This window comes from Nelumbo lutea, chromosome 5, assembly GCF_056320005.1.
Source record: "Nelumbo lutea isolate HS-2025 chromosome 5, American lotus-T2T, whole genome shotgun sequence".
Classification (NCBI taxonomy): Eukaryota; Viridiplantae; Streptophyta; class Magnoliopsida; order Proteales; family Nelumbonaceae; genus Nelumbo; species Nelumbo lutea.
The window spans coordinates 36,506,652-36,638,688 of NC_142688.1; the positions used below are offsets into that span (position 1 = coordinate 36,506,652).

General features: G+C 42.1%; 6 protein-coding genes, 1 long non-coding RNA gene and 1 pseudogene across 7 annotated transcripts; 7 read left to right on the forward strand and 1 right to left on the reverse strand.

Annotated features, from left to right (window-relative positions):
- The first annotated feature begins 4,733 nt into the window (after window positions 1-4,733).
- Window positions 4,734-8,401, forward strand: LOC148851729 (alcohol dehydrogenase 1-like). The gene is made up of 10 exons (XM_088944426.1): window positions 4,734-5,342; window positions 6,129-6,265; window positions 6,448-6,494; window positions 6,590-6,915; window positions 7,013-7,095; window positions 7,196-7,271; window positions 7,367-7,428; window positions 7,536-7,631; window positions 7,745-7,906; window positions 8,051-8,401. The coding sequence occupies exons 4-10, from the start codon at window positions 6,705-6,707 to the stop codon at window positions 8,165-8,167; spliced, it is 807 nt and encodes a 268-aa protein (XP_088800552.1). The 5' UTR covers window positions 4,734-5,342; window positions 6,129-6,265; window positions 6,448-6,494; window positions 6,590-6,704; the 3' UTR covers window positions 8,168-8,401.
- A 45,289-nt stretch (window positions 8,402-53,690) lies between these two features.
- LOC148851730 (uncharacterized) lies at window positions 53,691-54,799 on the forward strand. Its single transcript, XM_088946917.1, has one exon. The coding sequence runs from the start codon at window positions 53,967-53,969 to the stop codon at window positions 54,576-54,578; it is 612 nt and encodes a 203-aa protein (XP_088803043.1). The 5' UTR covers window positions 53,691-53,966; the 3' UTR covers window positions 54,579-54,799.
- Window positions 54,800-66,597: 11,798 nt separating this feature from the next.
- On the reverse strand, window positions 66,598-66,897 carry LOC148851731 (SKP1-like protein 4 pseudogene; annotated as a pseudogene).
- A 9,282-nt stretch (window positions 66,898-76,179) lies between these two features.
- LOC148851732 (uncharacterized) lies at window positions 76,180-77,102 on the forward strand. Its single transcript, XM_088942834.1, has one exon. The coding sequence runs from the start codon at window positions 76,253-76,255 to the stop codon at window positions 76,880-76,882; it is 630 nt and encodes a 209-aa protein (XP_088798960.1). The 5' UTR covers window positions 76,180-76,252; the 3' UTR covers window positions 76,883-77,102.
- A 14,622-nt stretch (window positions 77,103-91,724) lies between these two features.
- Window positions 91,725-93,031, forward strand: LOC148851733 (uncharacterized). The gene is made up of 3 exons (XR_016099083.1): window positions 91,725-92,095; window positions 92,657-92,793; window positions 92,976-93,031. It is a non-coding gene; the product is annotated as an uncharacterized LOC148851733 (long non-coding RNA).
- Window positions 93,032-102,593: 9,562 nt separating this feature from the next.
- Window positions 102,594-105,955, forward strand: LOC148851734 (alcohol dehydrogenase-like). The gene is made up of 10 exons (XM_088944013.1): window positions 102,594-102,895; window positions 103,683-103,819; window positions 104,002-104,048; window positions 104,144-104,469; window positions 104,567-104,649; window positions 104,750-104,825; window positions 104,921-104,982; window positions 105,090-105,185; window positions 105,299-105,460; window positions 105,605-105,955. The coding sequence occupies exons 1-10, from the start codon at window positions 102,859-102,861 to the stop codon at window positions 105,719-105,721; spliced, it is 1,143 nt and encodes a 380-aa protein (XP_088800139.1). The 5' UTR covers window positions 102,594-102,858; the 3' UTR covers window positions 105,722-105,955.
- A 15,074-nt stretch (window positions 105,956-121,029) lies between these two features.
- Window positions 121,030-121,985, forward strand: LOC148851735 (uncharacterized). The gene has a single exon (XM_088947427.1). The coding sequence runs from the start codon at window positions 121,116-121,118 to the stop codon at window positions 121,749-121,751; it is 636 nt and encodes a 211-aa protein (XP_088803553.1). The 5' UTR covers window positions 121,030-121,115; the 3' UTR covers window positions 121,752-121,985.
- A 2,491-nt stretch (window positions 121,986-124,476) lies between these two features.
- On the forward strand, window positions 124,477-125,461 carry LOC148851736 (uncharacterized). Its single transcript, XM_088947406.1, has one exon. The coding sequence runs from the start codon at window positions 124,632-124,634 to the stop codon at window positions 125,223-125,225; it is 594 nt and encodes a 197-aa protein (XP_088803532.1). The 5' UTR covers window positions 124,477-124,631; the 3' UTR covers window positions 125,226-125,461.
- Window positions 125,462-132,037: the final 6,576 nt, after the last annotated feature.

Sequence of the window (132,037 nt, forward strand, 5' to 3'; positions counted from 1 at the left end):
TTTGGGTTGGCCTCAATACAATGCCGGTTGACGATGTACCCTAGGAACTTACCCGAGGTGACACCGAAGACATACTTGTTTGGGTTCAGTTTCATGCTAAATTGACGCAGAATTTGGAAGATAGAGTGCAAGTCTTGTATTAATTCATGCGAAAACTGTGTCTTGACGACCATGTCATCTACATAACATTCTATCTTCATGCCAATTAAGGGCTGAAACAGCTTATTCATGAGTCTTTGGAAGGTCGCCCCAGCATTTTTCAGTTTGAAGGGTCTAACTGTGTAGCAGTACAGGCCGAACTCAGTTATGAAGGTGGTTTTTTCCTCGTCGAACTGGTCCATCCTGATTTGGTTGTAGCCCGAGTAGGCGTCCGAGAAGCTTAGCAACTCATGTCCCGAGGTCGCGTCCACTAGGCGGTCAATTCTGGGGAGGGGGAAGCAATATTTCGGGCAAGCTCGGTTCAGGTCGGTGTAGTCGACGCACATGCACCACTTGCCATTTGCCTTTTTTACCAGAACTGGGTTGGCTACCCAGCTCGGGTAATGAACTTCCCTTATGAAGTCTGCTGCGAGGAGCTTCTCGACCTCCTCATCGACCGCCCTCCAGCGTTATGGGGCTAAGTTGCATTTCTTCTGTCTAATGGGTCTGACTACAGGTTCAGTATTAAGTTTGTGAGTTATAAGGTTGGGGTCAATACCGGGCATATCGGCCGCAGACCATGCAAAAATTTCTAAATTTTGAAGTAAGAAACTTACTAGTTCGGATCGTAGAGGTTCCTGGATGGAAGCACCAATCTATAGCGTCTGAGTTGGGTCCGCAACTGAAGTTGGGATTGCGACCGTTTCTTCTATGGGCATAGCTCGTTCTTCGCCTTGCTCCGTAGGTCACTCCAGTTCGAGGTCGTCGACTACCTTGGTTTTTCCCTTCAGGGCGGCAACATAGCACTTGCAGGACTCGAGCTGGTCGCCCCGCACTACTCCCACACCGAAGTCTGTAGGAAACTTCATTGCCAAGTAGTAGGTGGAGACCACTACCCGTAGGACATGAGTGATTGGCCACCCTATTATGGCATTGTATGGGGAGGGGGTCGCGACCACCAGGAAATCGTGATTGAGTCTGACCGCACATGGCCATGTGCCGACTTCCATAGGTACTGTTATTTTCCCGAGGGGCCTGACTTCCTCTCCGCTGAAGCCCACCAGAGGAGTGTTTGCGGCCTTCAACTCGCTTCTCTGCAACTAAAGCTGGTCAAACGCCGACTTGAAGAGAATGTCCGTCGAGCTACCTGAATCAACAAGCACGCGCCTGACTTCAAAGTCGCTGATCCTTAGTTTTATGACAAGTGCATCATCGTGGGGGTAGTGGACCCCTCGCACATCGTCCTCCGTGAAGAAAATCGGTTCCTCCGTCTTCGGCCTCTTCGGAGGGTTCTGCTCTTCTCAGGCAGCTTCGTGAACTGAGGCCGCTGCCGAAGTACAACTCGCTACTACCGAACCTCCCACTATCACGTGGATGGTTCCCCGAACTGGCCTCTCTTCCGGAGGCTGTCTCTACGATTGTTCGGCCAGCCTGCTACTGGACTCGGGAGCATCCTTACCGTGCTCCCCTTGCCGACCTCTCTTATTATTATTATTATTATTATTATTATTATTATGTGTACAAATTTCTTAAGTACCCGCGACGGATGAGTCTCTCTATCTCGTCCTAGAGATTATTACAATGGTCTCCATGGAAACTGTAGTACAAGTTTTTGTTCCTCTCGTTTGGGTTCCTTTTTAGGCGAGGTGGCCACTTTACGTACAGGGGGTCTTTGATCGTCATCAAGATCTTAGCCCGCTTCGTGTTCAAAGGCGTGTAGTCTGTCCAACCTGCCATGGGAGCTCGGAACGACTGGCTTGGTTTCGGCGCTCGAGCTGGATCCTTCCTGCTGTCTCCTTGATTGGGGAGTTCTTCTCTCTTTTTTTTTTCAAACCCACCCCCAGTCCTTTGGTTGATCTCCTCCTCCATTCACATGAACTTGTCCACAAGCTTAAACAACTTAGCAATGGTCGCGGGCTGGTTGGCCACTATGTGCCACTTGAACTCCTTGTGTGTCACCTCCATCTTGGCCGCCGTGAGCTGAAATGCGAGGTCCAAGCATGGGATCTGTAGGCATGCATCGTTAAACCGCTTGATGTAGCTGCGGATGGGCTCCCCTTCCTTTTGGACCGTGCTGAGGAGGCTCTCCTCGGTTCGGGGGCACCACTTGCTGGTGACGAAGTGCACGATGAAGACCTGCATGAACTGAGCCCAACTCCTTATTGACCCGGGGGCCAACGAGCCACTCCTCTAAAGGTGGTAGTGAAGGCTATGCACATATAGGACTTGCTGGCCCTAGCCAGGTGCATCTAGGACTAGAAGGCATCGACATGGTCGCTGGGGTCAAAGGACCCATCATACTTGTCGAGTGGGGGGAGTTTGAAGTCTCTGGGCATAGGAACTACAAGGAGTTATGATGAGAGGGGGGAAGGGACTGAGAGGATTGGGGCAGCCTTTACCTCTTCCGAGCTCGCTTCTTCTTCACCTCGGAGCTCGGGCAGGACGCGGGTTGTAGTTCGGCGGCTTCGCCGACAGTGCCTCTGCTGCTTGGCAGGCCCGGCATTAGCACTGCTTGCCTCGGTGCTCCCGAGCTCGATGGGCCTAGACTGCTGGAGGTAGTCTGCGGCTAAGGCGCTGAACCGGTTTTCGGTGTGCAGGGGCCCGTCTTGAGACCGCCGAGGTGATGCTAACTTGATGGATCGGGTTCCTGGTCTGCCAGCGTGTGGCGAGGTGGGGCAGCCGCTCTCTCTCTCCTGCTGGGGGATGAAGCCTGGTTTCTAGAGGGGCTCCGAGCCTGGGAGGCCCGAGCTTGGGAAGCCTCCTGGTTGGGGCACCCGCCTTGAGGGGAGAGCTTGGCTCGCCTAATGGCGGGGTGCCGAGGTGGGAGCTGCGGTTGACTTTGAGGCAGTTGGGGGAACTACTGTTGGTAGTGGTATTGGGATACATGGTGCAGCATCTGCTGCTGGTAGATTTGATGTTGTTGAAGCTGCTTGCATTTTGGCTTGGATGGCCCGCAAGCCATGCACCATGTCATCAAGCTAGTTCTGGCTAGTTGTCAGGGGAACAATGGTTGGTTCAGCAAAGGTGGTTCAAATAGAGGGAGGAAGGGGCACGTTCATGGCGGGAAGATTCACGGGCGCCACTATTCATGGTGCTTTCAGGCTGGGGATCCCATCCACCGAAAGGGGGATGGTGAACTGTCCGATGCACACCACGGGGACTTGAAGTTGTTCCCCGGTGGCATTCATCTTCGTGCTACGTCCGACATTGCTGGAAGAAGCCATGGGTGTTGGGGTTTCTTGGAAAAAAGGTGTTATAAAAGTTTTAGAGAGAGGCTTTTAGAAGCGTTTTCCATAGACGACGCGAATTGATGGAGCACAATCCAGTCGGTCCTACCTATCAACGATCTTGCCTCTGATTGGAGCAAAAGGTGTCTGAAACGGGGAAGAAAGCGAGTAGTCTCCGGGGAGGAACCCGGTAAGAGTGCTCCGAAGCTCAAGTTAGTATTTTCTCAAAGGCAAGATAAAACCAGATGTCACAAAGTTATCACGTACCTTTATTCTTGGGGGGAAGAGGGCCTTTAATAACTACTTCGCGCACTCACTCCCAAGCTCCTGTCAGGTCGGGTATCATTACCTCTGCACTTCTGCTAGTTAGGGTGTCATCACCTCTGCTGGGGCAGACAACCGCCATTGCTCTCTTTGTCGGAGCCGTCTCTGTAACTAGAGGTGGCAGTGGTAGGTGCCCGTTGAAGTGCAATTGTCAAGCGTTAGATCCTAAGTCAGTCAGGTGCGCCGCCTTAGGATACGGACTCCTTTGGTGTCAGGTACAATTGTTCAGTTCGGCGGCCTGGAGACGAAGTGTTGGAGTGGTGTGCGAGGTGAAATCTTGAGTTTGGATAGAAGTGTGGCCCGAACTGCCCTGGGGTGGGCCAGTTCGGGTTGTAGCCCTTTGTGCTCCTTGTAAGGCTCAGGATCAAAGGGAGAGTTCAGGCTCCTTTTGGGGAGCTCGGACCGCTGGTTCCTCCTCTCAGAGCTCGCGCCTTAAGTGCACTGTCGTGCTGAGCTGTTGCTCCTGCCAGGTCACCCTCAGTTGCTTCCACGAAAACGGGGTTCTAACCCTACATTCAATTACTTGAATTGGGTGGGGATATTAAAGTAATTTTATTTTTTATTTTTTTATTTTATTTAAAACATTGAAAATAAAAAAGAGAACCCACGATCTACTGCCCGTTGAACGGTTTAACGGTCTGACCACCTGGGTTAGCGGTTTTTTAGCTTTTTCAATGTTTTTTAAAGATTTCTGTTTTTAATGTAACCATACCCGGGGGCCTGACCGGTTACCAGTTTTTCTGGTTTTGAAAACCATGATATTTTCTTACCAAAAATTCTATTAAATTGAAATGCGTATGTGGTTTGATAGAAGAATGGTGGAGCAGGTTGTAAATAAATTCTTACGAGATTGGATTATTAGCTGATTTTAATAATTGGCTTTTAGTGCAAGTGGTTAGTGATGAGCGAGTTGACATTAGTGCCGAACCAAACAGACTGTTGGAAATGAAATTTCGATCGTTTCTGTCTAAACCAAATAGAACTATGGGAATAGACTATTCCCATTCAAGCTATAAAACAAATGGACCCTAATTGTGTTTTCTTACATTGGTCGGTCCTGTAACGGTATAGCATGTCATCTTCTTGCATAGAAAGGTTTCAATGAGCGTGGCAAGTTTATTTTTGGGTGCCCTGTTTGGCTTGATGATTAATTTGCTCCAGTCTGACTTGAAGCTCTAATTCGATTCCTATTTTTCGAGTGTTTTCTGTTGTGGTTTGTTGTGTCCTTTGAGTTGCTTTTTTTTCTCGTTTTTGGCCTTTTAATTGGAAAGTTGCAACGTAAAATGTATTGAATGGTTGAAAATGTCCCATGATTACCACTTAAATCTTGGTTGATCGAGTTTAAAAATTCAACATTTTCTTCTTTGAGAAACGAAAATTCAAAGGACAAAAGCAGTTATGGAAATCAGGGACATCCCAAGAATAAGGAACTAAAAGATCCTCTTACGTCGCCGCTATAGCTATTTTGTACCGCACCGGACAGTGATTTTGTTTGGAGGAACAAAGGCTTTTCAATTTCTTTCTCCCTATAAATATATCTGTATGTACCTCCTTAATTGCCCCATAAACACCGTCTATCACTCCACCCTTCTAAAATCCAACTCCAGAAAGAAAGAAGGTCGAGTACTGCTGGTCAGGTGATTCGTTGCAAAGGTACTTCAATAGCTCTTTCATTCCTACCTGTTTTGATTCTGACCTTCACCTCTCTTCTGGATTCGCTGTTTATCAATCTTGGGATCGGTTGTTTAGTTTTATTTAGAGAAAAGTATGGAAATACACGATGTAGAATTCTGAATTCCAGCCCCCCATACAGTTAGCCCTGTCCCCCTATAAACCACATCCTCCCGTGAATTTGGCATCAATTCACAGTCAGGATGCATTTCCCTGTACTTTGAGCCTAGTAAATTTTGAGCTGGGCTGATTTGTACTTTTCCCTTTTATTTATTGCTTATTTGGTTTATAATTTCTACTCGTTTTAACCCATCTGCTTGTCTAGTTTTCTGTTAGTAATATAAATAGTTATTCTAGTTTATTTGTTTCTTGGGTCATTTGGGAGTTGGTTTCTCAGTTGATTTCGATTTTTCTTGGGGTTTGTTCTTCAAAACAAAACAAAAATTAAGACCACAACCAGAATCAAAACTCTTGAATCAGAACTGAAATGTCTATTACCATAGTCTGTTTGGTTCAAATATCAATCGGAATAGTAATCTGGACAGGAGAGAGGGAGGGAATGACCGGAGGGAATATCATTCCCTCAAATGGCAGAATGTCATTCCATAAGAATGGGAATGGGATTTTGATTATAGTTGGAATAGGAATGTCTCCATTCCGATTCCAAATACCCAGTACTCTGCAAACCGAACAGACTCCTAGCTCCAATGGCAGGAATCAGGTGGTTCTACTTGTAGATTCACTTGTTTTTTCTTTTTGTCAATGCAGCTGCTATAGCATGGGAAGCTGGGAAGCCATTATCGATCGAAGAGGTGGAGGTGGCGCCTCCACAGGCAAATGAGGTTCGTGTGAAGATCCTCTTCACCTCCCTCTGCCACACCGACGTCTACTTCTGGGAAGCCAAGGTAAATACACTACTTTCATATACTATTCAATTGCTTATTGCATTTTCAAATCAACAATTTGATCGGAATAAACAATGTAGCTGGGTACAAGCTAAAACAAAGGTATCTGTTTGAATTGGATTTATGGTGGTGATGTTTCTACAGTTTCTGATCAAACTAAAATGGTTTTTTCAAAATTTCAGGGACAAAATCCCTTGTTTCCTCGAATCTATGGTCATGAGGCAGCAGGGTATGCAAATCCCAATCTCATGAAATAATTGTTTGCTAACGCTAATCCTTAATGATTGATCAGTAAATGTAACGAATTATTTGATGGATATCTAGGATTGTTGAGAGTGTTGGAGAGGGCGTAGCAGATCTTGCCCGAGGAGATAAAGTCCTTCCAGTGTTCACTGGAGAATGCAAGGAATGTGCCCACTGCAAATCAGCGGAGAGCAACATGTGCAGCCTCCTCAGGATCAACACCGATAGAGGTGTGATGCTTAGCGATGGCCAATCCAGGTTTACTGCAAAAGGCCAGCCTATTTACCATTTTTTGGGCACCTCCACCTTCAGTGAATACAGTGTCATGCATGTTGGCTCTGTCGCCAAGATCAACCCTTCAGCCCCCTTAGACAAAGTTTGTGTCCTCAGTTGTGGCATCTCCACAGGTGCATAAATATTAACCCAATCCCAACTTAATTATATTCAAATTGCAGTTTAATTATGTTCTCCATTGATCAATAAACTTTGATTTTTCTCTTCAAGGTCTTGGTGCTACCTTGAATGTTGCAAAACCTCCCAAGGGCTCATCAGTGGCCGTCTTTGGTTTGGGAGCCGTAGGACTTGCTGTGAGTTTCAATTTCTTGTCATATACATCAATGTTGTTCTTGTCAGTTCATTCCAATTCACCTACTGACAGATTTGTTTGTGCTGGCACCATGGGAATAGGCTGCAGAAGGGGCCAGAATTTCTGGGGCTTCTAGAATTATTGGTGTCGATGTGAACACCAAGAGGTTTGAGGAAGGTAAATGATTCAGCCCTACCAGCACTTAATCATCTTTGTATCATAAAATTGAAGGTGAAAAAGCAAATGAGTTTTCCTTTATTTCTTCTGAACAGCTAAGAAGTTTGGCTGTACTGAGTTTGTTAATCCAAAAGACCACAATAAACCAGTTCAAGAGGTTTGATACTGGAACCCTTGTTATCAAATTCTGGCATTTCAATGATGCTAAACCTTCTTGTATTATCTCATAGATTGAACCAATTTTCTTGCACCCATCTTGTTTAGGTGATTGCTGAAATGACTGATGGAGGAGTTGACAGGAGTGTTGAATGTACTGGAAACATTGATGCCATGATCTCTGCTTTTGAATGTGTTCATGATGTAAGTTGTCATCATCTAAATGCTTTCCCTGAATTGTTCCTCCTCTCCGAATTAAAGTGTCTCAACACACCGTTCCACTGAATCTCAATGAAAAACATAAAATATTCTTTCAGGGTTGGGGTGTTGCTGTTCTTGTGGGTGTACCTACCAAAGATGCTGTTTTCAAGACGCACCCTGTGAATCTATTGAATGAGAGAACTCTCAAGGGCACCTTCTTTGGAAACTACAAACCACGCAGTGATCTTCCTTCCGTTGTAGAAAAATACATGAATAAGGTAAATTTGCAGATTTCATTAACAATTACCTTCCTGATGATCCCATGCTAGAAAAATGAAAAATCTTGTATTGATGATTCATACATGTAGATGCTATTCAGAGTAAGAAGTTGATAAACTTCAAATCTTGTGATCATTGAGCAGGAACTTGAGGTGGAAAAGTTTATTACCCATGAAGTGTCATTCTCAGATATCAACAAAGCTTTTGATTATATGCTAAAGGGTGAAGGCCTCCGGTGCATCATCCGCATGGAAGGTTAAAATAATGGAGTTGAGTTATTCATCACAATCTACATATACTGGTTTCAAGTCCAAAAGAAGATGACAATAACATAACTTCATTTTGTTTTTATTGTCCTATGTTGAATTCAAGTCCACAAAATCTAGGCACATTTTGTGCATAGAGAGTGATGGCACGGCTTGTATTCTTTTTCTCCCTTGAGCTTTATATTAAGAGTAAAATATTAATGTTACTTTTGGTTGTCTGAAATTAAATTTTGGTCCCATTTATGTCTTGCCATGAAAATGATGAAAATGGTAAAATAAAAAAATTATTGTTTCCTTCAATCAAGCGCAGTCCTATATCTATATTCTTCAGGTTTTGGGTGGCCATGTACCAAACAATGAAACGACAGCTATATTGATTAGGGCTGTTCATTAGAAGACCCAAATCGATTAACCCGGATTGATCTAATCCGAATCGGCTGGGTTTTCTTTAGTATCGGTCGGTTTCAGGTTGTAAAAAATTATAAACCGATGGTTTGGGTAGGTTTTCGGTTTCACATATAAAAACCGTAATCGATCCGAACCGAACCAACTTAGTAGTTAGTAGTTAGCTCTTAATTAGTATTTACAACCTTCTTAGTTCTTACTTAACTAAGTTATCTCTATCCTAGTTACAACATAACTTAATTTCTAGTCTTCTAGTTAGGAATGGCATTAATGGCAAGTATTGTAAGACAACTAGAAAATGAATTAAAGTTTAAAGAAAAGAATCAAAGGATCCTAGTTTTTATGATCTTCTACACCAAATAGACAGCCAATTACAACTAGAATTAGGTGTCCTTTTTTACTTAGATTAGAAGGTTTCATTAAATATACAAATTTCAGTTTTCTTTCTCTAATACAATTTGACTTTTTATTTTCTTGATAACTTCTATTCTAACTTGGTCCGCCCACTACCAATTTCAGTCTTCTTTCTCTAATAGAATTAGGTGTCCTTTTTAACATCAAATTTCAGTATTCTTTCTCCAATCTACCAATTTATTACCATGGTTGAACTTAGAGCCGAAACCGACCCAAACCAACCCAACCCGACTCAAACCGACTAGGTTGGTTTTGCTTAACACAGGGTCGGTTTTGGTTTCAATTTCAGGTAACCCGACCAGGTCGGATCAGTTGAAAAAATCTCAGTAAACCAACCCAACCCGACCCATGAACAACCCTAAAATTGATCAAACCCAACTTTTTATCTAATCTTAGATGCAACCAACAGCCAGCATTACTTGGACCACTGTTTTCAAAACTGTACCAGACAGGATGGTCGGACTGGAAAAATTGGTTTTGTTTTCCTCCAAAACCGTTGAACCGGTCGGTTAACTGTTTGAACGGTTTTGACCATTTTTTTTATTTTTTAGTTTTTTTTATTTTTTTATCAGAACGGGCCGACCGTTTGGGTCAAACAATTGGACCGTTCGAACCGGTAACCGGACCCCTGACCGGTTCAGTCACCAGTTAGTTTTTAAAAACCATGACCTGGACCTTCATCCTAACATTTTTCATTTAAATGACAATTACTCCAAAAGAAAACACCCTCTCTCTTACCACTCCCTCACAATTCATCTTCTTACCACCGAACCAGACTCTCTCTCACTTTGTTTAGATCTACGGAACAATGTTTTCAAAACTGGACTTGACCGGACAGTCGCACCAAATAAACCAAGAACCGTTCAGGTCTTCGATTCTGGTTTTACTGTAAACCGATAATATTCAAAAACCCATTGAAAAGGTAGAGAACCGCTGATCCGAGTGGTCGAACCGCTAAATCGTTCAACCCGGCAGCGGTTTGCGGATTCTATTTTTTATTTTTCCTGTATTAAGAAAAATATAAACTAAAAAATAAAATTCTTCCCGTGTCCCAACTCCCAGTCAATTCGTAAGGGCTACTGGGCTAGGATTCGAACAATAGTAATTTTCGTTCTTCCCTTCCCATCTCTCTGCCGCTCAGTAACCACCGACGACCTGTGGAGGCCACGACCTACAGTGAAGTACGGCGACTCACGGCAACCGGAGGTCGTGGTTGAGGCTTCATCGACAACGACCTACGGCGACAAGATTTTATATTTCTCAAGGATTTGCAGTGGCAACCGACGGTTTTGCAGCGGCAACCGTCGTTTAAAGACCAAAATTTGCAGCGACCGGTGGTTTAATCAGTTTCATCACTGATCTATAGGAGTTTGCAGCGGCAGTCTAGCTTTTTGCTCATCATCCGGAGTTGCCGCGGCAATCACCGGCGACTAAACTATTGTCCACCGACGGCGATTTTCCTCTCTCTGTGAGCCCAAACTACAGTCCACCGACCAAACTACAGTCTACCAACGGCAGTTTTTAGCTTTCTGTTTTTTTCTATATTTTTTCTGTATTTGTTTACAAATTTCAATGTTTTGTTTTTTTACAATTTTCTATGTTTTTTTTTTCTGTACTTTTTGAACTTTTTTGTATTTTCTGCACATGTATAAGTAATTAATTATGATTAAATACATCTTAATTTTTTTATTTTTTAAATTTTTTGGGTTTTCTATTTGTTCTGTATTTTATTATTTTCATATTTAGATAGTTTTATTTTTTCTATATGATGGGTTTTTCTATATTTTGTTTAATTTTATGCTTTTTTATTATTTATAAATATTATTTTATTTTTAATTAATTTATGATGTCACAAATTGAACCATTTAATCCGAACGATTGAACCGTCAAACTAGAAAATGGTCCCCCAACAGATTCTGTTTCTGAATCGATTTTTAAAACGTTACTGGGAAAGGTGGATGTGCACCGACTCTCTTCTTTCACTTAGATCTATGGAAGGTCAACACCGCATCATCCCTCTCTCACACAAATCTTGAAGTTGGTGCCGCACCACCATCACCACCACCCTCATTCCCTATTGCACAAATATCCAATTTGAATATGGCTACCGCACCACCACTCTCTCTTATTCAGATCTTCGGATTGAAGATTTGAATGAATAAAGACTACGATTATTAATTTAAGTGATTTTGAAATATTTGCAATGTTTTGTAAGTTCTTGTAATTTGAATATCAAATAATGTATATTTTACATTCACATGAGGGTTTTACAATTTATGCAAAAATATTTTTGTAAATTTTTATCTGTTTGTTTGATGCAATGTTTAATTTTTGTTTGATTTTTTTTTCATTTTATAATGTTATTAGTTTGTCTGCAATTTTTTAGTTTTCTAAAATATATACTTTTAAAAATGTTATAATTTCTTTTTCCAAAATTTCTGTGATTTTTTGTTTTATATATGTATGTATGTATTTTTTGTAGTTTTTAATTTTATCCATTTTTTTTTGAAAATTTTATCAGTTTTCTTTTTTTTTTTTTGCATTTTCTACTTTTTTGCTATAATATATAATTTTTTTAAATTTTTATCATTTTATGTACTTTTGCAATTTCTGCTCTTTACCGAATATTTGTATTTTTCCAAGATTTTCATGTATTTTATATTTGAAAATATTTTTTCAACCTTTTATCTTTTTCAATGTCTTTTTAGTTGAAATGTGTGTTTTACATTTTTCTATAATTTTGTACAAATTTTTATATTTTCTGTTTTTTTACAATCGCAATTTCTGGCATTTTACATGAAATATACATTTTTTACCATTGTGTTTTATGCTCTTTTATTTTTATTTAAAAATTGCAAATTTTTATGTTCTTTTAGTTTAAATACTTTATTGTGTTTTTATGCAATTATAATAGAGAAAAAAAAAACTAAGTTGAATTAGAGGGTCAACTCGATGGTTTAGGGTGGATTAGGACCCACAACACTTTCATCCACTAACATGGGTGGTAGGGGTAAGAATGGGTTGGTTCGGTTTGGTTCCATGGCAGAACCTGGAACCCACCCTATAGGGGTCAGTTCTAGGTTTTTAGAATTGATTGGTGGTTTTGGGGTCGGTTCCAAGGTTTACTTGTGGAACATGTTCTTTGTTTACTCTCCCCCTTGAAAAAAAAAAAACATGCTCTTTAAAAACTTGACTTTCAATAAAAATGATATAAATATATATATATATATATATATATATATATATATATTTATATATAGTTTAAAACTTATATTATAATTATTGATTAAGTTGAGTAAGTTAATATGTAAACTATCATTATATGGTTCAAAACTTATAATTTAAATTTAAATTTTGTAAATATGACCTTCTAGATTACTTATTATATGTATTCAAATATTAACATGAAAACAAATGATCAAATCACTTAAAAGTAGCTCAATGGTCAAGTGAGATCATGGCCTTTGTCACTATGTGTCACTATAAGGGTTGTTTGATTGACTATAAGGCTGTCCTTGCATGTCAAGCCAGTCTTGGTTCCTGCAGGAAGTTGATGGCCAATAGAGTAAGCTGTTCTGTCGACTTTATTTCAGCTCAGATAAGCCTCATCAGTTCTCTTCATGAGATCTCCCCTACAGATTGAACCCTTCGCGGCTCCCACGAGAGTTAGCGGCCTACGAAATATGCGAACGCCCTTGCGGGTCGAACCCCTCAAGGCTCCTAAGCAAGTCAGCGACCTACAGTTAGTAGGGCTGCCCCCAGAGGTCGAGGTCCCTGTGGCTTCTTGTAGGAGTGGACGATCGACATCATTATGAGGATGATGCAGCGCAGCCATGGCCCCAAACTTCTGACTCACATCGACAACAACATTATGCCCTCGCAAGCAGTCATCCAAGAAGATAATCCCACGGGATGATGTAGAAGCAGCCATATGAGAAATTACTAGAGAATGAGCACCTGTTTAGGCAAAAAGGTCAGGCCGCACGTCGACTAAATAAGGATAAAGAGAATGGACCGCGAGTCGCTCCCAGAACTTAAGGGCTAAAGTGTCGAACTGGGAGTAGTTCCGACTACATAGTGACAAAGGCAATGGCTCAACTTAATCATTGCACGATTCTAGTAGTGGCTCAGTGGAGGTGGAGGTGGAGGTGGATCAGGCAATGGACATGGGAGTGGTTCTGGATACGATTCTGGTAGTGGCTCAAGATATGGAGCAGGAGGTGCCAATGGTGGAGGCTATGCCAGTGGTGGAGGAGGTGGAGATGGTGGTGGTGGAGGCGGTGGTGGTGGTTCAGGCAGTGGCTCTGGCTATGGTTCAGGTTTTGGATCTGGATACAGTGGTGGAGTTGGCCAAAGCCTGTAGACATTCACGACCCACATACACATGGTCACAAAACCACTAGATAGAAAGTAGGACCCCTCCACCCCCCTTTATCTTGCGTGTGGTGTGTAGTTGTGTATTGTCTGCGTGGAATGAATAAAGGTACATTGTGTCTAAGCAATAAGCGTGATGGAGGGTGATTTGGCCCGACCTCATAGCATGGGGACACGTGGACATGACCTGGCACAAGTGACAACTCAGAATGACAGCCTGGCCATAACTCGGCGTAATGAACTCGTTGGAGCCCGGCCGGACAACTTGGTGGATGTAGCAACTCATCGGGAAGTGATACATAGCTTACCCCAAATTCTCTCTAAGGGTGGAGCTCTCTGAGCTCTCTCCAAGCATGGAGTCACGAGCTCCTCCCAATGAGCCCCGAGCTCTTCCTTCCTGAGAAGGGAACACCCCAACCTGTGGCTTGGTATCTCGAAGTGGAAACACTTCAGGTCAGCACCATTAACACTCCTATTCATACTTGCCTAAGGCCCACTTCAAGCATAAGCACCTCGGCGCACCCCCAACTCCTCGGTGTAAAGTAGCTCGGTGCAAAGTAGTTCGGCAACCTACAGGAAAGATCTGCCTGACAACAGTACCTGCCGAATCTGGAGGCTGCACCCACGTCCCTCGTCAGGCGGCATCGTGCTTGCCATTTCTGAAAGATGTGGCATGCCTGACAGATTCGTACCCTGCAACGGCTGCTTCCACCCGCCACCTCAGCTTTGGTAGTAACGGCTGTGGCAGTGGCGGTTACGCCTGATTTGATAGAACTCCAATTTAAATGGACCTCAATCCCCAAGGAGCACAGGTATTGAACTTGCACCGTCCACACTCTTAGCTCTCTCTTTGCATTTTCTATAGTTCTCTCAGTTCTCTCAGACTTCTAACTTAATCGTCGGAGTGTTCCCGCCGGGCGACCTCCCGGAAATTCTTCACTTTCCTCTTCTTCTTAGGTACCGTCCGTCGCCAGCTAGGAGCCAGGTTTTCGCCAGTTAGGAGTCAGGTTTCTGCCAGCTAGGAGTGTCCGAATAGCGTAGCATCATTTGGCGCCGTCTGTGGGAAACGCTTCAAGAAGCCTTTCTCCAATCTCTGCAACTCTCAGAACTCAACATCCATGGCTTCCTCCAGCAATGCCGAACGAGGCGCCGACCAAAACGCCTTTGAGGAGCGACCTCAGCTTCTCACTGTTTGCATTGGATAGTTCATCGTCCCCCTCTCTACGGACGGAGTTCCCAGCCTGAATGTGCCTCAGATAGTGGCACCTGTGCATGCTCCACTTCCTTCCACGATTGGAACAACCTTTACTGAACCCTCCATTGTTCCTCCGGTGACCAGTCAAAACTAGCTTGAAGACTTAGTGTAGTGCATGCGAGCTATGTAGGCTCAAATGCAACAGTTCCAATAGTTTCAACTTTATCAGCAGCAAGTGCTGCATCAAGTTTCCCAATATCAGTATCAACAGTAGTTTCCTCCACTGCCTCAGGCCCAGCAACCGCTTCCTCCTCGGCATCCAGCCACGCAACAAGCCAAGCCTCACCGTTGGAACGAACGTCCTTCTCACCAGGGTGAGACCTCGGCATCGTCTCACGGCAGGAAGGAGAGACAAGCTACCCCTGCCTTGCAGCCTGTAGTCAGGTCGGGGGCCTCTCAGCCAGTTAGGCCCGCGTCACCTCAACATTCACAATTCGAGCTACCGCTCACAGAAAATCAGTTCAAGGTACTGGGCACGGATTTCAAGCAAGGCCCCTCATTTCACAGCTACCAGCAATAGTCCGAGCCCGGGCCCATTGAGCTCGGTAACACAGAAGCCAGCAGTACTAATGCCGAGCCAGCAAAGAAACAGCAAAGGCGCCGCCGAGCTCGCCGAGCTGCCACTCACGACCTACCCGAGCTCAAGGGTAAGGAAGAGGTAAGCTTGGGTGAAGTAAAAACTACTCTGCTTCTCTCAGTCCCATCCCCCCTATCTCCACAACTCCTTGTTATTCCCATGCCCAAGGACTTTAAAGTTCTCTCGTTGGATAAGTATGACAGATCCTTTGATCCGAATGATCATGTTGACACCTTCCAATCTCAGATGCACTTGGCGAGGGCCAGCGAGTCCTGCATGTGCGTGGCTTTCTCCAACACCTTCAAAGGGGTGGCCTGCACATGGAACTAGAACCTCGCACACGTATCAATAAGAGGCTGGGCGCAGTTCGCACAAGCCTTCACTTCTCATTTTATCACCAGCAAACGGTGCCCCAGGACCCAGGAGAGCTTCCTTAGCATAGTCCAGAGGGAAGGAGAGTCCATCCAAAGTTACATCAAGCGGTTCAATGACGCTTGCCTACAGATACCCGACCTGGACCCTACAGTTTGGCTCACTGCGGCCAAGAGGGGCATCATGCACAAAGAATTCAAGTGGCATGTGGTTGTTAATCAGCCCAAGACTGTGACCGAGTTCCTCAAGCTCGCGGATCAGTTTATAGGGACGGAGGAGGAGATCAACCAGAAAGGTGAACAGGCCCTCGAGAAAAGGAAGAGGGAAACAGAGTCCTCAACTCAGGGTGATAGCAAGAAGAAGGACCAAGATCAGGGGCAAGGCCGGGACAGCCTTTCCGAGCTTCAGCAGCAGAGAGGATGGACTACACGCCCCTGAACGCGAAGCGGGCTGAGATCTTCATAGCGATCAAGGACGTCCCATACGTGAAGTGGCCACCTCGGCTGAAGGCATATCCTAGTGTAAGAAATAAGAATTTGTATTATAATTTCCATAAAGGCCACGGTCATAACACCGGAAATTGTAAAAACCTCCGCGATGAGATAGAGGAGCTCATCCGTCATGGATACTTAAGAAATTTTGTACAAAATGATAAAAATAATAAAGCAGGTCAGCAGGGGGGGCAGAGTAGAGATGCCCCCGAATCCAGCAAGCAAGCAGAGTAGCCGCAAAGGCAGCCCCCTGAAGAAAGACCAGTTCGGGGAACTATCCATGTGATCATCAGAGGTTTGATTGTCACGAGCTGCACCTCGGCTGCAGCTCAAACATCAGGTCGCGAGGCCACCAGTGAAGAGCAGAATCCCCTAAAGCGGCCAAGGACGGGAGACCCGATCTTCTTCACAGAGAATGATGCGCACGGGGTCCACTACCCCCACGATGATGCGCTCATCATAAAGATAAAGATTAATGACTTTGAAGTCAGGTGTGTCCTCGTTGACTCTAGAAGCTCGGCAGATATCCTTTTCAAAGCAGCATTCGACAAACTTCAGCTCCGAGAGAGCGATCTCAAACCTACAAGCACTCCCTTGGTAGGTTTCAACGGAGAGGAAGTCATGCCCCTTGGTAGGTTTCTTGGTGGTCGCGACTCCCTCCTCGTACAATGCCATAGTAGGTCGGCCCATCACCCACACCTTACGCGCGGTGGTCTCCACCTACTATCTGGCGATGAAGTTCCCTATGGACTTCGGAGTCAGGGTGGCACGAGGCAATAAGCTTGAGTCCCGCAAGCGCTACGTCGCCACCCTCAAAGGAAAATACAAGGTGGTAGATGACCTCGAGCTGAAGCAAACTATGGAGCAGCGCGAGGAGCGAGCTGCACCCACAGAAGAGACTGTCTTCGTCCTGGCATCGACAGAGGACCCAGCTCGAACACTTCAGATCGGTGCTTCAATTGAGGAGCCTCTGCCATCCCAACTGGTAAGTTTCTTACTTGAAAATTTAGATGTTTTTGCATGGTCCGCGACAGAGATGCCCGGCATAGACCCTAGCATCCTAACTCACAAGCTTAATACTAGTCCTGTAGTTAGGCCCGTTAGATAGAAGAAACGCAACTTAGCCCCAGAGCGATGGAGAGTAGTTGACGAGGAGGTCGGGAAGCTCCTCGTAGCCGACTTTATAAGAGAAGTCCATTACCCGAGCTAGGTGGCCAACCTCGTTCTGGTAAAAAAGGCTAACGGTAAATGGCGCATGTGCGTCGATTATACTGACCTGAACCGAGCTTGCCCAAAGGACTATTTTCCACTCCCCAGGATCGACCGTCTAGTGGACGCGACCTTGGGGCATGAGTTGCTGAGTTTCTTAGATGCCTATTCGGGCTACAACTAGATTAGGATGAACCCAACTGACGAAGAAAAGACTGCCTTTATAACCGAGCTCGGCCTGTACTGTTACAATGCCATGTCCTTTGGGTTAAAAAATGCCGGAGCAACCTTTCAGAGACTTGTAAATAAATTATTTGAGCCATTGATTGATAGAAAAATAGAATGTTATGTAGACGACATGGTCGTCAAAACCCAAATTTCACATGATTTAATACAAGATTTACATTTAGTTTTTGAAATTTTGAGTAAATTTAACATGAAATTGAACCCGAATAAGTATGTCTTCGGTGTCACCTCGGGTAAATTCCTAGGGTACATTGTTAACCGGTGCGGCATTGAGGCTAACCCGGATAAAATTAAGGCTATCCTAAACTTGAGATCACCTCGGAAATTGAAGGAGGTTCAGAAATTGAATGGCCATATAGCCACTCTAAGCCATTTCATGTCCAAATCGACAGATCGCTGCCTGCCTTTCTTTAAGGCAATAAAAAGCAAAGACGAGGTATTCAGAAGAGGGCGATGTTTTAGAGTTGTACCTCTTGGCAAGTGATGAGGTGGTCAGCTCGGTACTAATAAGAGAAGTAGATCGGGTCCAATGACCCATCTACTATGTTAGTAAAGTGTTGTAGGGAGTAGAGACGAGGTATCCAGAGATAGAAAAGCTGGCCTATGCACTAGTTATAGCAGCCCGGAAGCTCCATCCGTACTTCCAAGCTCACATCGTCCTTACCAACAAACCTCTGAGGCAAGTCTTGCTCAAGCCCGAGGTCTCCGGTAGGTTGACAAAGTGGGCCATTGAGCTCAGCGAATACGATCTCCAATACAAGCTGCGAACTGCTATCAATCCCAAAGCCTTAGCAGATTTTGTTGTAGAATGCATCTTTACCTCTGAAGTTCCCAGGCCGGTCGAACACAAGGCCCCCAGCTCGGGCAAGCCTGAGGTTCCCAGGCCAGTTGAGCTCGAGCACCGTGAAGTAGTAACTAGCGCGGCATCTCTCCTAGTGAGACCAAGTGCGAATTGGGATGAGGAGCCATGGATCCTTCACGTAGATGGCTCATCAAACCAGTAGAGCAGCAGAGCTGGGATCGTTTTGTACGTGCCAAGCGGTGTGAAACTAAAATATGCACTACGCTTTGAGTTCGCGGTATCCAATAATGAAGCGGAGTATGAGGCATTACAAGCCGGGCTGGCTCTAGCAAACGAAGTGAGAGCCAAACACATTATCATTTGTAGTGATTCTCAGCTCGTGGTCAACCAGGTTACGGGTGAGTACAAAGCTCACAAGCCAACCATGATCGCTTACTTAGCCAAAGTCAGAGAGGCTCTGCTCAACTTCTAGTCACACTTCATCTAGCAGGTCCCGAGATCAGAGAACACTAAGGCCGATGCCCTATCCCGGTTAGTCAACACCAATGATAACACAATGAGAACCATGTATATAGAAAACTTACCTCGGCCTAGCATTCTCGGGGGGGGCAGAGGAGGTCACTCCCGTCATTCAAGCAAAGACGAGCTGGATCGATCCGCTCGCGAGCTTCCTGCTACATGGAACTCTCCCTGCATATCGTAATGCCGCCAGAAGGGTAGAGCGTCAGACAACAAAATACGTCATGATAGATGAACGGTTGTACCGAAGATCCTACATGCTCTCCTATCTGTGCTTCTTGCAACCCTCTGAGGCCGAGCTCGTCCTCTGCTATACTCATGAGGGCCTATGCAGCGGACACTTGGGGGGGAGGGCTCTCACCCAAAAAGCACTACGACAGGGGTATTACTGGCCAACGATGAAGGCAGATGCGCCCGAGCTTGTCAAAAAATGCGACAAGTGTCAGAAGCACGCCAACATCCACCACCAGCCTACTTAGACCTAAAATATCTTACCAGCCCATGGCCATTCGCATAGTGGGGGATCGACATACTCAGCCCATTCCCACTGCTTCCGACTACCTCGAGTATTGATCTCCGATAATGGTAAACAATTTGAGGATATCAAATTCCAGAACTGGTGAAAGGACATGAGGATACAACAAAACTTTACCTCGGTAGCGCACCCTCAAGCAAACGGCCAAGCGGAATTCACAAATAGAGCCATTCTCCGCGGACTTAAGGCACGACTGAACCGAGCAAAAGAACTATGGGCGGACGAGCTACCTAGTGTTTTATGGGCTTATTGGACTATGGTGAAGACCGCTACAGGAGAGACTCCCTTCAACCTCACCTATGGCACCGAGGTAGTTATCCCAGTAGAAATCGAGCTTCCCACGCTACGTCTAGAAGCGCACGACGACAAAGCAAACGAAGATGAGCTATACACCAACCTCGACTTACTTGACGAGGTACGGGACCTCGCATACATTAGGACCGCGGCCTACCAGCAGAGAGTAGCTAGGTACTATAGCGCCAGGGTCAAAAAGGGGAACTTTCGCGTCGAAAACCTGGTCCTTCAAAAAGTTATGGTGCCTGAGCCCGGTGTTGGTAAGCTCGGGCCAAATTGGGAAGGACCCTACCGAGTAAAGCGGGTGCTCGGGGAAGGTACATACGAGCTTGAGACCCTAGAAGGGAAACAAGTACCTCGGGCATGGATACTGTCAACTTAAGGTGATATTACCTATGAATTACCGAATTGAGTAGACTACAAGTCGCTCTCTGAGCCTAAGGGCCAAAATACCAAGCTAACAAAAAGACCTCGACACTATAAGACCCAGCTGCCTCTTCGGCATGGGCAAACTCCAGGAGGGGGTGGACCGTAGTCGTTCCCAGAGCCTAAGGACTAAAACGCCGAGCTAACGATGACCTCGGCACTATAAGACCCAGTCGCCTCTTCGGCATGGGCAGACTCTAGGAGAGTGTGACTATGTCACTCTCCTAGCCTAAGGGCTAAAAGGCCGAGCTAACTAAGGTTCTCGGCACTGTATATGACCTAACCGCCTCTTCAGCGTAGGCTTAGTATGCCAAGGATGCAGGCAGCTCGGGTGTGAGCCCTACTTCGGGCACTTAACTCTAATAGCTCGGATAAAACAATCATTTCGGAAAAAGAAGAAACTAAAGCTGAGTTTGCAGGCTCATAGTACAATGACAGCTATTTTGGGGGCTCATCATTTCTACTCAATACCTCCTCGGGAGCTTCAGCCAGGTCGGTGACATCTACCTCTTCGTCGTCACCCTCCTCTTCGGAATCCGGGTACTCTGTAGCTTGTCGGGCTATGTCATTCGTGATCCGTGAAGTGGTGATGGCGCTTGTGTCGAGCTTGGGGTACATGTGCCTTATCAACCACCTGCTAAGCTTGAAGCCCTTACGATAGGCCTCCCCCATCATGGCATTGAACTTGTCTGTCTTGACATAGTCCATGACGACCTTGACCTTTGTCTCCTCTATGACCTGGGTGAAGATCTCAGTTTTCTCCTCAATATCAGCCTTGAGGAACTCCACCTCGTGCTCTAGGGTTCCCCTATCCTCTTTGAGGCCTTTCACCATGAGCTCTAAGGCCCCCTTGTCTTCCTTGAGGGCATTCACCTCGCTCCTTAGCCCATCCCTCTCGCGTGCCAACTCTTCTTTCTCCGCCATCAGTGCTTCGATAACGTTCTTCTGAGCTGAAGCATCGCTCTCCAGTCGATGGATTTGGTCGCGAGCTGCCCTCAGATCGGTATGGGCTGCATGAGCTGAGTCCTCAGCATCCAGAGCCCGCTTCAGGTGGCTCTCGGAGTAAAGGGTCAAGGCGTGCACGGCGGAGTTCACCTGACAAGAGGAGGTCAGTTAGCACCGAAGAGGTAACGAAAAAAAAAAGAAAAAGGGAGAAAAAAAGTCTTTAGATCTTACCTCATCGGCGTAGACAACTCCCTTGCTCTTCCGAAGGTTGCAGTGTGGGATCAGGATACTCCGGGCTCCCTCTTGACTCCCCGAGCTGGAAATTGCCGTCTCGGCTATGCGAAGGGGATAGGCGGAAGCTTTAGCCGCTGCATTAGCGACCTCGGTGGTGACCTCGGGCTCCACAGCTACCTTTAGAACAGGCTCCGCCGATGTCTTGGGCTCCCGAGGTGGTAAGATCTCCTCCAAATCGATGATCGAAGGTACATCAAGGAGCCCAGGCTCAGAGGTAGGGGCCTGTGGAAGCTCAGGCTCAGAGGTGGGGGTCTACGGGGAGTCAACGCGAGCTCTCTTGGCAGCTCGCTTCTTCCTCCCCTTCATATGGCTGAAAAGCCTCTCCCCCTTGAGCTTCTCTTCTTCCATGCAACAAAGCTTGGCGTCAGCAACTCAAAGGTACAAGCTACTAAGGTAAAATGTTCAACTCAAGGTAAGACGACCTACCCGGGCTCAAGCTGACCTGTATGAGCTTGCTCTCGGTGATATAATCCTTGTAATTAAACCTGATCTCAGCCCATGATTGGAGCGTCTCCCTTGTCTTCTTGTCCAGTATGACGCCGGGGTCTTGAATAGCCGCCCTCCAATGAGTGGGGAAGGGCCACCCCGCGGTGTTCTAGACTACAAAGTAGTCCTGCTTCCAAGCTGAGACTTTGCTGGGAAGCTTGTGCAGTAACTTGAAACTCGGGCGAGGGGACAGGCAATAGGCTCGCCTATGCTCAGGGAGAACGCTTGAAGCACTCTTCTTTATTGAGAGAATTGAGCAAAAAATATCTAAGTCTAAAGGAAGGACGTACTCAAAGCAGAGGGAAATGGTCCCGACCACATAACGAATGGAGTTCGGGTGAAGCTGATCTATTGTGATGTTGAAGTGATTTAGAACCTCTATGATAAGGGGGTGGAAAGGAAGATGAAGCCCGACTATGAGCTGCTCCCGGAAGATCATGATCTCATCAGGACCGTGCTCCCATGGGAAGTTACCTGCAGGCAAACTGTAGGTGTACTCCCTAGGTAAGTTGTACTGTCGGATAAGGTGTCGGAGTCTCTCCAGGGTCATAATGGAAGGACCGAACCTATCTGGCATCCGACCTCGATGAGAGGTGGACACCAGATTACCCGAGGCCTCCCACGCCTCATGGGACTAGACTTCGGTAGGGTCACCCTGAGCCGAGGTACCCACCTCGGGCTCATCCAGTTGACTATCGAAACTAGACATAGTGAAAGAAAGAAACGAACTGGAAGAAATAAGGAAACTGAAAGAAAAGCTAAGGGGACTCACCAAGGAAAAGCAACCGAACTAGGGAGAATTGACCCGAGCTGGAGACCTTAGACGCGAGCTCTAGACGAATGTTGAGAACTTATGGCAAGGGAAAGATGACCAGGACCCCCACTATTTATAGCCACCATACTCGGGCATCAACGATCAAGATCAAGATGATTTGACGGCTCTCAAGAAAATCGGCTACGCGACCCCCAAGGCAAAATCGATTTAGTGCATTTTTCGATGTCCGTGGAGTCCATAGATTGTGTGACATCCATGCGTGAACTATACGTGACCCGGGTTGCTCTTGATTGAGCCGAGCAGTGAACTGGTCTGACCAATGAGTTGCCTGACAAGAAGGCCTGAGCTCCGAGCCAAATCCACCTGGCACACCGTGGACTCCCCGCGTTGGGTCAGAACACCCAGCACGGGGAGTGGGGGCCAATTGATGGAGGGTGATTTGGCCCGACCTCGTAGCACAGGGACACGTGGACATGACCTGGTACAAGTGACAACTCAGTGTGACAGTCTGGCCATAACTCGGCGTAACAAACTCGCTAGAGCCCGGTCGGACAACTCGGTGGATGGCCAATTGATGGAGGGTGATTTGGCCCGACCTCGTAGCACGGGGACACGTGGACATGACCTGGTACAAGTGAACTCAGTGTGACAGCCTGACAATAACTCGGCGTAACAAACTCGCTAGAGCCTGGTCGGACAACTCGGTGGATGTGGCAACTCGCTGGGAAGTGACACCCAGCTTACCCCGAATTCTCTCTAAGGGTGGAGCTCCCCGAGCTCCCTCCAAGCAAGGAGTCCTGAGCACCTCCCAATGAGCCCCAAGATCTTCCTTCCTAAGAAGGGAACACCCTGACCTGCAGCTAGGTATCCCGAAGTGGAAACACTTCAGGTCAACACCATTAACACTCCTTTCCATACTTGCCTAAGGCCTGCTTCAAGCATAAGCACCTCGGTGCACCCCCAGCACCTTGGTGTAAGGTAGCTCGGTGCAAAGTAGCTCGGAAATCTGCAGGAAAGATCTGCTTGACAATAGTACCTGCCAAATCTGGAGGCTACACCCACGTCCCTCGTCAGGCGGCATCGTGCCTGCCATTTCTGAAAGATGTGGCATGCCTTACCCTACCTGCACCTACCACCTCAGCTCTGGTAGTAACGGCTGCGGCAGAGGCGGTTACGCCTGATTTGACAGAACTCCAATATAAAAGGACCCCAATCCCCAAGGAGCACATGTATTGAACTTGCGCCATTCGCATTCTTAGCTCTCTCTTTACATTTTCTACAAATCTCTTAGAGTTCTAACTTCACCGTCGAAGTGTTCCCACCGGATGACCTCCCCAGGAATTCTTTACTTTCCTCTTCTTCTCAAGTATCGTCTGTCGCCAGTTAGGAGCCAGGTTTTGTTAGGTAGGAGTGTCCGGATCACGCAACATCAAAGTATATTATGTGCACGCATATGTAATACTTCAATGGTGAATATTAAGTTATAATTCACTTGAATAAAAGCACAAGAAAGGTTACTATGGTGAGTAGTCTATAAATGAAGAGTTGAGTTTTATTGCTCTGCAAATTTGATATTTATTGTTTTTTTTATGGGTTCAACTATGACATGACATCTAAAAAATTTAGACTCCGTTTGGTTTGCAGGAATAGTGATTTGGAATCCGAATTGAAATGGGTTATTCTGATTTTAATTGTTTCATTTGATGAAATCAAAATCTTATTCTCATTTTTCTCGAAATGGCATTTCTCCATTTGAGTGAACAGTCATTCCCTGTCCCTCCCTTGAGAATGAAATCTTATTCCTTTTGATTTTAATTCCTATTTTCATTATTATTTAAACCAAATAATGTTAGACAGTTTTGTATGCCCTTAGCTTCAATCTGATTTGATGTACTTTTGTTATTTAGTGGAAATAAATAAAGTGCATGTTTGATTCATGTTGTTTGGTTTAATTCTGTGTAAAACCCTAAAACTGGACATTTATAGAGACTCATGTTAGTTTTAAATGTTCACAGCCGTTGGATAAGTCTGGGGAGATTTATGCTGCCAAGGCTGATACTGGTGTGCCACCAAGTGTTGGGATGGCCTGTCTCAGCCATCAGGGTAAGACCCGAGGTTAAGGACTGAGAGGTTAAGGACTGGTCCTCTCTTGTCGGGCAGTGCTTGATCATTAAGGACTGAGAGGTTAAGTGTAAGACCATTGAGGATAATACCTGATGGGCTAATCTTGCACCTGCCCACAGTCCCTGGGTTTTTATAAGATGGCTGGCCCAGGGACCACTTAATGTAAGTGTTGGGCCCATAGGGTCCATATGATGGACTCAAGGGGTTCATTGAGTTTTTCAGTGAATTCGGCTGGGCCTTGTTTTAGAGGTTGGGCCGAACCCATGTGGCTGGTGTGTAGATCAATGCTTGGGTCCCACGCCATACAAAGAAGCCCAACTGGGCAGCAGATTGGAAAGTAATTAGACACTGAACACTTAATGGGCCAAAAGCCCATTTCGAGGTGGGCTGATATGATCACCCATCCATGGGGCGAATTTGAGATTAAAGTTAGTAAAAGGATTGGGCCTTTAGCCTTATCCACTCTTAGAGACCAAATTCAAATAAGATTTGAATCTGGTAACCTCCTGATAAGATCAGGAGTAAGCTAACTCTATCTGCAGAAAGGATTAAGATTATCCCCTATCCAAATACTGATTTGGATTGGGATAACTCCTGAAAAGGAGGTTTCTTAATCAAGAAGAAAGGAGGAGATTTCGCACCACCTTGAAGAGGTATAGGATATATCCTGCGAATTGAGAAGGGCTCTCATTCATACTCTCCAGAAAAATAGAAAAAGCAGTTCAACCTTTTTCGATTTGGAGATCTCCTCCTGCCGCTGCCATCTGCCATTGCAAGATTAGATCTTTGCAGAAAAGAAAGTCAAGAAATCTGTTCTTGACATCAGTCTTGCAAGAAAGACTGAAAAAGATTCAGTGTTTAGTACTTCCAGAGGATTCTTGTGAAGGATCCAGTGTGTAGGACGCACTCTGCTGGTTCTGTTCCATTCACAGCTGTGTCATCTTCAGTAGGAACGGATCTTGGAGTATTCTTTGGGCGTGAACACCAACTTTGGGAGATACTGTTTCTCCGGATCAGGTATATTCCTCCCATTTGTCTTTTGGTACAGATTTGGTTTGATTATGGTTCAAGTAGGATCCTTGAATATTGTATTCTAAATTTAGGGAATATGATTCCCAGTTGAGAAAATTGCAAAGCTTCTAGACGATAACAAGCTAAAGGGCCCAAACTATGCCGACTGGTACAGAAATCTTATGTTGGTCCTAATTTCTGAAAAGTTAGACAAGGTAGTGAAAAATCCTGCACCAGAACGTCCGGGTGATAGGGCTTCTGAGGCCCGGAGGAGGGACTACCAAGAGTGGGAGGATAAGAACTCCCTAGCCCGCTGCTTTGTCGTTGCCTCATTAGACAACTCAATACAGAGGCAGTTCGATCAGATCAAACTAGCCAAGGACATATTGGACAACCTAAGAACAATGTATGAAGAGCAGAACCGTTCTACTCGACAGAAGGTCCTGAAATTGTTCATGACCGCGCAGATGACCAAAGGGCAGAAAGTTCATGACCATTGTCTTCGGATGATGGGTTACATTAACGAACTTGAAGCTCTTGGATCCGGGCTAAATCTTGGCACGCAAGTGGATGCCATCCTCAATTCTTTGCCCTCTTCCTTCAATGCGTTCACAATGAACTACAATATGAATAAGCTGAATGTCAGCGTCCAGGAACTCAGCAATATGTTGCAGAGAGCCGAGGATCTACTCAAGAAGGATGAGCCTGTGGTTATGCTTGCTGAAGCTAACAAATCGGGCAAGAAAAAGAGAAAGGCAAAGAAGCCTCAGAAGAAGGCTACCAATCCTAAGAAGAAGAAGAAGAACAAGGCATCTGATGTCTGTCACTTCTGCAAGCAGACCGGCCACTGGAAGAGGAATTGTCATGCCTACCTGGAATCTAAGAAAGGTAACATCGAAACTTGTGTCATAGAAACTAACATGTTAGTTACTTCTGTGTCCTGGTGTGTTGACTCCGGGGCTTCAACTCATCCGTGTAACTCACTACAGGGGTTCAAAGTTAGCAGAATGTTGAGTGAAGGTGAAGTGACATTATTCTTGGGAACAACTGCAAGTGTTGCAGCAGCGGCAATAGGAACCGTAGAATTAGTTTTTAAAGAAGGAATACTTGTACTTAAAGATTGTCTTTATGTACAGAACTTGAGAAGAAATTTAATTTTTGTTTCAAAACTGTGTGCTGATGGATATACTGTTTATTTTAGTAATGTGATTACTGTTAAACGGAATAATAAATTCATCGCATGCGGGGAACAAGAGAACGGTCTCTATGTTCTACATCCTTCTCTGGAAACTAACTTAACCGAAACTACGTCGGTCGAAAATCCCAAGAAAAGGAATCGTGATACAGTAAGTCCCACGTGCCTCTGGCATTACCGACTTGGCCATATCTGTATTGACCGAATCACAAGGCTGGTAAAGGATGACCCTTTGGATTTTCTAACTGTAGAAAATCTTCCCACTTGTGAACCTTGCCTTCAAGGTAAGATGTCTAAGCGGCCATTTGACGATAAGCCTGAAAGATCTGAAGGCACACTTGACCTAATACATACTGATGTATGTGGTCCCCTGAGTGTTAGGACACGGAATCAACACGTGTACTTCATCACCTTTACAGATGATTTTTCACGATATGGTTACGTGTACCTAATGAGACATAAGTCTGAATCATTTGAAAAGTTCAAAGAGTTCAGACAGGAAGTCGAGAAACAGTTAGGGAGAGAAATTAAGGCCCTTCGATCAGATCGAGGTGGCGAGTATCTCTCTGACGAATTCAGGGACTACTTAAAGGCCAATGGGATAGTGTCACCATTAACTCCTCCTGCTACACCTCAACTCAACGGTGTTTCAGAGAGGAGGAATAGGACCTTGTTAGACATGGTCCGGTCACTTCTCGTACGCTCACAATTACCCACATCCTTTTGGGGATACGCATTAGAGACTACTATCCACGTGCTGAATCGGGTTCCAACCAAATCAGTTCCGAAAACTCCATATGAACTTTGGACCAGAAGGAAGCCAAGTGTAAGACACTTGAAGATTTGGGGTTGTCCTGCACACGTTAAAAGAACAAGTGCAGACAAGTTGGAATCTAAAACCAGTCGTTGCCTGTTTATAGGCTACCCAAAGGATTCGATGGGTTATCTATTCTATGACCCGAGTGAGCAGAAAGTGTTCTGCAGTCGAAACGCCTAGTTCTTAGAATCCGATTACATCCTGGACACCCATCGTCAGGAAATAGTTCTTGATGAGGAAAGCTCAGGAGTCTGGACTCTAGTGACTTACGCGGAAGCTATGTTAGACATAGACTCCCAGAAGTGGGTGGAGGCCATGAGGGCTGAAATGGACTCAATGGCGACCAATGGAGTCTGGACTCTAGTGGATCCGCCCCCCGGGGTAAAAGCAATTGGTTGCAAATGGATCTACAAGAGGAAGAAGGGCCCCGATGGCAGGATTGAGACCTTTAAAGCTCGCTTGGTGGCGAAAGGGTATACTCAGAAAGAAGGCATCGACTATGAGGAAACCTTTTCGCCCGTGGCCATGCTTAAATCCATTAGGATCCTGCTAGCTGTAGCAGCGTACCATGACTATGAGATTTGGCAAATGGATGTCAAAACCGCGTTCCTGAATGGAGATCTTAGTGAAGATATCTACATGCAGCAGCCGCAAGGCTTCATTGCTGCTGGTCAGGAACACATGGTATGTAAACTTAATAGATCCATATATGGACTTAAGCAGGCTTCTAGGAGTTGGAACATCCGTTTTGATTTTGCAGTCAAAACGTTTGACTTTGAGCAGAATCCGGATGAGCCCTGTGTTTACAGGAAGTCCAGTGGGGATAAGATCACCTTTTTGGTGTTGTACGTGGACGATATCCTACTCATTGGGAATGATGTAGGAATGTTGACTTCGGTCAAGGTATGGCTATCATAGCAGTTCTCCATGAAAGATCTTGGAGAAGCTTCATACATACTAGGTCTTCGACTCTATAGAGATAGATCGAAGCGGATAATTGGATTATCGCAGGCTGCTTATATTGACAAAATTGTCAAGAGGTACAGCATGGAGAACTCCAAGAAAGGAAACGTTCCTTTCAGGCACGGAGTCACTCTCTCCAAGAAGATGTCTCCCAAGACTTCTGAGGAGATTGAGAGCATGAGAGACGTTCCCTATGCCTCAGCCGTAGGGAGCATCATGTATGCCATGCTGTGCACTCGCCCTGACATTGCTCAGGCGGTGAGAGTGGTAAGCAGATTCCAGGCAAACCCAGGGCAGGAGCATTGGACTGCTGTGAAGAACATACTCAAATACCTTCGAAGGACAAAAAGAGTTTTGTCTGGTATTCGATGGTAGTTCACTGCAAGTTCTAGGGTATACCGATGCCGATTTCCAATCGGATCCAGATGATAGAAAGTCTACATCTGGGTATGTTTTCACGATAGGATCGTGTGCTGTTTGCTGGAAAAGCAGCAAACAGGGGTCCACTACAGACTCCACAACCGAGGCCGAGTACATTGCCGCAAGTGAAGCTGCCAAGGAAGCCGTGTGGATGAAGAAGTTCATACACGAATTGGGAGAGATTCCATCCAGCACATCTCCCATCCTGTTGTTGTGTGACAACAATGGAGCGATCGCCCAGGCTAAAGAGCCTCGGGCTCACTCGCAGTCGAAGCACATCGAGAGAAAGTACCATGTACTGCGGGAGATCGTTGGTAGAGGGGACGTCCTGATTCAGAAGGAAGCATCAGCGGATAATGTGGCAGACCCATTGACTAAGCCATTGGCACAGAAGGTGTTTGAGAAACACGTGGAAAGTATGGGACTCCGGCTTGTACCAGATTGGACCTAAGTGCAAGTGGGAGCTGTTAGACAGTTTTGTATGCCCTTAGCTTCAATCTGATTTGATGTACTTTTGTTATTTAGTGGAAATAAATAAAGTGCATGTTTGATTCATGTTGTTTGGTTTAATTCTGTGTAAAACCCTAAAACTGGACATTTATAGAGACTCATGTTAGTTTTAAATGTTCACAGCCGTTGGATAAGTCTGGGGAGATTTATCCTGCCAAGGCTGATACTGGTGTGCCACCAAGTGTTGGGATGGCCTGTCTCAGCCATCAGGGTAAGACCCAAGGCACATGCAGTATGGGATTACTTGAATCCTTGAACCGGACCAGATTTCCAGTATTGCCCTGGACCTTGGAGATAGATGGGCAAAACTGGAAAGTTACACCTGACCCCTAGACTCGATTTTGACACTTCACTAGGTGTTGGATCAGGCTGCCTTTGATATGCCAATCAGTGAGATCCTTAGCGGGGATCAAAACCTGGGTATGTTGGGGCAGTTTGAGAATTCATCTGAGTGGATGATCACAGTGACAGAATCAGCCACTTTGTCGGACAAAGGGTAATGATCAGGAATGCACTCTCTCTGATGGAAACCAAACTGCCGGCAGTTGATTTCAATCGTTGGAATTTTGTTTTGCAAAATTAATATATTTATATATATATATATGTACGGTTTTGAATTGTTTGCAAATGATTTTAATTCCCGGGATCCATGTGAGAGGAGAGTGCGGCACTGTTCCTTGCAGCCGAGGGAGAGGTCCTCTCTTGTCGGGCAGTGCTTGATCATTAAGGACTGAGAGGTTAAGTGTAAGACCATTGAGGATAATACCTGATGGGCTAATCTTGCACCTGCCCACAGTCCCTGGGTTTTTATAAGATGGCTGGCCCAGGGACCACTTAATGTAAGTGTTGGGCCCATAGGGTCCATATGATGGACTCAAGGGGTTCATTGAGTTTTTCAGTGAATTCGGCTGGGCCTTGTTTTAGAGGTTGGGCCGAACCCATGTGGCTGGTGTGTAGATCAATGCTTGGGTCCCACGCCATACAAAGAAGCCCAACTGGGCAGCAGATTGGAAAGTAATTAGACACTGAACACTTAATGGGCCAAAAGCCCATTTCGAGGTGGGCTGATATGATCACCCATCCATGGGGCGAATTTGAGATTAAAGTTAGTAAAAGGATTGGGCCTTTAGCCTTATCCACTCTTAGAGACCAAATTCAAATTAGATTTGAATCTGGTAACCTCCTGATAAGATCAGGAGTAAGCTAACTCTATCTGCAGAAAGGATTAAGATTATCCCCTATCCAAATACTGATTTGGATTGGGATAACTCCTAAAAAGGAGGTTTCTTAATCAAGAAGAAAGGAGGAGATTTCGAACCACCTTGAAGAGGTATAGGATATATCCTGCAAATTGAGAAGGGCTCTCATTCATACTCTCCAGAAAAACAGAAAAAGCAGTTCAACCTTTTTCGATTTGGAGATCTCCTCCTGCCGCCGCCATCTGCCATTGCAAGATTAGATCTTTGCAGAAAAGAAAGTCAAGAAATCTGTTCTTGACATCAGTCTTGCAAGAAAGACTGAAAAAGATTCAGTGTTTAGTACTTCCAGAGGATTCTTGTGAAGGATCCAGTGTGTAGGACGCACTCTGCTGGTTCTGTTCCATTCACAGCTGTGTCATCTTCAGTAGGAACGGATCTTGGAGTATTCTTTGGGCGTGAACACCAACTTTGGGAGATACTGTTTCTCCGGATCAGGTATATTCCTCCCATTTATCTTTTGGTACAGATCTGGTTTGATTATGGTTCAAGTAAGATCCTTGAATATTGTATTCTAAATTTAGGGAATATGATTCCCAGTTGAGAGAAGGTAGGAAATTTTTGAAATTGGCCCACCCATTCCGCAACTTTTATGGCGTCCATTAGATGGATCCAACCATTCTTTCAAATAAAGATTATGGGAATAGACCATTTCAATTCTATTTCTGAATGATTTTAATTTTAATTCCTATTACAAATCCAACAACCCATATAATCAATCAAATAGTATAATAAAAGAGATGATCAATCATCAAAATTCATCAAATGGAATTCATCTAAATCATTAATCATATATTCATCATAAAGGATATTATTCCTTTGTTTAGATCAATTTTTAAGTATTATTTGTCAAATCTAAATCTAACACGTGACAAAATACATAAGTCAGATCCTCATGTCTTAGCATAGACGTATCCATGGTCCAGCCTCAGGTCGTGCATGACCTACTAATAAACCCACTCTGTTTTTTTCTCATTTCTAGTGGAAGATAAAGAAAGCTTTCATGTATTGAAAAGGGACCCAGTTTTTCTTCGTTGAGGTCGAAGAGACCGAGCCCGTAAGGTTGAACAAGCCATGAAGCTTGAAATAATTAATTTTATCTAATTTGACCTATATTGTAGCCCTATTTGACACAAGGCTCTTTCAGCTCTAAACTAATGTGGAAGCGACCAGTTATTGACGGGTAAAAGACTTAACTCCCCTGAGTTTTCTTATAAATATACTGAAATATTCTCTCTTTTTTTAAATTGGACTAAGACCTCCCGTGTGAGAGTTATATCTAATAGAATCATTAAAAACTCTTTTTTATACTTACTACTTTATATTTTCAAAGCAGAAAAATCTCTTTTGCAAAAAATTTTTTTTTTGGTTGTTTTGTCTTGACCCATCCAAAAACTTTCCCAACCAGTATTTCAGAGAGATTGGAATAAAAAGAAGATTAAAATAAAAGATTCATATAGGCTCAGTTTGGAAAGAGTATATAGTGCAAAACCTTGTATTTTGTATTATCTTGTATGTATTCGTACTGTACATATTTGTATTTGTACTCCTTCCAAATTGAGCCATAGAATAAAAAAAAAAAAGATTTCTGGGGGCGTTGCTTAGTATTGATCTAGAAGAAGCCATTTGCAACTGAAAATAGAGTTAAAAAACAGATATTTAGGCTTAGTTTGGAAAGAGTACAAATACAAATATGTACAGTACAAATACATAGAAAACAATACAAAATACAAAGATTTGCACCCTACATATTTGTATTTGTATTCCTTCCAAACTGAGCCTTAAATTATAAAGTTAGAAGGGACTTGATTTATTTACATAGGAATTAATATACACATTTATGCAACTTTAGGGGAGATCATTTTTTGGTGTTTAATCCTTACTCAAATAATATAAATAATTATTCAAATCAAAACAAAAATCCTAAATTGATTCAAACCTGTCTGATGTAACCGCTTCTGATCACGTATCATTTTTTGGCCGATGACTCAGGGGCTAAAGTAGAGCTCCCTGTCGTAGTGCAACCTGGCTGCTCCCGAGCTGGAGATGATATGCTCATCTTTGTAGATGGTGAGAACTGAGGAACTCATCTTCCCTATAGGAGATGATCTGGCCACCAGCAATGACGGGAGCTAAGGAACCTGCAGGAACTGAATTAGAGAACCCGGGGGTGTTTACCTGACGGGGACACTCCAATGGATAAGTTAGCACACAGTAGTGAGCTGAAAATGATATTAGAGAATGAGAGAGCTAGAGAGCTAGAGAGCACCCTTTTCTTTTTCCTCCTCTCTCCTCATTTTTCTCATTTTTTCTCATCCTCATTTTGCCTACCTTCGCTCCTCGAGGGTGGGGTCTTTATATACTGGAGATCTCGCAGGTTTGGTGGAGCAGTTCCTGGATTCCCGCTGTGATGGGACCTGTTTTCGTGTTAGGTGGGAATAATGCCACCATAGCCGTTACAAGTCATAATCCCGTGAAATGTGGGGTACGGTGGTGAGCTCCTCGGGGTTGTCATGCGGTGGTCAGTCTGACTTGGAAGTGAGCTGTCTGTAAGGTGTCAGGCTGCATGGTGGCGAACTGCCTAGTGGCGAGCTGCCTATAAGTGCTGCATGGTGGCGAATTGCCTATAAAGTATCGGGCTACATGATGGCAAGCTGCCTATAAGTGCCAGGCTGTCCGTAAGTGCTAGGTGCCACGATATAATTGGAGGGCCAAATCCGTCCTCATCACCATCATTTCATTAAACTTAATTAAGCACATTGTAGTCCCTTTATCGCACCTGATATCATTGAGACCTCCACACGTCAATTCCTGTTTATTCTTCTCACCTAACACAACCAACTTTCCATTGGATACCCCTTTGCGAGCTTTTAACTTAAAATCATTTGTCAAATGGAACCCCAATCCAAACTTAAGGCCCTAACCTTAATTGGCTTCTCCACCACTAACCCAACTAAGAAAATAAACCCAAGTGGCCAGAACTTTGAATTCAATGTTGCAAAGAACAGGTTTTAGCATGGTGGCCTCAATTGGCTTCTCCAATTTATAGCAGAAATCTTAGAAATGAAATTTGTGCTTGTTGTGGAGTTAAACAGCACAATAAAAAATGACAGGAGTATGATTTGAATTGCTAAAAGGGTTCATAAAATTCAGTTTGCAAAGAGTACAAATAAAAATATGTACAATGCAAATACATACAAAGGGTTCATAAAATTCAGTTTGCAAAGGGTTCATAAAATTCAGTTTGCATTCTACATATTTGCATTTGTACTCCTTCCAAACAGAGCCTAAAGAGCAAAATTAGATTTTTCCAAAAAAATAAACTCACATATGCTACCACATTTTAACAGATTTTGATGAATTACTAATGATGGGAGGTTATTGTCCCATAATATGACTTAATATGGGAGGTCTTATTCCATTTTGAAAAAAGAGGGGATGCTTCATTATTTATGAAAAAATTAGGGGAGGTTCAAGTCTTTTACCCATTATTGACTCATTAATATATATATTTATATATATAGTGCTTGTTTGGTGTTGATCTTATTTCTTTCGGCCCAAAAATTCTTTCACTTATATTCATATGTCTATTGACCTAACAATCGATTGGGTGGATCAGGTTCATGTAGACACTTTCAGTTGATTTCAGGTCAGGTCAAATTTTGGGTTGGGCACCTTAAACCTTTGGGTTAGAGTTGACCCATGGGTCAAATCTAAAAATAACTGAAATTTCAAAAAAAAAAATGAAAAATTCTAAATTAAAGAAATTAATCTTAAAATTTCAAACTACCTTTATGGTTTAGTTAATTGACTAAGTTTACTCTTACTGTTTGAAAATTGACTAATACTATCCTTACTGTTTTTGACAATTGACTAACTCTACCCCTATCGTTAGCATCTGTTAATGCTCCGTCAATATCTATGCACATGTGACCGCACGTGACCAATACTCCCCCCACTTTCTATCTCTCGCTCTCTTCTAAGACCTCTCCCTTTGATTCTGTCTCTCTCTCCATTCTCAAAACTCCCCCCACTTTCTATCTCTCGCTCGCACATTGACCGCTAGTTCACGACGAGTCTTCCCTTTCTCATCATAGCAGTTCTGCCATAAATCATATGACAAAGCAAATTTTCTCTACCTTTTCTTCTTTGACAAACTCAACTTTTGAAAAAGCTTTAATAGGACAAATAGACAAAAAATAGGAAGAAAATTCAAAAGAAAACAACAAAACAGAGTAACTAAAGATCCACTCTTTTATAATTTCTTACCTCAAAAACCTTGATTGCTATGGTGTATGGAGATGAGGGAGAGGGAGGAGAAGACTAAAGAGTATGTTCGGATCCGTGTGCGCATCTCTTCGTGGCTCTGGACGAAAAAGGTAGAGATCATGCACCGATGGTTTTGGCATAAACGGGTTGGACTGCGTCGAAGATAATCGTAAAGAGGATTCCTATGACACCATTCTTTCATTCATGAGAATTCAATAGCAGAAGCTAAGTGAAAGATGAAGGGGGATAAGACATGGGTAATGGATTCTCGATAGGAAACGGTGACATGAATGACATGGGGCTCTTGTTTATACTTAACTGGCCAGTACTACTTCTTGCAACCGATGAAGACATACGACATAATTTAGATGTTTGTTTAATATCATTGCAGCTGAACTGCCAGCCTTGCGTAATGACCATTTGTTTTGTTAATGAGCTCGTTGTGAGATCCAATTTCAATAATGGAACCTCCATTGACCACTACGATTTGGTCTGCGTTTTTCACCTTCGAGAGCTTGTGTGCAACCAATTGGTTATTAAATTATTGGTTATTTTTCATAGTAGAAAAGATTATATGCTGATTTAGTATACCGTTCAAACTTTATCAGACAATTGAAATCATCAAATCATATTGACTTTTAATCTCTTTCTCTCTACCTTAGTTGGATTTGGGTGAACCGCCGTAGTGTTTTTCTGAGAAACCTAGATCTGAGATAACCCCGATGAGAGCCATCGGAGAGATCGACGATAGTGGAGATCTGATAGAAAAAAATGATTGTCTTGTACCGGAACCCAAATCTGAGATAACCCCGATGAGAGCCACCAGAGATGTTAACAATAGTAGAGATCTTAGAAGCGGTAGCAAAACCTGAAAAAACAACTTTGTGATCTCAAACCTAGAGTAGAAATGTAGTAGAAGTAAAGATGAGTAGAGAGAGATTGCAAAAGTGGAGAGGAGGAAAAGAAGGAAGAGAAGAGAAGGGATGAATGGAGAAGGACGAATTAGGTTGCTCATGCCTAAGTAGTGATAGGAAATTCTAGTTTAATTTGAGCACATGCATAGAGCTGGAGCAGATCCTCTCTGTCCAACCGCGAGCACAGTGGCAGCCTTCGGCTAATCTCACGAAACACCACACCCCCTAACCTTCCAAAGATCAGCTCTAAAAAAAATTGTAATGATCGGTTTTTTCCTAAGAAAGAGGATCGAGCTGGGGAATCTCTTTCCATCTGTAAGTGATAGTTGAAGATGGGGAAGGTACAAATTGAGGAATTGTCATTCTCTCTCTTATTATTTGTTCTTTTTTTTTCATTCTTTATGGATCGGAATCAGACTATCAATTTTAGAGAGTGAGTGTTTCTCTCCCCTTTCTCTGTTTTATTTTGAAAATTTGAAGAAGAAAGGGTAAAATAGTCTTTTTCACTTTTATATCAACGGACATTAACGGTAAGGGAAGAGTTAGTCAATTGTCAAAAACAATAAGGGTAGTGTTAGTCAATTTTCAAATAGTAAGGGTACACTTAGTTAATTAGCTAAATCATAAGGGTAGTTTAAAAAATTTACCCATTAAACAATAAAGAATAAAGGCTGAATACGTGAAAACTTCTAATAATTTATAAACAGTCCCAATTAAAATTGACAATCACGTCAGCAGATTGACCTGTGAATGAACCTGACCCAATTCAATTTTTGGGTCAGATCGGGTCACAGGTTTGGAAGGCTAAATATGACGCCCTAAACTGTTTTTGGATCGGGTTCACGGGTTTGGGTCAATTTTTTCCTGAATTTCATTTTCAAGTAGCTCCCATTTCCCAAGTGTGTCCTCGTTTTTGAATGACCAAAGTGACCTTAAGAAGCAACCTTCTTCCAAATAAATAATGTACTTGATAAGGTTATCTTATGCTTAGAAAAATAAACATATATTTGAGAATTCCTACTTCATACCTATATTAGTTGCTGATGAGGGCGGATTTGGCCCTCTAATGATATTGTGACACATGGCACCTCATGACAACTAGGTGCAGCCCGGCACTTCACAGGCAGTTGGCCACCAAGCAGACCGACACTTCACAAGCAGATCGCCACAAGGCAACTCGCCACCAAGCAGCCCGGCAATTCCCAGACAGCTCGCCACCAAGCAACTCAGCACTTCACAAGCAGTTTGCCACTAGGTAGCTTGCCACCAAGCAGCGTGACACTTCATAGGCGGCTCGCCACCAAGCAGTCCGGCACTTCATAGGCAGCTCGCCACCACCAAGCAGCCCGACACTTCACAGGCAGCTCACCTCCTAGTCAGACCAACCACCGCATTGTAATTTCAATGATCTCACCATCGTACCCCGCGTCTTCCATGATCATGCCTTGTAACGGCTAGTATTAGCTCACCCACTCCCCGATTCAGGCGGGAATGGGCAACCTTACCGGTTGGTGACATTATCCCCAACTAACACGGAAACAGATCCCATCACAGCGGGGATCCAGGAACTACTCCACCAAACCAGCGAGGACTCCAGTATATAATGACTTCACCCCCCAGGGGCGAAGGAGAAGAAGAAAGGATGGGTGATCTCTGCTCCCTAGCTCTTTCACAATCCAATATCATTTTTAGCTCACAACTAAGTGCTAACTTAAGCATCGGAGCGACCCCACAGGGTAAACAACCCCGGGTTCTCTGGTTCATTTCATTCATGTCACTAGGTCCACCGTCTACTGGGAGCCAGGTCACCTCCATCTAGGAGCAGCCGGATTGCGCTACATCATTTGGCTCTCGGCATCCAGGTCCTCATCCGGAAAAAGTTCACTTCGGCCTCTGAGTCATCGGCCACTTGGAAGCAGATCGAATGATGAGGTACTTAGCACAAAAAATTGGACATCACCAAAAAGTGAAACATCATTTGGCGCCATCTGTGGGAAACGCTACAAAGAGCTAAGTTCTCATCCTCTGAAGGGCTAAGTCCTCTTCTTCCAAAAAGTTAAGTTCTCGTCCTCTAAAGGGTTAAGTCCTCTTCTTCCAGAAAGATAAGTTCTCAATTTTTAGAAACTAAAGCTCTCGCTTCCTAGTTTCCATTTTTTATGAACTCAAAGACTAAGCAGGAAGTTGATAGCTAATAGACTAAGAAGTTCTACCAAATTTTATTTCAACTCGAATAAAGCCTCATCAGTCCTCTTCACGAGGTCCCCTCTACAAAGATGAGCTCTTCGTGGCTTCCACAAGAGTTGATGGCCAACAGACTGCATGGACACCCTTGTCGGTCGATCCTTCCAAGGCTCCCGTTCGAGCTGGCGACCTAAAGTTAGTAGTGTTTCCCCCGTTGGTCGAGCTCCTAGTATCTTCTTGTAGGAGTGGGTGACCGGCATCACAAGGCTAATGCAACGCAATCATAGCTCTAAGGCGCCCACCCGGTGGCCTGGCGACCTACGCATAGCTTGGCGGCCTATGTGCAGCCCGACGGCGTGCGTGCAATCTGGCGGCTTGGCCCAGTCACTAACTAGCGAACTGATAAAAGACTTTCTCACCACCTAAGACCCAGTCGCCTCTTCGGCATGGGCGATCAAGGAGAGTGGACTATGAGTCACTCCCAGAGCCTAAGGGCTAAAGTATTGATCTGGCAAAGACTTCAACACCACATAAGACCCAGTCGCCTCTTCGGCATGGGAAAAATCAAAGATCAAGGAGAGTGGACTACGAGTTGCTCCCAGAGCCTAAGGGCTAAAATGCCGAACTGGCAAAGACTTCGGCACTACATAAGACCCAGTCGCCTCTTCGGCATGGGCAAAATCAAGGGTAAGGAGAGTGGACTGTGAGTCGCTTTCAGAGCCTAAGGAATTGAATCGATACTTACGAGCTCATTGAATTAGTCGTTTCATGCCAAAAGGAGCAATCTACTCCCTTCACCGAGTTACTTTCAGCTCGGTAGTGGGGGGCAAATGATTAGGGCAGATTTGGCCCTCCACTGATATTGTGACACATGGCACCTCATGACAACTAGGTGTAACCTGACACTTCCCAGACAACTCACCACTAGGCAGCTCGCCACCAAGCAGCTCGACACTTCACAGGCAGCTCGCCTCCTAGTCAGATCGACCACCGCATGGTAATTTCAAGGATCTCACCATCGTACCCCGCGTCTTATGGGATCATGCCTTGTAACGGCTAGTATTATCTCACCCACTCCCCAATTCATGCGGGAATGAGCAACCTTACCGGTTGGTGGCATTATCCCCAACTAACATTGAAACAAATCCCATCACAGTGGAGATCCAAGAACTACTCCACCAAACCAGCGAGGACTCCAGTATATAAAGACTTCACCCCCCAGGGGCAAAGGAGAAGAAGAAAGGATGGGTGATCTCTGCTCTCTAGCTCTCTCATGATCTAATATCATTTTTAGCTCACAACTAAGTGCTAACTTAAGCACCAGAGCGACCCCGCTAGGTAAACAATCTCGGGTTCTGGGTAAACAACTAAGTGCTAACTCCACCGTCTACCAGGAGCCAGGTCACCTCCATCTAGGATCAGTCGGATTGCACTACATCATTTGGCGCTCGGCATCCAGGTCCTCGTCCGACAAAAGTTCACTTTGGCCTCTGAGTCATCGGCCACTTGGAAGCAGACCGAATGATGAGGTACTTAGCACAAAAAATTGGACATCACCAAAAAGTGAAACATCATTTGGTGCCATCTGTGGGAAACGCTACCAAGAGCTAAGTTCTCATCCTCTAAAGGGCTAAGTCCTCTTCTTCCAGAAAGCTAAGTTCTCGTCCTTTGAAGGGCTAAGTCCTCCTCTTCTAGAAAGCCAAGTTCTCACTTTTTAGAAACTAAAGCTCTCGCTTTCTAGTTTCCATTTTTTATGAACTCAAAGACTATGCAGGAAGTTAATAGCTAACAGATTAAGCAGCTCTACCAACTATATTTCAACTCGAGTAAAGCCTCACCAGTCCTCTTCACGAGGTCCCCTCTATAGAGATGAGCTCTTCGTGGCTTCCACAGGAGTTGATGGCCAACAGACTGCATGGACGCTCTTGCTGGTCAAGCCTTCCAAGGCTCCTATGCGAGCTTGCGACCTAAAGTCAGTAGTGCTACCCCCATTGGTCGAGCTCCTAGTAGCTTCTTGTAGGAGTGGGTGACTGGCATCATGAGGCTGATGCAGTGCAATCATAGCTCTAAGGTGCCCACCCGGTGGCCTGACGACCTCCACGCGACCGGGCAGCCTACGTGCAGCCCGACGGCGTGCGCATGGTTTGGCGGCCTGGCCCATGTGCGAACTAGCGAACTGATAAAATACTTTCTCACCACCTAAGACCCAGTCGCCTCTTCGGCATGGGCAAAATCAAAGATCAAGGAGAGTGGACTATGAGTCGCTCCCAGAGCCTAAGGGCTAAAGTACCGAACTGGCAAAGAATTTGGCACCACATAAGACCCAATCACCTCTTCGGCATGGGCAAAATCAAAGATCAAGGAGATTGGATTAAAAGTCACTCCCAGAGCCTAAGGTCAAAAGTACCGAACTAGAAAAGATTTTGGCACCACATAAGACCCAGTCGCCTCTTCGGTATGGGGAAAATCAAAGATCAAGGAGAGTGGACTACGAGTCACTCCCAGAGCCTAAGGGCTAAAGTGCTGAACTGGCAAAGACTTCGGTACCACATAAGACCCAGTCGCCTCTTCGGCATGGGAAAAATCAAGGGTAAGGAGAGTGGACTGCGAGTCGCTCCCAAAGCCTAAGGAATTGAATCGATGCTTACGAGCTCATCAAATTAGTCATTTCATGCCAAAAGGAGCAATCTACTCCCTTCGCCTAGTTACTTTCAGCTCAGTAGTGGGGGGCAAATGATAAGGGTGGAATGGGCCCTCCAATGAAATTGTGACACTTGGCACATCATGACAATTAGGTGCAGCCCGACACTTCACAGGCAGCTCGCCACTAGGCAGTTTGCCACCAAGCAGCCCGACACTTCATAGGCAGCTTGCCACCAAGCAGCTCAGCACTTCATAGGCAGCTCGCCTCCTAGTCAGACCGACCACCGCATGGTAATTTCATGGATCTCAACATCGTACCTCACGTCTTACGGGATCATGCCTTGTAACGGCTAGTATTAGCTCATCCACTCACCGATTCAGGCGGGAATGGGCAACCTTACCGGTTGGTGGCGTTATCCCCAACTAACATAGAAACGGATCCCATCACAGCGGGGATCCAGGAACGAACTACTCCACCAAATCAACGAGAACTTCAGTATATAAAGACTTCACCCTCCAGGGGCAAAGGAGAAGAAGAAAGGATGGGTGATCTCTGCTCTCTAGCTCTCTCACAATCCAATATCATTTTCAGCTCACAACTAAGTGCTAACTTAAGCATCGGAGCGACCCCACAGGGTAAACAACCCCGGGTTCTCTGGTTCATCTCATGCATGTCACTAGGTCCGCCGTCTACTGGGAGCCAGGTCACCTCCATCTAGGAGCAGCCGGATTGCGCTACATCATTTGGCTCTCGGCATCCAGGTCCTCATCCGGAAAAAGTTCACTTCGGCCTCTGAGTCATCGGCCACTTGGAAGCAGATCAAATGATGAGGTACTTAGCACAAAAAATTGGACATCACCAAAAAGTGAAACATCATTTGGCGCCGTCTGTGGGAAACGCTACAAAGAGCTAAGTTCTCTTCCTCTGAAGGGCTAAGTCCTCTTCTTCCAAAAAGTTAAGTTCTCGTCCTCTAAAGGGTTAAGTCCTCTTCTTCCAGAAAGATAAGTTCTCAATTTTTAGAAACTAAAGCTCTCGCTTCCTAGTTTCCATTTTTTATGAACTCAAAGACTAGGCAGGAAATTGATAGCTAATAGACTAAGAAGTTCTACCAATTTTATTTCAACTCGAGTAAAGCCTCATCAGTCCTCTTCACGAGGTCCCCTCTACAAAGATGAGCTCTTCGTGGCTTCCACAAGAGTTGATGGCCAACAGACTGCATGGACACCCTTGCCGGTCGATCCTTCCAAGGCTCCCGTTCGAGCTGGCGACCTAAAGTTAGTAGTGTTTCCCCCGTTGGTCGAGCTCCTAGTATCTTCTTGTAGGAGTGGGTGATCGGCATCACAAGGCTAATGCAACGCAATCATAGCTCTAAGGCGCCCACCCGGTGGCCTGGCGACCTACGCGTAGCTTGGCGGCCTATGTGCAGCCCGACGGCGTGCGTGCAATCTGGCGGCTTGGCCCAGTCACTAACTAGCGAACTGATAAAAGACTTTCTCACCACCTAAGACCCAGTCGCCTCTTCGGCATGGGCGATCAAGGAGAGTGGACTATGAGTCACTCCCAGAGCCTAAGGGCTAAAGTACTGATCTGGCAAAGACTTCAACACCACATAAGACCCAGTCGCCTCTTCGGCATGGGAAAAATCAAAGATCAAGGAGAGTGGACTACGAGTCGCTCCCAGAGCCTAAGGGCTAAAATGCCGAACTGGCAAAGACTTCGGCACTACATAAGACCCAGTCGCCTCTTCGGCATGGGCAAAATCAAGGGTAAGGAGAGTGGACTGTGAGTCGCCTTCAGAGCCTAAGGAATTGAATCGATATTTACGAGCTCATTGAATTAGTCGTTTCATGCCAAAAGGAGCAATCTACTCCCTTCACCGAGTTACTTTCAGCTTGGTAGTGGGGGGCAAATGATTAGGGCAGATTTGGCCCTCCACTGATATTGTGACACATGGCACCTCATGACAACTAGGTGTAACCTGACACTTCCCAGACAACTCACCACTAGGGAGCTCGCCACCAAGCAGCTCGACACTTCACAGGCAACTCGCCTCCTAGTCAGATCGACCACCGCATGGTAATTTCAAGGATCTCACCATCGTACCCCGCGTCTTATGGGATCATGCCTTGTAACGGCTAGTATTATCTCACCCACTCCCCAATTCATGCGGGAATGAGCAACCTTACCGGTTGGTGGCATTATCCCCAACTAACATTGAAACAAATCCCATCACAGTGGAGATCCAAGAACTACTCCACCAAACCAGCGAGGACTCCAGTATATAAAGACTTCACCCCCCAGGGGCAAAGGAGAAGAAGAAAGGATGGGTGATCTCTGCTCTCTAGCTCTCTCATGATCCAATATCATTTTTAGCTCACAACTAAGTGCTAACTTAAGCACTAGAGCGACCCCGCTAGGTAAACAATCTCGGGTTCCGGGTAAACAACTAAGTGCTAACTCCACCGTCTACCAGGAGCCAGGTCACCTCCATCTAGGATCAGTCGGATTGCACTACATCATTTGGCGCTCGGCATCCAGGTCCTCGTCCGACAAAAGTTCACTTTGGCCTCTGAGTCATCGGCCACTTGGAAGCAGACCGAATGATGAGGTACTTAGCACAAAAAATTGGACATCACCAAAAAGTGAAACATCATTTGGTGCCATCTGTGGGAAACGCTACCAAGAGCTAAGTTCTCATCCTCTAAAGGGCTAAGTCCTCTTCTTCCAGAAAGCTAAGTTCTCGTCCTTTGAAGGGCTAAGTCCTCCTCTTCTAGAAAGCCAAGTTCTCACTTTTTAGAAACTAAAGCTCTCGCTTTCTAGTTTCCATTTTTTATGAACTCAAAGACTATGCAGGAAGTTGATAGCTAACAGATTAAGCAGCTCTACCAACTATATTTCAACTCGAGTAAAGCCTCACCAGTCCTTTTCACGAGGTCCCCTCTATAGAGATGAGTTCTTCGTGGCTTCCACAGGAGTTGATGGCCAACAGACTGCATGGACGCTCTTGCTGGTCAAGCCTTCCAAGGCTCCTATGCGAGCTTGCGACCTAAAGTCAGTAGTGCTACCCCCATTGGTCGAGCTCCTAGTAGCTTCTTGTAGGAGTGGGTGACTGGCATCATGAGGCTGATGCAGTGCAATCATAGCTCTAAGGTGCCCACCCGGTGGCCTGACGACCTCCACGTGACCGGGCAGCCTACGTGCAGCCCGACGGCGTGCGCATGGTTTGGCGGCCTGGCCCATGTGCGAACTAGCGAACTGATAAAATACTTTCTCACCACCTAAGACCCAGTCGCCTCTTCGGCATGGGCAAAATCAAAGATCAAGGAGAGTGGACTATGAGTCGCTCCCAGAGCCTAAGGGCTAAAGTACCGAACTGGCAAAGAATTCGGCACCACATAAGACCCAATCACCTCTTCGGCATGGGCAAAATCAAAGATCAAGGAGAGTGGATTAAAAGTCACTCCCAGAGCCTAATGGCAAAAGTACCGAACTAGAAAAGATTTTGGCACCACATAAGACCCAGTCGCCTCTTCGGTATGGGCAAAATCAAAGATCAAGGAGAGTGGACTACGAGTCACTCCCAGAGCCTAAGGGCTAAAGTGCTGAACTGGCAAAGACTTCGGTACCACATAAGACCCAGTCGCCTCTTCGGCATGGGAAAAATCAAGGGTAAGGAGAGTGGACTGCGAGTCGCTCCCAGAGCCTAAGGAATTGAATCGATGCTTACGAGCTCATCAAATTAGTCATTTCATGCCAAAAGGAGCAATCTACTCCCTTCGCCTAGTTACTTTCAGCTCAGTAGTGGGGGGCAAATGATAAGGGTGGAATGGGCCCTCCAATGAAATTGTGACACTTGGCACATCATGACAATTAGGTGCAGCCCGACACTTCACAGGCAGCTCGCCACTAGGCAGTTTGCCACCAAGCAGCCCGGCACTTCATAGGCAGCTTGCCACCAAGCAGCTCAGCACTTCATAGGCAGCTCGCCTCCTAGTCAGACCGACCACTGCATGGTAATTTCATGGATCTCACCATCGTACCTCACGTCTTACGGGATCATGCCTTGTAACGGCTAGTATTAGCTCACCCACTCACCGATTCAGGCGGGAATGGGCAACCTTACCGGTTGGTGGCATTATCCCCAACTAACATAGAAACGGATCCCATCACAGCGGGGATCCAGGAACGAACTACTCCACCAAATCAACGAGAACTTCAGTATATAAAGACTTCACCCTCCAGGGGCAAAGGAGAAGAAGAAAGGATGGGTGATCTCTGCTCTCTAGCTCTCTCACAATCCAATATCATTTTCAGCTCACAACTAAGTGCTAACTTAAGCATCGGAACGACCCCGCCGGGTAAATAACCCCGGGTTCTCTGGTTCATCTCTTGCAGGTCACCAGGTCTGCCATCTACCAGGAGCCAGGTCACCTCTATCTAGGAGCAACCGGATTGTGCTACATCATTTGGCGCTCGACATCCAGATCCTCATTCGACAAAAGTTCACTTCGACCTCTGAGTCATCGGTCACTTGGATGTAGACCGAATGACGAAATACTTATCACAAAAAATTGGACATCACAAAAAAGTGAAACATCAGATGCCTTTGTTTAATTTTTTTTTTTTTGAAATAAAGCCCTTAGGTTGTTTCGTTCAACTTTCTACTGCATAGAAGAAAGAAAATCAGGCATCACTGACCACATATGAGAACTATCTATGGATAAGCCTTCTTTTCGAGTTCACTTTCGCTCATTCAAGGACGGACGAAAGCATCCGTCCCAAGATTTTATTGGGCCAGTTGGATCTATTAATCCACGTCAGAATTGCTTGTCCCAATGTGTTAATGAGAAACGATTGGTTACGGCGTTTGTCTAACGATGTCAGGTCAGATCTAATTTGAATAACTCCAACTATTTTCAACTTTTACAGCTTACATCTATTTCTATTTGGGTTTGAGTTTTTTTCCCAAAATAAAAAAGCAGAGAGAAGAGAGTGGCCGAACTTACTCCTCCCCATCACCATTGCAGAGCACATGAAAAGCACAACCATTTCCATAATACGAACCTGTTAGCTTTTATTTTTTTCTTTTATTTTTTATTGTCTATTTTTTGTTTCATTCTGGTTTCTGTTACGCCAATAAACCTTTTCATTTCCGCCAATAACCCCTTTGTTTTCTATTATTAGAACAAATTAGCTTTAAGCCTTTAAACAAAAAAATCTTCTTTGTTCTGCCGATAACTTCATCAATGACTAGGTTTAATCTTTAACATGAATTTTTCGTCTGCCGATAACTTCATCTATAACTTACAGAAAACAACTTTGTTTTTAATGCATGAAACTATTTGTTTGTATCTCACCAATATATAAAGAAAAAGACAAGGGTAATATTTGGCTTGTTAACCTTTGGTTAATGTGTTTGGGAGTTGTTAACGTATTAGATCTAAAACCATATTTCATCTTTTTTTTTTTTCTTGATATTACGTAGTTTTCAGAATGTTGAGACAAAGTAATTATTGGCGTAACAGATAAAGCGAAAGTGATCTGGTTTGTTTTTTTGCTTGATATTACATGTGTTTCGTCCGTCCTTGAATGAGCGAAAGTGACTCACAACTTCTATAGCATGGCCAATGTTGTTAGTGTTGCCTAGGTGGCATTGGACCTTGGGATGTTCGTGGTCTGGTTTGTTCTAGGTTTGTTCAATTTAGATAAGATCTCAGACCAAAGCAAAAAATCATAGTCCAAGAAAACTTCAGACCAAACCATCCAGTTTCTAATATGGTTTGGGCCATTCTATTTTTTTATTTTTTTAAGGCTTCGATCATGTTTCATTTATTCAAGAGATTGATACAAACAAATGCCAACAAGGCCAAGTAAAGTTCAGAGACAAATTCTCAAGAAGAACAAAACAAAGAGATGGATGTAGAAGAAACAGAATAACTTTTACAACCAAAGTAATGTGACTTAACATCACCAATAGAATGTGATAAGTACATCTCCAAACCATCATAACTGGCGAACAAACTGATAAGAGCAGTTTTCAACTTAAACGAAAACTGATAGAGGAGGTTACAAAGCCAAAAGCCACGATCTGTAACTTCCAACGACTCCAAATCAAACTGCAAAAGATGGCATCATCTATAACTACCACCAAGAACATCGGAGAATTTTCGACTTCGAGCTATGATGGAGGGCCAGCTCACGACCCACCGAACCAGCCGAACCAGCCGGCGACAGTTAGGGAGGAACATGCATTGGATGAGGACGTCTAGAGCGGATAATGGTAGATAAGATCACGTATCCAACCTGCATTGGATGATAATGGCTATCGGATGGTGGATGTCAAGTCCAAGTCCTAGTTGTTTTAGTTGTTCTATTTTTCTAATTATTCTACAAGACTATCAACATGTATTATAAATACTTCAGTTTCTATGCTCAATAGACACACAAGAATTTTCTTTAGCAATTCTCTCTATTAAGGCTCAATGCCTAGCTTTTTACGTGAGTCTTCATGTTCGAAGCTGATTCGATCATCCGGGTGCTTGCATAGTCAGCCTGGTCGAGCACGTCACGCTGTGTTAGGTGGTATCAGAGCGGGAGTTTGCCCAGTCAGATGGCCAACCAAGACGGTAGCAGTCGCAACCCACCCCGTGACGGAGATAAGGGGTTACAAGCTATTTGGAGAGCAATCGAAGAGTAGCGCACAACCACGTGTAACATTGAGCAGCAGTTGGCAGAGATCGCTAGACAACTACGGACTTTGTACCCTGGGAGAACCCATACCCAATCGAAGGAGACGACCACGATAGACCCCTCGTCAATCTTGTACCCCGGCATCCTGTTGTTGATGATGATAGTGACGATGAGATGGAACTTGGCGTTGCCCCAGTTATTCCCGGCGACGGCAAGAATTGGTGCAACCCCGACAACTTTAATCTCCATCGAAATACTGATGAGTTTAAACTCAAGGTAGATATTCCTACTTTTAGAGGGGATCTGGATATAGAGGGCCTTCTAGATTGGATCACAGAGGTCAACCGTTTCTTCGAGTACATGGAGATCTCGGAAGAAAGAAGGGTGAAATTAGTAGCTTTCTGATTGAAGGGAGGAGCATTTGTCTGGTGGGAACGAATGAGGGAGACCCGGATCAGAGAAGGAAGATGTCCAATTCGAACAAGGGGGTGCATGAAACAGCTAATAAGAGGTAGATTGTTACCCTTGATTATGAGCAATATATGTTTGAATCATATCAACGGTGTGCATAGGGTACAAGAAGCGCAAATGAATACACATTTGAATTCTTGAGATTAGTTGAATGGAATCAGCTATCTGAAAGTGATAACCAGCAGGCAGCCCGTTATCTGAGCGGTTTGAGACCGGCTATCAGAGACAAGATTGTCATCTAGATGGTTCTCAGTGTGCAGGAAGCAAGGAACTTAGCTTTGAAAGTTGAGTTAGTGTTCCAAGAGAGGACCCGAGGTGAAAACTATCGACGGTACAGTGGGAGAGACAACAGACCGGCAACGGTCGACAATAGCAAACCAGCCCCAGGAGTACAACCCTCCCACCCGCCGAATACAACTAACGCCAGTAAGGCCGCCATGGGAGGAAACACTCGAGGTAACCCTTCCAACCCTCCTAAACCCAGTAATCTCAGTGCAAAACCTGCTCCTTTTAAGTGCTTCAAGTGCAATGAAGTTGGGCATAGGTCTAGTGACCGTCCCAAAATGAAGACAGTTAACATGATAGAGAGGGAGGATGAAGAAGATGTTGATGATGAAGTATATTGTGGACCTGATGGAGAGGACGAAGAAGGTCCCTATGAGCATGGAGAATACACGTGTTGTGAGGAAAATGATGTTATCCCAAAGAAGCAAAGATACCACTCAACGACACTGACTGTTTCGCACTAGATGCACTGTAGAGGGTAAATTATTTGATTTAATTATTGATAGTGGCAGTTAGGAAAATATTATTTGCAGGGATGTGGTACAGAAATTACAACTACTTCCTGTGAAGCACCCAAACCCATATACAATTGGGTGGATGTTGTGGATATGGATGCTTGCCATGTTTTGCTGGGTAGGCCTTGGCAGTTTGATGCAGATGCAAAACACCTGGGTAGGAAGAATACCTACCAGCTTGAAAAAGAGGGTGTACGCTACACCTTATTACCCATGGTAGAAAAGCACCAAAGGCTTCAAAGGCAGAGGAGAGAAATTTCCTTACCATTACACACCACCATGCTGAATTTGTAAAGGAATGCAAGGATACCCGTGAGGTTCATTTGTTGGTGGTGAAGGGAGAAAGCATGAATGAGTCACTGGAGGAAAACAAAATTTCAGTGGAAGTGCAAGGACTACTCGATGAGTTCCATGACGTAGTTCCTGATGAGTAACCTAATGAGCTTCCTCCCATGTGAGATATCCAGCATCATATTGATTTTGTTCCTAGTGCTAGTCTACCTAATCTCCCACACTATAGGATGAGTCCTAAAAAAAATGAGATTTTACGGGAAAAGGTACAATAATTACTAAGAAAGGGGCATATTCAAGTTAGCATGAGCCCTTGTGCAGTATCAACATTATTAACACTTAAGAAATATGGGAGTTGGAGAATGTGTGTCGATAGCAGGGCCATTAACAATATCACCATTGGCTATGAGTTTCCCATTCCTAGGCTGGACGACATGCTGAATCAACTTGATGGAGTTGTAGTCCTTTTCAAAATCGATCTCAGGAGTAGTTACCATCAGATCAAAATCTGTCCCAGAGACGAGTGGAAAACAACTTTCAAGACTAGAGATTGATTGTTTGAATGGTAACGCACCCAACACCTTCATGAGGCTAATGAATCAGGTACTGTGCCCTTTTATTGGTAAGTTTGTTGTGGTATATTTTGATGACATCTTGATTTACAACAAATCTATCACTGAGCACGTAGGACATATCAAAGAGGTCTTGAATGCATTAAGGGAAAACAAATTATATTCTAATTTAAATAAGTGCACTTTCATGAGTGATAATTTGTTGTTCCTAGAGTTCATTATAAGTAAGGATGGAATTAAGGTGGATGAGGGAAAAATGAAAGCCATTAGGCAGTGGCCGACCCCATCAAACATCACGTACGTAAGACGTTTCCATGGGTTAGCAACTTTCTACAAGCAATTTATCAAGCACTTTAGTAGTATTGTAGCTCCCATCACTGAGTGTTTGAAAAATGGAAAATTTTCAATGGAGAGAAGAACAAGAACAGAGTTTTGCTCTCATAAAAGAAAAATTATGCACCGCTCCTGTCCTTGCATTACCAACTTTTGACAAGTTATTTGATGTTGGGTGTGATGCCAGTGGAGTTGGCATAAGGGCTATATCGTCCCAAGAGAAGAGACCAGTTGCTATTTTTAGTGAAAAGTTATGCGAAACCAGGAAGAAGTGGTCCACTTATGATAAAGAATTCTATGTTGTTGTTAGAGCACTGAAAACCTAGGAACATTACTTAATTGCTAAAGAATTTTTTCTCTACACCGATCACCAAGCTCTTAAGTATCTCAGTAAACAAAAGCAGTTGAGGAGTGACCTGCATGCAAGATGGTCTGCTTTTATTGATAAATTCCCATACAAGATTGTGTATAAGGCTGGACAGCAAAACACAGTAGCTGATGCTCTAAGTAGGCGTGTAGCCCTCATCAAGACTCTCATCATTGAAATAGTGGGCTTTGAATGCTTGAAAGATCTATACGCCCAGGATGAGAACTTCAAACAAGTGTGGGAAAAGTGCATAAATCGACAGCCAGCAGGTGATTTCTACATTCATGATGGATTCCTTATGAAAGGAGAACAATTGTGCATCCTTTGCACCTCCCTCCGCGAGAAGATCATCAGGGATCTGCATGGGGGTGGATTAGCAGGACACCTCGGGAGAGACAAAACGATTGAAGCAGTCAAGGGACATTACTACTGGCCTAGACTAATGAGGGATGTGACCACTATAATAAATAGGCATTATATATGCCAGACGGCTAAGGGACAGACCTAGAATATAGGCCTTTACATGCCTCTACCTGTTCTTACTGCGATTTGGGAAGACCTGTCCATGGATTTCGTGCTAGGCTTGCCATAGACTCCAAGAAATATGGACTCCGTCTTCGTAGTGGTTGACTGGTTCTCCAAGATGGCTCACTTCCTCCCTTGCAAGAAGACTGCAGATGCAACAACGACAACTAAGCTATTTTTCAAGGAGATTGTCCGTTTACATGGGGTGCCTAAAACCATCACATCGGACCAAGATACGGGGTTCTTAAGTCACTTCTGGATGACCTTGTGGAGACTATTTGACTCATCACTAAATTTCAGCAGTACAGCCCATCCACAGACAGATGGACAGATAGAGGTGGTAAATCGGACCTTAGGTAACTTGATCTGCAGTATCTGCAAGGAAAGATCGAAGTAGTGGGATTTTGCCATAGCACAAGTAGAGTTCGCTTACAACAATGCAGTTCATAACTCTACAAGTAGATCCCCATTTTCCATTATTTATATGAAGGTACCTAACCATGTGTTGGATTTACTGAAGCTACCCAGGGTACCCGGCCTCGACGCTTCTGTCGAGTAGTTGGAAGAACAGATCCAGTCCATACAGGAAGAAGTCCAGTAGAAACCGGAGCGAGCCAATGCAAAGTACAAGGTTGCAGCTAATAAGCATCGTTGGCACCAAGTATTTGACTTCGGTGATGAAGTCATGGTATTCTTAAGGAAGGAGCGCTTCCCCGTGGGAAAGTATAACAAGCTACAGCCTCGGAAATATGGTCCGTACAAGATCACGAAGAGGATAAATAACAATGCTTACGTAGTGGACTTACCAGATCACATGGGTATCTCCAAAACATTTAATGTTACTGATCTTCATTGTTATTTACCTGACACGACACTTGCATATCCCGATCATGACTCGGGGTCGAGTTCTTTCCAAGTGGGGAGAATGATGGAGGGCAGCTCACGACCCACCGAACCAACCTGCGACAGCTAGGGAGGAACATGCATCGGATAAGGACGTCTAGAGCAGATAATGGCAGATAAGATCATGTATTCAACCTGCATTGGATGATAATGGCTATCGGATGGTGGATGCCAAGTCCAAGTCCTAGTTGTTTTAGTTGTTCTAATTTCCTAATTATTCTACAAGACTACCAACATGTATTATAAATACTTCAGTTTCTAAGCTTAATAGACACAAGAATTTTCTTTAGCAATTTTCTCTATTAAGGCTCTACGCCTAGCTCTTTACATGATGCTTCAAGTCCGAAGCCGATTCGATTATCCGGGTGCTTGCATAGTCATCCCGGTCGAGTGCGTCACGCTGCGTCAATCTGCCATCCAAAGAATGCCAGAGAACTATAATGTCCATCCAAAACTCCGGAAAACTGTAAATGCCATCCAAGACGTCGGAGAAATGTAACTACCTTCCAAGATGCTGGAGATGACAAAACAAGTGGCAACTTCCACCGGTGATTTTTGCAAAAAGGAGACTAAAGTAGGGACTCCATATCAAAATGCCTATAGGAAGAAAGCAAACATAGAAAACAGGGAAGAGGGGAGAAACAGAAATAACGAGGAGAGACAAAGGAACAAAGGAATAGATGGTAAAAGGGAGAAAAGGAGAACAAAAGAACAAAAAACGAAAAAAAAAAACGAAAACAGATGAAGCATAGAAATAGAGAACAAACTAACATATGGGAACAAGGGAAACAAGGAGAACAGGAGGACAAATAAAAAGAACAGAGAAACGAATAGAGAAGCAAACAAAACACTGAAAGAAAAAGAAAACATCGAAAGATCTCGAGAATAAACCTCTCTGGAAACAGAGAGAGGAGGGGGGTGACCCCCTTTGGGGGTGACTCCGAGTCACCCCTAGCAAACTTCTATACGGCGGACGATGAGCAAAAGTGAGATGGGGGAAAGAAGAGACGGGATTACTTTAACGTGCCTTTTTTTTTTTTTTGTTTGGGCCATTCTATATTGGGTTTAACCCAATTAGAATGCCCAAATAATATATACTCCCGCATAAATAACAAATAACTTCAAATATCAGATTGACTGTTACTAAATGCCACCTATTAAAAATCATATAAATTACATTAACAATGTAACATAAACAGGTTTAATTTGTGTACAAGAACACGGGGTCATACTACCACTGCCACACCGTGGCGCCCACTACTACTAGCACTTGTCTTGATTATTTAACGATTCTTATTCAACAAGATGATGTTATTTCTGCAAGTATACCATCTACTGACGCCAATTGTTCCTCAAAGCCAAACCCATGAACAATTTGTCAAAATCAGCATCAACAGTTTGATGGGTTTTATACATGTAATGTTACAAGAGGAAATGCTGTATGTAACAAAACTATAATCAATCAAAGAACGTTGAACTCTTTGCTACATTTACTTGTACTGGAGCATGTATCTCTCCATTAAAATATTGGTTATTTGCCATTTTTAGGATCAGTGTTACAAGCTTTTTCATCAGTAGAATTTAGTCTTACACGGTACTCTGGTATTTTTGCGCTTCTTCTCCGTAGCGTAGGGGTGTCCTTTTGGCCCAGAAAGTCAAAAAAAAGGAGCTGATGGGGTGATGGACTTAATGTGTCAATGCGTTAGTCCCAGTTCAGACCCGAGCTGAGAAGCAGTCGGCAAGACATAAGCCAAAAAGCGGAAAGAAAAAGTAGTTAGGCCAACGATGGAAAATTATTAATATCAGGCGAGTCCTATCTACATGGACTTATGATTTTAGTGACTTTCCTTTCTGAAGAGTCAAGCGGTAGCAAGTGGAGTCTTGTTTGGTTCCAAAAGTTAAAAAAGAGCGAAATTTCTTCCCCTACTGGATATGCAAGTTAGGTCAAAATGCATGGAGATTCATCTCCAAGCACAAACAATGGTTTACTCAGTCTATGTGCAATAGCCCGCCTTAACTCTACTAGGATCGCTATAAATACGTAGTGTTTGCATGGGGCTTATCACACTACTTTCTCAAATCGATCAAATATTAATTCATTGATTGATTGAGCAGAAAATGGTGAACTCGAAGTTGGTTTCTGTTGCATTCTTGGTTTTACTTTGTGTTGGACTCTCCTCCGCTGCTAGGTCCTTGCTTGCCGCTGGTGGAGGAGGGGGAGGTAGTGGTGAAGGAGGTGGTGGTGGTGGAGGTACAGGAACTGGGTCTGGATATGGCTCAGGTTACGGAGAGGGATATGGTTCAGGGGAGGGCATTGGTTATGGTGGGGCAAAAGGGAAAGGATATGCAAGTGGCGGAGGTGGAGGCGGAGGCGGAGGTGGAGGTGGTGGAGGGTCTGGGAATGGAAGTGGTTATGGTTCCGGAGGTGGAAGTGGTTCTGGGTATGGTGCTGGAGAAGCCGTAGGTGGAGGTTCATATACAAGTGGTGGAGGTGGAGGTGGAGGCGGAGGTGGAGGAGGATCTGGTAATGGAAATGGAAGTGGTTCCGGATACGGTTCTGGTAGTGGCTCAGGATATGGAGCAGGAGGTGCCAATGGTGGAGGCTATGCCAGTGGTGGAGGAGGTGGAGGTGGACGTGGTGGTGGTGGTGGTTCAGGCAGTGGCTCTGGCTCTGGCTATGGTTCAGGTTCTGGATCCGGATACGGTGGTGGAGTTGGCCATAGACCGTAGACATTCACGTCCCACATCCACATGGTCACAAAACCACCCCTCTTTCTCTTGCGTGTTGTGTGTAATTGTGCATTGCCTGCGTGGAATGAATAAAGGTCCATTATGTCTAAGCAATAAGCATATTATGTGCGCGCTTATGTAACACTTCAATAAGCGTATTAAGTTGTAATTCACTTGAATAAAAGCAGAAGAAAGGTTACTATGGTGACTCTATGAATGAAGAGTTGAGTTTTATTACTCTGCATATTTGATATCATTGTTTATGTTATAGGTTCTAGTTCAACTTTAACATTGAAAAGACATGACACCGAATAAATTTAGATTCCGTCTGTTTGTAGGAATAGTGGTTTGGAATCGGAATGGGAATGGGCTATTCTGATTCCAATTGTTTTAATGGATGAAATTAAAATCTCATTCTCATTTTTTTAGAAATGTCATTCTCATTTAAGGGAACAGCCATTCCCTGTCCCTTCCTTGTGAATGAAATTTTATTTCTATTAGTTATAATTCCTATTTTTATTCTTGTTTGAACCAAACAAAGACTACAGAAATAGATCATTTCAATTTTAATTTTGAAAGATTTTGATTTTAATTCCTACTGCAAACCAGACAACCCTTATAATCAATCAACTAGTATCATAAAAGAGATTACCAAACATCAAAATTCATGTAATGCTTTGATTTGATTGGTTAAATCTCTTCCGACCAAATGGTATTCATCTAAATCATTAATCACATATTCATCATAAATTCTTCCTTTGTTTAGATTAATTTATAAGTATTATTTGTTAAATCTAACACGTGACAAAATTCACAAATCAGATCCTCACTGTCTTAACATAGACGAATCAATGGTCCAGCCTCAAGTCGTGCATAACCTAATAAACCCACTCTGTTTTTTTCTCATTTCAAATGGAAGATAAAGAAAACTTTCATGTGTTGAAAAGGGGCCCACAGTTTTTCTTCGTTGAAGCCGAAGAGACCTCCACACGTCAATTCATTGAACTTAATTAAGCACATTGTAGTCCTTTTATCGCACGAGACCTCCACACGTCAATTCCTGTTTATTCTTCTCACCTAACACAACCAACTTTCCATTGGATACTCCTTTGCAAGTTTTAACTTAAAATCATTTGTCAAATGGAACCCAAATCCTAACTTTAAGGCCCGAACCTCAATTGGCTTCTCCACCACTACCCCAACTAAGAAAATAAACCCAAGAGGCCAGAACTTTGAATTCAGGTGGTGTTCGGTTTCATGGAACAGCCACGATATTTTATGTTTTGATATGCGCTACGGTTGTTAAGGGTGTTCGGTTGGTTGGTGGCGTGGACTAATCCATTAATCCATGCTATGTGTATTGATCCACATCACGGGCCAATTTATTGTCTACGCATTTATTTCGTGGATTTGACCACGCTACCGTATTATATGGAATGAGGGGTTATCCCATATTTCCCATCTAATATTTACCTTACAATAATCCAACTTTATTTTTACCGTTGCAATCTATCACAGAGCACCGCCGCTACCGTTGCTTCACCGTTTGCCGCTGCAACTCCAACCATCGCATCTTGCTTCAACACTCATCATTGCAACTCCGACCAGCACTACACCGAATTGTCTGTAAGTATAAAGAGAACTCGTTTCATATTTGATTAATGAAAGAACTCCGACCAGCACTGCAATCTCTCACAGAGCACTGCCGCTACCATTGCTTCACCGTTTGCCACTGCAACTCCGACCACCACATCTTGCTTCAACACTCACCGTTGCAACTCCAACCAGAACTGCACCGAACTGCTTGTAAGTATAAAAAGAACCCCTGTTTCATATTTGATTAATGATACAACTCCGACCAGCATTGCAATCTGTCACAGAGCACTGCCGCTACCACTGCTTCACCATTTGCTGCTGCAACTCCGACCACCGTGTCTTGCTTCAACACACCGTTGCAACTCCAACCAGCACTGCACCGAACTATCTATAAGTATGAAAAGAACCCCTGTTTCATATTTGATTAATGAAACAACTCCGACCAGCACTGTAATCTGTTACAGAGTACTGTCTCTACCACTGCTTCACTGTTTGTTGCTTCAACTCGAACCACCGCGTTTTGCTTCATCACTCACCACTGCAACTCCAACCAGCACTACACCGAACTGTCTGTAAGTATGAAAAGAACTCCTGTTTCATATTTGATTAATGAAACAAATATGGTGTTTTCGGTAGAAAGAAAACGAAAGTTAAAAAATTGTCTTTCTAGATTTTTAATTTGCACCTGTTTCATATCCGTTTACTCCTGTTTCATATTGTCTTTTCATTGCCACTTTGCACAAGTATTTGATCATCTTTTTTTTAATGAAATAAAGTTATATGTTTATAAGATGTGTTATTGATACATTATCGTTTGAAGAATTATACTAGTAACTTTTGGAAAGCCTGTCAATGTTTTTTATCTACTGAACATAAATAAGAAAATAGTTGCAACCCCACTTTCCCGTGAAGAAGAAGACAATATTTCCCCTTCTGCCCTCTCTCTATCAAACCGGTTCTGAGATATAGTTACTGCATCCCAATCAAGTAGAAGAAGTAGAGGGAGTTTCTGATGGTGCAATAAATACAACTACTCAAGTTAATTCAACAACAGAAATTCATCCAGTTTTGGATAGGAATTATTACTTGTTAGCAAGTAAACGGCTTGCTTAGATATGGCAAAAATGATGAATAAATCATACCCAACGATGCCAAAAGAAATTCGTCAACAAAATACAATACCATTTCCTGAGACGAATAGAAAGCAAACATCTCAGTTATCATGGTTCACCACTCAAAAGAATCTATCAGAAAACATGATGAGCAAGATCCAGGACTGATGCAACAATAAAATCAGGGAATGGTGCATTGGTAAAGAGGTAATGCTCCCAATGCCTCCCTTTCTGCTCTTTCCTTCTTTACCTGCATAGAAATATAACCCAACATTGATCACAATTGGAGCTTATTGTCGCCTCAACACAAAAGAGACATTACAATAGCTGTTTTACAGATTTTGCCCTGATAGTTTAGGTTTACCCTACAGAGATCAACCTGTTTGAAAGGGTGATATCTGTATTTGCATGGAAAAATGATTAAAGTAAACACAATCCATTCTCAAATATTTAGTGCAGGTAATTGAGAGCATCTAATTAGAAGGTGCACATTCAACCTCCAAACAAACCAAACATGAATACCATGTAATTCACATGTAGAGCTAAAAGCTAGGAAAGAAATCCAACAAATAGAAGTGACAAAGGTATGAGTTTTTAAATTTTCAAGGTGTAAATTTGGAGTCAAGTTATTTATCATACACTTGTTTAAACATTGCAGGAGAAGAAAATTCTCCTTCACTGTTGTTGTGGGCAATCATATCCTTACAGACCAGAGATGGTCATAAATTAATACGAATTCAGAGAAACAAACAAGGGCTTTACGATTGGATAAATTGAATAGAAACTAGGAAAAAGAAGAAAGATGCCAGTCACTAATCATGGGCATGATCATGAGGAAATCATACCCTCTTTTTTGAATCAAGCACCCTTGGAATTGTAGTTCCAATCATTGGCAAAACAAACCATACCCACTGTTGGGGTGTTGTGTGTTTTGCTACAATAGTATTGTTTCCTCAGATAAATCCAGGTCAATCAGGATCAAAGTTGATCTCCTTAAGGTTTTGCAAACTTATAACCGGACCCAATCCCCAATTTTTCCTCCGGCATCGGTCGTCCTCCAACCAACAGCCTCTCACCTAATGGCCAGTTTTCCCTTGCTTCAGTGCTTCTCCAGTTCCCTGTCTCTTTCTCTCTCTTACTCTCTCTTTCCTATCATCTTCTTCTCTGCTGCGCCAACCATCAAGTAGACAAGCATGCAGCAACAATGCAACATCGGTCGCCATCTCGCCGACATGCACCAAGCTAGCTTAGCCAGCCCTAGCTACAACAACCAACGAAGACGCCGGTCGCCGCCTCGACTCTACTAGGACCGCCACCTCTTAGGCTCTGTATCTGTCTCTGTCTCTCTCATCTCTCATCTTCGCAGCTCCGCCACCTCTTAGGCTTTTGCTTTAGGCGACATCAACCACCAACCAGTCCGACACTTGTAAATCATCGACCACCACTTTGCCCTCGCTAGCTCACCCCTTTGCCATGCTTGTTTAGGTATTTTTTCCCTCTTTTTTCTTATTTTCGAGTGTAAAAAAATAAAAAAAACGAGCCGCAGTTAACCAGTGGACTGGTTAACCAATGTAATTGGTTCAATTTCGGTTCAAATTTAAAAAAAACCAATCAGATCAGTTCGGTTTAAAAAAAAAAAACCCACTGTTCGGTTAACTCCCTGGTCATAGGAGTGTGGGAAGATTTTGAGTAGAAGATACAGAGTGGAGATGTAAATGTCATAGAAGGAAACTGAATGTTCTAAGGTCAAGTTAATTAGAAAATAGATAGGCTGGATTGATCAACCTGCCCGGCCGCGGACAACATATTCACAAGACTATGGATGGCAACGAGCCGAGCTCAGTTTCAACCGAGTAGCTAGTGAAAAGTTCAGCTCGACTCTGTTTCACCCGAGCTCAGGCCCAATTCACTAGCTTGATTATTAAACGAGCCGAGCTTGATCCTACTAGAGCTCAGCTCGTGAGGGTCACGAGCCGGCTCGAATATATATATATATATATATATATATATATATATATATATATATATATATATATATATATATATATATAAATAAAATTATAGAAAATAATATATATAATAAAAATATTATAATTCTTAATTGTTTAAATATCAAATAAAAAATATTTTTATTTATAATTTTTCATTTTTATAAAATATCTTTTCTAAAAATCGAGCTCGAGTCTTATAGAACAGTCTCGAATCAAACTTGAGTCTGATTCTATTCGGCTCGGCTTGACTCGAATCCACCCCTACACAAGACTATTAAGAATTCGAGCTAAGTACAGGCTCCACTTATTATATTTGATAAGGCCCTATCTCTTTCTCTAGATATCGCTTCTAACTTTAGCTTGTTTATAATAATGAGATTAATTTAAGGTCCACTCCTTGACTCTCGATGAAAATTTTGCTACTATATTGAGAAGTTGATCAAGTGGCCGATCAGTACTTGTCCCTTATTCTGGTTTTAGTGAACACTGGATTATTTGAGTGAGTGGATTAACCATGTGAAAACTCAGCCATTCTCACTTTACTTAAATCTATATGATCAATCAGACTGGAAGATCTTAAGTTGCTATTCACAACGACCTCTCAGTCAACAGAGTGGACTAGGGAAAACTCAGCTGCCGATCAATTGGACTCAATTTTTGGTGCTTTTCTTACTCTATACTACGGCAGTGGAGGTATGGGTGGTGGTGGTGAAGGCATTGGGTTTGGATATGGCTCTGGTGGTGGAAGTGGCTATGACCATGGTGGTGGAATAGGAGTGGGAGTTGGTATAGGAATTGGCCTTGGAGGAGGTGGTGGGGGTGGCCATGGCGGAGGTGGTGGAGGAGGTCAAGGCTCAAGGAGTGGTAGTGGGTATTGTTCTGGGAGTGGCAGTGGGTCAGGTTATGGTTCAGGGGGAGCCCCAGGTGGAGGTTCATATGGGAGAGGTGGTGGAGGTGGAGGTGGGGATGGAGGAGGCAATGGAAGTGGGAGCGGATCTGGATATGGTTCAGGGAGTGGCAATGGACCCGGTTATGGTGCAGGGGGAGCCTCAGGTGGAGGTTCCTATGGCAAAGGAGGTGGAGGTGGAGGTGGAGGTGGAAGTGGAGGTGTGTCACAAGTATTCTCTTCACCGTGCCATCAAGTGCCATCCATCATGCCTATAGCCACCATTCTAATGTCCAAGTGTGTATCATGGGTGGGCTATGCATGTATTTTGTATAGAGGATTGTCAATGGTATTTTTGTAATTACTTAGTATGATTTTTCATTCTTTTAATGTATTTTTACGTCATTCCTCCAAAAACTTAACATAATTTTTGAGGGGAGGTACGTAATCGAGTGAATCAAGAGCATGTAAAGGTTAAGCATGAGATCCCCTCGACACTGATCTGTGTTCTTATGCTTGCCATCCATTAATGCAATACAAGTTTCCTTTTATCTAATTTGTGCATCAGCTTTGTTACATTTTCTTGTGATATTGCTTGTCGCTTAGGCTTACTTGTCGCATTCAAGTGCCACACGGGGCCCCAATGACTAGCCCCGTGACAAGTGGGCATATACCTTGAAGCAATTGGAAACGTCCCAGGGACTAATAAACAAATCTTGAATCAATCATCTCTTCTTTCTCTCTCTCTCCCTCTCTAGCTCTCTCTCTCTCCTCTCTGTGCTCTCGTTTAATGACGGTTGGGTGTATTTAGATGTTTGCTCTACTGTGCAACTTTGGAATAAATTCGTCAATCACCATGCTCATGGCATAGATTGAACGATGACTTGGATGTGCAGTTCATCCATCCGTGCGGTTTTTTTTTTTTTTGAAGACAATAAAATAAGTTATTAAGTATTTTTTATGGTAAATAAATAAAACTCTCTCTCTCTCTCTGTCCAATATATTTGAAATTAACAATAAATGACGAAAGCAGAGGATTTCTTTGAGAATTAATTTTTGCATGGTGATTAATGGCAGAATAATATATCTTAGGAAACTCCTCTATGGCAAAGAATGTTAATTAGCACAAAGTAGATTGAAAACTTGTGATAATTGATTTCTTTCCCTTCGCTAGAAAGGGTTGAGTTGTTCATGAAAGATATAAATTTCAGCCATTGAGCATTAATTTGCCAAAAATCAAAAGATCATCAGCAAACCGATCACATAGATATGTAAGGATCCTTAAAGTCAACAAAGAACGACCAGCTATTGCACTTATATGATTCGCCAAATCTCCTCCTCATCCTACTGCCACTTTTTAAACAACTGAAATGAGATGAGAAACCATACAAAAATTTAATTTGATTAATTATAATATGGTCGCCACCTGAGGTGAAGTCGTTCAAGCTAAATCCAAGCACAACTCTTCCAGGTTCAGGCATGAGTGGGCATAGTCGGGCTAGGGCAAGTTGGTGACAAAACATATTGATCAGAGAAAAGACCTTACATGCATGGAATAGTAATAGTACTACTAACAAACACATCTTTTAACTAGAAATTAAAGAGTTGTAACTAGATCAATTATTTGAGGAACTAACTGGACTGTCTGAACTATTTCTCCAGTGGCCAATGTGGACTATTCATCAAATAGCAGAGTTTCGAATTGGTGGAAAATGCAACTTAGGTGGGCCAACTCAACTCTAGTAGCTTTTTCTCAGGTTGAAGTGGGTTTTTTTTCGGCTATGAACTATGCTTCTTAGGCTAGTAAACTTAAGCTTAATTCTATATTAGGTTGGTCTTAGGTTGAGTAATGAGCTCATAGGTGCCCAGCCAGACACTGTTTATTATGTAAGTAAGCAAAAGGAACATTTACAGTTTACTTCTTTATCATAAGCCATTTTTTTTCAATTTTCGGAACCCCTGCCCTTGTCTACTCTCCTTACAGATACAACATAATTCAATCTGAGTTGTTTTGGGATTTAGATCAGTCTATGCCTGAACTTGCCTTAAATTGGACTGGATTTTAGGATAGGGTGCTCAAGATTCACGAACTATATAAATAGACCATTAGTTCAATATTCTTGTTTTATACTTTCACTTAATCCCAACTTAATCAAAATTCTCTATGAATATGATGATAACAGTAGTCCAAACTTTCAATTCTTTAATCTGAAAAATGCCCTTTTCTAAACTGAAACCTAGCTATATGATGAATAGAGAATGAAGAAATGAACACAACGCTCGCTTTTTTTTTCAGTCTCAAAAACAAGTTGTATGACGACTCTTCATTGTACAACCGGACTGGCAGACCTGTACTCATATTTGCCTTTGTTATTGACCTACAAAGATACGCAGTGTGTTCAGAACACCGATTACAAAAGGAACTAAGAAAGCCTCTGGATTGGCAACCTGATCACTCTTTAGGTCCATGAGCATCGTATTCAGCCACCATGTATTGGACCTTAAATCAGTCCAATAATTTCAACAAATATCTTGGCCAGATCTAATAACCCTAAATCATATCATTTGGGTTGGACCAGAATGCTATATTATAATGCTACAATGATGTAGTATAAGAGAAGGCCAATAAGTTCTATGTAAGTTGGGACCATTCTAAGACATATAAAAAGCTTGAATGACATTATTGACCTAACCGAGTAATTAGTTACCAAGTTAGCACAAGTGCAAAACTTCTATTTTGATTTGAATTAACCAATCTAGCACCAGCACAGAATTTCCATCTTAGTTCAAATTTATCGAGATAGTGCCATCATGGAATTTCCATCCCGCTTCGAATTTACTAAGATAGCGTCAGCACAGAATTTCTATCTTAGTTTGAATTTACCAAGATAATATTAGCCAAGGTTCAAAATATCGATACGCCAGTAGAGGCATATATCGGGCAAATCAATATTGTTTTTTATTGTTATTATTATTTTTTTTTTGCAACTGATTTAGGGGGCCGGTTTAGGGCTCCTCCACCCCCTGAACTGGTCAGACCCCCAATACACCCACTGTAGGGGTGTATGGGAGAGGTCCCAGAATGATACGTATCAGCCGATACAGGCCGATACGTGTTGATACTTTGAACTTTAGTGCCATCGCAGGGCTTCTATTCTAGTTCATAATTACCAAATTAGTATTAGATTATAATTTCTGAATTTATATTTAATTAGGACTTTCCTTTTGAAGGGTTTAAGTAATATTCTATTATAGAGTGTTTTCTTAGATTATGATTGCTCGATTAAGACTTTCTTTTTGAGGAGTTTTAGGAGGATTCTATTATGGAATGTTTTCAGATTAGGATAGGAGCTATAAGGGTGTTTGCCTATATAAAGAGTATTTTAGGGAAAGGCTAAGAGAGTTTTTGATATTGAAATATTTCTTAATTATTCAGTAAATAACTCTTCTTTCTTACAGTTTGACTTCTGCTCTTTTCTTTGAAACTTTTCTTAATGTGTTTTGTTACCGTATTGCGCCATACATGGAGAAATATATATTTCCAAATACCCATCTTGAACACATAAAAAACTCTAGACTACAATCACAAACCCTAGCATCGATCACCATTTGGTTGATCTGTTCAAATTAAGATATTCTCAAATATCTAGTTAATGGAAGTGAATATAAATATATGACTGCCTATGATCAATGTTTTAAAAACCTATCCAGAGGTGGACCCACTTTTTCCTTCAGGTCATGGGTCATGTATAATTGTTTTTTAGTTTTTTGGCAAAAATAGCGGGGCAATGCACCTTTGGCCCCTTGACCATGAGATGTATAGATCTCGAGAAGTTACCCAAAAAAAAAAAAAAAAGATCACACCAATTGGACATTAGAATGCATTTAAAGTTATGGCCTCTTAAAGTATGTACATACGTTGAGCCTACAACCCACGACCTGATGACTAGGTCGAATGGATCAACAATTGAACTGCTTGGATCAAATGGTTTTTGACCAAGTCAACATTTTTTACCAAATTGTGGGTTTCAACATAACCGGACCCAAAATCAAAGGTAGGTGATGGTTTGAAGATTCAATGAGCTGGGTCAATGGCAAATTGAAAACACTCCTATGATAACCTTTAGGGACAAGAACTCTTCTCAAACACAACAAGCGTTTTATGGATCTCTGTATAAGCTCAGTTCAGTTACAATCTAAATCACAGCAAAAGTCAATCTGGTTAGAGCTCTAATGTAGGTGTGTCAATGGACTGAGTTTTGGGTTGGAACCGTCGAAATCAAAACATATTTGGACGGATAAATGGACAAATAAGATATATTGAATTGATTTAGTTCAGACATAATGGTCCAAATGATTTATTGGATTGGATTGGATCTGATCGACCCCTAATGGATTTATATTGGATTACGTTGAATTGAACCAATATCGGGTCTATTGATAGAAGATAAGAATACGCGTGTCGATGGACCAAAATTGGAGTGTTTGGACCTGCTCCATCCATAATGAATTCATATTTAACTAGATTGGATTGGATGAAATCCGGTACAATTGACATCCCTATCCTATGGCAAACCTTTCATGGAACTTTGTATCTATAAACCCCACGACATCTGTGTATCATCTTTCAATATTTTCCATGGTTTTTAAAAATGAACCGGAAACAGAACTAGTGAGGGGACTGGTTTCCGATTAAAAGGTTCAACAATTCGGGTCGAACGGTTCAATCATTCGGGTTGAATGGTTCGACCCGTGATGTCATAAATAAATTAAAAATAAATAATATTTATAAATAATAAAAAATAGCATAAAATTAAATAAAAAACAAAAATTACAGAAAATAAAACTATCTAAATAAAAAATAATATAGTACAAAATACATAAAAATATAAAAATAAAATACAAAACAATTCTAAAAAATATAGAAAAAACACAAAAAATTCAAAAAATTCAGAAGAAATAGAAAAATAAAACAAAAAATTGCAAAAAATATAGAAAAATAAAAGGGGAGAAATATGAGAATTCACTCTAGAATGCTAGATTGATATGCAACCAAGATTGATATGTAAAAGACTTCAATAAACATTAATTTTACCAAATTGATAAAAAAAATTGCACTAATTTTACTTGGAAGTGCTGCAAACTCGCCTATCGTAAAGCCTGGAAAGGATGAAAATTGCGAAAAATGCTAGCCGTCACTGGTCGCCGTTAATCACGGTCAATCGGTGTGTGTTGCCGTCGAACGCTGAAGGTGCTGGTCGCCGCAAGTGGTCGGTTGGGTGTGAGGGATGGCTGCCACTGCAAACTCACCTGCCGCAAAGCCGGGAAGTAATGCAAATCGCAAAAAACACTGGTCGCCAGTACAAACTCGCCATAGCCTGTCGACATTGGTTGCAATCGGTAGGTGTGCATTGCCGTCAAACGCCGAAGTTGCTGGCCGCTGTAGGTGGTCAGTTGGGTGTGAGGGATGGCCACCACAGCAAACTCGCCGTTGTTGGTTGTTGTTAATCACCATCGGTCGGTGTGTATCACCGTCGAATGCCGGAGGTGCTGGAAGTCACAAGTGGTCGGTTGGGTGTGAGGGCTGAGAGGAGGGAAGAATGAAGGGTTAGAACGAAAGTGGGGTTCTAACCCTACATTCAATTAATTGATTTGGGATGGGGATATTAAAGTAATTTTATTTTTTATTTTTTTATTTTATTTAAAACATTAAAAATAAAAAAGAGAACCAATGAACTGCTGCCCGGGTTGAACAGTTTAGCAGTCTGACCACCCCGCTTAGCGGTTTTTTGACTTTTTCAATGTTTTTTAAAGATTTCTGACTTTTAATGTAACCGGATCCAGGGGCCTGACCGGTTACCGATTTTTCCGGTATGACTGTCTGGTCCAGTCCGGTTTTGAAAACCATGATATTTTCTTACCCAAAATTCTATTAAATTGAAATGCGTATTTGGTTTGATAGAAGAATGGTGGAGCACTTCTACAGGTTGTAAATAAATTCTTACGAGATTGGATTATTAGCTGATTTTAATACTCGACTTATAGTGCAAGTGGTTAGTGATGGGCGAGTTTGACATTAGTACCGAACCAATCAGACTATTGGAAATGAAATTTCGATCCTTTCTGTCTAAACCAAATAGAACTATGGGAATAGACTATTCCCATTCAAGCTATAAAACAAATGGACCCTAATTGTGCTCTCTTACATTGGTCGGTCCTGTAACGGTGTAGCATGTCATCTTCTTGCATAGAAAGGTTTCAATGAGCGTGGAAAATTTGTTTTTGGGTGCTCTCTTGCATTTAGGATGTAGGGTTTTTAGAAAGTTTTGGGAGCAAGAAACTCCATCGAGTTTGTATATATATATATCATAAGATAACAATGGAAAGGAACAACCTTTGGCTTCCGAAATTTTTCATGGTATCAGAGCCACTTTCTAGCAAGTCAAATCTAGCAACCCTTTGATATGAAGGTAGTTAGCAGCCATTATAAGATGGTAAAGCTCATCGACACCGACGTTGATGTACTCTGAGTCCCAGTTCTTGATTTCTTCATGAGCTTCATTAGGATCGCCCATATTCTTCTTGGAATCAAACTCAACGTGTTTCCTGCAATAATCAATCACCTTGGGTAAGATATTACTACTGACGTTGAGCAATGGAATCACACCAACACCAAAGCCATCTTCGACCTTTTGCTTGAACATCTCAGACGAGTCTTGCTGATCGGTCACCATGGCTGCCAACAACGACAGGAACGATGAGAGCTCGAGTAAGTTTGTTGAACCATCTTCTCCTTTCTATTTGCATCCATCAGATAATCCTATAATTATTATCAGTCTGGTGATCTTGAGAGGAGATAACTACGACGAATGGGCAAAGGCGATGAGAACTGTTTTTCATGCTAAAAACAAAATTGGTTTCATCGAAGGCAAGGTCACAAGGCCGTAGAACGATGCTCCAGAGATCGATCTCTAGTGGATTGTGAACTCGATGTTGGTGGCTTAGGTTTTCAATACTGTCAATCCATCACTGCGTTCAACATGGGCAGACGGTTGTTGCATATTACGGAAAATTGAAGGCAATGTGGGACGAATTAGGAAGCTACTCTAAGGTACCCGTTTGTACATGCGGGTGCAGATGTGGAGCGGAAGCCAAATTGGTTAAAGAAAGAGAAGAAGAGAAAATCCACCAATTTCTGATGAGTTTGGATGATGATATATTTGGAACTGTGTGTTCCAACATATTGAGTATGGAGCCAATTCCAAATATGGACAAAGTTTACTCAATGATCATACAAGAAGATCGACATCGATCGTTGGCATGAGGTAAGGAGGAACGGGCAGATGCGGTTAGTTTTGCAGCACAAGCCTCGCAGACATCACGAGACAGTGAGTTGCTTCAAAAGACAAAACAATTGTGGTTGATCTAGCCATGAAGCAAAGAATTGCTTCCAGTTAATTGGATACCCTGAATGGTGGGGAGACAGACCCCGCGGTACGTCGACCGGGTGCAGAGCAAGACGAGGAAAAGGGGGTGGACACGCTGGCGGATGTGGCCGAGGCATGGCAAAAGCTCATGCTGCTCAGTCATCAACAGGGCATGAGGTGGATGCTAATGCAGCTGTGACTGACGGAGACCAGACCAGACTGATCAGGCTTAATGACGAGCAATGGCAGACTCTTGTAAGCATGCTTAATGCTTACAAAACCAGGACTAATGAAAAACTCTCTGGTAAGAATTACTCCACTAAATGAATTATTGACTCTGGGGCGTCACATCACATGACAGGGAAAGAAGGCACTGTTGAACTTGGAAATAATTTTAAATTGCTGCACGTATTATATGTCCCAAAACTCAATTGTAAAATATTGTCAGTAGGTCGGTTACTTCGTGACACATATTGTATTGTGACGTTTACTAATAAGTTGTGTGTGATACAGGACCAAATCTCGAGGACTCTGATTGGTGCGGGTGAACAGCTTGATGGGGTCTATGTCTTCAAGGGTGTGGTGCCGGTTCATGCTTACAAGACAGATGGAATTGGGTCATGCGATTTGTGGCATCGGAGATTGGGACATCCTTCTTATCAAACAATTAGCTTGCTTCTTAATATCAGTAATAGTAAGAACAAAACCTGTGATGTTTGTTTGAAGGCAAAGCAAACTAGAGATATTTTCATTCAAAGTGGCAACAAAGTGACTGATTGTTTTGCATTGATTCATTGTGACTTATGGGGTGCTTATAGAGTACCTGCATCTTGTGGTACTGTATATTTTTTTACAATTGTTAATGATTATTCTCGAGCGGTTTGGATTTATTTGTTGGCCGAAAAAAGTGAAGTTGGTCGATCACTCAAAAATTTATGTGCAATGGTTGAACGACAATTTAATAAGAAGGTTAAGGTGGTGAGAAGTGATAATAGAATAGAGTTTAAATCCTTGAAACCATATTTTCATGAGCAAGGAATTTTATTTCAAACTTCCTGTGTTGGAACACTACAACAAAATGGTCGTGTGGAGAGAAAGCATCGTCATATTTTGAATGCGGCCAGAGCACTTAGGTTTCAAGCTCATCTTCCAATCAATTTCTGGGGTGAGTGTGTTTTGACTGCAGGGTACTTGATTAACTGGACACCTTCGACCCTTCTTGGTGGTAAAACATGTTACGAGATGCTATTTAGACAAAATCCTTCTTATAAACATCTCAGAATTTTTTGTTGCTTGTGTCTTTCACATACTCGGGACCGTGACAAATTTTCTGCTAGGAGTAGGAAATGTGTCTTTGTTGGGTACCCTTTTGGGAAAAAGGGGTGGAAATTATATGATCTTGAGTCTGGTGATTACTTCATCTCATGAGACTTGGTGATTACTTCATCTCATGAGACTTGGGTTGCCTTGGACTGTCCAACCACCGAACTCTACGACTACTCCTCCTGACATGGTATCTGATTCACCTCATATAGAAGTCAGGGGGAGCAACACTATCGATGAAGAAGGACATCAGAACACAGGTAATGATGAGGAGGCATGTCCTCTTGATGAGACAAGGAGCCATACAGATTGCAGGAATAATGAAACTCCAGTTGCTCCTCAGCCTACCACGGAGTTATTAGACCACGGACATCGAGAAAAGTGGACCCCCACCTATTTACAAGACTTTGTCACACACTTTGCTCATCGTTTAGACACCTCCACTATTTCTCATGCATCATCTCAGTCCTCAGGTACTCCTTATCCCATAACTCATTATATGATGTATGATAATTTTTCTATGAAACACAGACATTTCTTGGCAGTTGTTACTGTAGGTCGAGAACCTATTCGTTTCTCAGAGGCAATGGCTGATGCACGGTGGCGCAATGCTATGCGCCAAGAAATACAGGCTTTGGAAGACAATGGAACATGGACCTTGGAAGATCTCCCACCTGGAAAAAAGGTAATCGGGTGTAAATGGAACTACAAAATCAAGTACAAGTCTGATGGATCCATTGAAAGATTTAAAGCACGGTTGGTAGTCTTGGGCAACACTCAAGTTGAATGTCTTGATTACAACGAAACCTTTGCCCCTGTGGCTAAAATGGTCACAGCTCGAACCTTCTTAGCAGTTACTGCAGCCCAACATTGGGAATTGCATCAAATGGATGTCCACAATGCTTTTCTACACGGTGATCTCCATGAGGAGGTCTATATGAAACCTCCTCCAGGTTTTCGGTCTCCGGGACTAGAAAGGCATGCAAACTCCGGAAATCTTTGTATGGTCTATGGTAAGCCACCCTGAATTGGTTCTCTAAATTATGTGTTGCCTTGAAAACTTTTGGGTTTGATCAATCCTATTTCGATTATTCCTTATTTACATATCGCAAGAATGGGCTTGTCTTGCACATCCTGGTTTATGTTGATTGTTAATCGTTGGTGGGAATAACCCAGAATTCATACACAAATTTAAACAGTATATGAACCGGTGTTTTCACATGAAGGACTTGTGTGCTCTTAAATATTTTTTGGGCATCGAAGTGACTCGCGGTTTGGGCATCGAAGTGACTCGCGGATCATCAGGGATATTTTTTTGCCAAAGAAAATATGCGCTTGATATTATTACAGAAACTGGCTTATTGGGGTCCAAACCTGCTCTCTTTCCTATATCTCAGAATCATAAACTTGCCCTTGCTGATGGAGCACTCCCGGATGACCCTTAACGATATCGACGTCTTGTGGGTCATTTGATTTATTTAACCATTACACGGCCGGAGCTCAGTTATTGCATCCATGTTCTGGCTCAATTTATGCAATGTCCTCGTGTTGATCATTGGGATGTGGCATTACGTGTGGTTCGTTATCTGAAAGGACGTCCTAGTCAAGGGATATTTCTGCGCTCTAGTAGTGATTTGCAATTGTATGCATATTGTGATTTTGACTAGGCGAGTCATCCTCTAACTCGTCACCCTCTTACTGGGTATTTTTTCATGTTAGGACATTCCCCCATCTCCTGGAAGACTAAGAAACAACATACTATCTCCCGTTCCTCTGCTGAGGCTGAATACTGGTCAATGGCTGCTGTCAGTTGTGAGTTGAAGTGGCTAAAAGGTCTGCTATCGTCTTTGGGTATATCTCATCCTCAACCTATACACTTGTTTTGTGACAATCAAACTGCTTTGCACATTGGTGTGAACCCTGTCTTCCATGAGCAAACCAAACCAAACATATTGAAGTTGATTGTCATTTCATTCGCAATGAGCTCTAAGCCGGCACCATTGCGCCTTCCTATGTGCATACCGGTGAACAACTTGCCGACATTTTCACAAAGGCTCTCGAACAAAAACAATTTGATTTTTTCCTTCCCAAGTTGGGCATTCGTGAGAGTCCTAGGAGATCACAGATCTGTATATTTTTTGTATAGTTAGGAAGCTTTGTTTTAGAAGTTTTGTTTTTAGCAGCCTTGTTTTTAGGAAAATATTCTTTCTGGATTAGGAAGTCTTTTGGAGATAGAAGTTGCATTGCATTTAGGATGTAGGGTTTTTAGAAATTTTTGGGAGCAAGAAACTCCATCAATTTTGTATATATATATATATATATATCATAAGATAACAATGGAAAGGAACAACCTTTGGCTTGGAATTGCCGTGGCAATCACCGGCAACCACACTATTGTGCACCGACGACGATTTTCCTCTCTTTGTGAGCCCGAACTACAATCCACCGACCAAACTACAGTCTACCAATGACAGTTTCTAGCTTTTTGTTTTTTTTTTTATATTTTTTCTGTATTTGTTTACAAATTTCAATGTTTTGTTTTTTTACAATTTTCTATGTTTTTTTCTGTACTTTTTGGACATTTTTGTATTTTCTGCACATGTATAAGTAATTAAGTATGATTAAATACATCTTAATTTTTATATTTTTTAATTTTTTTGTGATTTTTTTATTATTTAGATTTTTTTTATATTTTTTTGTATTTTCTATGTATTCTGTATTTTATTATTTTTATATTTAGATAGTTCTATTTTTTTCTATATGATGGGTTTTTCTGTATTGGATGTGCACCGACTCTCTTCTTTCACTTAAATCTATGGAAGGTCAACACCGCATCACCCCTCTCCCACATAAATCTTGAAGTTGGTGCCGCACCACCACCACCACCACCCTCTTTCCCTATTGCTCAAATATCCAATTTGAATATGGCTACCGCACCACCACTCTCTCTTATTCAGATCTTCGGTTTGAAGATTTGAATGAATAAAGACTACGATTAGAAATTTAAGTGACTTTGAAATATTTGCAATGTTTTGTAAGTTCTTGTAATTTGAATATGAAATGTATATTTTGCATCCCCATGACGGTTTTACAATTTATGCAAAAATATTTTTGTAAATTTTTATCTGATTGTTTGATGCAATGTTTAATTTTTGTTTGTTTTTTTTTTTTTTAATTTTATCATGTTATTAGTTTGTCTGCAATTTTTTAGTTTTTTAAAATATATACTTTTAAAAATGTTATAATTTCTTTTTCCAAAATTTCTGTGATTTTTTGTTTTATATATGTATGTATGTATTTTTTGTAGTTTTTAATTTTATCCAATTTTTTTTGAAAATTTTATCAGTTTCCTTTTTTTGCATTTTCTGCTTTTTTGCTATAATATATATTTTTTTTGAATTTTTATCATTTTATGTACTTTTGCAATTTCTGCTCTTTACCGAATATTTGTATTTTTCCAAGATTTTCATGTATTTTATATTTGAAAATATTTTTTGAACCTTTTATCTTTTTCATTGTCTTTTTAGTTGAAATGTGTGTGTTTTACATTTTTTTATAATTTTGTGCAAATTTTTATGTTTTCTGTTTTTTTACAATTGCAATTTCTGGCATTTTACATGAAATATACCTTTTTTACCATTGTGTTTTATGCTCTTTTATTTTTATTTAAAAATTGAAAATTTTTATGTTCTTTTAGTTTAAATACTTTGTTTTGTGTTTTTATGCAATTAGAATAGAAAAAAAAAAAAAAAAAAAAAAAACAAAAACTAAGTTGAATTAGATGGTCAAATGGATGCGTTAGGGTGGATTAGGACCCACAACACTTTGATCCACTACCATGGGTGGTAGGGGTAAGAAAGGGTTGGTTCGGTTTGGTTCCATGGCAGAACCTGGAATCTACCCTATAGGGGTGGGTTCCAGGTTTTTAGAACTGGTTGGTGGTTTTGGGGTCAGTTCCAAGGTCTACTTGTGGAACCTGTTCTTTGTTTACTCTCCCCCTTAAAAAAAAACATGCTCTTTAAAAACTTGACTTTCAATAAAAGTATATATATATATATATATATATATATAGTTTAAAACTTATATTATCATTATTGATTAAGTTGAGTAAGTTAATATGTAAACTATCATTATATGGTTCAAAACTTATAATTTAAATTTAAATTTTGTAAATATGACCTTCTAGATTACTTATTATATGTATTCAAATATTAACATAAAAACAAATGATCAAATCACTTAAAAGTAGCTCAATGGTCAAGTGAGATCATGGCCATTGTCACTATGTGTTTGGTTTCAAATCTTCACATCGCCAAAAGTATTTTAGGGTTTATTTCAAGGCGAGCTCAATTCTAAGAGAGTTTCCACCAAGGCCAGTTCATCAGGTTGGTTTGGGTTGGGTAAACTCCCAGACCCTAGAATCGGCCTAAGTAGGGGTTGGTTCCAGGAATTTAGAACCAAACCCTACCCTATAACAGATTAGATAGGATTAATTTAAGGCTGATTCAAAGTTAATTTCATTCGGTCCCAGGTCAGACCTACCCATTTACTCACCCCTAATGGGTGGCTAATGTGTTAGCACATCAATATGGGTGGGTTGGTACTTAACCCACACTCAACCCAACCCACCCACCCACCCATTTGCCACCCTATTCATAAATGTGTTAAGGACTTAAAGTCTTAAACGTCTTTGTTTGATTCTTTTGAAATAAATCCATAAGCAATTGCATTCAACACTTAACTCAGTAAAAAGATGCCTTTCTATTAACCACAAACATCCCAGTGGAGGGGTGGCCACTGCTAAATTTTATTAATATATACAAAAAAATCCTATGAGGGGTGGGAGACATAAAAGCCTTACCCCTTTAAAAATTCATACAGGTATTCGCTCATAAATCCATCCATAGAACACAAAACTAAATACTCCAAAGATAGGGAAGGCCCAGACAATCAATTCGGAGTGCTGTTAGAGTCTCAGGGATAAACTGTAGCGAGAGAAATACGCAATATCACGATCTGTGTCACACCCCTCATTAGCAAGAGAATCGACCACTGAATTTGCTTCTCGTTAGCGGTGGATAATAATAAAGTTCACCTGCATTAACAAATTCATGATGGCTATAAAATCATACCAAAGAATCCACGGCTACGTAGAGGAACCCTGAACCATGTTTGTGAAAGTAAAATTATTCAAATAGATGAGGAGGTTGGCTATAACCATGGAGCATGCCAGGTAAAGTCTGTCTCTTAGGCTCAGTTTGTAAAGAGTACAAATGCACACCGTAAATACATACAAAATAATACAAAATATAAAGTTTTATATTTTATATATTTGCATTTTTACTCCTTCCAAACTCAGCCTTAAATCTTGCATTTTAGCTTCCATGTTGGTTACCTGCCCACTAGAAGGTGCCTTACACAAATAAAAGAAAGAAAATTAGGCATCACTAACAACATATGAGAACTATATGAGGATATAGCATCTTTATTGCTATGGCATGCACAATCTTGTTAGTGCTGTCCAAGTGGTATTTGACCTGAGGGGTGGTCACTGTTTGGTTTGATTCAGTTCAGAGAAGACTTTAGACATCCAGTAAATTTCAATCTAAAAAATTCTCAAACCAAACTGTCCAATTTCTATTGGACTCTGATGGTGCGCGATCTGAATACTCCTAGCTGTAAGGCAGTTTGGACACCTGTTGCCAAGTAGGTCGCTCGAACTACAAAGAAAGGGATGTATCAGAGACTCGGGGTGGCTAACCCAGCGAAGTCGCTCCAATGCTTAAGTCAATAATAGTATATGTGAACTGAGAGTTTGAGAATAAGGAGAGTTAGAATGCACTAAATTGCACGTACCTTTTCATGTCATTGGGGTTGGTGCCTTTATATAGGCTTTGTTTGGCGTGGGCTTCACGCACCGCATCCGAGATTTCCGAGAGGTCCCCTAATCGATCCAAGATCCCCAGAGTTAACCGTCATGCACGTTGGCCATCCTCTGGAACACTCGGTACGTAGGCCAACTTCCGAGAAACTTGGGAGTCCTAGGATATGCATACCGAATTTTCAGTCAGGTCGACAAGCCCTCGAGGGAGGTCGCTCCTCGTGTCGAGGTCACATCGGCCAGTGACGAGGTGCTACAAGTCAGCCCTAGACGAGGTGTTCCTAGACGGCCTAAGTTGTGGTCAAAGACGCTAGGTTGGCGGTAAAGGCGGGTCACCAAGTCGGGGCGACGACAAACTACGATCTGAAACTCCAAATCATCGCCTAAGTGTCGTCCAACTATTTCGAGATACCATGTGTCACAATGTCATTGGAGGGCCAAATCTGCCCTCATCAGACTTTACTCAATTAAAAAGGCCAAATAATATACATTCAAATTGGCTTGTCTAGAAATTGAAACAAAAATACTTCTACTAGAATGTTTCTATAGTTTTATGGAATTACTTAAACCAACCGTCTATTTTTCATTATACTAAAACAATCCTAAAGTTTGCAACCTATTTACTTAACCAGTTTTTCACTAAGAATTGTTTATTTTTCTATTTGAAAATAATAACATGATCATTTAAATTGAACGGGAAATATTCAAAGGTTGGGCCATGATCGATTATCCTAAAAACAAAATGGAATAATTGCATGTGTCTTAGGGCAAAATTAGCATTTTCATTTTTATTTTCTTTTGAGTAAATTTATTCAAATGGATGCTAAGATCAAAACTGTCACTTTCCACCCGTAAGGGGTGATTTAGTAAAACACAAGTAGATTTTGATAAATTAATGGAACTATAAGTGGTCTTTTAGTAAACAATCCTAAATTTAAAAGTAGGGATTATATATGAAAAGGAGTGATGGACTTTTGGCCAAGAAAGTCAAAAAGGAGCTGATGGGGTGATGGACTTGATGTGTCAATGAGTCAGGCCCGATTTAGACCCGAGCTGAGAATCAACTCAACACACATTAGCCAAAAAGCAGAAGGAAAAAGAAGTTAGCTAGGTCAAAAATCAACAATAATAATTTAATGTCAGGCGAGTCCCATCCACATTCTACTAGGCACTATGATTTGATGACTTCCCTTCTTAACGAGTACCAAGTGGCGACTTGTTTGGCTGCATAGGTCAAAAAGAGCGAAAATTTTTGCACTGCTGAATGTATAAGTTAGGTCAAAATGCATGGAGAATGGGAGATTCACCTCCAAGCATAAACAATGATTTACTCGGTCTATGTGCAGTAGTCCACGTTAAATTTACTAAGGATCGCTATAAATAGGTTGTGTTTGCACTGGACTTACCATACTGCAATCTCAAATCGATCAAACATTAATTCATTGATTGAGTGAGAAAATGGTGAACTCGAAGTTGGTTTCTGTTGCATTTTTTGTTTTACTTTGCGTTGGGCTCTCCTCGGCTGCTAGGTCCCTGCTTGCCGTTGGTGGAGGAGGAGGGGGAGGTAGTGGTGAGGGAGGTGGTGGTGGTAGAGGTAAAGGAACTGGGTCTGGATATGGCTCGGGTTACGGGGAGGGATATGGTTCCGGAGAAGGCATTGGTTATAGTGGGGCAAAAGGGAAAGGATATGCAAGTGGTGGAGGTGGCGGAGGTGGAGGTGGAGGCGGAGGTGGAGGTGGTGGAGGGTCTGGAAATGGCAGCGGTTATGGTTCCGGGGGTGGTAGTGGTTCAGGGTATGGTGCTGGAGGAGCCGTAGGTGGAGGTTCTTATGCAAGTGGTGGAGGAGGTGGAGGTGGATCAGGCAATGGACATGGGAGTGGCTCCGGATACGGTTCTGGTAGTGGCTCAGGATATGGAGCAGGAGGTGCCAATGGTGGAGGCTATGCCAGTGGTGGTGGAGGTGGTGGTGGTGGAGGTGGAGGTGGTGGTGGTGGAGGCGGTGGTGGCGGTTCAGGCAGTGGCTCTGGTTCTGGCTATGGTTCAGGTTCTGGATCCGGATACGGTGGTGGAGTTGGCCATAGCACGTAGATTGAAAGTAGGACCCCTCCACCCCCATCCCCCTCTTTCTCCTGCGTGTTGTGTGTAATGAATAAAGGTCCATTATGTCTAAGTAATAAGGGTATTATGTGCGCGCGTATGTAACACTTCAATGGTGAATAATATTAAGTTGTAATTCACTTTTTTTTTTGTTTCATAAGTTTTAATTCACTTGAATAAAAGCAAAAGAAAGGTTTCCATGGTGAGTCTATGAATGAAGAGTTGATTTTTATTGCTCTGCATATTTAGTATTCATTGTTTTTTTATGGGTTCAACTATAACATTGAAAATACATGATATCGAAAAACTTAGATCCCGTTTGATTTGCAGAAATAGGAGTTTGGAATCGGAATCAGAGTGGGCTATTCTGATTTTAAGTTTTGGTTGATGGAATCAAAATCTCATTTCCATCTCTTCTGAAATAGCATTTTCTCTATTTGAAAAAATGGTCAATCCCTATTCTTCCTTTGAGAATAAAATCTCATTCCTATTAATTTCAATTCTTATCCTCATTCCTATTTGAATCAAACATAGGAGTAAACCATTCTTATTATGATTCTGACTCTGGAATATTTTAATTTTGATTTCGACTATGAATCAAACAATCCTTATAATCAACTAGTATCATAAAAGAGGTGACGAATCATCACCAAATTCATGAAATGCTTTGATTGGTTAAAGCTCTTCCAACCAAATGGTATTCATCTAAATCACTAATCACATATTCATCATAAATTCCTCTTTATTTAGATCAATATTTTAAGTATTATTTGTCAAACCTAACACGTGACAAAATTCATGAGTCAGATCCTCACTGTCTTAGCAGTTAGCACAGAAGTATCCATAGTCCGAGCTCGCATTCTGTGCACCCCTGGGTGCACCGGACGAGTAAACCCGTGCATGGGTGATCGACACGTCGACCAGGCCAACGTTAATGTGCGTTTGAGCATTAACATGGTCTGGTCCGGTTCATGCAAAAATGAATTGGTTCGCGAGAACACGAACCAGTCAAGTACCCATAAAAAATCCCCTTTTTCTTTTGATTCTTCTCCTTTCAGTTCTTTCTTCCATTTCTCTCCACCGAACCCTACCCATATAACAGAGTAACCCTTGTCCACCGGCAGCAATAGAGCTCTGGCGGCGAATCGATGGCGACAGAGCTCCGGCGGTGGCGATGTATCCTTCTTCTCTTCTAAAATGACTCTCCATTATTCTTCTTCTTCGACTCTTCTTCTTCGTCTTCTCCAGTGGTAAGTCTGATCTAAAGGACGAACAGGGTTGCAATCACCTTCCATTCCTCTCTTTTTCTGTTGTTTTTCTTTCTGGTATTCACAGTTCTCAGTATGGAGGACGTGAGACGGGAGGCCACGGCAAGACTTCAGGAGGGATCTGGCAATTCAAAGGGCTCAGAACTGCAACACTGTAAACCGACATGGACATTCTACTCGTGCAAGAATCGCTTCCACCATCATTTTACCAGCTTTAACGTCCTCGCTTTCTTCATCTTCACCAGGAAGATAATGGAAAGTAGGGTTAATAAAAGATGTTGTAACTAGAACTACGGTGCTCCCAACGACGAGTGACCCTGCAACAGTCCCTCCTACCTGTGACCTCCTGCAAGAGAGATAGTAAACAGAGACGACTTCACAGAGGAAGACTGTGAAACGGTGACCTCCTACAAAAATCCCTCCAAACATGGTGCAGTCGTTGTCTCTGGTAATAACGATTGGTGGCTTGGGTTTGTTCTTAGACCTAGGTGGTCGACCTCTCGGTTTCCAAACAACTTCCGCTCGTCGTTGCCAAGTACATTCGGTGGAGAAGTGTCAATAATAGCCGGTTCAACCAGCTAACGGAGAAAACTTCCATTAATTCGTGGTTAACACATTTTGATCATCCATTCACGGATTCCCTCGTCCAGTGCACCCACGGGTGCATAGAATGCGATCTCCCATGGTCCAGCCTCAAGTCTGGCATGACCTAATAAGCCCACTCTGTTTTTTTTTTTCATTTCTAGTGGAAGATAAAGAAAGCTTTCATGTATTAAAAAGGGGCACAGTTTTTCTTCGTTGAGACCCAAGAGACCGAGCCCGCAAGGTTGAACAAGCCTTGAAGCTTGGAATAATTGATTTGAATCAAATTTGACCTATTGTAGCCCTATTTGACACACGAGGTTCCTTTCAGCTCTAAACTGATGTGGAAGTGACCAATTATTGATGGGTAAGAGACTTAAACTCGCCTGAGTATTCTTATAAATACAAGAGACACGCGTGATATACGGGAAATTTGGAAAGATTTAATAAATTTAGTTTTCATTTAATGTTGATATATAAAAAATAATTATTGTTAATTGAATATGAATATTATTTTTTAATAAATTTAATTTTATTAATAATTTGTAGTAATTTCAATAATTTTTATTCTTTTTATTATTTTTAATTGAAATTTTGATTAATTTTAAATATATAAAAATAATTATAAAAGCTAATATTTTTATTAATTCCACTCATCAATGTCGGGCAAGTTTAGGGGCAAGACACCCCACTCCTTATCAAGGACGGAGAATCCTCAAATTTCACTATCCTGTCCCCAATGTTGGGCAGGTTCAAGTAGAGGAGTAAATTGGGTCGTGTTGGGTCGGCACGACATGACCCGCATGTGGCCTGCACAAAGTGCGAGTCATGCCATGCTAGCCCACAACGCATCCCGGGCTGTGCCTCCTCCTTTAGGATAATTTGGGAGTCAGTTTGGCATGGCTCACGGGGCGTACCGCCGGTCAAGTTGGTCCATGGACTAAGCCTTGGGCCAGGCCATGCCCTACACCAAGCCAAGTTCAAGGCAAGGCACACACTCCCCGTCCAAGGTTTTTAAAATTGGACCTGATATGGAATTGTTTTGGGGTCGAACGGTCTAACTGTTCACTCCGAATGGATGACACGCTCTAACAAAAAAACAAGAAAAACAAAAAAAGGCCAAAAGTTGTTGTCAGGGTTGACAATTCAACTACCCAGGTCTGCAGTTTGCTAACCAAATAAACAGTCTTTGGACAAAAAGAGATTTTGAGGTGAAACGGTGTCCGGTTCCCAATTTTTCCGGTCTAACCATCTAGTTTGATTCAGTTTTGAAAACATTGTCCCTGTCAACCCTGATAGAAATGATCAAAAGGATATATTGAGTATGAACAACATGGTAAATTTCTAAAAGTACACTAAATTGTCTTTAATATTCAAAAATGTAATTTTATGAAAATTTTGGAAAATGTATTGTACTTGTGTAATTTTGAAATTTTATTTAAATTTATTTAAATTTTTATTAAATAATTTGTTTTCTTTTTAAATGGTTTACTTACAGAATTGTACTAATTTATCTTATAATTTTTAATATAAACTAACCAATAATTTCATTTTTCCAATATTATACTAATTTATCTTAATTATTTGTTCAAATTATAGTTTTCCATTTCACATGGTCATTATTCTTTAATAATCCTCAATAATTTGCAATGCAAATCACATAATATTTCAATGATTTTCCAAAATCTATCAAATGTAATAAATTTTCCTAAATTTTCCAAAATATTCTAATAATTTTCAATAATTATTTAATGCATTTTAAATAAACTTTCACATACTTTAATATCTTTTAATTTCAAAAATGTTATTTTATGAAAATGTAGTTTTATGAAAATTTTATTACATTTGTGTAACTATGGGGATTTATTGAAATTTTTTTAAAATTATTATTAAATATATTTTTTATTTAAAAATTTACTAACAAAATAACGTTAATTTATCTTTTATTTTTTAATATAAATTAATTAATAATTTCATTTTCTAACATTATAATACATTGTTCCCCCATTTGTATTTGGTTATTAATTATAATAATAACAATAACAAAAATTTTATACATTTTGATAATTGTTAAATATAATTCTCAATCTTATAGAAATTAGTTAAAGAGTTTTCAACTTCTATAAAATGTTGTTAATGAGCTAATTAATAACAATATTTATTAATTTTTGGTAACATACTAACCGTACTAATAAGAATATTTAATTTTTGGTAAATTATTAACTGTAGTTATTAACTTTTGGTAATAACACTATATAATACTCATTGAATCTGGGTGGGATTAAATATTAATCGTATTTAAATAATTATTAATTAATATGAATATTTTAAATGAGGAAGAGTAGATACAAATTCGGGGGATGCATTTTAGGAATTGATTAAGGAGTTGGGCAACATGATACTTTCCTATTGGTTTAAATGAGATACCTTAGGAGAGAGATTATAGGAATATTTTTAGGTAGTTGGGTGACATGGCTTAATGGAAGTGGTGGGTAGGGTGAGAAAAAAAAAACTGAAAAACCGAACCAACCAAAAAAACCGACCGAAACTTAACCAAAAAATCGGTTAACCAAACCAAACCAAACCGAAAATTCAGTTAACCGAACCAATCGGTTCGATTTTGGTTCAGTATTTTTCAAAAACCAAAGGCACCGGTTTGGTTTTGATTAACCAATATAAAAAAACTAGCGGTTAGCTGAACTGACCGGTATACATATATTCTATATATTTTATATATTTATGTATATTATATATATATATATATATATTTTACACTTTTTATATATTATAAATTAATAAATATGCATTATATATAAATATATATATTTATAATATATGATATATTATTTATTAATTAAAATATAATATATTTTGCTTAATATATTTATTTATAAATTTTTTATTATATATATTTTATAATATATATTATAAAAAATGAAAAACCAAAAAACCGATGAATCGAACCAACGATTAACCAAACCAGTCAACCGGTTAACCAACTGGTTTCGGTTTGGTTACGATTACCAATTTTTCAAAAACAGATAGGACCAGTTTAGTCCTAAATAAAACTCCACAGTTTGATTAACTGAACCATGAACACCCCGAGTGGTGGGAAGGGGAGAGGAGAGAAAATCAAAGAGAATGAAGGGTGTGGATAATGGAGCAAGGAGAGGCATGGTCGGTTTTCTAGTATTTCAGATCGACTTTGGTTTAATAAAAATATATTGATATTTTATATTTTAAATTTAAATTTTTAAAACGAGAAAGTAGGAAAATTCCCATATTTACTAGTCTAAAATATTTCTTATCATAGATTTAATTTTTGTAATTTATTTTTTAATATCATTGTAATTTATGAAATTTAAAGTTAATTTTCAAGTTTAAATCTTTTAAACAAACAAACTAAACTGAAAATAGACCAAAATCGAAACAACTAGAGTTGGTGGGTTTTCACTAATGGTCAATCAATTTCAAGTGACAAACTGCGAACTTGACTAGATTGATTTGATTGGCGAAATAGTCTGCAACTAAATTGAACCAATCATTGAACGCTCCTAAGTTCAACTAAATTTATAGTTTAGTCTCTAATAAATAACAATAGTTTAATCTCCAAAAACTATTGAAAATTTATATCACACGTACACGATCATTGAAAAAATGTTTATAATGAAAATATAATAGATATATAATAAAAATACAATAATTACAAAAATATAATAAATTAGTAAATAAACAGTGTAATATTAAATAATAGTTTAATCTTTAATAAGTATTAATCTATAAATTCTCAATCACCATGCTCATGGCATAGATTGAACGATGACTTGAATGTGCAGTTCATCCATCCATGTGGTTTTTTTTTTTTTGAAGGCAATAAAATAAGTTATTAAGTATTTTTTTATGGTAAATAAATAAAACTTATGATAATTAATTTTTGCATGGTGATTGATGTAACCGTTTCTGGTCGCGTACCAATGTTTTGTTATGTAAAAATTTTTTTGGCTAAGTATCTCGTTATTTGACCCAGTGGTGACGTGCCTTAGTGATGAGCTACTTGGTGGCGAACTGCTTGGTGAACTGCTTGGGGGCGAACCGCCTGGTGGCGAACTGCATGGTGGCGAACTGCCTAGTGGCAAGCTTCCTGGTGGCGAGCTCCCTAGTGGCGAGCTGCCTGGTGGCAAACAGCTTGGTGGCGAACTGCCTGGTAGCGAACTGCCTAGTGGCGAACTGCCTGGTGGCGAGCTCCCTGGTGGCGAGCTCCCTGGTGGCGAACTGCCTGGTGGTGAGCTCCCTGGTGGCAAACTCCCTACTAGGCGGCCTGTGACTTAGAGAATGGTGGAGCTCCCTAGTGCAACGCAACCCGACTGCCCTCTGCATGAGGTGGTCTTCTTTCCTTTGTAGGCAGTGAAAGCTGAGGGACCTGCAAGAACTCCATCTTTTCCTCCTCTTTGTAGGCGGCGGGAGCTGAGGGACCTACGGGAACTCCATCTTTTCCTCCTCTTTGTAGGCGGCGGGAACTAAGGGACCTGCAGAAACTCCATCTTTTCCTCCTCTTTGTAGGCAGCGGGAGTTGAGGGACCTGCGGGAACTCCATATTTTCCTCCTCTTTGTAGGCGGCGGGAGCCGAAGGACCTACGGGAACTGAATTAGAGGACCCGGGGGTATTTTCCCGGCGGGGACCCTCTGATGCTTAATTTAGCACTCTAATTGTAGAGAGCTTTGAAGATAATATTGGAGAAACGAGAGAGCTAGAGAACAGGGATTACCTCCATTTTTTCCATTCTCTCCCCTTTTGTCTTTTGGGGGTCTGAGTCCTTATATATTGGTGTCCTGTCAAATCAGGCGTAACTGCCTCTATCAAGTCAGGCGTAACCGCCTCTCTCTCTGCCGCATCCGTTACTACCAGAGCTGAGGTGGAGGGTGTAGGCGGCTACTGCAGATTATGGCTCTGCCAATCAAGGGACAGCTCTCAGGATTGGCAGGCACAGTGCTGCCCAGCGAGAGACGTGGGCACAGGTCTCCAAATGTGTCAGGTACGGTTGTCAGGCAAGAGATCTTCTTGCGATACGCCAAACTACTCCTGTATGGAGCTACCATACAAGTGGTGAGCTGCTCGGGGGAGCTCTGTTGAGCCGCTTATGGCGAGTTCTGCCAAGCTGCCTAGCTCCTTGGCGAGCTCTTTGATGAGCTACCGAGCTCCTTGGTGAGCTCCTTGGTGAACTACCGAGCTCGTGGGGTATGCATGCCGAGCTTATCGGTGGGCGTCTTATGGGCAGCTAGGTCGGCCAGGTCGGATCATGTACTAGGCTGATCCAAGTCGACCAGGTCGCGCCATGCCGGCCAGACCAGTGCCCGGGTGGGTCACTAACTTGGTAAGTTGTTGCCTGGGTGTTTGCCTAGTTGTCACGAGGTGCCGCGTGTCGCAATTTCACTGGAGGGACAAATCTGCCCTCATCATTTTCCCCCCACTCCCAAGCTGAGAGTAACTCAGCGAAGGGAGTAGATTTCTTCTTTTGGCCTGTAAGTAGACGAGCTAGTAAGTACTGATCCAATTCCTTAGGCTTTGGGAGCTGCCTGTATGTGGCGAGCTGCCAATAAGGTGAGGAGGTCTTCGCCAGTTCAGTAGTGTAGCCCTTAGGTTCTAGGGGCAACTTATAGTTCACTTTTCTGATTTTGCTCATGCTGAGGAAGCGACTGGGTATTTAGCAATAGTGTGGCCCATAGGCTTTGGGAGTGATTCGTAATCCACTCTTCTTGACTTTGCCCATGCCGAAGAGGCAACTGGGTCTTAAGTAGTAATGTGGCCCGTAGGCTTTTGGGAGTGACTCATAGTCTACTCTTCTTTGACTTTTTCCCGTGCCAGAGAGGCGACCGGGTCTTAAGTAGTAATGTGGTCTGTAGGCTTTGCCTGTGAGGTGTCGAGCTATGATTGTGCTGCATCAGCTTCGTAATGCCGGTCACCCACTCCTACAAGAAGCTACTAGGAGCTCGACCTTCAGGGGCAGCACTATTAACTTTAGGTTGCCAGCTCATATGGGAGCCTTGGAAGGCTCGACCGGTAAGGGCGCCTATGAAGTCTGTTGGCAGCCAACTCCCGCGGAAGCCACGAAGAGCTCATCTTTGTAGGGGGGACCTTGCGGAGAGGACTAATGAGGCATTATCTGAATTGAAAGTAAGGTTGGTAGAGCTACTTAGTCCGTTAGCTCCCTGCATAGTCTTTGAGTTCATAAAAAATGTAAACTATAAAGCGATAGCTTCAATTTCTAAAAAGCGAGGACATAGCTTTGGTAAGATGAGAACTTAGCTTTTGTAGGATGAGAACTTAACTTTTTGTAGCGTGTTCCCACAGACGGCGCCAATTGATGTAAACGTTTCTGTTCGTGTACCAATGTTTTGTGATGTAAAAAATTTTTTGTCTAAGTACCTAGTTATTTGACCCGGTGGTGACGTGCCTTAGTGATGAGCTACTTGGTGGTGAACTGCCTGGTGGCGAACTGCTTGGTGAACTGCCAGGGGTGCAAACTGCCTAGTGGCGAACTGCAAGGTGGCGAATTGTCTGGTGGCGAACTGCCTGGTGGTGAGCTCCCTGGTGGCGAGCTCCATAGTGGTGAGCTGCCTGGTGGCGAATAGCCTGGTGGCAAACTGCCTAGTGGCGAGCTCCCTAGTTGCGAACTCCCTGGTGGTGAACTGCCTGGTGGCAAACTCCCTACTAGGCGGCCTGTGACTTAGAGAATGGTGAAGCTCTCTGGTGCAGCGCACCCGACTGCCTCTGCATGAGGTGGTCTTCTTTCCTTTGTAGGCAGTGAAAGCTGAGGGACATGCGAGAACTCCATCTTTTCCTCCTCTTTGTAGGCGGTGGGAGCTGGGGGACCTGCAGGAACTCCATATTTTCCTCCTCTTTGTAGGCAGCGGGAGATGAGGGACCTGCGGGAACTCCATCTTTTCCTCCTCTTTGTAGGCGGCGGGAGCTGAAGGACTTGCAGGAACTGAATCAGAGGACCCGGGGGTATTTTCCCAGCAGGGACCCTCCGACGCTTAATTTAGCACTCTGATTGTAGAGAGCTTTGAAGATAATATTGGAGAAACGAGAGAGCTAGAGAGCAAGGATTACCTCCATTTTTTCCATTCTCTCCCCTTTTGTCTTTGGGAGTCTGAGTCCTTATATAGTGGTGTCCTGTCAAATCAGGCGTAACAGCCTCTATCAAGTCAGGCATAACCACCTCAGTCTCTCTGCCGCAGCTGTTACTGCCAGGGCTGAGGTGGCGGGGTGCAAGCGGATGCTGCAGAGTATGGCTCTGCCAGTCAAGGGACAGCTCTCAGGACTGGCAGGCACGGCGCTGCCCAGCGAGAGACATGGGCGCAGATCTCCGGATCTGTCAGGTACAGTTGTCAAGCAGGAGATCTTCTTGCGATACGCCAAACTACTCCTATACCTAGCTACCATAAAAGTGGCGAGCTGCCCGGGGGAGCTCTGTCGAACTGCTTGTGGCGAGCTCTGCCGAGCTGCCTGACTCCTTGGCGAGCTCTTTGGTGAGCTACCGAGTTCCTTGGCGAGCTCCTTGGTGAGCTACCGAGCTCGTGGTGCCGAGCTTATCGGTGGGCGTCTTATGAGCGGCTAGGTCGGCCAGGTCTGATCATGTACTAGGCTGATCCAGGTCGGCCAGGTCGCGCAGGCCGCGCAAGCCACGCGCAGGTCGCGCCAAGCCGACCAGACCAGTGCCTGGGTGGGTCACTAACTTGGTAAGTTATTGCCTGGCTATTTGCCTACTTGTCACAAGGTGCCACGTGTCATAATTTCACTGGAGGGTATATATCTTAAGAAACTCCTCTATGACAAAGAATGTTAATTAGCACAAAGTAGATTGAAAACTTGTGATAATTGATTTCTTTCCCTTCGCTAGAAAGTGTTGAGTTGTTCATGAATGATATAAATTTCAGAAATTGAGCATTAATTTGCCAAAAATCAAAAGGATCCTTAAAGTCAACAAAGAACGACCAGCTATTGCACTTATATGATGCGCCAAAACTCCTCCTCATCCTACTATCACTTTTTAAACAACTGAAATGAGATGAGAAACCATACAAGAATTTAATTTGATTAATTATAATATGGTCGTCACCTGAGGTGAAGTCGTTCAAGCTAAATCCAAGCACAACTCTTCCAGGTTCAGGCATGAGTGGGCATAGTCGGGCTAGGGCAAGTTGGTGACAAAACATATTGATCAGAGAAAAGACCTTACATGTATGGAATAGTAACAGTAGTACCAACAAACACATCTTTTAACTAGAAACTAAAGGGTTGTAACTAGATCAATTATTTGAGAAACTAACTGGACTGTCTGAACTATTTCTCCAGTGGCCAAAGTGGACAATTCATCAAATAGCAGAGTTTCGAATTGGTGGAAAATGCAACTTAGGTGGGCCAACTCAACTCTACTAGCTTTTTCTCAGGTTGAACTGGGATTTTTTTCGGCTATGAACTAGGCTTATTAGGCTAAAAACTTAAGCTTAATTCTATATTAGGTTGGTCTTAGGTTGAGTAATGAGCTCATAGGTACCCAGTCAGACACCTGTTTATTATGTAAGCAAGTAAAAGGAACATTTACAGTTTACTTCTATATCATAAGCCATTTTTTAAAATTTTTGGAACCCCTGCCCTTGTCTACTCTCCTTACAGATACAACGTAACTCAATCTGAGTTGTTTTGGGATTTAGATCAGTTTATGCGACTTGCCTTAAATTGGACTGGGTTTTAGGATAGGGTGCTCAAGATTCACGAACTATATACATAGACCATTAGTTCAATATTCTTGTTTTATACTTTTCCTTAATCCCAACTTAATCAAAATTCTCTATGAATATGACGATAACAGTAGTCCAAACTTTCAATTCTTTAATCTGAAAAATGCCCTTTTCTAGACTGAAACCTAGCTATATGATGAATTGAGAATGAAGAAATGAACACAACGCTCGCTTTTTTTTTTCAGTCTCAAAACAAGTTGTATGACGACTCTTCATCGTACAACCAGACCGGCAGACCTGTACTCATATTTTCCTTTGTTATTGACCTACAAAGATACGCAGTGTGTTCAGAACACCGATTACAGAAGGAACTAAGAAAGCCTCTGGATTGGCAACCTGATCACTCTTTAGGTCCATGAGCATCGTATTCAGCCACATGTATTGGACCTTAAATTAGTCTAATAATTCCAACAAATATATTGGCCAGATCTAATAACCCTAAATCATATCATTTGGGTTGGATCAGAATGCTATATTATGATGCTACATTGATGTAGTATAAGAGAAGACCAATAAGTTTTATCTAAGTTGGGACCATTCCAAGACATATAAAAAGTTTGGATGACATTACTGATCCAACTGAGTAATTAGTTACCAAGTTAGCACCGAACTTCTATTTTGATTCAAATTTACCAATCTAGCACTAGCACAAAATTTCCATATGAGTTCAAATTTATCAAGATAGTGTCATCACGGAATTTCCATCCTGGTTTGAATTTACTAAGATTAGCATCAGCACAGAATTCCTATCTTAGTTTGAATTTACCAAGATAATGTCAGACAAGGTTGAAAATATCAATACGCCAGTAGGGGCATATATCGGGCGAATCAATACTATTTTTTTATTGTTTTTCTTATTTTTTTTGCAATCGGTTTAGGGGGCCGGTTTAGGGCTCCTCCACCCCCTGAATTGGTCAGACCCCCAATACACCCACTGTAAGGGCGTATCAGAGTGGCCCCAGAACGATACGTATCTGACGATACAGGACGATACGTGTTGATAGTTTGAACCTTGAGTCATCGCAGGGCTTCTATTCTAGATCATAGTTACCAAATTAGTATTAGATTATAATTTTCGAATTTATATTCAATTAGGACTTTCCTTTTGAAAGGTTTAAGTAATATTCTATTATAGAGTGTTTTCTTAGATTAGGATTGCACAATTAAAACATTTTTTTAGGAGTTTTAGGAAGATTCTATTATGGAGTGTTTTCAAATTAGGAATAGGAACTATAAGGGTGTTTGCCTACATAAAGATTAGTTAGGGGAAGGCTAAGAGAGTTTTTTATATTGAATTTTCTCTTAATTATTCAATGAAGAATTCTTCTTCCTCACAGTTCGACTTCTACTCTTTTCTTTGAAACTTTTCTCAATGTATTTTGTTTTCGTATTGCGCCATACATGAAATAATATATATTTCCAAATACCCATCTTGAACACATAAAAAAACTCTAAACTACAATCACAAACCCTGGCAGCGATCACCATTTGGTTGATCTGTTCAAATTAAGATTAATGGAAGTGAATATAAATATATGACTACCTAAGATCAATGTTTTAAAAACCTATTTGGAGGTGGACCCACTTTTGCCTTCAGGTCATGGGTCATGTTTAATTGTTTTTTAGGTCCAAAAAATGGTTTTTTTGGCAAAAATAGCGGGGCAATGCACCTTTGGCCCCTTGACCTTGAGAAGCATAGATCTCAAAAAGTTACTCAAAATAATAAAAAAAAAGATCACACAAATTGGACATTAGAATGCATTTAAAGTTATGGCTTCTAAAAGTGTGTACATACATTGAGCGTGCAACCCATGACCCGATGACTAGGTCGAATGGATCAACAATTGAACCGCCCGGATCAAATAGATTTTGACCAAGTCAACATTTTTTACCAAATTGTGGGTTTCAACATAATCGGACCCAAAATCAAAGTAGGTGATGGTTTGAAGATTCAACGAACTGGGTCAATGGAAAATTGAAAACACTCCTATGATAATGGAAAATTGAAAACACTCCTATGATAACCTTTAGGGACAAGAACTCTTCTCAAACGCATCAAGCGTTTTATGGAACTCTATAGAAGCTCAGTTCAGTTACAATCTGAATAACAGCAAGAGTCAATCTGATTAGAGCTCTAATGTAGGTGTGTCATTGGACTGATTTTTGGGTTGGAACCGTCGAAATCAAAACAAATTTGGACGGATAAATGGACAAATAAGATATATTGAATTGATTTAGTTCAGACATAATGGTCCAAATGATTTATTGGATTGGATTGGATCTGATCGACCCCTAATGGATTTATATTGGATTAGGTTGAATTGAACCAATATCGGGTCTATTGATAGAAGATAAGAATACGCGTGTCAATGGACCAAAATTGGATTGGATTGGACCTGCTCTATCTGTAATGAATTCATATTTACCTGGATTGGATTGGACCAAATCCGGTACAATTGACATCCCTATTCTATGGCAAACCTTTTATGGAACTTTGTATCTATAAACCCCACGGCATCTGTGTATCATCTTTCAATATTTTTCATGATTTTTAAAAACGAACCAGAAACAGAACTGGTCAGGGGACCGGTTTCCGATTAAATAGTTCAACCATCCGGGTCGAACGGTTCGACCCGTGATGTCATAAATAAATTATAAATAAAAAAATAATTATAAATAATAAAAGTAGCACAAAATTAAATAAAAACAAAAAATACAGAAAATAAAACTATCTAAATAAAAATAATACAATACAAAATACATAAAAAATTTAAAAATAAAATACAAAAAAAATTAAAAAATACAGAAAAAACACAAAATAATTCAGAAGAAACAGAAAAATAAAACAAAAAATTTCAAAAAATACAGAAAAAATAAAAGGGGAGAAATATGAGAATTCACTCTAGAATGTTAGTTTGCTATGCAACCAAGATTGATATGTAAAGGACTTCAATACACATTAATTTTACCTAATTGATCAAAAAATTGCACTAATTTTTACCTGGAAGTGCTGCAAACTCGCCTACTGTAAAGCCTGAAAGTGCTGCAAATTGCAAAAAACGCTAGTCATCACCGGTCGTCATTAATCGTGGTCAGCCGGGAAGTGATGCAAATCGCAAAAAATACTGGTCGCCGCTACAAACTCGCCATCACACATCGCCATTAGTCGCAGTCGATCAGTGTGCATCGCCGTTGAACACCAGAGGAGCTGGCCGTCGTAGGTGGTTGGTTGGGTGTGAGGGTTGGCCGCCGCTGCAAACTCGACGTTGCTGGTCGCCGCTAATCACCGTCGGTTGGTGTGTATCACCGTCAAATGCTGGAGGTGCTGGTAGCCGTGGGTGGTCGGTTGGGTGTGAGGGTTGAGAGGAGGGAAGAACGAAGGGTTAGAGCGAAAATGGGGCTCTAACCCTACATTCGATTAATTGATTTGGGATGGGGATATTAAAGTAATATTTTTTTAAACAATGAAAATAAAAAAGAGAACCCGCCAACTACTGCTCGGGTTGAACGGTTTAGCGGTCTGACCACTCGGGTTAGTGGTTTTTTGACTTTTTCAATGTATTTTAAAGATTTCTGGTTTTTAAGGTAACCGGACCCGGGGACCAAACCGGTTACTAGTTTTTCCGGTCCAAATTTGAAAACCATGATATTTTATTACCAAAATTCTATTAAATTGAAACGCGTATTTGGTTTGATAGAAGAATGGTGGAGCACTTCTATACGTTGTAAATAAATTCTTACGAGATTGGATTATTAGCTGATTTTAATACTTGGCTTATAGTGCAAGTGGTTAGTGATGGGCGAGTTGATATTAGTGCCGAACCAAACAGACTGTTGGAAATGAAATTTCGATCGTTTCTGTCTAAACCAAATAGAACTATGGGAATAGACTATTCCCATTCAAGCTATAAAACAAATGGACCCTAATTGTGCTCTCTTACATTGGTCGGTCTGTAACGGTGTAGCATGTCATCTTCTTGCATGGAAAGGTTTCAATGAGCGTGGCAAGTTTATTTTTGGGTGCCCTATTTGGCTTGATGATTAATTTTCTCCAGTCTGACTTGAAGCTCTAATTCGATTCCTATTTTTCGAGTGTTTTCTGTTGTGGTTTGTTGTGTCCTTTGAGTTGCTTTTTTTTCTTGTTTTTGGCCTTTTAATTGGAAAGTTGCAACGTAAAATGTATTGGATGGTTGAAAATGTCCCAAGATTACCACTTAAATCCTCGTTGATCGGATTTAAAAATTCAACATTTTCTTCTTTTTCTTTGAGAAACGAAAATTCAAAGGACAAAAGCAGTTGTGGAAATCAGGGACATCCCAAGAATAAGGAACTAAAGATCCTCTTACGTCGCCCCTATGGCTATTTTGTACCGCACCGGACAGTGATTTTGTTCGGAGGAACAAAGGCTTTTTAATTTCTTTCTCCCTATAAATATATCTGTATGTACCTCCTTAATTGCCCCATAAACACCGTCTATCACTCCACGCTTCTAAAATCCAACTCCAGAAAGAAAGAATGTCGAGTACTGCTGGTCAGGTGATTCGTTGCAAAGGTACTTCAATAGCTCTTTCATCCCTACCTGTTTTGATTCTGACCTTCACCTCTCTTCTGGATTCGCTGTTTATCAATCTTGGGATCCGTTGTTTAGTTTTATTTATTGCTTGTTTGGTTTATAATTTCTACTCGTTTTAGCCAATCTGCTTGTCTAGTTTTCTGTTAGTAATATAAGTAGTTATTCCAGTTTATTTGTTTCTTGGGTCATTTGGGAGTTGGTTTCTCAGTTGATTTCGATTTTTCTGGGGTTTGTTCTTCAAAATAAAACAAAAAATTAAGACCACAACCAGAATCAGAACCCTTCAATTAGAACTGAAAAGTCTATTACCATAGTCTGTTTGGTCCAAATAACAATCGGAATGGTAATCTGTACTAGAGAGAGGGAGGGAACGTCATTCCACCAAGAATGGAAATGGGATTTTAATTATAGTTGAAATTGGAATAGCTCCATTCCGATTCCAAACCCCTACTCCTGCAAACCAAACAGACTCCTAGCTCCAATGGCAGGAATCAGGTGATTTTACTCGTAGATTCACTTGCCTTTTCTTCGTCAATGCAGCTGCTATAGCATGGGAAGCTGGGAAGCCATTATCAATCGAAGAGGTGGAGGTGGCGCCTCCACAGGCAAATGAGGTTCGTGTGAAGATCCTCTTCACCTCCCTCTGCCACACCGACGTCTACTTCTGGGAAGCCAAGGTAAATACACTACTTTCATATACTATTCAATTGCTTATTGCATTTTCAAATCAACAATTTGATCAGAACAAACAATGTAGCTGGGTACAAGCAAAAACAAAGGTATCTGTTTGAATTGGATTTATGGTGGTGATGTTTCTACAGTTTCTGGTCAAACTAAAATGATTTTTTCAAAATTTCAGGGACAAAATCCCTTGTTTCCTCGAATCTATGGCCATGAGGCAGCTCTTCGTAGGGAGTATACTTACTTTATACCCTCGGGCGACTTCCCTTGGGAACACGGTCCTGACGAGATCGTGATATTCCGGGAGCAGCTCTTCGTAGGGCTGCGCCTACCTTTCCACCCTCTTATCGTTGAGGTTATGAAACACTTCGGCGTCACCGTCGGTCAGCTCCACCCGAATTCTATTCGCAATTTGGTTGGGACTATCTCCCTCTTTTGCGAACACATTCTGCCTTTAGACCTGGAGATCTTCTCTTCTATTCTCATGCTTAAGAAGCAAGCGGGTCCCCTCCCCAGGCATAAGCAAGCGTACTACCTGTCTCCTCACCCGGGGTTCAAGCTTTTACACGATCTTCCTAACAAGGTCCCAGCATGGAAACGGGACTACTTCGGGGTACGAAGTGCAATGGGGTGGTCGTTCCAAACCGGGTGGGGGTTGGCTGCTCCTGACCCCGGTGTTACGCTAGATAAGGAGATGACGAAGGGCCTCTAGGACAAAGCCTGGCTCGGGCTAAAATGCCATCATTACCTGACGGAGGCCAAGCTCATCCAGGCCGACCTGAGTTCGGGTAGGTTCTTTGCTCAGAGGCTTGCCTTTTGTTTTGCTTTCCATTCTTTCATTTTCCTGATTCCGAGCTCTTTTTGCAGGTGTGATGGATGCAGAAAAGACTCATGGTGGGAACCTATTTCATGCCATGAAGAGGAAGAAGCAAGTTGCCAAATGGACTCGTGCTGAACTGCTCCGAGATGCGGAGTCCAAGGTATCAAGCTCTCCGCTAATGGCTCCGCCTAGGGAGCCCGAGATGGCCCCTCCAGTACAAGAAGCAGCAGGGGCCCCTTACACCGAGGCTGCTTATACCCGGGCTGGGCCTTCAAGCTTGGGAGGCCAAGACGAGTTCAGGAGTGTGCTATCACCGAACCACGCTCTTCAAAAAAGTAGGGAGACTGTTTACCCTGAGGAGGTCGCAGCGTGGGCCGAGCTTCCTTTGAACCACGTAGTTGGGCGTGCTGCCTCTTATGCCATGGTGGTAAGTCAGCGACTTCTTGTCGGGCTCCTCGTTATTACCTTTCTCGCTATTACTCTTTTTAACTTTGTTGTTATTTTTCTTTTTGGTAGGTGAACTACTCCATTCATGCTTTAGCGGCCCAAGCGGAAAGGAGCTCGAGGCGGGCACGTGCTTCCGAAGTGGCTTCTCGCACTGCAAAGGCCAGGCTGGCGAGGTCTTAGAGAGATACCGAGGCCATGGGAGTGGTGGTGAAGCACATGGCGATCCTGAGGCTAGACTTGCAGCACCAGGTCGAATACCTTCAGGAGGATATTAGGGAGAGGACTGAGATCTTTTCTCAGGGCATCGAGGATGCTAAGAAGAAGGTCGTCGATGACTATATCGCCTCGCCACGCTTTGACGACCTGATAGTGGGCTTGTATAGAAGGGGTTTTAAACTGAGCCGGTGGATGATCAGGAACACGTACCCCGAGCTTGACATCAGCACCATAACTACTTTGCGCATTACTCAGGAGATGGCCAACGCGGCTAATGGTGAACCGGATTCTGAGGATGAGGCAGGACCTTCGGGTATCGTTGAAGTGCCTTTCGAGGGCGAGGAAGATGTACCTCCGAGCCTGTGAGCTCGCTTCTGTTTTTTTTTTTTGAAATGCACATAGAGTATTCTGCAATAAAATGTCTTTTTGGTTAAGTGTTGTCTTCTCCTTCTTTGCCGAACTGATTATATTGTCGGACTGCTGGAATTAGGGCCTAAGGCGAATTAGCATAATAAGGCTATATGCCCAAACTGACTATATTGTTTTGTTGAGAACCATACTCGTGCGGCCACTTTCGGCATCAACATTGGCCCCCGATGATGAGATACCGAGGTCCTTATTAGCTCACTGTTAGCGCTTTTCCTTGTCAGCTTGGTGCTAGCATTTTTCCTTTGCTTGCCCACGTCGAGGTCCTTGGTAGCAACTTAGTCCACCTCGCTCGGTGGTTTGTAGGTAGTATCATCTCAAGTTAACGACATTCCATGCTCGGGGTACTTGTTTTCCCTCTAAGGTTTTGACCTTGTATGCTCCCTCGAGCGCTCTCTTTACTCGGTAGGGCCCTTCCCAATTCGGTCCAAGTTTGCTCACGCTGGGCTCGGGTGCCATGATCTTATGGAGAACCAGGTCGCCGATGCAGAAGTTCTGCTTTTTTACTCTGGCATTGTAGTACCGAGCTACTCTTTGCTGGTATGCTGCGGTCCGGATGTACGCGAGGTCTGTTACCTCATCGAGTAGATCGAGGTTGGTACGTAGCTCATCTCCATTTGTCTGATCGTTGTATGCTTCTTGTCGCAATGTAGGTACTTCGGTCTCCGTCGGGATTACCGGTTCAGTGCCGTAGGTGAGGTTAAAGGGGGTCTCTCCCATGGCAGTTTTTTTGTAGTTCGATGAGCCCATAGAATGCTTGGTAGCTCATCCGCCCACAACCCTTTAGCTCAGTCTAGTCGCACTTTCAGCCCGTGGAGGATAGCTCTGTTCATAACTTCTGCTTGTCTGTTTGCCTGCAGGTGCACGACCGATGTGAAGTTCTGTCGAATCCCATATCTTGGCACCATTCCTGAAATTTGATGTCCTCGAACTGCTTGCCATTGTCGGAGATCAGTAATGAGGTAATCCGAAGCGACATACTATGTTCTTCCAAAAGAAGTTTTATACGTTTTGAGCTGTGACTGTTGCGAGATGTTCAACTTCTACCCACTTTGTGAAGTAATCTACCTCCACCACTAGAAACTTCCTCCCACCTTTTGCTGGCGGGAATGGCCCCAAGAGGTCGATGCCCCATTGCGCAAAGGGCTATGGACTAGTGAGATACTTGAGGTCGGTGGCAGGCTGATGGTGGATATTGGCATGCTTCTAACACTTGTCGCATTTTCTGACGAGCTCAATGGCCTCTGCTTTCATCGTTGGCCAGTAGTACCCTTGTCGAAGTGCCTTCTAGGCGAGGGCCCTGCCCCCCAAAGTGTTCGCCTCACAAACCTTCATGAGTGTCATGGAGTACGAGCTCGGCTTCGGTAGGTCGCAAGCAACGCAGGTAGAGGAGCGTGTAGGATTGTCGGTACAACCGTTCGTCTATTATGACATATTTGGCTGCCTGGCGCTGCACCCTTCTGGCTGCATTGCGATCTGCAGGGAGGGTCCCGTCAAGCAAGAAGCTCGTGAGTGGGTCGATCCAGCTCAGCTCTGCTTCAAGGACGGGAGCGACCTCCTCTGCCCCCCCGAGAATGCTAGGCCGAGGTATGTCCTCTATGTACACGGTTCTCATGGTGTTGTGACTGGTGCTGGCTAACCAGGACAAGGCGTCGGCCTCAGTGTTCTCTGACCTCGGGATTTGCTTAATGAAGTGTGGCTAGAAGTTGAGTAGAGCCTCCTTTACCTTTGCCAAGTAGGCGATCATAGTTAGCTCGCGTGCTTCGTATTCGCCCGTAACCTGGTTGACCACAAGCCGGGAATCGGTGCAGATAACTATGTGTTTTGCTCTTATCTCTTGCGCTAGGGCCAGCCCGACTATCAATGCCTCATACTCCGCCTCGTTGTTGGATGCCGCAAACTCAAAGCATAGTGCGTATTCCAATTTCGTGCCACCTTGGCCACGCAGGACTATTCCAGCCCCGCTGCCCTGTTGATTCGAGGAGCCATCTACGTGAAGGATCCAGTGCTCCTCATCCCAGTTCGCGTTTGGCCTAACTAGGAGAGATGCCATCCTGGCTGCTACCTCACGGGGTTCGGACTCTATTGGCCTGGGAGCTCTGGGCTCACTCGAACTGGGGATCTCGGGCTCAACCGACCTGGGGACTTCAGAGCTGAACGTGCACTTGGTAATGAAATCTGCCAAGGCTTGGGCCTTAATAGCAGTTCATGGCTTATACTAGAGGTCGTACTTACTGAGCTTGATGGCCCACTTCGTCAGCCGACCAGAAACCTCGGGCTTGAGTAAGACTTTCCTCAGAGGTTTGTCAGTCAAGACGATGATAGTGTGAGCCTGGAAATATGGGTGGAGTTTCTGAGCTGCAATTATTAGTGCGTATGCCAACTTTTCTATCTGCGGGTATCTTGTCTCTACTCCCTGCAAAATTTTACTAACATAATAGATGGGTCGTTGGACCCGATCTACTTCTTTTATTAGTACCGAGCTGACCACCTCGTCGCTTGCCGAGAGGTACAGTTCTAGGACATCGCTCTCCTTGGGCCTGGTTAAGACCGGCACACTGGCGAGGTATTTCTTGAGCTCGCCGAACACGAGCTAGCAATCTGGGGTCCATTCGAACCCTTTGCCTTTAATTGCCTCGAAGAAAGGCAAACGGTCTACTGACTTGGACATAAAGCGGCCCAGGGCGGCTATGCGGCCATTTAGCCTCTGAACCTCTTTTACTTTTCGGGGTGGTCTCGTGTCTAGGATGGCCTTTATTTTGTTCGGGTTGGCCTCAATACCATGCCGGTTGACGATGTACCCTAGGAACTTACCCGAGGTGACACCAAAGACACACTTGTTTGGGTTCAGTTTTATGCTAAATTGACGCAGAATTTGGAAGATAGAGTGCAAGTCTTGTATTAATTCATGCGAAAACTGTCTTGACGACCATGTCATCTACATAACATTCTATCTTCATGCCAATTAAGGGCTGAAACAACTTATTCATGAGTCTTTGGAAGGTCGCCCCAGCATTTTTCAGTTTGAAGGGTCTAACTGTGTAGCAGTACAGGCCGAACTCAGTTATGAAGGTGGTTTTTTCCTCGTCGAACTGGTCCATCCTGATTTGGTTGTAGCCCGAGTAGGCGTCCGAGAAGCTTAGCAACTCATGTCCCGAGGTCGCGTCCACTAGGCGGTCAATTCTGGGGAGGGGGAAGCAATATTTTGGGCAAGCTCGGTTCAGGTCGGTGTAGTCGACGCACATGCACCACTTGCCATTTGCCTTTTTTACCAGAACTGGGTTGGCTACCCAGCTCGGGTAATGAACTTCCCTTATGAAGTCTGCTGCGAGGAGCTTCTCGACCTCCTCATCAACCGCCCTCCAGCGTTATGGGGCTAAGTTGCATTTCTTCTCTCTAATGGGTCTGACTACAGGTTCAGTATTAAGTTTGTGAGTTATAAGGTTGGGGTCAATACCGGGCATATCGGCCGCAGACCATGCAAAAATTTCTAAATTTTGAAGTAAGAAACTTACTAGTTCGGATCGTAGAGGTTCCTGGATGGAAGCACCAATCTATAGCGTCCGAGTTGGGTCCGCAACTGAAGTTGGGATTGCGACCGTTTCTTCTATGGGCATAGCTCGTTCTTCGCCTTGCTCCGTAGGTCACTCCAGTTTGAGGTCGTCGACTACCTTGGTTTTTCCCTTCAGGGCGGCAACATAGCACTTGCAGGACTCGAGCTGGTCACCCCGCACTACTCCCACACCGAAGTCTGTAGGAAACTTCATTGCCAAGTAGTAGGTGGAGACCACTACCCGTAGGACATGAGTGATTGGCCGCCCTATTATGGCATTGTATGGGAAGGGGGTCGCGACCACCAGGAAATCTTGATTGAGTCTGACCGCACATGGCCATGTGCCGACTTCCATAGGTACTGTTATTTTCCCGAGGGGCCTGACTTCCTCTCCGCTGAAGCCCACCAGAGGAGTGTTTGCGGCCTTCAACTCGCTTCTCTGCAACTAAAGCTGGTCAAACGCCGACTTGAAGAGAATGTCCATCGAGCTACCTGAATCAACAAGCACGCGCCTGACTTCGAAGTCGCTGATCCTTAGTTTTATGACAAGTGCATCATCGTGGGGGTAGTGGACCCCTCGCACATCGTCCTCCGTGAAGAAAATCGGTTCCTCCGTCTTCGGCCTCTTCGGAGGGTTCTGCTCTTCTCGGGCAGCTTCGTGAACTGAGGCCGCTGCCGAAGTACAACTCGCTACTACCGAACCTCCCACTATCACGTGGATGGTTCCCCGAACTGGCCTCTCTTCCGGAGGCTGTCTCTACGACTGTTCGGCCAGCCTGCTACTGGACTCGGGAGCATCCTTACCGTGCTCCCCTTGCTGACCTCTCTTATTATTATTATTATTATTATTATTATTATTATTATTATTATTATTATTATTATTATTATTATTATTATTATTATTATTATGTGTACAAATTTCTTAAGTACCCGCGACGGATGAGTCTCTCTATCTCGTCCTAGAGATTATTACAATGTTCGGTACTATGACCATGGTCTCCATGGAAACTGTAGTACAAGTTTTTGTTCCTCTCGTTTGGGTTCCTTTTTAGGCGAGGTGGCCACTTTACGTACAGGGGGTCTTTGATCGTCATCAAGATCTTAGCCCGCTTCGTGTTCAAAGGCGTGTAGTCTGTCCAACCTGCCATGGGAGCTCGGAACGACTGGCTTGGTTTCAGCGCTCGACCTGGATCCTTCCTGCTGTCTCCTTGATTGGGGAGTTCTTCTCTCTTTTTTTTTTCAAACCCACCCCCAGTCCTTTGGTTGATCTCCTCCTCCATTCGCATGAACTTGTCCGCGAGCTTAAAGAACTTAGCAATGGTCGCGGGCTGGTTGGCCACTATGTGCCACTTGAACTCCTTGTGTGTCACCTCCATCTTGGCCGCCGTGAGCTGAAATGCGAGGTCCAAGCATGGGATCTGTAGGCATGCATCGTTAAACCGCTTGATGTAGCTGCGGATGGGTTCCCCTTCCTTTTGGACCGTGCTGAGGAGGCTCTCCTGGTTCGGGGGCACCACTTGCTGGTGACGAAGTGCACAGTGAAGACCTGCACGAACTGAGCCCAACTCCTTATTGACCCGAGGGCCAAGTTCCTATACTAGGTGCGAGCCACTCCTCTAAAGGTGGTAGTGAAGGCTACGCACATATAGGACTTGCTGGCCCTAGCCAGGTGCATCTAGGACTAGAAGGCATCGACATGGTCGCTGGGGTCAAAGGACCCATCATACTTGTCGAGTGGGGGGAGTTTGAAGTCTCTGGGCATAGGAACTACAAGGAGTTATGATGACAGGGGGGAAGGGACTGAGAGGATTGGGGCAGCCTTTACCTCTTCCGAGCTCGCTTCTTCTTCACCTCGGAGCTCGGGCAGGACGCGGGTTGTAGTTCGGCGGCTTCGCCGGCGACGCCTCTGCTGCTTGGCAGGCCCGGCATTGGCACTGCTTGCCTCGGTGCTCCCGAGCTCGATGGGCCTAGACTGCTGGAGGTAGTCTGCGACTAAGGCGCTGAACCGGTTTTCGGTGTGCAGGGGCCTGTCTTGAGAGCGCCGAGGTGATGCTAACTTGATGGATCGGGTTCCTGGTCTGCCAGCGTGTGACGAGGTGGGGCAGCCGCTCTCTCTCTCCTGCTGGGGGATGAAGCCTGGTTTCTAGAGGGGCTCCGAGCCTGGGAGGCCCGAGCTTGGGAAGCCTCCTGGTTGGGGCACCCGCCTTGAGGGGAGAGCTTGGCTCGCCTAATGGCGGGGTGCCGAGGTGGGAGCTGCGGCTGACTTTGAGGCAGTTGGGGGAACTACTGTTGGTAGTGGTATTGGGATACATGGTGCAGCATCTGTTGCTGGTAGATTTGATGTTGTTGAAGCTGCTTGCATTTGGGCTTGGATGGCCCGCAAGCCATGCACCATGTCATCAAGCTAGTTCTGGCTAGTTGTCAGGGGAACAATGGTTGGTTCAGCAGAGGTGGTTCCAATAGAGGGAGGAAGGGGCACGTTCATGGCGGGAAGATTCACGGGCGCCACTATTCATGGTGCATTCAGGCTGGGGATCCCATCCACCGGAAGGGGGATGGTGAACTGTCCGATGCACACCACGGGGACTTGAAGTTGTTCCCCGGTGAAATTCATCTTCGTGCTACGTCTGGCATTGCTGGAAGAAGCCATGGGTGTTGGGGTTTCTTGGAAAAAAGGTGTTATAAAAGTTTTAGAGAGAGGCTTTTAGAAGCGTTTCCCATAGACGACGCGAATTGATGGAGCACAATCCAGTCGGTCCTACCTATCAACGATCTTGCCTCTGATTGGAGCAAAAGGTGTTTGAAACGGGGAAGAAAGCGAGTAGTCTCCGGGGAGGAACCCAGTAAGAGTGCTCCAAAGCACAAGTTAGTATTTTCTCAAAGGCAAGATAAAAACCAGATATCACAAAGTTATCACGTACCTTTATTCTTGGGGGGAAGAGGGCCTTTAATAACCACTTCGCGCACTCACTCCCAAGCTCCTGTCAGGTCGGGTATCATTACCTCTGCACTTCTGCCAGTTAGGGTGTCATCACCTCTGCTGGGGCAGACAACTGCCATTGCTCTCTTTGTCGGAGCCGTCTCTGTAACTAGAGGTGGCAGTGGTAGGTGCCCGTTGAAGTGCAATTGTCAAGCGTTAGATCCTAAGTCAGTCAGGTGCGCCGCCTCAGGATACGGACTCCTTTGGTGTCAGGTACAATTGTTCAATTCGGCGGCCTGGAGACGAAGTGTCGGAGTGGTGTGCGAGGTGAAATCTTGAGTTTGGATAGAAGTGTGGCCCGAACTGCCTTGGGGTGGGGCAGTTCGGGTTGTAGCCCTTTGCGCTCCTTGTAAGGCTCGGGATCAAAGGGAGAGTTCAGGCTCCTTTTGGGGAGCTCGGACCGCTGGTTCCTCCTCTCAGAGCTCGCGCCTTAAGTGCACTTTCGTGCTGAGCTGTTGCTTCTGCCAGGTCACCCTCGGTTGCTTCCACGAAAACGGGGTTCTAACCCTACATTCAATTACTTGAATTGGGTGGGGATATTAAAGTAATTTTATTTTTTATTTTTTTATTTTATTTAAAACATTGAAAATAAAAAAGAGAACCCACGATCTACTGCCCGTTGAACGGTTTAACGGTCTGACCACCTGGGTTAGCGGTTTTTTAGCTTTTTCAATGTTTTTTAAAGATTTCTGTTTTTAATGTAACGATACCCGGGGGCCTGACCGGTTACCAGTTTTTCTGGTTTTGAAAACCATGATTTTTTCTTACCAAAAATTCTATTAAATTGAAATGCGTATGTAGTTTGATAGAAGAATGGTGGAGCACTTCTATAGGTTGTAAATAAATTCTTACGAGATTGGATTATTAGCTGATTTTAATAATTGGCTTTTAGTGCAAGTGGTTAGTGATGAGCGAGTTGACATTAGTGCCGAACCAAACAGACTGTTGGAAATGAAATTTCGATCGTTTCTGTCTAAACCAAATAGAACTATGGGAATAGACTATTCCCATTCAAGCTATAAAACAAATGGACCCTAATTGTGTTTTCTTACATTGGTCGGTCCTGTAACGGTATAGCATGTCATTTTGCATAGAAAGGTTTCAATGAGCGTGGCAAGTTTATTTTTGGGTGCCCTGTTTGGCTTGATGATTAATTTGCTCCAGTCTGACTTGAAGCTCTAATTCGATTCCTATTTTTCGAGTGTTTTCTGTTGTGGTTTGTTGTGTCCTTTGAGTTGCTTTTTTTTCTCGTTTTTGGCCTTTTAATTGGAAAGTTGCAACGTAAAATGTATTGAATGGTTGAAAATGTCCCATGATTACCACTTAAATCTTGGTTGATCGAGTTTAAAAATTCAACATTTTCTTCTTTGAGAAACGAAAATTCAAAGGACAAAAGCAGTTATGGAAATCAGGGACATCCCAAGAATAAGGAACTAAAAGATCCTCTTACGTCGCCGCTATAGCTATTTTGTACCGCACCGGACAGTGATTTTGTTTGGAGGAACAAAGGCTTTTCAATTTCTTTCTCCCTATAAATATATCTGTATGTACCTCCTTAATTGCCCCATAAACACCGTCTATCACTCCACCCTTCTAAAATCCAACTCCAGAAAGAAAGAATGTCGAGTACTGCTGGTCAGGTGATTCGTTGCAAAGGTACTTCAATAGCTCTTTCATTCCTACCTGTTTTGATTCTGACCTTCACCTCTCTTCTGGATTCGCTGTTTATCAATCTTGGGATCGGTTGTTTAGTTTTATTTAGAGAAAAGTACGGAAATACACGATGTAGAATTCTGAATTCCATCCCCCCCCTACAATTAGCCCTGTCCCCCTATAAACCACATCCTCCCGTGAATTTGGCATCAATTCACAGTCAGGATGCATTCCCCCTGTACTTTGAGCCTATAAATTCTGAGCTGGGCTGATTTGTACTTTTCCCTTTTATTTATTGCTTGTTTGGTTTATAATTTCTACTCGTTTTAACCCATCTGCTTGTCTAGTTTTCTGTTAGTAATATAAATAGTTATTCTAGTTTATTTGTTTCTTGGGTCATTTGGGAGTTGGTTTCTCAGTTGATTTCGATTTTTCTTGGGGTTTGTTCTTCAAAACAAAACAAAAATTAAGACCACAACCAGAATCAAAACTCTTGAATCAGAACTGAAATGTCTATTACCATAGTCTGTTTGGTTCAAATATCAATCGGAATAGTAATCTGGACAAGAGAGAGGGAGGGAATGACTGGAGGGAATATCATTCCCTCAAATGGCAGAATGTCATTCCATAAGAATGGGAATGGGATTTTGATTATAGTTGGAATAGGAATGTCTCCATTCCGATTCCAAATACCCAGTACTCTGCAAACCGAACAGACTCCTAGCTCCAATGGCAGGAATCAGGTGGTTCTACTTGTAGATTCACTTGTTTTTTCTTTTTGTCAATGCAGCTGCTATAGCATGGGAAGCTGGGAAGCCATTATCGATCGAAGAGGTGGAGGTGGCGCCTCCACAGGCAAATGAGGTTCGTGTGAAGATCCTCTTCACCTCCCTCTGCCACACCGACGTCTACTTCTGGGAAGCCAAGGTAAATACACTACTTTCATATACTATTCAATTGCTTATTGCATTTTCAAATCAACAATTTGATCGGAATAAACAATGTAGCTGGGTACAAGCTAAAACAAAGGTATCTGTTTGAATTGGATTTATGGTGGTGATGTTTCTACAGTTTCTGATCAAACTAAAATGGTTTTTTCAAAATTTCAGGGACAAAATCCCTTGTTTCCTCGAATCTATGGCCATGAGGCAGCAGGGTATGCAAATCCCAATCTCATGAAATAATTGTTTGCTAACGCTAATCCTTAATGATTGATCAGTAAATGTAACGAATTATTTGATGGATATCTAGGATTGTTGAGAGTGTTGGAGAGGGCGTAGCAGATCTTGCCCCAGGAGATAAAGTCCTTCCAGTGTTCACTGGAGAATGCAAGGAATGTGCCCACTGCAAATCAGCGGAGAGCAACATGTGCAGCCTCCTCAGGATCAACACCGATAGAGGTGTGATGCTTAGCGATGGCCAATCCAGGTTTACTGCAAAAGGCCAGCCTATTTACCATTTTTTGGGCACCTCCACCTTCAGTGAATACAGTGTCATGCATGTTGGCTCTGTCGCCAAGATCAACCCTTCAGCCCCCTTAGACAAAGTTTGTGTCCTCAGTTGTGGCATCTCCACAGGTGCATAAATATTAACCCAATCCCAACTTAATTATATTCAAATTGCAGTTTAATTATGTTCTCCATTGATCAATAAACTTTGATTTTTCTCTTCAAGGTCTTGGTGCTACCTTGAATGTTGCAAAACCTCCCAAGGGCTCATCAGTGGCCGTCTTTGGTTTGGGAGCCGTAGGACTTGCTGTGAGTTTCAATTTCTTGTCATATACATCAATGTTGTTCTTGTCAGTTCATTCCAATTCACCTACTGACAGATTTGTTTGTGCTGGCACCATGGGAATAGGCTGCAGAAGGGGCCAGAATTTCTGGGGCTTCTAGAATTATTGGTGTCGATGTGAACACCAAGAGGTTTGAGGAAGGTAAATGATTCAGCCCTACCAGCACTTAATCATCTTTGTATCATAAAATTGAAGGTGAAAAAGCAAATGAGTTTTCCTTTATTTCTTCTGAACAGCTAAGAAGTTTGGCTGTACTGAGTTTGTTAATCCAAAAGACCACAATAAACCAGTTCAAGAGGTTTGATACTGGAACCCTTGTTATCAAATTCTGGCATTTCAATGATGCTAAACCTTCTTGTATTATCTCATAGATTGAACCAATTTTCTTGCACCCATCTTGTTTAGGTGATTGCTGAAATGACTGATGGAGGAGTTGACAGGAGTGTTGAATGTACTGGAAACATTGATGCCATGATCTCTGCTTTTGAATGTGTTCATGATGTAAGTTGTCATCATCTAAATGCTTTCCCTGAATTGTTCCTCCTCTCCGAATTAAAGTGTCTCAACACACCGTTCCACTGAATCTCAATGAAAAACATAAAATATTCTTTCAGGGTTGGGGTGTTGCTGTTCTTGTGGGTGTACCTACCAAAGATGCTGTTTTCAAGACGCACCCTGTGAATCTATTGAATGAGAGAACTCTCAAGGGCACCTTCTTTGGAAACTACAAACCACGCAGTGATCTTCCTTCCGTTGTAGAAAAATACATGAATAAGGTAAATTTGCAGATTTCATTAACAATTACCTTCCTGATGATCCCATGCTAGAAAAATGAAAAATCTTGTATTGATGATTCATACATGTAGATGCTATTCAGAGTAAGAAGTTGATAAACTTCAAATCTTGTGATCATTGAGCAGGAACTTGAGGTGGAAAAGTTTATTACCCATGAAGTGTCATTCTCAGATATCAACAAAGCTTTTGATTATATGCTAAAGGGTGAAGGCCTCCGGTGCATCATCCGCATGGAAGGTTAAAATAATGGAGTTGAGTTATTCATCACAATCTACATATACTGGTTTCAAGTCCAAAAGAAGATGACAATAACATAACTTCATTTTGTTTTTATTGTCCTATGTTGAATTCAAGTCCACAAAATCTAGGCACATTTTGTGCATAGAGAGTGATGGCACGGCTTGTATTCTTTTTCTCCCTTGAGCTTTATATTAAGAGTAAAATATTAATGTTACTTTTGGTTGTCTGAAATTAAATTTTGGTCCCATTTATGTCTTGCTATGAAAATGACGAAAATGGTAAAATAAAAAAATTCTCGTTTCCTTCAATCAAGCGCAGTCCTATATCTATATTCTTCAGGTTTTGCGTGGCCAAATACCAAACAATGAAACGACAACTATATTGATTAGGGCTGCTCATAAGAAGATCCAAACCGATCAATCTTAACGATCCAATCCGAATTGGTCGGGTTTTCTTCAGTATCGGTCGGTTTCAAGTTGTAAAAAATCATAAACCGATAGTTCGGATAGGTTTCGGTTTTCATATGTAAAAACCAAAACCGACTCGAACCGAACCAAACCAACTTAATAGTTAGTAGTTAGTTCCTAGTTAGTATTTACAACCTATTTAATTCCTACTTAGTATTTACAACCAACCAATGGTTTATTTGACCGTTTTTTATTTTTTTATTTTTGTCAAAACGGGCCGGCTGTTCGGGTCGAACAATTGGACCATTCGAACCGGTAACCAGACCCTGACCAGTTCAGTCACCGGTTCGTTTTTAAAAACCATGATCTGGACCTTCATCCTAACATTTTTCATTTAAATGACAATTACTCCAAAAGAAAACACCCTCTCTCTTACCACTACCTCACAATTCATCTTCTTACCACCGAACCAGACTCTCTCTTTCACGGAACAATGTTTTCAAAACTGGACTGGAGCGGACAGTCGCACCAAATAAACCAAGAACCGTTCAGATCTTCGATTCTGGTTTTACTGTAAACCGATAATATTCAAAAACCCATTGAAAAGGTAGAGAACCGCTGATCCGGGTGGTCGAACCGCTAAATCGTTCAACCCGGCAGCGGTTTACGGATTCTATTTTTTATTTTTCCTGTATTAAGAAAAATATAAACTAAAAAATAAAATTCTTCCCGTGTCCCAACTCCCAGTCAATTCGTAAGGGCTACTGGGCTAGGATTCGAACATTAGTAATTTTCGTTCTTCCCTTCCCATCTCTCTGCCGCTCAGTAACCACCGACGACCTGTCGAGGCCACGACCTACAGTGAAGTACGGCGACTCACGGCAACCGGAGGTGGTGGTTGAGGCTTCATCGACGACGGCCTACGGCGACAAGATTTTATATTTCTCAAGGATTTGCAGTGGCAACCGACGGTTTTGCAGCGGCAACCGTCGTTTAAAGTCCAAAATTTGCAGCGACCGGTGGTTTAATCAGTTTCATCACTGATCTATAGGAGTTTGCAGCGGCAGTTTCTAGCTTTTTGCGCATCATCCGGAGTTGCCGCGGCAATCACCGGCAACTAAACTATTGTCCACCGACGGCGATTTTCCTCTCTGTGAGCCCAAACTATAGTCCACCGACCAAACTACAGTCTACCAACGGCAGTTTCTTTGTTTACAAATTTCAATGTTTTGTTTTTTTACAATTTTCTATGTTTTTTTCTGTACTTTTTGGACTTTTTTGTATTTTCTGCACATGTATAAGTAATTAAGTATGATTAAATACATCTTAATTTTTTATATTTTTTAAATTTTTTGTTTTTTTTTTATATTTTTTGTATTTTCTATGTGTTCTGTATTTTAATATTTTTGTATTTAGATACTTTTATTTTTTTCTATAAGATGGGTTTTTCTATATTTTGTTTAATTTTATGCTGTTTTTATTATTTATAAATATTATTTTATTTTTAATTAATTTATGATGTCACAAATTGAACCATTTGATCCAAACGATTGAACCTTCAAACTAGAAAATGGTCCCCCAACAGATTCTGTTTCTGAATCGATTTTTAAAACGTTACTGGGAAAGGTGGATGTGCACCGACTCTCTTTTTTCACTTAGATCCATGGAAGGTCAACACCGCATCACCCCTCTCTCACACAAATCTTGAAGTTGGTTCCGCACCACCATCACCACCACCCTCATTCCCTATTGCACAAATATCCAATTTGAATATGGCTACCGCACCACCACTCCCTCTTATTCAGATCTTCGGTTTGAAGATTTGAATGAATAAAGACTACGATTAGAAATTTAAGTGATTTTGAAATATTTGCAATGTTTTGTAAGTTCTTGTAATTTGAATATGAAATAATGTATATTTTACATCCCCATGACGGTTTTACAATTTATGCAAAAATATTTTTGTAAATTTTTATCTGATTGTTTGATGCAATGTTGAATTTTTGTTTGATTTTTTTTATCATGTTATTAGTTTGTCTGCAATTTATTTAGTTTTCTAAAATATATACTTTTAAAAATGTTATAATTTCTTTTTCCAAAATTTCTGTGTTTTTTTGTTTTATATATGTATGTATGTATTTTTTGTAGTTTTTAATTTTATCCAATTTTTTTTTTTAATTTTATCAGTTTTCTTTTTTTTTTTTTTTGCATTTTCTGCTTTTTTGCTATAATTTTTAATTTTTTTTAATTTTTATCATTTTATTTACTTTTGCAATTTCTGCTCTTTACTGAATATTTGTATTTTTCCAAGATTTTCATGTATTTTATATTTGAAAATATTTTTCAACCTTTTATCTTTTTCATTGTCTTTTTAGTTGAAATGTGTGTGTTTTACATTTTTCTATAATTTTGTACAAATTTTTATATTTACTGTTTTTTTTACAATCGCAATTTCTGGCATTTTACATGAAATATACATTTTTTACCATTGTGTTTTATGCTCTTTTATTTTTATTTAAAAATTGAAAATTTTTATGTTGTTTTAGTTTAAATACTTTGTTTTGTGTTTTTATGCAATTAGAATAGAGAAAAAAAAAACTAAGTTGAATTAGAGGGTCAAATGGATGGGTTAGGGTGGATTAGGACCCACAACACTTTGATCCACTAACATGGGTGGTAGGAGTAAGAATGGGTTGGTTCGGTTTGGTTCCATGGAAGAACTTGGAACCTACCCTATAGGGTCGGTTCTAGGTTTTTAGAACTAGTTGGTGGTTTTGGGGTCGGTTGCAAGGTCTACTTGTGGAACCTGTTTTTTGTTTACTCTCCCTCTTGAAAAAAAAAATGCTCTTTAAAAACTTGACTTTCAATAAAATGATATATATATATATATAGTTTGAAACTTATATTATCATTATTGATTAAGTTGAGTAAGTTAATAAACTACCATTATATGTGATGGTGTGCAATCCGATCGATCTTAGCTGTCAACGACCTTGCCTCTGACTGGAGCAATAGGGGGCTTGAAACGGAGAAGAAGGTAGGGAATCTCCGGGGAGGAACCCAGTGAGATTGCTCCGAAGCTCAAGTTAGTATTCTCTCAAGGGCAAGATAAAACCAGATGGTGCGAAGTTCACATACCTCGTTCTTGGGGGGTAGGGAGCCTTTTATAACCACCTCGCGCACTCACTCCCAAGCTTCTATCAGGTCGGATATGACTCTGCGCTCCTGTCAGTTCGGGTGTCATCACCTCTGGGACAGAACCGCCACTGCTCTCTTTGTCGAAGCGGTCTCTGCAACTAGAGATGGCGGTGGCAAGTGGCGGTGGTAGGTGGCCATTGAAGTGCGGCTGTCAAGCGTCAGATCCCAAGTTAGTCAGGTGCGCCGCCCCTAGGTATGGATTTCCTCGGTGTAAGGCGTGGTACGATTGTTTAGTTTGGCGTCCTCGAGGCGAAGCACTGGAGTGGCGAGCGAGGTGAAGTCTTGAGTTCGAATAGAGGTGTGTCCTGAACTGCCATGAGGCAGACCAGTTCAGGTTGATGCCCTTTGTGTTTGTAAGGCTTGGGTCAAAGGGAGAGCTCGGGCTCCTTGCGGGGAGCTTAGGCTCCTCGCGGGGAGTTCGGGATCCTTGTAGGGAGTTCGGACCGTTGGTTCCTCCTTTCGGAGCTCACGCCTTGGGCGTGCTGTTGTGCCGAACTGTTGCCTTTGCCACGTGTTGAGTGATTATGAGGTCGGGCCAAATCTTCCTTCATCAATATGGTTCAAAACTTATAATTTAAATTTAAATTTTCTAAATATGACCTTTTAGATTACTTATTATATGTATTCAAATATTAACATTAAACAAATGATCAAATCACTTAAAAGTAGCTCAATGGTAAAGTGAGACCATGGCCTTTGTCACTATGTGTCACTATAAGAGTTGTTTGATTAACTATAAGGCTGTCCCTACATGTCAAGCCAGTCATGGTTCCGTAGGAAGTTGATGGCCAATAGACTAAGTAGCTCTGCTGACTTTATTTCAGCTCAGATCCAAAAGACTAAGTAGTTCTGGTAACTTTATTTCAGCTCGGATAAGCCTCATTAGTCTTCTTCGTGAGGTCTCCCCTACAAATCAAACCCTTCGCGGCTCCCGCGAGAGTTAGCAGCCTACAAACTATGCGAACGCCCTTGCGGGTCAAGCCCCTCAAGGCTCCTGAGCGAGTCGTCGACCTACAGTTAGTAGGGCTGCCCTTGGAGGTCGAGGTCCCTGTGGCTTCTCGTAGGAGTGGATGATCGGCATCATAACGAGGATGATGCAACGCAGCCATGGCCCCGAACTTCCGACTCACACCGGCAACAACATTATCCCATCGCAAGGGGGGGCAGAACATGTATGTTGTGGTCTTACAAGCAGTCATCCAAGAAGATAATCCCACGAGATGATGTAGAAGTAGCCATATAAGAAGTTACTAGAGAATGACCACCTGCTTAGGCAGATAGGTCAAGCCGCACGTCGAAAAAATAAGGATAAGGAGAGTGGACCACGAGTCGCTCCCAAAACTTAAGAGATAAAGTGTCGAGCTGGGAGTGGTTCCAACTACATAGTGGCAAAGGCAATGGCTCAACTTAATCATTGTACGGTTCTGGTAGTGGATCAGTGGAGGTGGCTGTGAGTGGAGGTGGATGTGGAGGTGGATCAGGCTAAGGCCGTTCATAAGAAGGCCCAACCCGACCAAACCGACCAACCCAAACTGACCCAACCCGAGTCAGTTGGGTTTTCATCAGCACCGATCGGTTTCGGGTTGTACAAATTCATAAACCGATGATTCGTGTCGGTTTCGGTTTTCTTACTTAGTTCCTACTTAACTAAAAACTAAAATATCTGAAAATATATATTCCAATATCTATATCTAAAATATATATATTATGAAATATGTCAAATATATATTTCCAGAAAATATATATTCCAATATATTTGTATGTATATTTTTGTTTATATATATTTCTAAAATACATATTTCAATTTTAAATATATTTCCAGAAAACTAGGTGGCCATGGGGGGCATGAATGAACTTAAAGCCGAAACCGACCCAACCCAACTCAAACTGACCAGGTCAGTTTTGCTTAACACTGGGTCGACTTCGGTTTCCATCTCAGGTAATCTGACCAGGTCGGGTCGGTTGAAAAAAACTCAATAAACCAACCCAACCCGACCTGTAAACAGCCCTAGATCAGGCAATGGACATGGGAGTGGTTCCGGATACGATTCTGGTAGTGGCTCAGGATATGGAGCAGGAGGTGCCAATGGTGGAGGCTATGCCAGTGGTGGAGGAGGTGGAGGTGGAGGTGGTGGTGGTGGAGGCGGTGGTTGTGGAGGCGGTGGTTGTGGTTCAGGCAGTAGCGCTGGCTATGGTTCAGGTTCTGGATCCGGATAAGGTGGTGGAGTTGGCCATAGCCCGTAGACATTCACGACCCAAGGTTCAGGCAGTGGCTTCTTCGTTGAGGCCGAAGAGACCGACCCGTAAGGTTGAACAAACCAAGAAGCTTGAAATAATTGATTTGTATCTAATTTGACCTATATTGTAGCCCTATTTGACACACAAGGCTCCTTTCAGCTCTAAACTAATGTGGAAGTGACCAGTTATTAACGGGTAAAAGACTTAACTCCCCTGAGTTTTCTTATAAATATACTGAAATATTCTCTCTATTTTTTTTTTTTTAATTGGACTAAGACCACCCGTGTGAGAGTTATATTTAACAGAATCATTAAAAACTCTTTTTTATAGTTACTACTTCATATTTTCAAAGCAGAAGAATCTCTTTTACAAAATTTGCACTGTACATATTCATATAGGCTGAACAAGCGAAGAATCTCTTTTTATACTTACTATATTCATATAGGCTCAGTTTGGAAAGAGTACAAATACAAGTTTGTAGAGTGCAAAACCTTGTATTTTGTATTATCTTGTATGTTTTTGCACTGTACATATTTATATTTGTACTCGTTTCAAATTGAGTCAGAATAAAAATAAAAATAAAAATAAAGATTTCTGGGGGCGTTACTTAGTATTGATCTAGAAGAAGTCATTTACATTTGAAAATAGAGTTAAAAAACAGATATTTAGGCTTAATTTAGAAAGAGTATAAATACAAATATGTACAGTACAAATACATAGAAAACATTATAAAATACAAAATTTTGCACCCTACATATTTGTATTTGTATTCCTTTCAAACTTAGCCTTAAATTAGAAAGTTAGAAGGGACTTGATTTATTTACATAGGAATTAATATAGGGAGATCATTTTCTGGTGTTTAATCCTTACTCGAATATTATAAATAATTATTCAAACCAAAACAAAAATCCTAAATTGATTCAAACACGTCATTTCATTGAAATTAATTAAGCACATTGTAGTCCCTTTATGGCACCTGACCTCCACACGTCAATTCCTGTTTATTCTTCTCACCTAACACCACCAACTTTCCATTGATACCCCTTTGCAAGCTTTTAACTTAAAATCATTTGTCAAATGGAACCCCAATCCTAACTTTAAGGCCCTAACCTTAATTGGCTTCTCCACCACTAACCCAACTAAGAAAACAAACTCAAGTGGCCAGAACTTTGAATTCAATGTTGCAAAGAACAGCTTTGAGCATAGTGGCCTCAATTGGCTTCTCTAATTTATAGCAGAAATCTTAGAAATGAAATTTGTGCTTGTTGTGGAGTTAAACAGCACCATAGAAAATGACGGGAGTATGATTTGAATGATAAAAGGGTTCATAAAGTTCAGTTTGCAAAGAGTACAAATAAAAATATGTACAATGCAAATACATACAAAATAATACAATTACAAGGTTTTGCATTCTACATATTTGTATTTGTATTCCTTCCAAACAGAACCTAAAGAGCAAAATTGGATTTTTCCAAACAAATAAACCCACATATGCTGCCATATTTTAACAGATTTTGATGAATTACTAATGATGGGAGGTTATTGTCCCATGATATGACTTAATATGGGAGGTCTTAGTCCAATTTGAAAAAAGAGGGGATGCTTCAGTATTTATGAAAATTTTAGGGGAGGTTCAAGTCTTTTACCCATTATTGACTCATTAATATATATATATATATATATATATATATATAGTGCTTGTTTGGTGTTGATCTTATTTCTTTCAGCCCAAAAATTCTTTCACTTATATTCATATGTCTATCGACCTAACAATCGATTGGGTGGGTTAGGTTCATGTAGACACTTTTAGTAGATTTCAATTGATTTCAATTGAAATCATCAAATCATATTGACTTTTAATCTCTCTCTCTCTCTCCCTTAGTTGGATTTGGGTGAACCAGCGTAGTGTTTTTCGGAGAAACCTAGATCTGAGATAATACCAATGAGAGCCATCGGAGAGATCAACGGCAATGGAGATCTGATAGAAAAAAAAACGATTGTATCGGAACCCAAATCTGAGATAACACCAATGAGAGCCACCGGAGATGTTAACAGTAGTAGAGATCTTAGAAGCGGTAGAAAAACCTGAAAAAACAACTTTCTGATCTCAAACCCAGAGTAGAAATGTAGTAGAAGTAAAGATGAGTAAAGAGAGATTGCAAAAGTAGAGAGGAGGAAAATAAGGAAGAGAAGAGAAGGGATAAATGGAGAAGGACGAATCAGGTTGCTCATGCCTAAGTAGCGAAAGGAAATTCTAGTTTAATCTGAGCACATGTGTTGAGTTGGGGCAGATCCTCTCTGTCCAGCCACGAGCACAACGGCAGCCTCCGGCTAATCTCACAAAACACCACACCCCCTAACCTTCCAAATATCAGCTCTAAAAAAACCCGTAATGATCGGTTTTTTCGTAAGAAAGAGGATCAAGCTGGGAAATCTCTCTCCATCTGTAAGTGAGATTGAAGATGGGAAAGGTACAAATTGAGGAATTACCATTCTCTCTCTTATTATTTGTTTTTTGTTCACTCTTTGTGGATCGGAATCAGACTATCAATTTCAAAGAGTAAGTGTTTCTCTCCCCTTTCTCTGTTTTATTTTGAAAATTTGAAGAAAGGGTAAAATAGTCTTTTTCACTTTTATGTTAACGGACGTTAATGGTAAGGGAAGAGCTAGTCAATTGTCAAAAATAGTAAGGGTAGTGTTAGTCAATTTTCAGACAGTAAGGGTACACTTAGTCAATTAGCTAAATCATAAGGGTAATTTAAGAAATTTACCCATTAAACAATAAAGAATAAAGACTGAATATGTGAAAACTTCTAATAATTTATAAATAGTCCCAATTAAAATTGACAATTAGGTCAGCAGATTGATATGTGAATGAACTTGACCCAACTCAATTTTCGGGTCAGATCGGGTCACAGATTTGGAAGGCTAAATATGAGGCCCTAAACTGTTTTTGGATCGGGTTCACGGGTTTGGGTCAATTTTTTCCTGAAATGAAAAAATGTAGTTCCCATTTCCCAAGTGTCTCCTCGTTTTTTAATGACTAAAGTGACCTTAAGAAGCAACCTTCTTCCAAATAAATAATGTACCTGATAAGGTTATCTTATGCTTAGAAAAATAAACATATGTTTGAGAATTCCTACTTCATACCTGTATTAGATGCTGATGAGGGCGGATTTGGCCCTCCAATGATATTGTGACACATGGCACCTCATGACAAATAGGTGCAACCCGTCACTTCACAGGTAGTTCGCCACCAAGGAGCCCAACACTTCACAAGCAGCATGCCACTAGGCAACTCGCCACCAAGCAACCCGGCACTTCCCAGAGAGCTCACCACCAAGCAGTCTGGCACTTCACAGGCAGCTCGCTACCAAGCAGCCCAACACTTCACAAGCAGTTCGCCACTAGGCAACTCGCCACCAAGCAGCCCGGCACTTCCCAGAGAGCTCGCCACCAAGCAGCCTGACACTTCACAGGCAGCTCGCCACCAAGCAGCCCGGCACTTCATAGGCAACTCGCCACCAAGCAGTCCAACACTTCCCAGACAGCTCGCCACTAGGCAGCTCGCTACCAAGTAGCTCGGCACTTCACAGGCAGCTCGCCTCCTAGTCAGACTGACCACCGCATGGTAATTTCAAAGATCTCACCATTGTACCCCACATCTTACGAGATCATGCCTTGTAACCGCTAGTATTAGCTCACCCACTCACCGATTCAGGTGGGAATGGGCATCCTTACTGGTTGGTGGTGTTATCCCCAACTAACATAAAAACAGATCCCATCACAACGGGGATCCAGGAACTACTCCACCAAACCAGCGTGAACTCCAGTATATAAAGACTTCACTCTCCAGGGGCAAAGGAGAAGAAGAAAGGATGGGTGATCTCTGCTCTCTAGCTCTCTCACAATTCAATATCATTTTCAGCTCACAACTAAGTGCTAACTTAAGCATCGGAGCGACCCCGCCGGGTAAATAACCTCGGGTTCTCTGGTTTATCTCTTGTAGGTCACCAGGTCCACCGTCTACTAGGAGCCAGGTCACCTCCATCTAGGAGTAGCCGGGTTGCGCTACATCATTTGGCGCTCGACATCCAGATCCTCATTCGACAAAAGTTCACTTCGACCTCTGAGTGATCGGTCACTTGGATATAGACTGAATGACAAAATACTTAGCACAAAAAATTGGACATCACCAAAAAGTGAAACATCAGATGCCTTTGTTTAATTTTTTTTTTTTTTTTTTTTTGAAATAAAGCCCTTAGGCTGTTTCGTTCAGCTTTCTACTGCATAGAAGAAAGAAAATCAGGCATCACTGACCACATATGAGAACTATCTATGGATAAGCCTTCTTTTCGAGTTCACTTTCGCTCATTCAAGGACGGACGAAAGCATCCGTCCCAAGATTTTATTGGGCCAGTTGGATCTATTAATCCACGTCAGAATTGCTTGTCCCAATGTGTTAATGAGAAACGATTGGTTACGGCGTTTGTCTAACGATGTCAGGTCAGATCTAATTTGAATAACTCCAACTATTTTCAAATTTTACAGCTTACATCTATTTCTATTTGGGTTTGAGTTTTTTTCCCAAAATAAAAAAGCAGAGAGAAGAGAGTGGCCGAACTTACTCCTCCCCATCACCATCGCAGAGCACATGAAAAGCACAACCATTTCCATAGTACGAACCTGTTAGCTTTTATTTTTTTGTTTTATTTTTGATTGTCTATTTTTTGTTTCATTCTGGTTTCTGTTACGCCAATAAACCTTTTCATTTCCGCCAATAACCCCTTTGTTTTCTATTATTAGAACAAGTTAGCTTTAAGCCTTTAAACAAAAAATCTTCTTTGTTCTGCCGATAACTTCATCAATGACTAGGTTTAATCTTTAACATGAATTGTTCGTCTGCCGATAACTTCATCTATAACTTACAGAAAACAACTTTTTTTTTTTTAATGCATGAAACTATTTGTTTGTATCTCACCAATATATAAAAAAAAAGACAAGGGTAATATTTGGCTTGTTAACCTTTGGTTAATGTGTTTGGGAGTTGTTAACGTATTAGATCTAAAACTAGATTTCATCTTTTTTTTTTTTGTTTTTTGCTTGATATTACGTAGTTTTCAGAATGTTGAGACAAAGTTATTGGCGTAACAGAAATCAGAATGAAAAAATAGACAATAAAAAAATAAAACAAAAAAAAAATAAAAGCTAACCAATTCGTATTACGGAAATGGTTGTACTTCCTGATGAACCAATTTTTTGTGGTGTGAATTTTTTGTGTTAAGTACCTCGTTATTTGGTCTGCTTTCAAGTGGATAATGGCTCATGCCGAAGTGGAGAACTTTGGCTACCGAGCTGAGTCAAGCTCAACACCTCATAGGCAGCTCGACACTATAGTCAGCTCAGAGCTACCTATGATGTGCCAAGCTGACCAAGTGGCGAGTTGCCTGTGAGGTGCCGGGCTGACCAAGTGGCGAGCTGCCTAGGAGGTGCTAAGCTGACCAAGTGTTGAGCTGCCTATGAGGTGTCGGGCTGACCAGGTGCCAAGCTGCCTATGAGTACCGGGCTGACCAGGTGCCGAGCTGCCTATGAGGTGAAGAGCTGCCCGGTGGCGAACTGACTATAAGGTGTCGAGCTACCTGGTGACGAGCTGGATTGATGAGCTTTGTTGCTCTTTAGAGACCTACAAGGAACCAAATGTCAGAGGACCCGGGGTGGTTAACCTAACGAGATCTCACTGGGCCAGGCCGCCAGGTTCGCGCTTATGCCAGGCTGCCAGGTCGCGCTGGGCCAGGCCGCCAAATTAGACACCATCAACTTACCAAGTTGTTGCCTGAGTGATTCCAGGTGTCACCTATTTGTTCTGAGGTGTCATGTGTCACAATGTCATTGGAGGGTCAAATCCGCTCTCATCACTTCTTTTTTTTTTCTACGCAATGGTGAGTTCTTATTACGAAATTGGTTGTACTTTTCATGTGCTCTACAACAGTGAGTGGGAAAAGTGAGGTCGGTCTCGCTTTTTTCTTTGCTTTTTGATTTTGGGGAAAAAAAACTCAAGCCCTAATAGATGCAAACCGTAAAAGTTGAAAGTTTACCGCAACCAATAGTTTTTCATTTAAACGTTGGGACAAGCAACTCTGCCGTCCGTCCTTGAATGAGCGAAAGTGAACTCACAACTTCTATAGCATGGCCAATGTTGTTATTGTTGCCTAGGTGGCATTGAACTTTGGGATGTTCGTGGTCTGGTTTGTTCAATTTAGATCTCAGACCTAAGCAAAAAATCATAGTCCAAGAAAACTTCAGACCAAACCATCCAGTTTCTAATATGGTTTGGACCATTTTATTTTTTTACTTTTTTAAGGCTTCGGTCATGTTTCATTTATTCAATAGATTGATACAAACAAATGCCAACAAGACCAAATAAAATTCAGAGACAAATTCTCAAGAAAAACAAAATAAAGATATGGATGTAGAAGAATCGGAATAAACTCTACAACCAAAGTAATGTGATTCAACATCACCAACAAAATGGGATAAGTGCATCTCCAAACCACCATAACTGGCCACCAAACTGATAAGAGCAGTTTTCAACTTAAACGAAAACTGACTGAGGAGGTTACAAAGCCAAAAGTCATGATCTATAATTTCTAACCACTCCAAATCAAACCACAAAAGATAGCATCATCTATAACCATCACCCAGCACATCGGAGAATTTTCGACTTCGAGCTGCCATCCAAAGAACACCGGAGAACTTTAATGTCCATCCAAAACTCCGGAAAACTGTAACTGCCATCCAGGACGCTGAAGAAATGTAACTACCTTCCAAGACGCTGGAGATGACAAAACAAGTGGCAACTTCCATAGGTGATTTTTGCGAAAAGGAGACTAAAGTAGGGACTCCATATCAAAATGCCTGTAGAAAGAAAACAAACATAGATAACAGGGAAGAAGGGAGAAACAAAAATAACGAGGAGAGACAAAGGAACAAAGGAATAGATGGTAAAAGGGAGAAAAGGAGAACAAAAGAACAGAAAACGAAAAAAAAAAAAACAAAAGAACATAGAGATAGAGAATAAAAAAGGGAAAAAAAGAAAACAAATGAAGCATAGAAATAGAGAACAAACTAATATATGGGAACAAGGGAAACAAGGAGAACAGAAGGACAGAGAAACAAATAGAGAAACAAACACCGAAAGAAAAAGAAAACCTCGAGAGATCTCGAGAGTAAACCTCTCTGGAAACAGAGAGAAGAGGGGGTGACCCCATACGGCGGACGATGAACAAAAGTGAGATGGGGGAAAGAAGAGACGGGATTATTTTAACGTGCCATTTTTTTTTTTTTTTTGGCCATTCTATATTGGGTTTAACCCAATTAGAATGCAAAAATAATATATACTCCCGCATAAATAACAAATAACTTCAAATATCAGATTGACTGTTACTAAATGCCACCCATTAAAAATCATATAAATTACATTTACAATGTAACATAAACAGGTCATTGAACATGAAATTACATGAAAATTGAAATCAACAACAACAATATGAAATACTCATATAATTAAGAGTTATGTAATATGTTTAAATGTTAAATGAATACTTATATTGTGTGTATGTGATGGGTCTATTGTTAATACTTCAATTTACCGGTTTATGGTTTGGTCTTGTTTCGGAAATTCAAATAGCTAAACCGAACAAAAAAAAAAATTATGGTCTGAGAAATTTGTATACCAAAACAAACCATTTTTAAGGCCAGACCAGACCAGACTACCAATTAATTTCAGGATGGTGACTTAGACAATATAAGGAACACCCAGAGTCAATTCCATTAATCACCAAATATATGGTTCCGAGAGTTTATTTTATGTAACTTTCAAAGAATCCAAAACCGAATCAAACTGATTTTATGTCCAGGCCAAACCAAACTGTAAATTTCAATTTGGTCAATTTGGTTTGATGGTCTAAACCGTATAATAAACACCGATAATCCTTGCTACTTCTCTACCAAGTACCAACATGCTCACTTGTCATAATCAAATTTAGTTACAGTAATCTCACTAGATGTCAGTGAAACATTACTAGTATCAACCTTTAGAATGCTATTGTTATCAAAAAGAAAAAGAAATTAAAAGAACCATATATTAAAAATCAGAATGCTATTGGCACATAATGGATCACAGTTATCAAAGGGTTCGGCCACCATCAAATCTCTTCATTTTCAATTTATTCACCCCCAATGGATACTCCATTGCAGCATAACAGGAGCTCACTGTGCATTACCCTCCACCGTTTAGGCTGTATTTGGTTGCAACACAATTTTATTTGCACTAGTAAAAATGCATGGGAGTACAAATGAAAAAATTTTATTCTAGGTTTTACTTTATTTTGCTTCATGTCTTAATTTACTTTATTTGCACTGTAATCAAATAAAACAAGCTAAAATTTAAAACAAAAATAAGTGAGAATTTACACTCAAATCATTTGCATTGTCATAGTTTTGCATTAATACAAATTCATTTGCATTGCAACCAAACACAACCTTATGGATTACTTAACAAAGACATTTTCAAGGGGCCACCTTCTTCATTAGGCTTGGGCCAATTCGTCCTAGTGCCCAAGCTAATGAAGTATGGGTTTAATTTGTGTACAAGAACACGGGGTCATACTAGCACTGCCACACCGTGGCGCCCACTACTGTTATACTAGCACTTGTCTTGATTATTTAACGATTCTTATTCAACAAGATGATGTTATTTCTGCAAGTATACCATCTACTGACGCCAATTATTCCTCAAAGCCAAACCCATGAACAATTTGTCAAAATCAGCATCAACAGTTTGATGGGCTTTATACATGTAATGTTACAAGAGGAAATGCTGTATGTAACAAAACTATAATCAATCAAAGAATGTTGAACTCTTTGCTACATTTACTTGTACTGGAGCATGTATCTCTCCATTAAAATATTGGTTATTTGCCATCTTTAGGATCAGTGTTACAAGCTTTTTCATCAGTAGAATTTAGTCTTACACGGTACCCTGGTATTTTTGCGCTTCTTCTCCGTAGCGTAGGGGTGTCCTTTTGGCCCAGAAAGTCATAAAAACAGAGCTGATGGGGTGATGGACTTAATGTGTCAATGAGTTAGGCCCAGTTCAGACCCGAGCTGAGAAGCAGCTCGCAAGACATAAGCCAAAAAGCGGAAAGAAAAGGTAGTTAGGCAAACGATGGAAAATTATCAGGCGAGTCCTATTCACATGGGCTTATGATTTTAGTGACTTTCCTTTCTGAAGAGTCAAGCGGTAGCAAGTGGAGTCTTGTTTGGTTCCAAAAGTCAAAAAAGATCGAAATTTCTTCCCCTACTGGATATGCAAGTTAGGTCAAAATGCATGGAGATTCATCTCCAAGCACAAACAATGGTTTACTCAGTCTATGTGCAATAGCCCTTGTTAACTCTACTAGGATCGCTATAAATATGTAGTGTTTGCATGGGGCTTATCACACTACTTTCTCAAATCGATCAAACATTAATTCATTGATTGATTGAGCAGAAAATGGTGAACTCGAAGTTGGTTTCTGTTGCATTCTTGGTTTTACTTTGTGTTGGACTCTCCTCCGCTGCTAGGTCCTTGCTTGCCGCTGGTGGAGGAGGAGGGGGAGGTAGTGGTGAAGGAGGTGGTGGTGGTGGAGGTACAGGAACTGGGTCCGGATATGGCTCAGGTTACGGAGAGGGATATGGTTCAGGGAAGGGCATTGGTTATGGTGGGGCAAAAGGGAAAGGATATGCAAGTGGCGGAGGTGGAGGCGGAGGTGGAGGCGGAGGCGGAGGTGGAGGTGGTAGAGGGTCTGGGAATGGCAGTGGTTATGGTTCCGGAGGTGGAAGTGGTTCTGGGTATGGTGCTGGAGAAGCCGTAGGTGGAGGTTCATATGCAAGTGGTGGAGGTGGTGGAGGTGGAAGTGGAGGTGGAGGTGGAGGAGGATCTGGTAATGGAAATGGAAGTGGTTCCGGATACGGTTCTGGTAGTGGCTCAGGATATGGAGCAGGAGGTGCCAATGGTGGAGGCTATGCCAGTGGTGGAGGAGGTGGAGGTGGACGTGGTGGTGGTGGTGGTTCAGGCAGTGGCTCTGGCTCTGGCTATGGTTCAGGTTCTGGATCCGGATACGGTGGTGGAGTTGGCCATAGACCGTAGACATTCACGTCCCACATCCACATGGTCACAAAACCACCCCTCTTTCTCTTGCGTGTTGTGTGTAATTGTGCTTTGCCTGCGTGGAATGAATAAAGGTCCATTATGTCTAAGCAATAAGCATATTATGTGCGCGCTTATGTAACACTTCAATAAGCGTATTAAGTTGTAATTCACTTGAATAAAAGCAGAAGAAAGGTTACTATGGTGACTCTATGAATGAAGAGTTGAGTTTTATTACTCTGCATATTTGATATCATTGTTTATGTTATAGGTTCAAGTTCAAGTTCAAGTTCAACTCTATGAATGAATAAAGGTCCTTTGTTTAATTTTTTGTTTTTTTTTTTTTTGGAAATAAAGCCCTTAGGCTGTTTCGTTCAACTTTCTACTCTATAGAAGAAAGAAAATCAGGCATCACTGACCACATATGAGAACTATCTATGGATAAAGCTTCTTTTCTTCTATAGCATGGCCAATATTGTTAGTGTTGCCTAAGTCTAGGTGGCATTATACCTTCAGGTGTTCATGGTCTGGTTTTGTTCAATTTAGAAAAGATATCAGACCAAAGCAAAAAATTAGAGTTAAGAAAACTTCAGACCAAACTATCCAGTTTCTAATATGGTTTGAGCCATTCTATTGGGTTTAACCCAATTAGAATGCCCAAATAATATATACTCCTGCATAAATAACAAATAACTTCAAATATCAGATCGACTGTTAATAAATGCCACCTATTAAAAGTCATATAAATTACATTTACATTGTAACATAAACAAGTCACATTGCGCATGAAATTACATGATAAATATTGAAATAAACAACAACAATGTATAAAATACTTATATAATTAAGAGTTATGTAATATTTTTAAATGTTAAATGAATACTTATATTGTGTGTATGTGATGGGTCTATTGTTAATACTTCAATTTACCGGTTTTGGTCTTGTTTCGGAAATTCAATTAGTCAAACCGAACAAAAAAAAAAATTGTGGTATGAGAAATTTATAAACCAAAACAAACCATTTTTAAGGCCAGACCAGATTAGACTGCCAATTAATTTCAGTTTGGTTCGGTTCAGTTTGGTTTGGTGACTTAGACGATATAAGGAACACCCATAGTCAATTCCATTAATCACCAAATATACGGTTTCGAAAGTTTATTTTATATAACTTTCAAAGAATCCAAAACCGAATCAAACTGTTTTTATGTCCAGACCAAACCAAACTGTGAATTTCATATTGGTCTGATGGTCTAAACCGTATAGTAAACACCGACATTCCTTACTACTTTTCTACTAAGTGCTAACACTGCTCACTTGTCATAATCGAATTTAGTTACAGTAATCTCATTAGATGTCAGTGAAACATTACTAATATCAACCTTTAGAATGCTATTGTTATCAAAAAAGAAAAAGAAAAAGAACCATATATCAAAAACCAGAATGCTATTGGCACATAATGGATCACAGTTATCAAAGGGTTCGGCCACCATCAAATATCTTCATTTTCAATCATTTCAACCCCCCTCCCCCAGTGGGTACTCCATTGCAGCATAACAGGAGCTCGCAGTGCATTACCCTCCACCGTTTAGACAGTGTTTGGTTGCAGTGCAATTTTATTTATACTAGTATAAATGTATAGGAGTATAAATGAAGAAAATCTAAATTCTCGTTTAATTTTGTTCTGGGTTTTACTTTATTTTGTTTCATGTCTTAATTTATTTCATTTGTACTGCAATCAAACAAAACAAGCTAAAGTTTGAAACAAAAATAAGTGAGAATTTACACTCAAATCATTTGCACTGTCATGTATTTGCATAAATACAAATTTATTTGCATTGCAATCAAATACAGCCTTATGAATTACTTAACAAAGACATTTTCAAGTGGCCACCTTCTTCATTAGGCTTGGACCAATTGGTCCAAGAGCCCAAGCCCATGATGTTGAACCAAACCATACCATGTCTTATGTCTTGGGCAATATTATCTGAGCCTAATGAAGTATGGGTTTAATTTGTGTACAAGAACACGTGGGGTCATTCTAGCACTTGTCTTGATTATTTAACGATTTTTATTCAACAAGATGATGTTATTTCTGCAAATACATCATCTACTGACGCCAATTGTTCCTCAAAGCCAAACCCATGAACAATTTGTCAAAATCAGCATCAACAGTTTGATGGGTTTTGAACATGTAATGTTACGAGGAAATGCTGTATGTAACAAAACTATTATCGATCAAAGAACGTTGAACTCTTTACTTGTACTGGAGCATGTATCCCTCCATTAAAATATTGGTTATTTGCCATCTTTAGGATCAGTGTTGCAAGCTTTTTCATCAGTAGAATTTAGTCTTACACGGTACTCTGGTATTTTTGCGCTTCTTCTCCGTAGCGTAGGGATGTCCTTTTGGCCCAGAAAGTCAAAAAAAGGAGCTGATGGAGTGATGGACTTAATGTGTCAATGAGTTAGGCCCAGTTCAGACCCGAGCTAAGAAGCAGCTCGCAAGACATAAGCCAAAAAGCGGAAAGAAAAAGTAGTTAGGCCAACGATGGAAAATTATTAATATCAGGCGAGTCCTCCCTACATGGGCTTATGATTTTAGTGACTTTCCTTTCTGAAGAGTCAAGCGGTAGCAAGTGGAGTCTTGTTTGGTTCCAAAAGTCAAAAAAGAAAGAAATTTCTTCCCCTACTGGATATGCGAGTTAGGTCAAAATGCATGGAGATTCATCTCCAAGCACAAACAATGGTTTACTCAGTCTATGTGCAATAGCCCGCGTTAACTCTACTAGGATCGCTATAAATACGTAGTGTTTGCATGGGACTTATCACACTACATTCTCAAATCGATCAAACATTAATTCATTGATTGATTGAGCAGAAAATGGTGAACTCGAAGTTGGTTTCTGTTGCATTCTTGGTTTTACTTTGTGTTGGACTCTCCTCCGCTGCTAGATCCTTGCTTGCCGTTGGTGGAGGAGGAGGGGGAGGTAGTGGTGGAGGAGGTGGTGGAGGTACAGGAACTGGGTCCGGATATGGCTCAGGTTACGGAGAGGGATATGGTTCAGGGGAGGGCATTGGTTACGGTGGGGCAAAAGGGAAAGGATATGCAAGTGGCGGAGGTGGTGGAGGTGGAGGCGGAGGCGGAGGTGGAGGTGGTGGAGGGTCTGGGAATGGCAGTGGTTATGGTTCCGGAGGTGGAAGTGGTTCAGGGTATGGTGCTGGAGGAGCCGTAGGTGGAGGTTCATATGCAAGTGGTGGAGGTGGAAATGGAGGTGGAGGTGGAGGAGGATCTGGTAATGGACATGGGAGTGGTTCCGGATACGGTTCTGGTAGCGGCTCAGGATATGGAGCAGGAGGTGCCAATGGTGGAGGCTATGCCAGTGGTGGAGGTGGTGGAGGTGGAGGTGGAGGTGGAGGTGGTGGTGGTTCAGGTTCTGGATCCGGATACGGTGGTGGAGTTGGCCATAGCCCGTAGACATTCACGTCCCACATCCGCATGGTCATAAGCCACTAAATAGGAACCTCCTCTCTCTCTCTCTCTCTCTCTCTCTGTGTGCGTGTGTTGTGTGCATTGTATGCGTGGAATGAATAAAAGACCAACCATGTCTAAGCAATATGCGTATTATGTACCGCGTATGTAACATTTATGGTGGATGTTAAGATGTAATTAACATGAATAAAATAAAAGGTGACCATGGCTTATGTGATGAATTGAATTAGAATATGTGATCCAAGAGACTGTTATTTCTCAATTCTGTAGCAAGTGGGCCCAGCCTCAGCATAAACGTTTCTATTAGCCCAGTCTTAAGCCTGGTCTGATCTAAGATCACTCAACTTATTCGGACCACTTAAGTAGGTGGTGGAACTGGCTATAGCAGGCTACCAGCAGGCAGCAGCAGTTGTCTTTGTAACTTAAATGGGCCAAATCCAACCCTTCTCCAACCTAGCCCAGCCCAGGTATTTGCATAAGTTGGCTATGATTCTTGATCTCCAGGCAGGTCTAGAATTGACCTAAACTCCAGATTGGGCTTTCAATTGAGGCGCTACCAAGTCCAACAATGCCAAAACTCATACGGTTTAGAATGGGTTGGGAAACTTGAGCTTTGACTTCAGGTTATGCCAGGCCCCAAGCTTTATCTCTTAGGCTTGGGCAGGGTTTGGCCCTAAACCTGGCCTAATCCACCTAAGTCGCACCCTCGGGTGGGTATGTACGAAGTGGAGTCTGTCTGTCGAAGCCAACCGTATTCTTTGCCTAGCAAATTAGTCAAACTAGCTTCTCTCATGTAAAGTTTAAAGTATTGATACATATGGGCCAATATATATCATATCGGGGGTTTCCCGATATGCCCTACAGGGGGTGTTTTAGAGTCTCGACCGGTTCAGAGGGTGGATGGACATTAAACCGGTCCTTCTGAACCAGATTCATAAAAATTAAAAAATAAAAACTATCAATGCTACCCAATATGTCAGTAGTGGTGTATCAGACGTATCAATATTTTGAACCTTACTCTATTATTATATTAGAGGTTCCATCGTTGAAAATGGTGGTCTTATTCTGTTCATGCCACCATTTTTTTTTTTTTTGACCACCATTTTCACCAATGGAACCTCTAATATAACAATTTGTTTTACCATTTTAGACCTTCCGCTTTCATCTCTGAAACCATAATTGATAGGGTAAATTTGGACTTGGACCATTGTCAATGGGATTACAAATGATGGCTGATTACATCCAAACCATAGTTGATGAAGTAGAGTTACACAGCGTGCATTAATAACCACATATATTGTGATAGTGGTCTGCTTGCCTATTCAAGTTAAGTCTCCTCCTCCAGTTAGCTGCATTAACATCATTTGTGATGGACTGATGCTTGTGCAATTGGTTAACAATTTGGCCCCTGTAGCCATATTGCCACATCCTATTTAGGTTCTTTTCTAGAAACAACCTTAGGGGTGGCCTCTACTCAACCATTCGATACAACAAAAACTTCTAATTGTTAGGTGCCCACCTCCATCCAAGATGCCTTATTGAGAAAAACTTGTTATATGTTTGACAAAACCCATGATTCAGGAGTTATTTATATCTTGTAAATTCTTGTTTGCTTAAACTGTATGTAAATACAATAAATTGAGACTCTGCATGTATTCCCACATTAAAACAGAGAATTCCATTCAGTCTTTCTACCTATAGTTCTTTTCGTATCAGAGCACTTTTGAACTATTTACAGTGGCTTCTACGTCTACCATCAGCTGAATCCAAAGTACCCCATTACTTTTAATGTGGGCAAATTAAAACAGAGAATTCGAATCCCATGATTGTGAGGTTGGATTATTGCAACCTTGTCACCAGTGTTAGGAATCATAGTCAGACTTGAAATTGCTGCTGATGTATGGAATGCTTTTGGACAAGATTCTCAAGAAAGGAAATTTCAACTCATAAAAGAAAACTCCCACTCCCACAGGCATGGTTTGATTGCTTTAAAATGTTTCTTCTTGGCATTGGGCCTTCTATATCACAGTCAACCCATCATTCCACATCATCTATCACTTTAACAAGGTACTAATTTTCTTGTGTATATCATCGATAAGATAGTCCTTTGTGGAGTTAACCCATCTTATTTGGAATGATTCATTGAAAAATTGAGCTGAGTTTGCCATTAAGCTTGCTACACTATTTCCTCAGCAATGAAGTTTCATTCCTCTAAGGATGGACAGTTTTCTCAGTATCTCCAAAAAATGGTTAACCATTTTCAGACCTAACTCCACATTGAACGTTGTTGTGCTCTTCAATATTTTATTCTATCTTATGCAGCTCGATTTATCCTATAGTACTGTTAACTTTATTTGTCAATTCATATACAGTGGTTAAACCTATACTTCACTACCTTAAAGGCACCATAGCTAGATATGAAAATCAACATTCTTTCCTAAAATAGTTTGGATTTATTTGCCTTCTTGGAGGCAGATTGGACTGACTACCCACCTACCGATCATCCGCTATTGAGTTCTGTAGCTTCCTGGATAGTAATAATCCATCATATCTTCTTTTGTTGGAGTGCAAAGAAATAAAACGCAGGTGAACGATCGAATGGGAGAGACTAGAGAGTATCATCACTCAATGTCATCATCCAGTTACGTAACATCAGTGTTATTTTACAAGAGCAAAAGCCCCTCACCTTCCATTAATAAGTCCGGACTACACTGATGTACTGTATGTACGGTTGGACTTCACCGTGCACGGTGGAAATTGGTTCACGGCCGGCCGGCCCTCTGTTTACTCACCATCTCTTCTAAGCAACGATTGCAGTCTGCTGGCTGACATTGTACCAACTTACCAAGCCGTTGGCTCATCTTCCATATCAAACTGGGCCTTTGACCTTCGAAGGAGAGTGATAGAGAAATAATACCAGAAGAGACCTATATATAGTTCTGAGGGGCCATCCCCAACCAATAACGTAGGCCTATATATGTGTTGTCAAGGGCATTCCATTCTTTCCATGGTAGAAACAATAATTATCCCTTTATTGTTAAGAAGGTGGTGTTTGTTTGGCGGAATCCCATGAATGAGGAATTGCCCTTAATCCAGTGGATGGCTGGAAGCTTTCCATGTTCATCATCTAATTCTCCAATTCTCTGGTAGCAATGGATGAATGGACCTTGATTTTGTATTACAGGAGTGCATGTACGGTTGATCCAAAAGGTCTGATTAATACATCCTTTTAATCTCCTTGTAAAAATGGATTAGATGATACATTCTGAAAATGAATTAAAAACACCCCTTCCTCAGGCTCAAGTGGACCCATGTAGAAAAATGGGTCATCTCTTCATTAGAATCAACTTCCCACAACACCCAATATTTGCCATAGTTAATTGAAAGGCCTATTGTTCGATATTTTTTTGGTGTTTGAATCCCAACACCAACTTTCTTAGGCTGTGTTTGGATTGACGCCCATTTAGAAGAGTTTTACGCAACACGTTATGTGAGCTGAGAAACCAAAAACGCTATGAAGTATTTAGGCTGCGTTTGGAAACGATGCAAATAGAGTGTAAATCCCGGTTCAGGGTAAATTTGCATTCTAGTTCACTTTTGCGTGTGTTTAACAATATTACATTTATGCATTGACAAATGACAGACTAATGCATATTTACATTGATAATAAAATGTAAAAGTACATCAATAAAAAAGAAGTAAATTTGCATTCAAGTGGGATTTTGATTAAAAAAAAATGTATATGCTTTATTGGAATTCATGTTTGCATCCATTACATCTAAAAGTCTGTTTGGCAAGAAGATAAATTTGTCATTACAAAATTAACCCAACTTTGCAATTTATATGAACCGTTTTACACTCTACAAATTTGCATTCACACTTATTTGTATCGTTTCCAAACGCAGCCTTAGTAAAAATCTAGAAAGTTAAAAGGGATTATAGCAAATAAGGGCAACTTTTGGGCCCTAATATCAATAAAAGTAATATTTCTAAAAAAATTCAAAAATAAGTTAACTTTTTAAAAACAATATCAATTAAGGGCAAAAACACTATTCATATTCTTCCTCTTGCAATCCATTCTTCAACGCTGTCGTCTGTCGCCGCTTGCCTCTGCCTCCGGCAACGCCTTCACCTATCTCCATCCACCTCCGCCTCCACCTCCAGAGGTGGGCAGAGGCAGAGGCGGCGGCGGCGGTGCTGGTGGTCATTCCTCTGCCCAACGCCGCCGCCTTTGTCACCGCCTCTGGCAACGTTGCCGGAGGTGGGCCGAGGCAGAGCAGAGGCGGCGGCACTAGTGAGCAAAGGTGGTGGCATTGGTCAAAGGAATGACCACTAGCACAGCCACCGCCTCTGCCTCCACCCACCTCCAGCAACATTGTCGGAGGCGGAGGTAGAGGTGGGCGAAGATAGGCGAAAGCGTTGCCGGAGGTGGCGGCAGACGGCAGTGCTAAAGAATGGATTGCAAAAGGAAGAAGATGAACAGTATTTTTGCCCTTAATTGATTATTTTTAAAAAATTAACTTGTTTTTAAAATTATTTTAAAACTATTACTTTTGTTGATATAGGCCCTAAAGTTGCCCTTATCTATTATAATCACAAGTTAAAAATAAATTTACATGAACCGTGAAATTGACTTGCATCTCCAAAGCAGTCAACGCAGAAGCCCTCCAAACAGACTCTAAGCCTAAGCTAACTGCCTAGTTGTTAAATTTATAAGGTCTGTTTGTTATTATATCAGGAGATGGGTAGTTATAATATTAGTGGAAAGGTACCTGCATTATGCAAGTTGTAATAAGGATTATGTGGAAATAACATACAAAAGGAAAAGCTGAGAGATCTAGAGAGACTAAAATCCATAATAAAAAAATCTCAGTAATACGAATTTAAATGTACAAGAAAAACCTTAAACACAAAACCATAGTCTAATTATTTCAAATTTTAATTCTCATAGAAAGTTAAAGAAATTTCTTTTTCATTCGATACACAATTAAAAGAAGTTATAAATGTAATTTTTTTTTTTCCATATTATATAGATCACAGGATGAAACTTCCGTCAATTAGCCACATATTGAATAAGGCTCCAATGTACCCAAAAATGTTTGAAATTTTCCAATTGTAAATGGAAATTACGTTTTCACAAACCACATTATCACATTAATGCAAATAGAAAGAACTAAATGACTAAGGGTGTAATTTGAGCTCTCTTTGTATTTTTACTTTATAAACAATTTTCATTACCCCACCACTATTCGACTTATAAATTTTGTTCCAACCATATAGGTTCAACCAAGGAGTGTTCTATAACATGAATGATTTTGTTTCCATTTGTTTATAAAACTATTAAATCAGAAAAAAAATAAAAATATATTCTTGAATTATGTTTTTGTTTTTAAAAAGAAAAAAAAGCTAATTTTGTGTTTTTTTTAACTATTAAAATAATAGTTCAGAAAACACAATCAAATTTTGTAGTATGAAATTTCTTAAATCAGATGAAAATATTAAGAACATATTTATTTTGGGGTGTTCGACAAAACCTAATTGTCGAACCCCCTTCAATTTTGAAGGAAAAAAAAGAAACACATATATAACCAAGAACATTCTTTGTAGTCCCAAAATTTACTCTGCGTGGAGGGATAACTGATGGAGTGCGATCCGGCCGGTCTTAGCTGTCAACGGCTTCGCCTCTGAGCTGGAGCGACGGGGAGCTTGAAACAGGAAAAATGAGGGAACTCCGGGGGAACCCGGTGAGATAACTCCGAAGCTCAAGTTAGCAATCTCTCAAAGGCAAAGTATAGACCAGATGGCGCAAAGTTCACATACCTTGTTGTTGGGGGTAGGAGGCCTTTTATAATCACTTCGCGCACTCGCTCCGAAGCCCTTGTCAGGTCGGGTATGATGACCCTTGCATTTGTCAGTTCGGGTGTCGTCCTTTCTGTTGGGGCAGAACCGTCACTACCTTTTGTCGGAACCGTCACTCTAACTGGAGATGGCGGTGTCAGGAGGCGGTGGTAGGTGGCCGTTTGGAGTGCGGCCATCAAGCGTCAGATCCCAAGTCAGTCAGGTGCGTCGCCCTCGGGTACGGACTTCCTCGGTGTCAGGCATAGTACGGTTTGTTTGGTTTTGGTGCCCTGAAGGCGATGTGGTGGAGTGGTGAGCGAGGCGAAGTCTTGAGTTCGGAGGTATGTCCTGTATTGCTATAGGGCAGGTCAGTTCGGCGAGGCGTATCCCGAACTGTTATAAAGCAGGCCAGTTCGGCGAGGTGTATCCTAACCTGTTATAAAGCAGGCCAGTTCGACAAGGTGTATCCTGAACTGTTATAAAGCAGGCCAGTTCGGCGAGGTGTATCCCGAACTATTATAAAGCAGGCTAGTTTGGCGAGGTGTACCCGAACTGTTATAAAGCAGGCCAGTTCGGCGAGGTGTACCCGAACTGTTACAAGGCATGCCAGTTCGGCGAAGTAAGTCCCAAACTGTTACATGCAGGCTAGTTCAGATTACTGTCTGGTTTGGGGCCAAGGGTGAGTTCGGGCCCCTAGTAGGGAGTTCGGACTGCTGGTTTCTCCCCTTGGTGCTCGCGCCTTAGGTGTGCTTTTGTGCCGAGCTGTCACCTTTGCCACATATTGCATAACTGTGAGGTCGGGCCAAATCTTCCTTCATCAATTGCCCCCCACTCCTCGCGCCAAGGGTCTTGCCCTGGCGCGGGGAGTTTTGCAAGGTGGTAGGTGGATTTGTCCCGTTCTTCGAATCTTGACTGCGCGAGGTGCTTTCCTAGGGTTCTTCCTGTTTTCTGGAGCATCC

Coding starts and splice junctions, on each gene's coding strand:
- LOC148851729 (XM_088944426.1), top strand. CDS start 6,705: ATGTGCAGCCTCCTCAGGATCAACACCGATAGAGGTGTGATGCTTAGC. Junction 7,272..7,366: donor CACCAAGAGGTTTGAGGAAG/GTAAATGATTCA, acceptor TCTTCTGAACAG/CTAAGAAGTTTGGCTGTACT. Junction 7,907..8,050: donor TAGAAAAATACATGAATAAG/GTAAATTTGCAG, acceptor ATCATTGAGCAG/GAACTTGAGGTGGAAAAGTT.
- LOC148851730 (XM_088946917.1), top strand. CDS start 53,967: ATGGTGAACTCGAAGTTGGTTTCTGTTGCATTCTTGGTTTTACTTTGT.
- LOC148851732 (XM_088942834.1), top strand. CDS start 76,253: ATGGTGAACTCGAAGTTGGTTTCTGTTGCATTTTTTGTTTTACTTTGC.
- LOC148851734 (XM_088944013.1), top strand. CDS start 102,859: ATGTCGAGTACTGCTGGTCAGGTGATTCGTTGCAAAG. Junction 103,820..104,001: donor TCTACTTCTGGGAAGCCAAG/GTAAATACACTA, acceptor TCAAAATTTCAG/GGACAAAATCCCTTGTTTCC. Junction 105,186..105,298: donor CTTTTGAATGTGTTCATGAT/GTAAGTTGTCAT, acceptor ATATTCTTTCAG/GGTTGGGGTGTTGCTGTTCT.
- LOC148851735 (XM_088947427.1), top strand. CDS start 121,116: ATGGTGAACTCGAAGTTGGTTTCTGTTGCATTCTTGGTTTTACTTTGT.
- LOC148851736 (XM_088947406.1), top strand. CDS start 124,632: ATGGTGAACTCGAAGTTGGTTTCTGTTGCATTCTTGGTTTTACTTTGT.